Source organism: Scyliorhinus torazame, chromosome 17, assembly GCF_047496885.1.
Source record: "Scyliorhinus torazame isolate Kashiwa2021f chromosome 17, sScyTor2.1, whole genome shotgun sequence".
NCBI lineage: Eukaryota > Metazoa > Chordata > Chondrichthyes > Carcharhiniformes > Scyliorhinidae > Scyliorhinus > Scyliorhinus torazame.
This window is the reverse complement of record NC_092723.1, coordinates 161,243,609-161,387,787: the sequence shown is the minus strand read 5'-3', so window position 1 is coordinate 161,387,787 and position 144,179 is coordinate 161,243,609. Positions and strand designations below refer to the sequence as shown.

At 47.2% G+C, this 144,179-nt stretch overlaps 2 protein-coding genes across 5 annotated transcripts; both read left to right on the top strand.

Annotated features, from left to right (window-relative positions):
* The first annotated feature begins 9,685 nt into the window (after positions 1-9,685).
* LOC140394339 (parvalbumin alpha-like) lies at positions 9,686-14,769 on the top strand. 4 transcript variants are annotated; one of them, XM_072481536.1, is made up of 5 exons: positions 9,686-9,875; positions 11,215-11,282; positions 11,386-11,518; positions 14,117-14,226; positions 14,506-14,769. In XM_072481536.1, the coding sequence occupies exons 2-5, from the start codon at positions 11,222-11,224 to the stop codon at positions 14,529-14,531; spliced, it is 330 nt and encodes a 109-aa protein (XP_072337637.1). In that variant the 5' UTR covers positions 9,686-9,875; positions 11,215-11,221; the 3' UTR covers positions 14,532-14,769. The 4 variants fall into 4 exon arrangements, with proteins under 4 accessions (XP_072337637.1, XP_072337636.1, XP_072337639.1 ...); XM_072481535.1 differs by having other exon boundaries at positions 9,696-9,886; XM_072481538.1 differs by lacking the exon at positions 9,686-9,875 and adding an exon at positions 10,220-10,244.
* Positions 14,770-75,906: 61,137 nt separating this feature from the next.
* On the top strand, positions 75,907-141,749 carry LOC140394338 (vacuolar fusion protein CCZ1 homolog). The gene is given in 18 exon segments (XM_072481534.1): positions 75,907-75,996; positions 82,338-82,424; positions 85,418-85,511; positions 86,360-86,457; positions 89,296-89,389; positions 90,633-90,683; positions 90,685-90,712; positions 92,035-92,081; positions 92,186-92,269; positions 95,979-96,154; positions 98,235-98,316; positions 100,886-100,947; positions 115,020-115,131; positions 118,708-118,741; positions 119,341-119,458; positions 124,226-124,384; positions 124,488-124,615; positions 140,309-141,749. Coding segments are annotated over 17 exon segments (1,437 nt in total). The 5' UTR covers positions 75,907-75,996; positions 82,338-82,410; the 3' UTR covers positions 140,365-141,749.
* Positions 141,750-144,179: the final 2,430 nt, after the last annotated feature.

Sequence of the window (144,179 nt, the reverse complement as noted above, 5' to 3'; positions counted from 1 at the left end):
AACAGATCACCCTGGGAATGGGAAACGTACGGGATAAATGGAAGTTACTTCTCGATCTCCTCTTTCACTAAAACCCTGCTCAAATCACTAGCACCTGATGAGGCACTGCAACACGGTGGTTGTGTTACTAGTGCAGTAACTGTGTGACCTAGATGGATGATTCAGGAGTTCAAATAGCACCACGGCAATTGGAGTTCTGAAATTTGGTTAATTAAACGAATGCATGAATTGAACAGCTTGTATCAATAATGATGATCAGATTGTCAGAAGAATTAGTGTCACGAATACCTCTCAGGGAATCAATTCTACCATCCTTACCTGGTCTGACCTCCATGTGACTCCAGGCCCATAGTGAGATGGTTAACACTGAAATAGCCTAGCAAGTCACTCCGCTCCAGTCAAAATGTTGGCTCACTAGTATCTTCTCAAGGGCAATTAAGAATGTACAGTGATGACCATGTCATAGATTATCATAGAATTTACAGTGCAGAAGGAGGCCATTCGGCCCATCGAGTCTGTACCGGCTCTTGGAAAGAGTACCCTACCCAAGCTCAACACCTCCACCCTATCCCCATAACCCAGTAACCCCATCCAACACTAAGGGCAATTTTGGACACTAAGGGCAGTTTATCATGGCCAATCCACCTAACCTGCACATCTTTGGACTGTGGGAGGAAACCGGAGCACCCGGAGGAAACTCACGCACGCACGGGGAGGACGTGCAGACTCCGCACAGACAGTGACCCAAGCCGGAATCAAACCTGGGATCCTGGAGCTGTTAAGCAATTGTGCTATCCACAATGCTACCGTGCTGCCGTTGAATTAATTTTTTTTTAAAAACACTTTGTGTTCATTTGTTGGTCCTCATTGTTGCTGAGGTTCAAGGGCAACTGTGAAATGATAAGACAGCCTCAAAAGCTGGACACACACCTTTTACACACACAGCCCTCTGTCTCAGATGTAGGAGCACTGCCAACTGACCCGCTGAGTCTCCTGTGCTATTGGAAAGAATGGTGGAAGCAAATCCAATAGAAAACTTTCAAAAGGAAATTGGATCTCCCTTAAAAAGACACAATTTTCAGAGTTATGGGGAAGTAGCGAGGGGATAGAATTGATTGGATAGCTCTTTCAGAGGCACAGGCATGATCGACCAAATGGCCTCCTTCCTATATAGATTCTGTCATTCCGGCTGCGTAGACTTCATGGCAGCTTCTTTGAAGTGAATATTGTTTTTTAATCTGATGTCATGCCTGTTCTGACACTCAATCCCCTGTTGAAATGTGACTTATTCTGCAAAGTGAAGGCAGCTTTGGATATATGGGCGGGCTTTGGGGACAGGCGGGTGGGTAGAGGGGAGTAGTGCCGGCATCACATTTTCTAGCCTCCCTCAGAGAGTTTATGTTGCCTCGGTGACATCATTTCCAGGAGCTAACTGGGTATTTTGGAATTATTCATTCATCGTGTGCCCAATTTTCACCATGAAAATGTTGCAATATTTTGTGGCCTCCTCTAGTGCTTATCAACAATTCTCGTTGCTTTCTGAGGATTCCAATTGCAGGAAGGCATTGGTTAATGATAAGTATACTGCTACAATCACTCACACCGAAGTGTGTGATATCTGCAATGAATAATCATTTTTAAGAGCCTCCTTTACGGCTGCTTCCATATGCTGCTGCAGCTTTATTTGCAAATGGACTGCATTAGCCAGTGATGACCACATCCCATGAATGTATTTAAAATAGCCCTCCTGGCCTTGCCCCCTCTCTATCTCTGTAACCTCCTCCAGCTCTACAACCCTCCAAGAGTTCTGTTGGACTACCTCCAATTCTGGTCTCTTGAGCATCCACTGATCTTAATCACTTCACCATTGACAACTGTGCCTTTAGCTGCCTGGGCCCTAAGCTCTCGAATTCCCTCCCGAGCACCACACCACTTGTCTTCTTTTATGACATTTCTTAAATTAGTTTTTAGTCGTCTGACCTAATATTTCCTTTCATGTCTTATTGGCAAATTTTGTCCAATAATGTCCCTGTGAAGCAAATTGGGACATTTTACTGTTTTAAAGGGGGGTAAAGGGGCTGGTTTAGCTCAGTGGGCTAGACAGCTGGATTGCGATGCAGAACAAGGCCAGCAGCGCAGGTTCAATTCCTGTATCAGCTGAGAATTCTGAATTCTCTCTGTGTACCCGAACAGGTGCCGGAATGTGGCAGCTAAGGGCTTTTCAGAGTAACTTCATTGCGGTGTTAATGTAAGCCTACTTGTGGCAATAAAGATGATTTTTTTCCTCTCTTTTTTTTTCTTTTCTGTTATCTAAATGCAAGTTTTTGTTGTTGTTCCAGATTCTGTGTGAATCTCCTCACTACTCAATCTATGAACTGCAAATTTCTTTCAGTAACACAGTTCTCAATCCAGGGGTCATCTCTTCTGTTAGATTCTGGACATACAAGTCTGCAGATCACCAATAGTGGTTGCACATTTTATTACGGCCATTAAAAATGCATGTCAAGCTGTGATTTCCAAAAAGATAGAATTGAAAATCAACGGAGAAGTTTTGTTAAACCTGTATTGATCTTTAGATCGACCACACTTGAAATATCATGGACAGTTCTGTTCCCCATATTATAAAAAGGATATGGAGACATTGGTGAAGGTGTAAAAAAGATTTACAAGTATAATATCAGAACTGAGAGGTTATACCTGTCAGTAAAGACTGAACAGCTGGGGTTCTTTTCTTCAGAAAAGAGAGGATAGAGGGAGTGACCTGATAGAGGTCTTTAAGATTATGAAGAGTTTGATCTGGTGGAAAAAAGGCCAAGTGCCTTGATACGTTCCTTTGCTGTGTAGAAGATGGGTCTTTGCATATGAATATATGTAGTTTCTAGCAAGTGTAAGCGAACCACATTGTGAGCTTGATTGATAATTTTAAATTGGTTTCTAGTGTAATCTTTATCACACCCAGGATTGTTCAGCAAGTGCTGCCCAATTGCAGATGTGTTAATGTCTGATGTTAGATAAGCTGGATAAATAGAATCTGCATACATTTGAGCCATTATCTCAATGAATGGAGAAGTGGGTTCATGGGGTTGAATGGCCTCCTGCTGTCCCCTATTCCTATTAGTACCTGAACTGAATTAGTATTGGTGTACAGCTCATTTGCCAATGGAATAATTCCAAGATGATCAGTGGTCATTCCTGTGAAGTGATAGTGTTCTAACCTTTCGCACAAACAATGGTTGTCAGAATGAGTGTTGCCAAAACACCATTTACACTGAACATATCAAACCCTTCTATTTCTGCACTGAGGTCTCATAAAGCATCGCTGAGTGTATATTGTCCTTTGAACATCAGTCTTCTCATCTGATTATGCATCGTGTGCAAATTCATTATACAGAGAGTTGCATTCGAAGATACATTACTTTCCAGGTAATGAATAATTGATGGCAGAAACAGGAGACTGAAATTTCACTTTGGGACAGAAGCTTCGAGAAATGGACCCTGGGGGATGTTAGATGTAAAACAATTGGGAACATTTCCTAAGGCGTGAGATTAGCAATCAAATGTGGTGCAGACCTAATTTAGTTCAGCGACTCTTGGTGAATGATCAGAAATAGCAACAAGATTGTATGTATACATACGCAAATTAACAATAATGTCCAGGGATTTCCATTTTGTGTGTTCACTGAAGGGACCCAACGGTGACTCAGTCGGAGATGATTAAAGTTTCAAACCAAACTATTGGATTTCATGACAGCCCGGAAGATCCATATACCATTACAGTCAAGTCTTCCGAATACCAGAATACAGACAGCCAACCCCACCACCCCTCCCCCACTTTCCCACTGTAGCAAGAGACAAAAAGTGAGGTTTGTGTGTGCACCCTTCGTAGAAGTTGAAATCTGAGAGATTCTCTTGACTACCAAGTTAACAGGGTGAATAGAATGGATTACTTTCCACTTCCCTGGATGAGTGCAACACCGACAACACTCAAGAGGTTTGACGCCATCCAGGGAAAAGCAACCAGCTTCATCAGCACCTCATCCACCACATTAAACATTCACTCCCTTCACCAAGGGCGCACAATAGCAGCAGCGTGTACCATCTACAAGATGCACTGCAGCAATCTACCAAGCTTCCCATCACAGCACCTCGTAAACCTGTGACCTCTACTACTTAGAACATGCTTGTACAACCTTTTTTTTGTGTGGGGGGTGGCAATTTTGCATTTTTTTCTCACTCAAGGGCTTGATGAGCTGATTCCAGAAAGATGCATAAATTTCAAAATTGGTTGAGCATGAAGAAAACAAACAACTTGCTAAGCAAAAATAAAGCAATGTTGAAGCAAGAAATGCAATCAATAAAAATTACTGTTAGAGTGTAAGAGGATGAGAGTGTGTGTGTTCAGCCACTCCCAGTCCCAGGGTGTTAACTCACTCACCCTCATCCACTGTGAAAGTGGCTGAGAGTATGTGTTGGTGTGTGGGGGTGAGAGTGACTGATAGACTGGGAGTGAACCAGACACACACATTCACTTCTCATTCACACATACACACTCACCCTTTCCAGCTCTCTTTCAGACACATGCACTCCCTCCATCCCTTCCTTCTCACACATGCACACACTCACTCTCTCCACTTCCCATGCACACTTACTCTTTACATTCCCCTCTCACACACACTCACTCTCTTCCTCTCTTTCAGACACATGTTCCCCCCCCCCCCTCCCCCCACCCTCTCTCTTACACACACACTCCCTCTCTCCCCCACACACACTCTCTCTCTTTCAGACACATGTGGCGGGATTCTCTAAACGTCGGCGCGTTTTACGATGGCGGGAACGGGCCGACCCGACGACTAATTCTGGCCCGCAAAAGGGGCCAGCAGAGCACTGGAGCAGTTTACGCTACTCCAGCTGCTGATCCCGGTATGAACTGGGTGCCGCGGGATCCGCACATGCGCAGTGGCGGCGGCGCCAACGCGCGCATGCACAGTGGCTTCCTTCAACGCGCCGGCCCCGATGGAACATGGCGCAGGGCTACAGGGACCGGCGCCGAAGAAACGAGACCCCCAGTCAGAGAGGCCGGCCCGCCGATTGGTGGGCCCTGATCAGGCTGTAGGTGGGACAAGCCTGACCTGGAAGAACAAGAACACAGGTGAATGGGGGCATCACCACCTCCAAGATGCACACCGCCCTGTGGTGGATCAGAATGGCCATTCCTTCACAGTGGCTGAGTCAAGATCCTGGAGCTCCCTCCCTAACAGCACCGTGGGTGTCCCAACGCCATATGGACTGCAGCGGTCACCATCACCCAGTCAAGGGCGATTAGTGATGGGCAATTAATGCCAGCCTTGCCAGCAGAGTTTGTATTCCATGAAGGAATTTTAAAATGTTGGCAATTCAGAGCTGGAACACAGTACCCCACCCCCACCCCCATCTGATCATCAAAGTGAGGAGGAAGTTTTAAAGTTGATCATCAGAACTTACTCCAGATGTATCTTTGGCCATGTTTAAACGGCGCTGAGCCAGATGTGCCATCCGGCTCAAAACAGGTTTGGCAATTCCTCAAGGAATTGTATCGCTGTCGTTGGATGTCATTGCCAAATTGGTGGAGGAGTCAACGCCTTTCTTTCTTTCCCTCCCTCCCTTTCCCTCTCTCTCTCTCTCACACACACACACTTTCAGCTTGCAGAAAGTAACTTATGCATGTGGCTACAGATGTTTGGGTTGATGCACTGCGGGGTTGGCTAAAGATAGATCTGGGTCAGCTCTATTTAAAAAAAACAAGTCCCGTTTCCAGCAACATTTGACCCTCAGAGAAGTAATTCCCGACTGATCCATCTGCCCACACTTATTTTACCTCCAAATCCCGCTATAATACTGCTATTTTTCCCTATTAAAAGTTTTAATTCTTAATTTCAAATTAACTAACTTGCCTCTAAACATTGTCAGGGAGTAATTCCTGCATGTTAGCCTGTTTCTGACACCAGGATATTATGATCAAGCTGACTTCGGGAATTATTGAAAATAAATATTCCCAGAGGGGCTATTGGATATTACAGTGCGGCCCTGCTAGTTCAAATTCACTCTCTTTATCTCTGCTGATCTGTGGCTGGATTCTCACTCCCTGTAAAGGGGAATAGATAGAAGCCACAGTCTAGAAACTATTCCCATTTGATTGGGGATATCTGGGAGAAGGCAAATCAATCCCTAAAATCAGAGCCAGGACGGCAGCCACAAATGAAACTGGGAATCGCTTCCAAACAGAAAGTGTGGCGGGAACATTGGAACAGACTGGGGCAAAGGACACCCGATGCTCCATCAATTGCTCCATTCAAATCTGATAGATTGTTGTTAACCAAATGGATTAAGGGATGTGGGGAAAAGGTGGGGAGATGGAGTCCAGGGGCTAAATAGCCTCTTCCTTGTCTTACATTCCCAAGGCTGGAACTGTCCAGCCCGCACTCTGGTGGGATCCTCCGGACCCGTCCATGTGGACGGAGATTTTAATGGCGAGCCTCACCCCGGGGGTGGGGGCTGGAAGGTTCCAGCCAGGGAATGTAGAACATGATGGGGGGAGGGCACAATCTTAGGATGAGAGAACCATAGAAAAGTTACCGTGCAGAAAAAAGGCCATTCAGCCTTTCCTGCCTGTTCTGGAAAAAAAACATTAGAAAATAGAAACTGGAGCTCATTTTAATCTCACTTTCTAGAACCATAGAAAGGTTACCACACTTCAGATGCAGATCCAGGTACCTTTTTTAAAAATGAGTTGAGCTACAGTTGTAAAGAACCTTCGTACGGCCGCACTTGGAATATTGCGCTCAATTCTGGTCACCACACTATCAGAAGGATGTGGAAGCTTTGGAGAAGTGCCGAGGAGGTTTACCAGGATGTTGCCTGGTCTGGAGGGTGTTAGCTATGTGGAGAGGCTGAATAGGCTCGGACTGTTTTCATTAGAAAGAAGGAGGTTGAGGGGTGACCTGATAGAGGTCTACAAGATTATGAGGGTCATGGATAGAGTGCATGAGCAGGCACTCTTTCCCAGGGTGGAGGGGTCAGTCACTAGGGGGCATAGGTTTACGCTCCGTGGGGCAAAGTTTAGAGGAGATGTGCGAGGCAGTATTTTACGCAGAGGGTGTTGAGTGCCTGGAAGGCGTTGCCAGGGGAGGTTGTGGAAACAGATACATTAACGGTGTTCAAAAGGCATCTTGACAAACACATGGATAGGATGGGTATAGAGGGATACGGCACTAGGAAATGCTGAGGGTTTTGGCCAAGGGTGGTATTATGACCGGTACAGGCTTGGAGGGCCGAAGGGCCTGTTCCTGTGCTGTATTGTTCTTTGTTCTATTTCAGCCTCAACCACCATCTTAGGCAGTGAATTACAGATGTTCACTGCCCTCTGGGTGATAATGTTTTTGCTCTTGTCCCCTCTAATCATTCTACCAATCACTATTAAATCCGTGCCCTGTGGTAATTGACCCCTCAGCTAGAGGGAAACAAGTCTCTCCTGTCTGCTGGGTTATTGGTTAGGACTGAAGTGAGGAGAAAGTTCTCTACTCAAAGGGTTGTGAATCTTTGGAATGGCCTACTCCAGAGGATAGTGGATGCTGTATCATTGACATATTTAACTCTGAAATAGACATATTTTCAAGGATTTATTTTAGGGTCCAGTCAACTTAATAGAATAACAGAAACAAACTCAGGGACAAATTTAAAGAGGCCGCACCTGGCAGGGGCACTGCCAGGAAGAGGGACAGGCAGTGTGGCCAGATGACCCCCTCGGTTGCTTGCTGGCTGGATCTGTTAATGGCGAGTCTCGTCAGGTGGTCTTTCAGGGAATCAAAGAATTTGGGGACATTAGAGAACAGGATATAATTTTACAAAAGTCTAGTTAAACAGTCACCATACAGATGCAAGTTTATTTAAAACATATTTAGTTAATGAACTGAATTTAAATTTCCCAGTTACCACAATGGATCATCAGCCCAGACCTCTTGGATTACAACATGCACAACATATTTCAGAGGTTAGAAATCAGAAATAAAAAGGGAAATGTTCAGCAGGTCAGGCAGCATCTATGGAGAGAGGAACAGAGTCAGAACAGGGTAATCCAATTGTAGGTCTAGTAAAATAACCATTAGGCTGCTGCTCCTGTTAACTTAACTCAGCAATGGCGGAGAAGTGACCTTATAGAGAAAAACCCTGAACACTTTACTCACACCATTGTATTTCAGATTTTGCTTTTATAACAACAGTGAACACCTACCACAATGGGTATACTGACAAATAACCAGGAGAGGATGAACACATTCCCAACAACATTTTCAAGAAACAATGTCTAATAATTAAAGACACCGATGGATTTCTGATGAAACATTCACCCAGTTTCTCTCTCCACAGATGCTGCCTGACCTACTGAGTATTTGCAGCATTTTCTGTATATGTTTCAGATTTCCAGCACCGGCAGTATTTTGCTTTTATAAGGTATGGTTGGATTTGGTTTTAAGGAAGCAGTTGGAAGTGACCAGGAACTGTACACATGCAACAGACTTTTGTGATATGAAAATGACAGAGCCCACTGTTCTCCATCAGCTCAAGGATATGTCAGTGCCTCCTAGTTAAACTGTTGGGCAAAGAAAAGAGGTTCAAGGTCAAATCTGGTTCACTTTCTACCACCCCAATGGCATGATATAAGCTTAATGGAGTTGTTGACTACTCATAGCAACGAATCTTGATCAATGAGTCCAGGACCCAACCTGGCATGACCTGAGGAAATCCTCAGCAGGGGGAAAGCTAGGGGAACCATAGGTCCAAAATCGCCTATTCCTCTCAAGCCCCTGACCTCCACCAGGTGTCAAGTCTGACATTGTTGTGTCTCCAAGTGTAAATCGCCGGAATAAATCGAACTATGTTTTTCACTTGACTGAATCAATGCTTACAGCTTCCAGTGTCTCACTGGGAACTGTTAGGTGAATTGGACATTCTGAATTTGCCCTCTGTGTACCCGAACAGGTGCCCAAATGTGGCGACTAGGGACTTTTCACAGTAACTTCATTGCAATGTTAATGTAAGACTACTTGTGACACTATACAGATTATTATTATTATTACCTATCCCAAACGTAGTTGGGGGTTTAAGTTGTTATTTTGCACAGAATTTCCCTTTTCATGATTTGGAATGAGGACTTTTTATTTGGGCCACGATCGCCCCACCTTCCTCTCTGCAAGTCTCCCTGAGCTATCTTTTGACTCAACCCATCTTTCCCTTCCCCACAACAGTCCCGCAACCCAGAAACAGGTATAAACAGATCCCTGGCCTCATAACTGCTATGGCCCTGGCGTGGAAGGTGACAATCGTTTTGGTATTTAGCAAACATTATCCGAATGTTCCCGTTAACCTGAAAAAACACTGGGATGGACAGGCATTGTTGGGTTACCTAAACGATGGGAAGGGGGGATGGGGAGGGGGATACATTACACGCGAAGGGGAGGGGGGCCTATGGGAAAACCAAGACTGAACTGTGGGTTCCGACAAATGGTAGAAGTCATTGAAAAATATTTCTCTTTAAATCTGGCGCTGCCCATCTACGAACCTATTTGCTACGGGTGCACAGAGCCCAACACAGTGCAGAGCAGAACCCAGTGAAGTGTCTTTGAAAGGGGCTGTATCAGGTGTGCTGGGGGATATAAATAGAACCGGTTCATTAGCTGGGTAGGAAATTCAATAGCAGGTGAAACGCGTCCATCTGATCCATGCGACGCAACCCAAGTACAGCAAAGAGTCACCTTAATGGACTGACTGCATATAAAGCAGCTCTTTCAACTCGGACACACGCAGAGAAGGTGCTTCGCTCCCATCTGGTGCAAGGCCCAGAGGTTCGTTAAAGGTGAGGCTTTTGGTGATGGGGGTTGGTGGATGGGGGTTGGTGGAGGGGGAGTCCGCTGTATATTTACACAGTAGATCAATTCTCAAAGACTCTCAAACACGTTTGGAAAAAAAAGAAATTGGAGCTAACTTGAAATTGGTGGAATGGCTTGGGCTGTGAACTGATGCTGAGGGAGATGTGTTGAGCTTGGGGCGGGGTCAGGGGTGTAGTACATGTTAAATTTCCTCAATGTATCTGTACTGGGTGAGGGGGGGGGGGAGGAGGCTGGTCGGATTGTGAACATCTGGAAGGAGTAAAGTCCTCCCTCCCCGGATCATGAATGTTGTCCAAACTATTAGGAGCGAGGATACAACCTGAGGTAATAACTTCCACATTCAGCCGAAAGGTCCGGATGTGGGGTGGACATATCTGTATATGGATTCCGCATGGAAAAGGTCAAACACGCCGTTCCGTTCAGGGGCAATAGATTCTGGCCCAGCCAGAGACAACCACATCCCAGGAAGGAATATAATTTCCCCGTGGAAAACTGTGCAAGGCTTTGGGAAAGGGTGGTGGCGGGGCTAATTAGATAACTCTGTCAAAGAGCCAGCACCACACAATGGACTGAATGGACTCCCCTGTGCACTGCACTATGATTTAGTCCTGTCAGCAGCCATGAATGTACTTTTATTTTGTATGGGAAATACTGCAAGTTCACCTGAGATCCTTGTATCGATGTGCTTACGCCGGCTGGAAGATCAGTTGTCGGATATCCAGAGTTTCAATCTTCAACCTAACATTGATTACACTGATGTTTGGAGTTAAGTCGCGGGTGTGCATTGTGAGGGAGAGAAAACGGGTGAGTGTGAGAGAGAAACAGACTGAGTGGGTGAGCGTGTATGTGAAATAGAGAGTGAAAGCCAGAGAGACTGTGGGCGCCTGTGTGAGACTGAGAGATTGTATGAGACTGTGTGTGAGAGAGACTGCGTGTGAGGGAGTGTGTGTGTGAGAGAGACCGAGTGTGAGGGAGTGTGTGTGAGAGAAAGACTGTGTGTGGGGGAGTTTGTGTGAGAGTGAGAGCGACTGTGTGTGAATGAGAGACTTGTGTGTGCGTGTGTGTGTGTGTGAACAATATGTGAGAGTGAAAGTGTATGGACGAAGGTATGTGTGAGGGAGTGAAACAGTCGGTATGAGGGTGAAAGTAATGGTGAGTGTGTGAGAGTATGAGGGGGGGGGGGAGAGTGTGCATGTGTCCGGATATGAAAGAGTGAGTGTGTCAGAGAATGAGACCAGGCCACCTCACACTTGGAGAATGTCACCAATCCCTGTTGTATTTCATTTCCCCACAGTTTGACAATGGAAATCACTGACGTTCTGTCTGTTGCTGACATTACCACCGCATTAAAGGAATGCCAAGGTAATGTATCCCAGTCCCTTCTTGTATATCTGCATCATTCTGTTGCTGATCAGAGACAGAAGGACGTGGCTTTGTGACATACTTTTCCTGTCTTGTTTCACAGCCAACAACACCTTCAACTGCAAGAAATTCTTTCTGACTTGCGGCCTGTCTAAAAAATCCGCCGAGGACGTCAGGAGAGTTTTTCGAGCCATTGACGACGACGACAGTGGGTTCATCGAAGAAGACGAGTTAAAGTAAGACACCATCTACCTCGGGTTCCCTTTTCACTTCTGTGCATTGGATATTAAAGAGCAGCGGTGGTGAATTCAGTTCCAGACTTAATGGGGGTATGTTCTGTTATTTGGGACTCTTGTGGCGCAGGAGGTGATATGCTCGCCATTGAGCTGGGAGCTCCGACTTCAAGTCCCAGAAAGGGAGGGGTTTTCCAGCCCTGTGTAGCGTGTTTTCCGGTGGAGGAGAAGGCTCGCCATTGGCCGCTGGCGGGGTGTTCCAGTCCCGCCAGCGTTTTGCACGGCTCATCTGTCCTGGCGGTGGGGAAGAGCCGGAAAATCCGGCCGGCAAAAGGCCATGGAAGGAGTGTTCATAATACGATTTAAATAAATTGGGTGATTAGCCTCCTAATCCTCCCTACCTCCCCACCATTCTCCAAAGGGGGGGGGGGGGGGGGAGTCTGCAGGAAGATACAACAAACATCTGCCGCTCGGTGGGCAGCAGTCCCAACTCTTCCATTAGAAATGGTCATGGGTTCAAAACCCACACCAGACACTTGAGCACCTGACCCAATACTGACAGTCCATTGTGGTACTGAGGGAGTGCTGCACTGTCAGAGATGAGACCTTAGATCAAGACTTCCTCTGTCTTCTCAGGTGGATCCCATGGCACCATTTGAAGAAGAGCAGAAGAGCTCTCCCCAGTTGCCTCACAATGGTTATCTCACAACCAACATCGCTAGTGATGAATACATTGCTGATGTGAGACCTTGTTATGTGCAAATTGGCTGCCACATTACAATACTGACTGCACTTTCTAAAGTCCTTCACTGGTTACATAGTGCTTTGGTACAGCCTGAGATTGTTGGCAGGCATCGTATAAATGGTTGCCCTTCTTTTATTGTAGTATTGTTCTGTATTGCTGCTTTTCTACCATTTTTAACCCAATAGTCTATTTCGTTAAACTCGCGAGCAAGTGACTCCTCAGCACCTTTGCCATGGAAACATTACAAAGTCCTCTTCCGCAGCTCCGTATTTGTTCTCACCTGTCTAATCCTGGAGTATAATTCCTGAAATAACAGCAAGCCCTTTCGTTATATCTTCTCCAAAATGGTTTTCTGTCATTTCATGCTCAGACAGTGAATGTGGGCAGGGAGATGAGGACAGGAAACAGGTCAGCAGCTAACCATATGCCCCCACCTCGCCGCACACCCCAAACCTCCCCTCACACAGCAACGTCCCAGCACGGGTGATGGAACAACACCACATTAATGAGCTCATTCACTTGTGTCCCCACTTCCCCTGCCTGGGGAAACCAAACTCAATTGGACAACCGTCATTGTAAACTTGGCGGATATCATCAAACTCAGAACAGGTCTGGGATTTTGTTTATTTATGTGAAATAGTGTATTTTTCTGTTACAGAATGAGGGCTATCTCTTGGATCCAATGAATGGGACATTGTTGGGTGTATGAATTACATGCATAGCACAGAAGCAGGCTATTCAGACCAATTGATCCATGCTAACTTTCATGATCCACATAAAGCTACTCCCTCCCTTACCCTGGTTCATCCTATTAGCTTAATCTTCGATTCCTTTCACCCTCACATATTTATCTAGCTTACCCTTCAATATATCTATGCTATTCATCTCAATCGCTCGCCATGGCATATTCTAACCACTCGTTGTTAAAGAATTGTTCACCACCAAGACCAAATCCAGTAACAATATTGCTCATATTTGTGACCAGGTGGAATTTTGAATGTTTTGAATATTCCACAAAGTAGGATCATAGAATCTCTATAGTGCAGAAGGAGCTATTGGGTCCATCGAGTCTACACTGACCCTCTGTAAGAGCACCCTACCCAGGCCCGTAACCTATCCCCGTAACCCCACCTAACCTGTACATCCCTGGACACTGGGACAAGTTAGCATGGCCAATCCACCTAACCTGCACATCTTTGGACTGTGGGAGGAAACTGGAGCACCCGGAGAAAACCCACACAGACGCGGGGATAAAGTGCAAACTCTGTACATGCAGTGATCCAGGGACATGGGGAGAATGTGCAAACTCCACACAGACAGTCACCCAAGGCTGGAATTGAACCCGGGTCCCTGGCATTGTGAGGCAGCAGTGCTAACCACTGTGCCACCCCTAGAAATAGAATAAAGAACATTACAGCACAGGAACAGGCCCTTCTGCCTTCCAAGCCTGTACCGGTTATGGTACCACCATTGCCAAAACCCTCAACACTTCCTTGTCCCGTCTCCCTCTATACCCATCCTGTCCATGGATTTGTCGATCAAAGAACAAAGAATATTTGTGACCAAATAATTCTAGATTTTTAAATATAGTTATATGATTTTTTAAAAAAATGTTAAATACATTAACACAAGGTGCAATACCTCTCAAACCAAAGCAAAAAACCTTTTTTACGAGGCATTTGTACCAGTTGAGGAAAAGGTAATTCTTTAATTGAATCTGGAAACAAGAGCAGACATCATAGTTACCTGAGAGCATTTTCTAATGCACTGTTAGGTGACAGTGGGTGTGGTGCACGGGGTGAAGGGCATATTCCCCAATGACCCACTATCTTCATTAACTGACTTTACTCTTCCAGGTTTTTCCTGCAAAGGTTCTCTGCTGGGGCCAGAGCCCTGACTGACTCCGAAACCAGGTCGTTCATGGACAAAGGAGATAAAGACGGTGACGGCAAACTTGGTACTAATGGTATGTTGAATAATCTCTGAAAAATTCTAATTTTCTAAACATGATTGAACACTTCTGAGGGGAGAATCTTTGGCCACGATATAATGGGATTTTAATTCTCAACATTGACAGTCATAAACCACTTGTGACCATTTTTGCTTCCGCCATTTAAGTGCTTTACTTATACTTATAAATCCTTTTTTCTTTATATTGCTTTGTGGTATTTGAACGCATGTGTCAATAATGAATTTCACTGAACCAGAAAAGTCTCCACATTTAACAGGTGATCTTATTTTACAGAATTTATCGACCTGGTACTCTCGTAGGACAGCGCTACCTCCATCTACATTTGAGTGCAAGGGTACATTAAAAATAAGGCTCATGTTTGTATGACACAATTGCAACATAAATGACATATTTTTGTTGTAATGAGAGGATTGTAGGAGCACTTCAGGCATTCGGATGTAGCCCGATGTTTGTGTAATGTGTGGTATGAACTGCTCTGTAAATGTAATACCTTTGGAAGTTTGAAAGCAATAAAAAGAAACTTGCCTTGTACCCAAATGACTTTCCTTGTGTATGTTTGTTTCGATTCAACTGTTTGTGGAGTTAAGTAGAATCTTGCTGGTTTCGTGCTGATGTAAAAGTCTGATGTTGAAAGACTGCACACTCTGACATCTGTTTTAATACTCTTCCTATTTGATGGGTAATATCTCTTCAGGATACAAGAGTTATGCAGTGGGAACTGAGTTCACCAAAAAGGTGAGGGAAGCTGACATCAGTGACATTGACCCAGACCGATAACTTCTCAAGGTTTTATCCAGCATTATAACCTACAACATAAGTTCATGCAACACACTAACTATTCTTCCTTCCATCCATCCCTAGCTGAGGGGTTAATTGCCAGGGGGCACAGATTTAAGGCGATTGGTAGAGGGAACATGAGGAAAAACCCTTTCACCCAGCGAGTGATGAGTATCTGGAATTCAATGCTGAAATGCTCAACTCACCTAGATCTGCCACTGAAGTGCGATAACCTGAAGGCTAGGGACCAGGGGCTGGAAAGTGGGAAGAAAATGAACGGCTAGTTTCTTTTTGTGATTGGCGCAGACATGATGGGCTGAATGGCCTCTTTCTGTGTCGTAACTCATCCATGGATGTCTGGTTTCGTCCTTCAAAAATACCTTGGGTTTAATCTTTAGCTACATTTCCCACATTGTAGAGGCTTCTATTAATTTCAGTAACTTTGCTTTTGAAGTCTTTTTTTGTCGCCAAACTCCACCAAACAAGGAAAGGACTTGCATGTACAAAACAATTTACACACCCTCGGAAGGGTAGAAAGTGTTTCGTAGCCAATGCATTAAATTTAATTGGGGTACATCCAGTGCCTCAGAACAAGGTCCAGCAAATGAGACGAATGACCAAATAAAATCTACATTTGGTTGAGGGATAATGCTATCCTTCAAGATTCGACGATGTTCTATATGAAATGAAATGAAAATCGCTTATTGTCACAAGTAGGCTTCAATGAAGGCCACATTCCGGCGCCTGTTCTGGGAGGCTGGTACAGGAATTGAACCGTGCTGCTGGCCTGCTTGGTCTGCTTTAAAAGCCAGCGATTTAGCCATAGGGCACTAGGTGTCCACTAACCTCTGGTGTACCAGCCCCAGAATCTAACTTAATGTTAATGTGTTGATAAATTGCCTATGATTGTGTCACACTCAAATATCAAAGTAAAATAACATCAGGTATTTATCTCTTTCTATTTAATGGTTTGATCATCATGCCACGGGAGGGTTGTAAGAAATCCAAAGTTGATTTTATCATGTAAATTGAGATTGCAGCTTTAAAATTGTGAATCATTTACATTTTTATCCAAACTACATTGTAAATTTTTTAGCTATTTGTTCATCTGGTAAAATCCCATTCAGTAAATCAGTATGATTGAATTCAGTGTCCAAACTATTTCGAAAGGAAAGACTAGTAAACGTACTTCATAGGGTGCTCTTTAAGTATCGGCAATGGCTTGGTTGGGAACACTCTCAGTTCTGAGTCAGAAGGTTGTGGGTTCATGTCCCACTGGGAAGGCTTGAAGGGCCTGGTGGCTACCCCTGCTTCCATTTCTTGTGTTTAGAGCACAAAGATATCAAGACTGACATTTCTAGCACAGTGCTGAGGGAGTGCTGTTGGAGGTGCTGTTTTTCAAATGAGATGTTAAACTGAGGTGCTGGCCAGGTTTCTCCGTCCGTTGGGATTCTCAGTTACTGCCAGCAACGCACCTCCGCCCATGGGTTTCCCGGCAGCGTGGGGTGGCTTCACTGGGAAATCCCATTGACACGCGGCGGGAGTAGAGAATCCCTCCGCCAGCGAACGGCACGCTGCCGAGAAACATGCAGCTGGGGAGAATCCCGCCCACTGTCTGCTTTCTCAGGTCAACATAAAAGATCACAAGATACCATTCCAAACAAAGGAGAGGTGTTATCCCTGATGTCCTGGCCAATATTCGTCCCTCAGTTAACATCACTAACACATTTCTCTGTGTGTGAGATTGCTGTGTGCAGATTGGCTGCTGATATCCTTCATTACGGCACGGTGACACAGTGGCTAGCAATGCTGCCTCACTGCGCCAGGGACCCAGGTTCGATTCCGAACTCGGGTGACTGTGTGGAGTTTGCATGTTCTTCCCATGACTGCATGGGTTTCCTTTGAGTGTTCCAGTTCCCTCCCACAGTCCAAAGATGTGAAGGTTAGGTGGATTGGCTATAATAAATTGCCCCTAGGTGTTACGGGGTGGGGTGGGGCCTAGGTAGGGTGCTCTTTCAGAGGGTTGGTACAGACTCAGTGGGCCGACTGGCTTCCTTCTGCACTGTAGGGATACTATGATTCTATGATTACAACAGTGATGACCCATTAAAAAGCACTTAATTGACTATAAAGTGTTTTGGGATGTCCAACGATTGGGAAATGGGCTATATAAATATACATTTTGTAAAATTACAGTAGTCATGTCACTTGTTCACGTGTACTTCTTAATCCTCAACTTTATAATTTGCTCTGAGCCCAATTGGAATGCACACATCTCCATTACTAAAGCAGCTTCAGGAAATTTGTGATACTCTTTTGTGCCAAATATATCTTCCCCTTCAGTAACACCCAAGCCCATTCAAGGCTTAAATACTGTTCTCAAATCCAGGAGGCTTGTCAGGCACCTTTCTCATATTCCAAGCCAATATACAAGACTTTGAAAAAGTGTGTCATAAATGGTCTTTCTCTAATCTCTGCCCTCTAACCGCCAACCTTGCCAAAAACTCAGAACCTCGTTAATAATTTATTGATTTTCCACTATTGTGTAATTCATGGGGAGAGTGGAAAGAAATGTACCAATCAGGTCACCTTCCTTTCAACGGCATCCAGTGGCTGAAGTATCAGGATGGGAAAGGGACAAAACGGAGGATTTACTGAAGTTGATTGACATGGACCAGAGGGAAGGGTTGCTAGAGGGTCAAGAAGAAAACTGTTGACACATCTTTGGTGTTTCTGGTGCACAGAGTTGATGGAAGGAACATTTTTGCTCAATACTTCCAGCAAAGGGGTGGGGTCACAAGAATTGTGTCTTTACTATTAATCTTCTCAAAAAGGAATTTGATACCGAATCAATGTTTCCTTAGTGAACCCTTAATTCAAATCACAAAGAGGAGACATTCTATTCAAGAAAAAAAAGAGTGTGGGGGGTAGGGGGACTATCGAGAAATGTTAACTATTGATGCAGTACACACCTATCTGTAATTTTGATAACCAATGGAAGATCTGACAAGTGGCAGTCTAACCCCCTCCACACTTGACACTTTGTTCACTTCTCCTACACTTTGGGGGCTTGAAACCAGCAAACAGTTAAACTGCTAGCTCATTTACCCCTTTCTCGTTGGTAATTGGGAGAATATATTCTTATGTATTAGTTTGTTGGTTTGTTAGGTACTGTGCATAAATTATGTAACATGGAAAATTTGTCATTCTGCCTCGAAGTTGGAATATTTCTTGCCTGAAGTCAAAGTTGCTGATAGGTCTGCCGATGTCTGCAAACTTTAGAGGACAACAGCGTGGTGGTAATGTTACTGATTAGTAATCCAGAGACATGGGCTAATAATCTAGAGAAAAGGGTTCAAATCCCACCATGGCAGCTGGGGCATTTAAGTCCTATTAATTAATACACCTGGAATTGGAAAATGCTAGCCTCATTAATAATGATCAATAAGCCCTTCAGGGGAGGAAATCTGCCATTCTTACCTAATCTGGCCAAAATGTGACTCCAGATCCATAGCAATATGGTTGACTTTAACCTGGCCTAGCAAACCATTTACTTGTATCACACACTACAATCAAAGCACTGTGGATGTGCCAACACCACATGTACTGCAGAGATTTAAGAACATGGCTCACTACTATCTTCTCAAGTGCAATTCACCATCGGCTGTCCCTCAATTCGAGGACGAGAGTCGTAAGTTTCAGCCATGGGTACTGAGCCAGCTGATTCTCGTCCCGCAGATGTTTGGGCATCTGGATGGGACACCTCAAGAGGTAGAGGGATCCGGAGAGCAGGATTTGCTTCCTTTTCTTACCTTCTCTGCCGTTGTTTTGCCTCATCATTAAAGTGTTGTGATTCAAAGCATTATGCATCTTCATGGACAAATGTAGCCATTTTGAACTATTAATAGAAAACCCGTCCCAGTCATTAAGGTCAATGCTGCTATACATCAAGGAGAGCTCCAGAGTGTCTTTAAAGTGTTTTCTTTATCCTCCCCGGACTGTTGACCAGGTGAGAGTTGGGGAAACAGGACCTGGCGGGGGAGACTGTTCTCAGTTATCCAGACACTGTCCATAAAATTTGACTTTGCAGGAGTTTTGCCTGAATGCTTGTGGAGCTGGCTTCAAGAAGGAGCTAGCATTTATTCGATGATCTTCCCATTGGACCTGGTGGATAAGGCCCTCTTATGTTCCACTGATACACAGCCTAGGAATGTGGTGGCAATAACTGCTCTGTACACTAGAATTTGTTTGTGGATATGAAGAGGTCTTTTTTTGTCACTGTCACTATTTGTACAGTAATAATAATGATAATTTTTATTGTCACAAGTAGCTTACATCAACACTGCAATGAAGGTACTATGGAAAGCCCCTAGTCGCCACATTCCGGCGCCTGTTCGGGTACACACTGAGGGAGAGTTCAGAATGTCCAAATTACCTAACAGCATGTCTTTCGGGACTTGTGGGAGGAAACTGGAGCATCCGGAGAAAACCCACACAGACAGGGAGAGAACATGCAGACTCCGCACAGACAGTGACCCAAGCCAGGAATTGAACCTGGGACCCTAGAGCTGTGAAGCAACAATGCCTAACCACGCTGCCCAGGGCATCTACCATGCTGCCCAGGGCAGCTGATCCAGTGTTGGATCTCCTTGCCAATGATTAACATTTGAGAGGGGTGCCAGGAAAGGTATGAGAAGTGCTGAAAATATTCCAGAGTCTCTCCTTCAAGATGTATGGGAGGTGGAATATCTGGTTGACCAGATAGGTTGATTTATGAATTCTGCTTTTGGCAACATTCAAGGCTGAGTTTCTCGTATGTGGAATTGAAGAGATCAAGAGTGGTTTGTAAGTCTGGTGCAGAGTGGGCAATTATCCACAAATGTATGTGTATCTAAGGTGATCAGCTTAGTTTTGGCTTGCAGTTGATTGAAGTTAAAGAGCTTTGCATCCAGTTGGTATTTAATAGAGGGTATCAGTAAATCACGAGGGTTTGGGGATTGTGCTCTAAAGATTTGGATGTCCAAGAATCTTCATCATCGTCCAGCAATTGCTTCATGATGATACGGCTCTAACTGTATTGAGAGGGAGATCTGACCACATTGCAAACATACCTTCCTTGGTCATCAAGTCCTGGGGTGGGACCTGAAGTCCGAGCGCCCGACTCAGAGCCAGGGACGCTACCCACTGCACCATGGGACTTCCTGTAACCAAGTTTTGAATTTGGCTGGTAGTTCAATGAGTGGGAATTGAGCTGCAACTAACAAATTGAGAATACTTTGTGAGAGCTAAGGTCTGAACATGTAAACGAGGAGGCTAGGAAACAAACCACACCATGAAGTGGTGAGTTGATTATACCAAACTTGGGCCTTAAAAGCCTTTCACTGGAAAGGATTTAAAATCACGAGGACAGGGGGAGAGGAAACAATAAATAAAATGACTCAGTGATAGATTAGGAGAAACCAGAAAGCAAAGTTGAGCAGAGCGATCAGCACACTACTCAGTATAATTTGGAAAATCTGCTCTTTGCCGGTTGCCAAAGCTTTTGGTCATCTGCCCTGACACCTGCTTGTGTGGTGGATTGTCAAGCTATGTTTAAAAATGTTGCTGTGTAGCACTTTGGAATGTTTTATTATGTTAAAGGGGCTAAGTAAATACAACTTGTTGTTGTTGACAAAACAGGGAACGGAAACAGGGCAGCACGGTAGCATAGTGGTTAGCACAATTGCTTCACAGCTCCAGGGTCCCAGGTTCGATTCCCGGCTTGGGTCACTGCCTGTGCGGAGTCTGCACGTTCTCCTCGTGTCTGCGTGGGTTTCCTCCGGGTGCTCCGGTTTCCTCACACAGTCCAAAGATGTGCAGGTTAGGTGGATTGGCCACGCTGAATTGCCCTTAGTGTCCAAAATTGCCCTTAGTGTTGGGTGGTGTTACTGGGTTATGGGGATAGGGTGGAGGTGTTGACCTTGGGTAGGGTGCTCTTTCCAAGAGCCGGTGCAGACTCGATGGGCCGAATGGCCTCCTTCTGCACTGTAAATTCTATGATAAAATTCTATGACAAATTCTTGTTAATCAGAGAGAAGAATTTCCTTGTCTAGTGACCAGCTTTTCTTGCCTTTCTGTCATGGTGAAGGTTCTCAAGCTACCTCAGTCTTATGCTGTCATGTATTCCACTCTGGGGCAAAAGCATGTTTGACACCAAATCCTAATCATCGGGCCATTGGAAGAAATTAATACTCTCAGTAGCTGGATTCATTCCAGCACAAATTGATTGAAAGCCTCTATTTGTTCACTCTTGCCTGGGATGTGAGTGTTCCTGCATAAGACCATAAGACAGAGGAGCAGAATTATGCCATTCGGCCCATTCAATCATGGCTGATATGTTTCACATCCCCATTCTCCTGCCTTCTCCGCATAACCCCTGATCCACTTATTAATCGAGAACCTATCTATCTCTGTCTTAAAGTCACTCTGATTTGGCCTCCACAGCCTTCTGGGGCAAAGAGTTCCACAGTTTCACCACCCTCTGGCTGAATAAATTCCTCCTCATCTCTGTTTTAAAAGATTGTCCCTTCAGTTTGAGGCTGTGCCCTCAGATTCTAGTTTCTCCTACTAGTGGAAACAAATTCTTCACATTAACTTTATCTAGGTCTCTCAGTATTCTGTAAGTTTCAATGAGATTCCCCTTCATCCTTCTAAACTCCATTGAGTACAGACCCAGAGTTCTCAACGGCTCCTCATATGAGAAATCCTTCATTCCGGGGATTATTCTTATGAACCTCCTCTGGACCCTCTCCAAGTCCAGCACATCCCTCCTTAGATACGGGATCCAAAACTGCTCACAATATTCCAAATGGGGTCTAACCAGAGCCTTATCAGTCTCAACAGTACATCCCTGCTCTTGTATTCTAGCCCTCTCAACCTGAATGCTAACATTGCATTTGCCTTCCTAACTGCCAATTTAACCTGCATGTTAACCTTAAGAGAATCCTGAACTAGGACTCCTAAGTACCTTTGTGCTTCTGATTTATGAAGCTTTTTCCCATTTAGAAAATAGTCTATGCCTCCATTCTTCCTATGAAAGTGCATAACCTCACACTTTTACACATTGTATTCCATCTGCCACTTCTTTGCCCAGTCTCCTAGCTTGTCCAGGTCATTCTGCAGTCTCTCTGCTTCCTCAACACCACCTGTCCCTCTGCATGTCTTTGTATCATCAGCAAACTTAGCAACAATGCCCTCAGTTACTTTTTCCAGATCACTAATGTACATCATGATTAGCTGTGGTCCCAACACTGCCCCCTGCGGAACACCACTAGTCATCGGCTGCCATCCTGAAAAATACCCCTTTATCCTCACTCTCTGCCTTCTCCGGTCAGCGAATCCTCTATCCATGCCAGTACCTTGCCCCAACATAGATTCACATATTATTTAGCAGCCTCCTGTATGGCAACTTCTCAAAGGCCTTCTGGAAATCCATATAAATCATGTCCACTGGTTCTCCTTTGTCTAACTTCCTCATGACCTCTTCAAAGAATTCTAACAGATTTGTCAGACATGACTTCCCCTTGACAGATCCGTGCTGACTCAGTTAGATTTTACCATGCACGTCCATGTACTCCGCAATCTCATCTTTAAGACTCTAAAATCTTACAAAACAACCGAAGTCAGACTAACCTGCCTATAATTTCCTGTCTTCTGCCTCCCTCCCTTCTTAAACAGGGGTGTTACATTAGCCATTTCCCAATCCTCTGGGACCCTTGCTGCCTCTATTGATTCCTGAAAGATCACCACCAATGCCTCCACAATCTCCTCAGTTAGCTCTTTCAAAACCCTGGGGGTAATTCATCCGGTCCAGGTGATTTACCCACCTTCAGACCGTTCAGCTTCCCCAGCACCTCCTCCTTAGCGATGACCAAGACACTCACCTCTGCCCCATGACTCTGTTGAAGCTCTGGTATGCCACTGGAGTCTTCCACTGTGAAGACTGATGCAAAGTACCTACTCAGTTCCTCTGCCATTTCTTTGTTCCCTATTACTACTTCTCCAGCCTCATTTTCCAGTGGTCCAATGCCCATTCTTGTCTCTCTCTTATCTTTTTATATCAAAAAAACCCTCTTGAAATCTTCTTTTATATTACTAGTTGGCTTACACTCATATTTCATCTTCTCCCCCCTTTTTTAATTGTCCTCTGCTTGCTTTTAAAGGCTTCCCAATCCTCTGGCTTCACACTAATCCTCGCCACATTGTATGATTTTTCTTTTGCTTTTATGCTGTCCTTGACTTCCCTTGTCAGCCATGGTTGCCTTGTCATAAGAACATAAGAACTAGGAGCAGGAGTAGGCCACCTGGCCCTTCGAGCCTGCTCCGCCATTTAATGAGATCATGGCTGATCTTTTGTGGACTCAGCTCCACTTTCTCACCCGAACACCATAACCCTTTATTCCTTTATTCTTCAAAAACTATCTATCTTTATCTTGAAAATACTTAATGAAGGAACCTCAACTGCTTCACTGGACAGGGAATTCCATAGATTCACAACCCTTTGGGTGAAGAAGTTCCTCTTAAGCTCAGTCCTAAATCTACTTCCCCTTATTTTGAGGCTATGCCCCCTAGTTCTGCTTTCACCCGCCAGTGAAAACAACCTCCCCGCATCTATCCTATCTATTTGCTTCATAATTTTATATGTTTCTATAAGATCCCCCCCGCATCCTTCTAAATTCCAACGAGTACAGTCCCAGTCTACTCAACCTCTCCTCGTAATTCAACCCCTTCAGCTCTGGGATTAACCTAGTGAATCTCCTCTGCGCACCCTCCAGCGCCAGTACGTCCTTTCTCAGGTAAGGAGACCAAAACTAAACACAATACTCCAGGGGCGTCATTCTCCGACCCCCCCGCCGGGTCGGAGAATGGCCGTAGGCCGCCGTGAATCCCGCCCCCGCCCCCGCCGAAGTCTCCGGTACCGGAGATTGGGCGGGGGCGGGAATCGGGCCGTGCCGGTTGGCGGGACCCCCCGCTGGATTCTCCGGCCCGGATGGGCCGAAGTCCCGCCCAGAAATTGCCTGTCCCGCCGGCGTAAATCAAACCTGGTATTTACCGGCGGGACCAGGCGGCGTGGGCGGGCTCCGGGGTCCTGGAGGGGGCGCGGGGCGATCTGACCCCGGGGGGCGCCCCCACGGTGGCCTGGCCCGCGATCGGGGCCCACCGATCCGCGGGCGGGCCTGTGCCATGGGGGCACTCTTTCCCTTCCGCCTCCGCTACGGCCTCCACCATGGCGGAGGCGGAAGAGACTCTCCCCACTGCGCATGCGTGGGAAACTGACAGCGGCCGCTGACGCTCTCGCGCATGCGCCGGGAAACTGTCAGCGGCTGCTGACGCTCCCGCGCATGCGCCGCATTTCCGCGCCAGCTGGCGGGGCAACAAACGCCATTTCCGCCAGCTGGCGGGGCGGAAATCCCTCCGGCGTCGGCCTAGCCCCTCAATGTTGGGGCTAGGCCGCCAAAGATGCGGAGCATTCCGCACCTTTGGGCCGGCGCGATGCCCGTCTGATTGGCGCCGTGTTTGGCGCCAGTCGGCGGACATCGCGCCGTTGGGGGAGAATTTCGCCCCAGGTGTGGCCTCACTAACACCTTATACAGTTGCAGCATAACCTCCCTAGTCTTAAATTCCATCCCTCTAGCAACGAATGACAAAACTCCATTTGCCTTCTTAATCACCTGTTGCACCTGTAAACCAACCTTTTGTGACTCATGCACTAGGACACCCAGGTCCCTCTGCACAGCAGCAGTTTTAATATTTTATCATTTAAGTAATAATCCCTTTTGCTGTTATTCCTACCAAAATGGATAACCTCACATTTGTCAACATTGTATTCCATCTGCCAGACCCTAGTCCATTCACTTAAACTATCCAAATCCCTCTGCAGACTTCCAGTATCCTCTGTACTTTTTGCTTTACCGCTCATCTTAGTGTCGTCTGCAAACTTGGACACATTGTACTTGGTCCCCAACTCCAAATCATCTATGTAAATTGTGAACAATTGTGGGCCCAACATTGATGCCTGGGGGACACCACTAGCTACTGATTGCCAACCAGAGAAACACCCCACTTTTTGCTTTCTATTAATTAACCAATCCTCTATCCATGCTACTACTTTACCCTTAATGCCATGCATCTTTATCTTATGCAGCAACCTTTTGTGTGACACCTTGTCAAAAGCTTTCTGGAAATCCAGATATACCATATCCATTGGCTCCCCATTGTCTACCGCACTGGTAATGTCCTCAAAAAATTCCACCAGTTAGGCATGACCTGCCCTTTATGAACCCATGCTGCGTCTGTCCAATGGGACAATTTCCATCCAGATGCATCGCTATGTCTTCCTTGATAATAGATTCCAGCATCTTCCCTACTACCAGAGTTAAGCTAACTGGCCTATAATTACCTGCTTTCTGCCTACCTCCTTTTTTAAACATGGTTGTCCTCCCCTTAGCATGTTTCCTCCTCGGGATGAATTTCTGTGTGCCTCCCGAATAACCCCCCAAAACACCTGCCATTGTTGCTCAACTATCTTCCCTGCTAGGCTCTCCTTCCAATCAACTCTGGCCAGCTCCTCCCTCATGTCTTTGTAGTTACCTTTATTCACTCTGATTCCATCTGATTCCAGCTTCTTCCCCTCAAACAGCAGGATGAATTCTATCATATTGTGGTCGCTGCCTCCTAAGGGTTCCTTCACCTTAAGTTCCCTAATCAAGTCTGCCTCATTACACATCACACAATCCAGAATTGCCTGTTCCCTAGTGGGATCTGTCACAAACTGCTCCAAAAAAATCATCTTGTAGATATTCCACAATTTCCTTTTCTTGGGATCCGCTGCCAACCTGATTTTCCCAGTCCACCTGCATATTGAAGTCCTCCATGATTATTGTAATATTGCCTTTCTTATATGACTTTTCTCTCTCCTGATTTATTTTCTGCCCCACATCCTGACTACTGCAAGGGAGCCTGTACATAACTTAAATCAGGATTTTTTTACCTTTGCGATTCCTCAACTCTACCACAGAGATTCTACACCTTCCAACCCAATATCTTTTCTTGCTATTGATTTAAGTTAATTTCTTACTAACAATGTAACCCCGCCCGCTCTGCCCATCTGCCTGTCCTTTAGATAGGACACATATGCTTGAATATTCAGATCCCAGCCCTGATACCTTGCAGCCACGTCTCTGTGATGCCCACAACATCTTACCTGCCAATTTCAATATGCGCAACAACACCCTCAGTCCTTCATTGACTGCCCCTCTTCTCATAGTTGTCCCCTTTTTTAAACTGTGCCTGAAGTTGGATTCCTGTCACTTTCTGTACCCTCTGGAAACTTTACTAACCTCTCCTGAGCCCCTGGTCCCATTAACTCGTTTAAAGTCCTCATCATTAACCTGCACTCTCTCCATCTCCTTTAACTTTGGTTTTTCCATATAACTGAACCCTCTCCCCTACTATTTAGTTTAAAGCCCTATCTACAGCCCTAGATTTGCGATTCACCAGGAATCTGGTCCCAGCATGATTCAGGTCCCATCGGAACAGCTCCCTCCTTCCCCAGTGCTGGTGCCAATGTCCCATGAATTCAAACCCATTTCTTCCACACAAAATGTTGAGCCACGCATTTACCTCTTTAATCTTTCTGATCCGGTGCCAAGTAGCTTGTGGCTCAGGTAGTAATCTGGAGATTATTACATTTTTGGTTCTGCTTTTTAATTTAGCTCCTAGCTTCTCATATTCCTTCAGCAGATCCTTGGTCTTTAAGGTTTGATCAGGTAGATGCAGAGAAGATGCTTCCACTTGGGTGACAAAAGCAAAGGTCTATTAATATAAGATAGTCATGGGGAATTCAGGAGAAACCTCTTTGGCTGAAGATGAGGTGAGAATGTGGAACTCGCTACCACAAAGAATAGATCATAGATCATAGAATTTACAGTGTAGAAGGAGGCCATTCAGCACATCGAGTCTGCACAGGCCCTTGGAATGTGCACCCTACTTAATTCCATGCCTCCACTCTATCCCCATAACCCAGTAACCCCACCTAAACTTTTGGACACTAAGGGACAATTTAGCATGGCCAATCCACCTAACCTGCACTTCTTTGGACTGTGGTAGGAAACAACACCTGGGGGGAAACCCACGCAGACACGGGGAGAAAGTGCAAACTCCACAAACTCACCCGAGATTGGAATTGAACCCGGGACACTGGAGCTGTGAGGCAGCAGTGCTAACCACTGTGCCACCATGCCGCCCAGTTAAGGTGAATAGTATAGACTTTTAGGGGAAGTTAGATAAGCACACAAGGGAGAAAGGAATAAAAGTTTATCTTGCTAGAGTTGAATGTAGATGGATGGGAGGAGGCTCACGTGGAGTATTAGCACTGGGATGTTTGCACCGAATGTCCTGTTTGGGTGCTGTAAATTCTATGCAATTCTACATAATGGGAGGGAGAAAAGTGGAAATAAATGAGAGAAACTGGGAATGAAAATTTTTCAGAGGGCGTGGGTGGGTGGGAAATGCGACAAACAAAATGGACAGTTGAGGGTCAAGTATTTCACTAATTATAGCTTCTAGTTTTACTTTAAGTACCTGAGAGTTTCCACTGATGGGAGAAAAGGTCTTGGTCGCGGAGATGCAAATCAGGTTTTCTTTTGACAAAACTGATGAATTTTCCATTCATATTTGTTAAACTCTCAGCGATATTTTCCGCTATCTGGCAGTTTCCAGCAGGTCAGTTTAAGGACATCTGAAAGATAACAAGAGATGTTGTGTCAGCTTGTGTTGTAATTCAGCGTTCCCTTCAGTCAGACCTTGTGAATCAATTGTCCTCATATCAATCATTGTTCTTCAGGGACACTGTCGCACCCAGATACCACAGGTACAAGGATTGCATGCATCTGGTGACAAACCAAGCTCAGGGGTCAGACTTGGTCACTATAGAATCATTGAAGCATAGAATTCGTACGGTGCAGAAGGAGACTATTCGGCTCATTGAATCTGCATCCACCCTCGAAAGAGCAGTTTACCCAGGCCTACACCCCGCAACCCTTCCTAACCTTTCGGCACTAAGGGCAATTTAGCATGGCCGATCCACCTAACCTGCACATCTTTGGACTGTGGGAGGAAGCCGGAGCATCCAGAGGAACCAACACAGACAGATGGAGAGCATGCAAACTACACACAGACATCACCCGTGTTTGGAATCGAACCCGGTTCCCTGGCATTGTGGGGCAGCAGTGCTAACCATCATAGAATCGTCATAGAATTTACAGTGCAGAAGGAGGCCATTCGGCCCATCAAGTCTGCACCGGCTCTTGGAAAGAGCACCCTACCCAAGCCCACACCCCACCCTATCCCCATAACCCAGTAACCCCACCCAACACTAAGGGCAATTTTGGCCACTAAGGGCAATTTAGCATGGCCAATCCACCTAACCTGTACATCTTTGGACTGTGGGAGGAAACCGGAGCACCCGGAGGAAACCCACACACACAATGGGAGAACGTGCAGACTCCGCGCGGACAGTGACCCAGCAGGGAATCGAACCTGGGACCCTGGAGCTGTGAAGCAATTGTGCCAACCACTGCACCACTGTGCCGCCCTCTTGCTAGCGAATGTCAACCCAAAGTCAGTAAGTTACCTTCAATAAATTGAATAACAAGCCTCCATTACATGGGAACAGTTTGCACGTTCGTTATCAGATTCCTCTGAACTAGTGAATTACCCGTGACATTAACAACATTCAATTGACAAATGCTTTTTTAAAAGAATGCAAGGTAGCATCATTTGACATATCCTTTCCAACCCCAAGACTGCCTGTTTGCACCTCATGACACTGCCCATCTCACTCCCTTGCCTTAGCCTATCTTCTGCTGAAACCTTCATCTGCCGCATCCAGACTCGACTATTTCAATGCTCTCCTTGCTGACCCCGCCCCCCACCTTGCATGCTCTAAACTTGAGCTCATCGAAAACTCTGCTGCCTGCATCTTAACTCGCACCAGGCCCAGTTTACCCCCTCAGCCCTGTGTTTGCTGATTTACAGTGGCTCCTTCTCTGACAGGTCCTTTATTCAAAAACTCTCACCTCAGGTTGTTGTTGTTTAGTCGGGAGAGACTTCAGAATTCTACTCCAAGGACCCAATCAGTGACCAGAGGCTGCAAGCACACCTCTGTCACTTGACCAAGCAAAATTGGATGGAAATGTTGAGGCAGCATCATACATAAGCAGAAAAATGTGACCAAAATACCATATGACCATAAGCTATAGAAGCAGAATCAGGCCATTCAGCCCATCAAGTCTGCTCCACCATTCGATCATTGCTGATATGTTTCACATCCCCATTCTCCTGCCTTCTCCCTGTAACCCTTGATCTCCTTTTTAATTAAGAACCCATCTATTTCTGGGTGCGATCTTCCGGCCACGCTGCGCCGGAAAAGCATCTCGCCGCGGCACTGCGTGGCCGGTGAAAGCTGGGAGACCCCACTCCCGGGATCCACCCGGCTTGCAACGCCTTGCGAAATTCAACGCAATCTCATAAGACGTTGCGAGGTGAATCCCGGCCGCAATGGGCAGGATCACGTTTTAGCAAATCTGGATATTAGAGCGAGGCAGTAAACCTTACTCTGATGTGCAGATTCACAAGGTACCTGAGGGTTTGGGATTCAATCCCTTCACCTCGGGGACCTTGGGAGAGCGCCGTTTGGTACTGGTCCTCACAAACGGGGACCAGACGGTACGGCACTTGTGGGGGTCTCCAAGGGGATCGAAGGCCCCCAGCCGCATGCCCCTTGGGCAGGATGGTGCCCTACCACCTGGGTACGTTGGCAGTGGGGGGGGGGGTTGCAGGGGACCCTCCCCTGTTGCGTTTGGACTGGGGGAGGTCAGGGACTTTTTTTACGGGCCTTTGAGATCGGGGCGCCATTTTTAAATGGCGCCCCGATCTCTCGCTATAATGGGGAGTTCCGGCGGGCAGAGCTCCCTGTTGTATAAACGGGGCTATGTGCGGCCTCGGCTGCATGTTCCCCTTTTAGGCCCCTTATTCAACACGAGTGGCGTTGAATAGCCATGTGTCTCTCGGCACTGCGAGTGGCGGGAAATACCTGGCTAAACGTGTTCGTTAGGGGACTTTGTTCCCTTTCAGGAAGATCGAGCCCTCTGTCTTAAAGACACTCACCATAAATGGTGTCATCAAGAAACAAGGTTTGTGGACAGTATGTATGCACTGTCGACTAGGTAGCACAGTAGTTAGCACTGTTGCTTCACAGCACTAGGGTCTCAGGTTCGATTCCCGGCTTGGGTCACTGTCTGTGCGAAGTCTGCACGTTCTCCCTGTGTCTGTGTGGGTTTCCTCCGGGTGCTCCGGTTTCCTCCCACAAGTCCCGAAAGACGTGCTGTTAGGTAATTTGGACATTCTGAATTAGAACATAGAACATAGAACATTACAGCGCAGTACAGGCCCTTCAGCCCTCGATGTTGCGCCGACCTGTGAAACCACTCTAAAGCCCATTTACACTATTCCCTGATCATCCATATGTCTATCCAATGACCATTTGAATACCCTTAGTGTTGGCGAGTCCACTACTGTTGCAGGCGGGGCATTCCACACCCTTACTACTCTCTGAGTAAAGAACCTACCTCTGACGTCTGTCTTATATCTATCTCCCCTCAATTTAAAGCTATGTCCCCTCGTGCTAGACATCACCATCCGAGGAAAAAGGCTCTCACTGTCTACCCTATCCAATCCTCTGATCATCTTGTATGCCTCAATTAAGTCACCTCTTAACCTTCTTCTCTCTAACGAAAACAGCCTCAAGTCCCTCAGCCTTTCCTCATAAGATCTTCCCTCCATACCAGGCAACATTCTGGTAAATCTCCTCTGCACCCTTTCCAATGCTTCCACATCCTTCCTATAATGCGGTGACCAGAATTGCACGCAATACTCTAAATGCGGCCGCACCAGAGTTTTGTACAGCTGCAACATGACCTCATGGCTCCGAAACTCAATCCCTCTACCAATAAAAGCTAACACACCGTACGCCTTCTTAACAACCCTCTCAACCTGAGTGGCAACTTTCAGGGATCTATGTACATGGACACCGAGATCTCTCTGCTCATCCACACTGCCAAGAATCTTACCCTTAGCCCAGTACTCTGTCTTCCTGTTATTGCTTCCAAAATGAATCACTCGGTGTGCCCGAACAGGCGCTGTAATGTGGCGACTAGGGGCTTTTCACAGTAACTTCATTGCAGTATTAATGTAAGCCTACTTGTGACAATAAAGAACATAGAACATACAGTGCAGAAGGAGGCTATTCGGCCCATCCAGTTGCACCGGCCCACTTAAACCCTCACTTCCACCCTATCCCCATAACCCATTAACCCCTCCTAACCTTTTTGGACACTAAGGGCAATTTAGCATGGCCAATCCACCTAACCTGCACGTCTTTGGACTGTGGGAGGAGACCGGAGCACCCGGAGGAAACCCACGCAGACACGGGGAGAACGGGCAGACTCCGCGACCCAGTGGGGAATCAAACCTGGGACCCTGGCGCTGTGAAGCGACAGTGCTATCCACTTAGCACAGTGGGCTAAACAGCTGGCTTGTAATGCAGGACAAGGCAGCAGCGTGGGTTCAGTTCCCGTACCAGCCTCCCCGAAAAGGTGCCGGAATGTGGCGACTAGGGGCCTTTCACAGTAGCTTCATTGAAGCCTACTTGTGACAATAAGAGATTATTATTATTATTATTACCGTGCTGCTCTAAAGATTATTATTATTACACAATATTTTACTTTATATTCCATCTTATAATGTTTTATTGACAGCAATTTGGGGAGAAAAGTGCAGGATTACATCCTCATTTGTGGAACTTACCATGTGTGAAGAGCGGGGAGGTTTTTGAAGTGAATTGACAGTCTGGATTTTGTGCTCCAGCCTCTGGAATAGGATTCCAACCCATAACTCTTTAACTTAGAGGCATGGTGGTACCCAATTGATATTAATAGTATGTTAATTATATTATTAGGATACACAAGTGAAGGATTGTTTAATTAAGTACTGTGAGCTCCTATAAATAGGCCACTAGCCCCAAAATAGTATAAACAGGGGATATGGGAAGAGAACTGGAAAACTGAAAAAAGTCGATAAACTCTCTTGATAAAGAAAACCTCTGTGCCTTGATTTTGATATCATCAACTGGCTTGGATTCTACTATCAACAGAGAATGCAAAATGTTTATTTTTATCCCATCCCGACCATGCGCCTTGTAGATTGACAATATAATTGCTGTTCATTTCAGAATGGAATGTGATGCAGAGCTGTGCTAACCAGAACATATATCAACAACTTCAAACTGTGTCCAAATTCCCGATGTGCACTCCTGGTAAGACAAGGTCAGGGGTTGAAGGTAATAATTGCTTAGATAGGATGGGAGGAAAATAAAGAGAGTTGCACAAAGAACTCCATCATTCATGTGTTTCTCATTTATCTCCAACAACATTTATATAGCACCTTTAATGCAGCATGCATTATCAATAAACATTTGACACTGAGGCTTGTAAAGAAATATGAGGACAAATCTTGATCAAAGAAGTAGGTTTTACAGAGCAACCTAAAGGAAGAAAGAGCAGCAGAGAGGCAACGAGGCTTAGGAAGGGATTTCCAGAGCATAGGCTCTTGGCAGATAAAGATACAGCCGTCAATGATGGAGTGATGAAAACTGGGGGTGCTTAAGAGGCCAGAGTTGTAGGATCACAGAGATCTCGGAGGGGTGTAGGATTGGAGGATATTACAGAGGTAGGGAGAGCTATACTGTACGTAGATTTCCAGAAGGCATTTGATAAGGTGCCACATCACAGGTTACTGTGAAAAATAAACGCGCCTGGTGTAGGGTGTAACATATTCGCATGGGTAGAAGATTAGCTGGCTAATAGGAAACAGAGAGACGGCATTAATTTTGTTTTCTGGTTGGCAGGCTGTGACGAGTGGTTTTCCACTGAAATCAATGCTGTGGCCTCAACATTTTACAGTTTATATAAATGATGACACAAAGGTAGGTAGGAAAGTAAATTGAGAAGAACACATAAGGAGGCGACAAAGGGACATAGACAGATTAAGTGAGTGGGCAAAGATCTGGCAAATGGAGTGTAATGTGGGCAAATGTAAAATTGTCCATTTTGGCAGGAACAAAATAAAAAATAAGCTTATTGTCCAAATGGTGAGAGATTGCAGAGTTCGGAGGGATCTAGTGCATTAATCACAAAAGGTTAGAATGCAGGTACAGCAGGTAATTAGGAAAGCTAATAGAATGTTATTGTTTATTGTGAGGGGAATTGATTACAAAAGTAGGGAGGTTATGCTTCAGTTCTACAGGGCATTGGTGAGACTACATCTGGAGTATTGTGTACAGTACAGGTCCCCTTATTTAAAGAAATATGTAAATGTGTTAAAAGCAGAGAATCACGCCACGCCGCTCCGACGCCGGCCTGTCGATTCTCCGGCGCCCGCGGGATCGCCGCCGTGTCGGTCAGGGGCTGTTGAAAGTGCCCCCCCCCCTCTTCGATTCTCCGCGCCTCGACAGGCCGAGTGCCTGCTGAGTTTGGCCGAGTCCCGTCGGTGTGGGTTACGTATGCTGCTACCTGGCAGGACCTCGGAGTTCTGGCTGCGGGGGCCATCCTGGTGGGGGGGGGCGGGGAAATCTGACTCAGGGGGGGCCTCCACAGTGGCCTACCCCGCGATCGTGGCCTACCGATCGACCGGCAGGCTATTTCCGTGGGGGGCTTATGCTCCTCCGCGCTGGGCCCTTGTTGGGCTCCGCCATATTGCCCGGAGGCGGGCACGGAGACGGGAACCCATGCGGATGCGCAAGCTCATGCCGGCTGTGGCGCGCATGTGCGGACCCGCGCTGGCCGTGGAGCGTCGGCTAGAGCAGCGGACACCACTCTGTAGCCATGTAAAATGGCTGACTGCCGATTAGAATGGCCAAACCCCGATTTAAAATGGTGAACGGAAGAGGCTGATGGGAAAATCAGCCAACAGGACTCAAACAGACAACTGCAGGTAAAACTGTATATTCGCCTCTGGAGAAGCCAGACCGAATCGATACCTGCAGCCATCAACATGACAACACCCCAGCCATCTGCATATTAAGTAGCAATCCCGGGAACAATATGCTACAAATTAGTAACACAAAGCCGACCCAGACCTTTCGGCGCCAGCAGGAGCTGACACAAAGAGAGGTAAACGACCATCACTCGATCAAGGAATCGCTCCAGCATTGGAGAATATCGAACCAAGTGATTGGAACCAAGTCCAATCACTTGGAACCAGGTGCAAGGTCCGCCCCGAGAGGTGGGAAGCCCCTGGGGACTATAAGAATAGGGGCCAAGTTCAACTCGACCCTTCTTCTCCGCTCCGCACCCTTCGAGACCCTTCTGCAAGAGAACGTAAGTTTTACTCCAACGATCGCTACCAGATAGACACTACTGACTATCGACCTGTACCAGCTTTTGAATCCCGCAGGCTCAGAACCCATTCGAAAGACCATTTGTTTCCCTGACCTGGTGGGCCATTTCCAAAGTTAAGTATTGGCCTGTTAGTTGTAGGAAGTAGCTTAGAAGTAGAATTAATGTATAAGTATTGATTGCTGTATATAATAAATGAGCGTTGATTTAACTCTTACTAAGCGGTGTGTTGGATTATTAATCATTACTCGGACTTGAACCACGTGGCGGTATCAGAAAGATACCTGCCGACTCAAGAGCAAAGGTGACAGAATAAGAGCAATTAAACTAAGGCTGAAATGAGCAACAACTCTGGCGCCATACTAGTCCCCTGGGAAGGGGTGAATACCTGGAGGCCCGTTGACACCGGAGTGGCTCGCGCCGCTTTTGATGCTGGCATCAGAACTTGGCCGCGGGATTGGAGAATTCCGGCCAAAATCTCTGAATATTTTTAAGGCAGAGCTTGATAGATTCTTAATTAACAACGGGGTGAGAGGTTATCGGGACAGGCGGGAACGTGATGCTGAGGTTCCAATCAGATCAGCCATGATCTTATTGAATGGCAGAGCGGGCTCGAGGGGTTAAGTGGCCCATTTCCGCTCCTAATTTGAATATTTGCGTGTGTTAGGTTGTGGATAGATTTGAAAACAAGGATAAAAAAAGTTTAAAATCAAGAGTATGCTGAATCGGGAGACAATGTTTGTCAGTGAGCACAATGGAGATGGGTGAGTGGGACTTGGTGGAAACTAGGATCTAGACAGCAGAGTCTTGGCTGAGCCGATGTGCTCCCAATGCACCTTGTCATTCTGCCTCAAAAATGTTTCACCGCAGATAAGAAAACAACTAATCATTCATGTCGTGTTATGTAATTTGGAATAACACAAGCTGCCACTTGATGCAGTTTTGAGTAAAAGATGCTCCAGACTTTGAAGTGAGTTTGATGTGTTTTATTGAACTATTGGCACAGTTCTCAATGAGATCAACTCTCTGCTAATCTAAATATAGTAACTCAGTCTAACTGAACCAGCCTTGCTCTAAGCCACGTGCTGGGGTGTGATGCTGAGGATATACCCTGTCTCACTCGGTAGATGTTGGTCTGTGGAAAGAGGTGGTGTGTGAGTGCCTCATCCCTTTTATAGTGAGATACCACCCCTAAGTATCCTGACTGCTCATTGGTCATGTCCTATTCTATGTGTTCATTGGCTGCATGTTTGCATATCATGACATCTCCCCTTTTTAAAAATGTTTTGTTGGCATATGTGAATGTATTTACATTTGAATGAATCTGTCTAACGTGACTGACGGAGGACAACAGAACTGAGCAAACAAAACAAATGTTCACAAGTCCAGTCTCTGAGGCTTGCGGCTGATCCTGGTCGACCGCCGGAGAGGTGGCGGAGGGGACGACGGCGCCTTGACAGGCAGAATAGAAGCCTGACTGGTGGCCTCGCAGTGCGAGGTATCAGGAGGTGGCAATTCAACATATGGAAATGGAGGAGAAAATGGTTGCGGGCAGGCAACTTTGCGCAGTGCCCATTGATTCCTTTGCACGATGGAACCATCAGCCATACGTACAACATAAGAGCGGGGCGCGGCCTGTCGAACAACGACAGCCGGGGCAGACCACCCACCATCCAGTATCTGGATCCTGACAGTGTCTGCCGGGGATAGCACGGCCAGATCGGTGGCATGGGCATCATAGCCCTGCTTTTGACAGTCTCTGAGCTGCTGCATCATCTGCAGCACCGGGAGGTGATCCAGGTTGGGCAGGTGTATGGCTGGAAGCGTCGTCCGCAGATTCCTGTTCATCAGGAGTTGAGCCAGCGACATGCCAGTGGACATTGGAGTCGCCCTGTACGCGAGCAGCGCAAGGTGTATGTCAGAAGCAGAGTCCACGGCCTTGCACATGAGCTGTTTCACAATGTGCACCCCTTTCTCGACTTTTCCATTGGACTGCGGATAGTGCGGACTGGAGGTGACATGTGTTGCTAACTTTGAGTTGGCTCTTAATTTGGCTCTGTTTAATCACGTTTCCTCAAGAGTCGCCAGGTATCTTTCGACACCGCCACAAGGTTCAGAACCGAATACTGATCAATGACTCGATACACCAGTTAGTAAGTTCAAAAGCAATGCTTATTTATCTACACACAGTCAAATCTACTCATGCATAAACTCTACAAACTAAACTACCACTATTACTAAAGCCTATACTTAGCTTCGGGCACCCACTCAGTCAGAGGAACAATGGCCGTTGCTCGGTTCTGAGGCTGCTGGGTTGAGCTGTTTACAGGGTAGCAACTAGGAGCGTCTATCTCGTAGCGTGCGTTGACTTGGGACTTACTTGGTCTGATGCAGCTGCTAGGCAGGTCTCTCTCTTCGGTGAGAGCCAAAGCCAAAAGAGGGCATTTCTCCCTTGTGGGATACCTTTTATACGGAAAAGGGCTTTGCGCGCTTTTGGGCGGGCCTTGAACTTGGCCTCAACTAATTGGGTCTTTCCCAATCATCTGTATCGATTTTCCTCCAATAGTGGGGTGGTTCCCTGATCGCTGGCCGTGTCCTGGTGACTGTCAATCTGCTTTGTCTTAGCTTCTTCTGGCGCCGGGGAGTCTGCCTTAACATTGTGTATCTAAATGTTTCTCTTTTGTTCCCGGAGATGGCTCATTAGTATGTAAATTGTTTGGTAGTTTCTGTCCTGTCTGAGAGTTTAAGGTTCTAATCAACAGACAGAGCTCGCACCTGCTTGTTTCTTAGCATTGTCCAATTTTCCCTGCATTCTTTGCGTGTGTCCATTTTGTAATCGGGACGTGGCCATCCCAGATGGCTACACACCCTCCTTGTGATCCTCAATGCCAAGCGTGAAGGATCACATTACTACGGCGTCTTCATCGTCTGATCACCAGGGCACCCATGCTTAGGCTCTACACTGTCCTATCCTATGCAACACAATTTTACCTAAACCATTTTAAGTACATTCATTATTATAAAATTCTACGGGGCGCTATGACATTAATACATGCATTACAGAAAAATAAAAAACTGGAACCTCTAACTATTCTCAATAAACTATCCTCATTCAAACAATCCAAAAATACAAATAATCCAAAAATAATCGATACATCTTAAACTGTACAAAATAGCAGTACACAAATTTCTCGGGCCTGGCAGTCAGACACAGAGGTTTACATCTCTTTATTCCATAGAATACATTAAACAAAATGGATGCTCTTTAATCCGTCCCCATGGGTTCAGGGGGTCTGGTGAAATCCGAAAATGGGGGACCTATATCTGTATACCGGGGTGCGAGAGCGATACGCTCTGTTTCGCCATTTCCTAACTCTAAACGTTTGCACGACACTGCAAAGTATTGCCAGCACTAAGAGTGCTTCGACTACATATGAGAGTGAGTACCAGGTGATAAACTTATCACACCAGGTCAGGGTATTGCTAGCAGTTGCTGGGCTAGTTATCTCGAAGCTCCGTGTATTGCAGGGGGGGAATCATTTACGGTTTGTGTGGTAGGGGTCAGGGGGGGTAGCGTCCGCGCGCAACTGAAGGGATCCCGCTAAGATCCATGTGAACACGAAGGCTGTCTTCAGCTTTGTCGGACTTCTTCTTTCTCTTCCTCTGGGGTTCCTGAGGTTTCCGAGTTCTGTGAACACAAGCATAATTTCTGTTATTATCTCGCTTAGGATCTCGTATGTCTGTCTGTCTGTCCTTTATTGCCAATTTCTCTTTATAATTGGTCACCATCTGTGACTCCCTCATTTATTTATTTTTAAACTGAATATTTGGACTAGACATTTAAGAAAAATACTGCCGTACTGCAAGCCGTCTTGCAGCCTGTGTGATTTACCATCCCAGTGTTTGAGGATGTAAATAGCATAGGGAAGCAACCTAAGGATTGTCAAAACCAAACAAAAGAATTTTGAACGTAATGAGCCAAAATGGGATGCGTATGGGCCGCGGCGGGTAAGAAATGGGTGGAGTCCCCGGGTAGGACGGTGATCAATGCCGTATGTGCTCTACCCGAGCGTAGCTGACCAGAGGGAGGTACTCAGGCAGGGCGGGGACCAATGCCGTTTCTCCACTGCCTGAGCAACCGCCAAGAACGGGTAAGAATGTGGTCGTCGTGGGTGGGCTGCCTCTCGAATTAGGAGAGCAACTATGAGTCGTGTTCTGTCGACAAACTAGTTCCTCTGAACTATTGTCTTGGACAAACTTGTACCTTTAACAAGGTTCTGGTGACAAACTAGTTCCTCTGAACTATTGTCTGGGACAAACTTATACCTTTAACAAGGTTCTGGTGACAAACTAATTCCTCTGAACTATTGTCTGGGATAAACTTGTTCCATTATCAGCCGGGGGGCATTAAAGGAGTGGTGACATGGGGCCGTGATAAACTTTCCGAGTTTACACACATCACTTAACGATAACACTAACGAACAAACATTCAACAAACATGGTGCAGGTTCCATCAGAAAGGACACCGTATCTTTCCGTCGGTTCCTTTTTTCTCCATCACCTGGACACCTCACTGCTCAATAGCGAACAGGGTCGCAAAGGGATTCGCCTGGTGGGCGACAGACTCTAAGTTATCATCTTCTCCCGGTTGCCAAACTCTTGTCTGTAGTAACCGTGCTAAAGCTGCTTGGGGCGAATTGGGGTCCATCTCATCATTCCGGATGAGCCTGAACGAATTGTCTCGGTGCCAGAATCGTGTGTCGAGGTTGGAGCTACTATGCTTCAATCCATAATCGTCGGGCGGTGGGTCTGGGTCAAGGACTTTGATATAAGTGATCTCGAATGAGTCAGTAGAATCATGCTCAGATTCACTGGGAGTGGGGGCTGGTACAGGGGTGTAGTCATATCGTGGTTTGCTGTGGCTGTCATCATTGTGATCGTTATCACTGTCGCTGTCGCTGCTGGTTGAGGGAGGGGAGAGGTGGAGATGTGCCTCTGGGGGCGGAGTTGAATTCATGTCTGAGGGCGGGCTGGAGTGGTTGGGGGAGGGTAGGAATATGTCATCTGTGGGCGGGGCGTGATCGTCTGCTGCTGCGAGCAGGATGTGGTGTGTGTGGTTATTCTGCAAGCTGTAAGCCTTGAGCTGGTTTATATGAAACCTCGCAGACTTACCATTGGGATAGGTTATTTGGTATACTGAGGGCTGACTTTGTCCGAAATGGAGTACGGTCCGGAAAATTTGGGGGAAAGGAATGAAGTGGGGTTGTAAAGAGAAAGCATAACTTGTTGCCCTACTGTAAACTCAGTGGCGTGTACTGTTTTGTCAAAACAAGCCTTGCTCTGTTTCTTCCTGGTTCCAAGTCTCACTGCTGCGGCGAGTTGGGCTGCCTTTATGTTCTGTACTAGTTGTGTAACCGCGTTTTCATGCGTGAGGGCTGTAACTGCGGGGCTGGCCAAATCCAGTCCTAGTAAATATTCAGTGCCTTTCATGGGGCGTCCGGTCATGAGGGAGTGGGGGGTGTAACCTATGGATGTAGATACCGTGTTTTTCAAAAACATTAAAGCAAATGGGAGTACTGAATCCCAGGTGCTGTTATTCTGCTGTACCATTTCCTGAGGGTGGCTTTCAATGTCCTATTCATTCGTTCTACAATACCACTTGACTGGGGGTGGTATGCGACATGGAACTTTTGTCTAATGCCGAAAGTCGTGAGGACGTTTTTCATTACACGTCCGGTGAAATGGGAGCCTTGGTCGGACTCCATACTGCGTGGGAGGCCCCACCTTGTAAAGATGTGGTGTGTTAATATTTTAGCCGTCGTCTTGGCCGTATTAGTCCGTGATGGAAATGCTTCCACCCATTTTGTGAAGGTGTCTATGACCACCAACACATACTTGTAACCATTTCTGCACGGGGGTAGGGATCCTATATAACCTATCTGGAGATTTGTCCAGGGTCCATTAATGGGGCGGGTATGGCTAAGTTGAGCCTTTTTAGCATATCTGTCCAGATTGTTCTGGGCACAGATTAAACAATTCTTGACATAGTGTGTGACATCGGTTTTTAAATCAGGCCACCAGCAGAGCGGTCTGAGGTGGGCTAGGGTGGGTTCAATTCCTTGGTGTCCATGATTGTCATGGAACTGACAAATGATCTGGTTCCTGTCCTGGCTGGGAACTATATAAACGCCATCCTTTAAAATCACACTGTCGTGTGTGGTGATTGCGTTTTTAAACTTGTCGTATGGCGCTGGGAAGGTTCCCTTTAAAACTTCCCTGAGTTTCACGTCCTCTTTCTGGGCCTTCGCTAAATCCTGAATGTTGGTCTGTGAGACCTGAACTGCGTGTGCTGGGGTGCTTTCGGGGGGGTTCCAAAAATAACCATGCCTGGAGCCTGCCTTCGCTAGGGCGTCTGCTTTAACGTTACCAGGGGGGAAGAACGGTGATGACTGCGAACCTTAATTATTCCATATTTTCTATCCTTCGCTGTCTCTAAGATATGGCGGTGTAATGGGGCTGAGGGTAGGGGTTTATTGTCTGCGGAAACAAATCCTCTTGTTTCCCAGAGTGGTAGGAATTCTGTCAAACTATTACAGACATACAAGCTGTCTGAGTAGATATCTGCTGGGATCGGGAACGAGTCTGGGTGGTCTACAATATATGCAATTGCTGCCAGCTCTGCTGCCTGCGAGCCTAAGTGTCCTGGCAACTTCAAGGAAATTTCATCTAGGGTGCGTCCCTGCATGTCCTCTACATATATACCGCAACTGGTAATTCTCTCTCCGTTTAACGAGGAGCCATCCACATATATCTTCAGGGGTGCGCACCTGTCTGTGGGCTGGCGTCTCTGGGGTGTACTACCTGTTTTCCTGGGAGGTGTTTTGGGAATAAATGGGCCTGTGTTCTGTTTAGTGGTGATGATCTCACACTCATGAGGGGTGCCTGCATATTGCAAATTATCGACAAGGAAGGTGTGGGTTTTGGTTCTCTTTACCGTGATGTCCCCTCCCTGTAAAAGAAGGGTCTAACGGGCTGCGCGGATTTGGCTGATAGTGCCATCTTTAAGTCGGCCGTCTAACAATAGCTGTGTCGGGGTGTGTTCTGTGAGGATGGTGATGGGGTTGAACCCTGTAATGTAGGCGAAGTATTGTACTGCCCAAAAATCTGAAATCGGGTGCCTTTCACAGGCAGAAAATCCTTGCTCTACGGGGTCTAACACGCGTGAGGCGTATGCTACGGTGCGAATTTGTTCATGGCGTTCCAGGAGAAGCACGGCCGAAAGGGTACGGTCGGCGCTTGCTACGTTGATAGCGTACGGGGAATGTGGATCTGGGACCTGTAGTGCGGGGGCTGTGCTGAGTGCTCTTTTTAAAGCGTCCACGGCATCTGTATGCTGTGGAAGCCATTCCCAAGGTGCCTGCTTCTTGAGAAGTTCGGAAAGGGGCGCTGCTTTAGTGGCAAAACCGTCGATATGGTTTCGGCAGTAGCCAACCAGTCCTACAAATGACCGGAGGTCTGAGACATTGTGGGGAAGGGGCAATTTGACGATCGAGTCAATTCTCATGTGCTTGATCTCCCGTTTACTGTGAGTGATCACTTTTCCCAAGTAAATCACTGTTTCTTTCAGAATCTGGGCCTTCTTGGGGTTGACTTTACAACCAATTTTTTTTAGGAGTGCTAGGAGTTCGGCGAGAAACAAAATGTGCTCTCCCTTTGTGTCTGTCTGTAGTAACAAGTCGTCTACATACTGGACCAGACAATCGGGGCGGGAAAATTTTGCTAAACCATTTGCCAGCTGTCGGTGGAAAATGGAGGGGGAGTTGTGGAAGCCTTGTGGAAGGCACGTCCACGTGTATTGTTGCCCTTGGAATGTAAAGGCGAATTTGTACTGGCACAGTTTAGCCAATGGAATGGACCGAAAGCCATTACTAATGTCCAAAACCTAATTTTGACTGGAGTCCCTGTTTGAGCATGGTCTCGGGACTCGTGGCTATGGTGGGGGCTACTGCTGGGGTTACTTTGTTCAATTCCTGGTAATCAATGGTCAGTCGCCATGATCCATCCGGTTTCCTGACGGGCCAAATCGGTGCATTGTTTGTGGAAGCTACTGATCTGAGTATGCCTTGATCCAACAAACTTTCTATTACTTTGGAGATTTCTCCCTCTGCTTCCTGGGGAAATCCGTACTGCTTCTGGGGTTTAGGGTCGGGACCTGTAATGTTCACAAAGCCAGCCAGTTTTCCACAGTCGTGCTTGTGCTGTGCAAATGCTGCTTTATGTTCCTGCAGGACTGCCCTAACTTGTTTGTCTGCACTAATGGCTCGAGGGTCGAACCAGAAGTCTCCTACTGAGCTAATCCTGTTTACGTATTCTCCTACTGTGAGCGTGGCGGGGGCTCGTGCTGCTTTTGTCATTTTCCATACACACTTTTCACTGAGTTGAAAGAAAGGTTATGGGAGCTCATGAAATCGATCCCAAGGATATGTTCTGCTGTCTGGGGCAGATCAACTAAAACTACAGGGTGCTTGGTTGTGATGTTCCCTATCTGTATTGTTATAGGGGCCGTGATGTGTCCCTGTTGTAAATGGCCTGTAAAACCGCTGAGTGTAATGGTGTCTGTTGTGGGCCACGTGTCTCACTGGAACATCGTGGAGGAATTGAGTGTGGTGCGGGACCCTCCTGTGTCCCAAAGAAATTTTACGGGTTGTCCCCGGACTTTGCCTGCTACTACCGGTCTACCGGACTTGTCCCAAAGAGTGTTGCAGACCCAAGTTGGGGAGCCCGAACACCGTCAGTCGGTGCCGTTCATGTCTGCATTCTCTGAACGGGCGTTAACGCTATGGATTGGCTTTGCCCTATTCTTGTTTAGGGTGTCTGTCTGTTGGTTTCTCTGCTGCTTCTGGGGCGCATTGCACTCTCGTGCAAAGTGTACTAGCTGTCCACAATTATAACATTCTTGAGGTTTTGGCTGGGGTTGGCTGTTCCTGCCCTCATTTACCCATGCGGAGTTCCGGTGTGCTTTAACTGGGTTCAATTCTGCCTGCCCTTCATTGGGTGTTAGAAATGTGGTTTTGCCTGCAATTGATTGCTCCCAAACGCGAGACAATCTCTTCAAAACCCATTTTTCATTGTGGGCCTCATCTGAGGGGTCATAATTTGAGCAAGCTTTTCGTTCTGCTTCTGTGGCGTGGGAGACTAGAATTCGGGTCCATTTGGCCATATTATCTGGGGACAAATGGGCGCGGGCTAACTCTCCAAAAACTACAGTAAAGTGAATTCACAAACGTCCAGCAAACGCTGTGGGGTGCTCTGTCTTCTTTTGCCTACACTTATTTAGGCCTTCAACGGGGTCTCCTCTGTTAAAGCCGATTGCATCTAGGATCGCTGTGTGCATCTCTTGGAGTGTGCCTCCTCCTACATTCTGTGGGTCGGGAAGGGCTGCTACGACTGAAGGGTCGAGGTTCAAAACTGTGAGCTTCACTTGCTCCTTTTCGTCCAGGTCGTACATGGTTGCCTGTTGTTTGACTTTCGCGAAAAATGGGTAGGGGTCTGAAGTGGGAAGGAACGGTGTAATTTTTCCACACGCGTCCCGTAATTGGGTCACGGTTAACGGGGTTGTATAAAGGAAATCTGCTTCTCCTTCTCCTGCGGCCCTGTGGTGTGTGGTCACAGGATTCATGGGGGTGTGTTCTGCCTGTTCGTTTGGGGGTTGGGGCGCTTACCTTTTCTGGGGTGTTTCCTGCGTACATGTCCCGTGTACGTACCTATGGGCAGCCTCGTTCAATTCCTGCCAGTCGGGGCCGTTTTCTTGATCTAATTGGAGTCCGAATGTACTCTGAAATCCATTTTGCACGGACAGCAGAGATTGCAATTCTGCAATTTGCTTCCGGCATTTTGCGTGGTCTACTGAGCTCTGCCTTTGTTCCGTCGTGGAAGTATGGAGTGCCCGTAGGGCAGCTTTTAAATCAGTGCACTGTTTCTGAATGTTCTCAACTTGCTGTTCTGTTTCTTGTCTTACCAAGACCGCATGTTATGTGTCCTGGTAGGCCTTATCGTATTGTGTCTGAAAGCTGTTCAAATGCACGAGACAAGACTGATGTGCCCTCTTGGCATCATCCACCTCTCTGTCCCTTGCTGCTAACTGCTCTTTCAGATCGTGATTCTCTTTCTCTACCTCACTCACGTCTACCTCACTGGTTCTGTCTCTCTCCTCTATCTCTCTACGGAGCGTCCTAACGACCTACTCTGTGCCTCGCAATTGTGCCAAACAGGACATGATTGCCATCGGCTTGCGAGCTTTTCCCAAGCTTTTCTTGTGGATCTCTGACAGGTTCTCCCACCAAGTTTGTCCTATACTCCCGTGTCCTGTTTCCTCATTATCACAGAATTCACTCCAAAGGGGCCATCCTTTCCCTTTGAGATATTTTCTGATCTCATCTTCCCAAACGGGACACTGTCCTACTCTATTGGTCGCTGCAACCTCGAATTCCTGGGGGTTCATAAGGCGTTCCATTGCCTTCATTGCCATTTTCTCTACTAGGATCTCTACTGAATTTGGAACAGGGGGTGATAAAGCGGTGATGTAAACAAGGGTACGGCTTACGCTAATTTCTGGCCTACAAAACTCCCGACAGTTTTTCGCATCAAAATCTCTCAGGTTTACCTTATATCCCTGTTAGTACTCATGCATTAACACACTTCCGAATCTCAGAGGCTTGATCAGTACTGTTTTGACGCTTGTGGTTTTTCTTTCTGTTCCTAATTGGATTCTCAATTCAAATTTTGGGTTCTCTCGGAGTGGTTAGGCCACTTCTACGTCGAGTCCCGTCAGATGTCGCCAGTAAATGTTGCTAACCTTTGGTTGGCTCTTAATTTGGTTCTGTTTAATCACGTTTGTTCAAGAGTCGCCAGGTATCTTTCGACACCGCCACAAGGTACAGAACCCAATACTGATCAATGACTCGATACACCAGTTAGTAAGTTCAAAAGCAATGCTCATTTATTTACACAGTCAAATCTACTCATGCATAAACTCTACAAACTAAACTACCACTATTACTAAAGCCTATACTTAGCTTCGGGCGCCCACCCAGTCAGAGGAACAATGGCCGTCGCTCGGTTCTGAGGCTGCTGGGTTGAGCTGTTTACAGGGTAGCAACTAGGAGCGTCTATCTCGTAGCGTGCGTTGACTTGGGACTTACTTGGTCTGATGCAGCTGCTAGGCAGGTCTCTCTCTTCACTGAGAGCCAAAGCCAAAAGAGGGCATTTCTCCCTTGGGGGATACCTTTTATACGGAAAAGGGCTTTGCGCACTTTTGGGCGGGCCTAGAACTTGGCCTCAACTAATTGGGTCTTTCCCAATCATCTGTATCGATTTTCCTCCAATAGTGGGGTGGTTCCCTGATCGCTGGCCGTGTCCTGGTGACTGTCAATCTGCTTTGTCTTAGCTTCTTCTGGCGCCACAGAGTCTGCCTTAACATTGTGTATCTAAATGTTTCTCTTTTGTTCCCAGAGATGGCTCATTAGTATGTAGATTGTTAGGTAGTTTCTGTCCTATCTGAGAGTTTAAGGTTCTAATCAACAGACAGAGCTTGCACCTTCTTGTTTCTTAGCATTGTCCAATTTTCCCTGCATTCTTTGCGTGTGTCCATTTTGTAATCGGTACGTGGCCATCCCAGATGGCTATACATGCTGGAAATTGTATGACCTGGCAAACGTGGACCATACTCGACTGTTAAAGCACGGGCCTTTGTCGCTCAAGACAGTGATTGGGATGCCATGCCTCGAGAACGTCTCCTTACAGGCTTTGATGGCGGTCCGAGAGGTGAGGTCCGGGAGCTTCAGCACCTCAGGGTAATTCAAGAAATAGTCGATGATCAATACGTAGTCACGACCATTCGCATGAAAGAGGTCGATGCCAACCTTGGATCACAGAGAGACACTATGTCATGCTGTTGGAGTGTCTCCTTGCTCTGCGCTGGCTGGAACTGCTGACAGGTAGCACAGTTCAGGACCATGTTCGTGATGTCCTGGCTGATTCCGGGCCAGTAGACAGCTTGCCGGGCTCTGTGCCTGCACTTCTCAACGCCCAGGTGTCCCTCATGAATCTGGCGCAGCATCAAGCTCTGGAGACTGAGCGGAATGACAATCCTGTCCCGCTTGAGGAGGATACCATCAATCACCGTCAGGTCGTCCTTCACATCGTAAAATTGTGGGCACTGCCCTTTCTGCCAGCCATTGGTGAGGTTGTGGATGACGCGCTGCAAGAGGGCGTCCTTGGCTGTCTCATCACGGATGAGAAATACCTTCTCTCATCTGTCGCTGGGAGAGTGCTAGCACACAGCTGCACCTGTGATCCAATGTGCTGGATGATCTCCAGCGGCTCACTGGGCGAGGTGACGTAGCGGGACAATGCATCAGCGATGTTGAGCTCCTTGCCAGGTGTGTACACCAAGTTGAAGGCATACCTCCTAAGTTTAAGCAGGATACTCTGCAACCGAGGCGTCATGTCATTCAGGTCCTTGTGGATGATGTGGACCAGAGGCCTATGATCCGTCTCGACAGTGAATGTCGGCAGGCCGTAGACATAATCATGAAATTTGAGGATGTCGGTGAGAAGACCCAAGCACTCCTTCTCAATCTGTGCATATCTGGTTTCAGTGGGTATCATCACCCTTGATGCGTAGGCTATTGGTGCCCAGGCTGATGTGTCATCTTGTTGAAGCAACACCGCACCGATGCCATCCTGACTCGCATCTGCGGATATCTTTGTCTCCCGGTCTGGGTCGAAGAATGCCAGGACTGGTGCAGTGGTGAGCTTGGCTTTCAGCTCCAGCCACTCTGTCTGGTGTGCCGCCTTCCACTCAAAGGCAGTTGACTTTTTCACCAGGTTGTGTAGGGCCATGGTGTGTGTGGCCATGTTCGGAATGAACCCACCCAGAAAATTGACCATACCCAAGAAGCGCAGCACCGCCTTTTTGTCTTCAGGGACATTCATTGCCTCGATGGCCTCGATTTTGTCTGTGTCCGGGCGCACACCATGCTGTGAGATCTGGTCGCCTAGGAACTTGAGCATCGATGTGCCAAAACAACATTTGAATCTGTTTAACTTTAGGTCATTGGCATGTACACGGCGGAATACCTTCTGGAGGTGGGACACATGTTCTTCAGGGGTAGTGGACCAGATGATGATGTCGTCCACGTACACGCGAACCCTTTCAATGCCTTCCATCATCTGCTCCATGATGCGATGGAATATCTCCGATGCCGAGATGATGCCAAATGGCATGCGATTGTAGCAGTATTTGCCAAAAGGCGTGTTGAAGGTGCAGAGCCTTCTGCTGGACTCTTCCTGCTGGATTTGCCAAAATCCCTGTGATGCATCCAATTTGGTGAAGAAGTGCGTGTGTGCCATCTCACTCATGAGTTCCTCCCGCTTCGGGATGGGGTAGTGTTCCCGCATGATATTCTAACTGAGATCCTTGGGATCAATGCAGATGCGCAGGTCCCCCAAAGGCTTCTTTACGCACACCATCGAGCTGACCCAGTCAGTCGGTTCGGTGACCTTGGATATGATGCCTTGTTGCTGAAGATCCTTGAGCTGTGCCTTTGGCACTCTCCCAGTGGAGCAGGGGCTCGTCGTGGTGTGTGAACCACTGGCCTGGCATCAGGTCATAGCAGAATCTTGTATTGATACGGCAACGTGCCCATCCCGTTGAACACATCTGGATACTGGGCGAGGATGTCGTCGATGCCGGCCTGAAGATCCACATGGGAGGATGTCGTGGTGTAAACCCTTTGAATGAGGTTCAGCTGCTTGCAGGCGAGCGCACCTAGTAGGGATGCCCTGTCCGGGCATACCATGTGTAACCATGCTTGTGTGTGTCGGTTGGATACGTGCAGATGGCAGGATCCCAGTGCCGTGATGGCATTCCCGTTGTAATCCAGGAGCTTGCAGGCAGCTGGAAGGACTGTGGGAGGCTTCTTAATGCGTCTGAAGTCAGCCTGTGAGAGGAGGTTGGCAGAGGCACCTGTGTCCAGCTTGAACTGGATGGGGCAGTGGTTGACCTTCATCACTGCTCGCCATTCGTCCTCGGAATCCACAGCGAGGATCGACTGGACTTGCGATGAGTCTGATGTGGCATATTCACACTTTGTAATAATGCCCACACAGTAGGCGTTGTCCAGGCATTCAGCATCTGGATCCGTTGCACTGCCGGGATCAGAGTCCTGTAGGCGTTGTTGCACACTCCGGATGCGCCGTCGTCGGAATTGGGAGCGCTGGCTCCTGACTGGTGGTGCAGATCTGCACATGGCTGCATAGTGGCCTGGCTTCCTGCAGGTTAAACAGCGTCTGCCTCTTGCAGGGTAGTGTTTCTTTAAATGGGCGGTGCCACAGTTTGAACACGTCATGATGTTGTCGTCCTGACGCTCCGTGCGTCGTTGCACATGCGCAGTGCGGTTCTCAGACGTCTGCACCTGCGTAGTGCGGGTTTCGGCCGCTTCGTTATCCCGTTCGCATTGTGCATGCGTCGGGCCCCGGGGAGAGCACGCAAAATGGCCACTTTCGTCAATGTTGAGGCACTGCAGCCGCGAGATGGCCTGCACACTCTCTGCCTCGTGGGAGGCTAGTTTATCATTTTCTGCCATTTTGTACTGGGAATAGCGATTTTTAGCGTGCTCATGTGTCATGAGAATGTCATTTTAAGAAATGGTTAGCTGCTCATGTTACTGCAGTGATGTCAGAGTGTAGGTGGAGCTGAGCTCTGGTTCTGCTTTTTAGTTTCACTTTGACAAAAGCTTGGGTGTGTCTCTGTCTTTTTGGTTTCGTTTTTCAGTGTGTTGCAGCTGAAGTCAGAAAAAGCAGCTGTACTGTTGATCTCTGCCAGGAAGGACTAACTCTTAATCATTTGGTGAATTCAGAAATGTAATTGTTTTCAGTATTGAATGTAAACCCTTTTGTGCTTCTGTTTAAAGGTTGTTAAGTCTTTTGGATGTTAAAAGGACAGCTTAAAGGGTTACTTAGTGTTGTATTCTTTGGGGGTTATCTTTGAATTAATGGTTGCTAAGATATTCACTGTTTGTCTTGAAAAGGTTAACTTGAGTTCATAGAATAAACATTGTTTTGTTTTTAAAAAATACTGGTCCATTTCTGCTGTACCACACCTCTAGAGTGGGCCGTGTGCTCCCCATACCACAATCTATTAAACGTTGTGGGTCAGGTGAACTCCATTATACATGTTGGGATTCTCTAAACCCTGACCCATAACAATTGGGGGCTCGTCCGGGATAAAAGTCTATCTAAAAGACAGTGAGGGGTGAGCATATTGTGGTTGCTTTTCAGGTGTGGTATTTTAGTTTAAGTGGGGAGTGTGTTGTAGACTGTGGATTGCGTAGGACCACTTCTTAAAACATAAAGTGGGAATCAATATCTTTTGACTATAATGGATGTGTCTATTAGGTTTCCAGAGGCCATTCCAGTACATAATTTTACAGCTAAAAAGATTGTGGAGGAGTTACTTCAATTCTTTACTAGATATGGACTACCCACAGAAATACAATCGGATCAAGGATCAAATTTTACCTCAAAGTTATTCAAAGAAGTTATGGATATCCTAGGAATAAAACAATTTAAATCAACAGCGTACCATCCAGAATCGCAGGGAGCATTAGAAAGGTGGCATCAGACATTAAAGACAATGTTGAGGGCTTATTGTCAAGATTATCCAGAGGATTGGGATAAAGGAATTCCATTCGTACTGTTAGCAATTAGGGATGCACCTAATGAGTCAACCAAATTTAGTCCTTTTGAACTAATTTTTGATCATGAGGTAAGAGGACCACTTAAATTGATTAAGGAAAAATTGGTAGGTGAGAAATCGGAAATTACATTATTGGATCACGTGTCAAATTTTAGGAAACGATAAAAAAAAAATAATAATTTTAGGGAACGATTAAATAGAGCAGGTGAATTGGCTAGACAACATTTGAAAGTTGCACAAAATGTGATGAAACGGGTCACGGACAAGAAATCCAAAGTTCGTAGTTTTGCCAGTGGAGATAAAGTTTTAGTGTTGTTACCAGTGGTAGGTGAGCCTTTAAAAGCTAGGTTTTGTGGACCTTATCAGATTGAAAGGAAATTAAGTGAGGTGAATTATGTGGTAAAAACACCAGATAGAAGGAAGACTCACCGAGTGTGTCATGTGAATATGCTTAAAAGGTACTTTGAAAGGGAAGGAGAGAAAAAGGAGGAGGTTTTAATGATTCTAACTCAAAGTGATGAACCAAATCCAGATGACTGTGAATTTGACATACCTCAAATTAAATTGGAAAATGAAGCTGTTCTTAAAAATTGGGACGAATTGTTAAGTTACCTTCCAGTGGAAAAAAATGAACTGACCTGAAAGAGTTATTGATATCACATGGGCAAGTTTGTGGAGGTAAATTGGGAAGTACTAAAATGGCTATACATGATGTAGATGTGGGAAATGCTGTTCCAATCAAACAACATCCATATAAACTTAATCCGTTAAAATTGGCACAGATTATCAAAGATTGAGAGTGTGCTTAAAAATTGCATAATTGAAGTGGGTTGCAGCCAATGGAGTTCACCCATAGTGATGGTACCTAAACCAGATGGTACCCAACGGTTGTGTGTGGACTATAGAAAGGTTAATGCAGTTACAAGAACGGACTCTTATCCTATCCCACGTTTGGAGGATTGCATTGAGAAAGTGGGACAATCAGTTTTTATTTCCAAATTGGGTTTACTTAAAGGTTACTGGCAGGTACCTTTATCCGAAAGGGCGAAGGAGATTTCAGCTTTTGTGACTCCAGATGGTATATACCAATTCAAAGTTATGCCATTTGGCATGAAAAACGCCCCAGCCACATTTCAACGGTTAACTAACAGTCATTTCAGGATTACCCAATTGTGCGGTATACATCAATGATCTGATAATTTTCAGCCCGACATGGAAAGAACAGTTAAAACATCTGATGGAGTTATTCGATCGACTTCAGGAGGCGGGTTTGGTGATAAACCTAGCCAAAAGTGAATTTGGAAAAGCCCAAGTCACTTTCCTTGAGAAGTTTTCGATACCCTCGAGACAAAGGGAAATAATGCGATTTCTTGGCATGAGTGGATTTGATCGAACATTTGTGCAAAAGTTTTGTGGCGTGATTGCTCCACTGATGGACTTGCTGAAGAAATGTTGAAATTTTCAATGGACAGCGGACTTTCAACAGGCATTTGACGGCCTGAAAGCCGCGATAACCAATGCTCCTGTATTGGAGAATTGCAAGGGACTCTGTGATCAGATTGAACTAAAGTATCTGACTTTAAAGAGAAATGCCGAGGCATAGAGCAATAGACGGATAGTGCAGAGACCTTCGTGTTCAAAGAGACTGTCAATCATGAAGGATTTCAGTGGGAGCAAGAACGGAAAAAAAATGGACTATGTTATTACACCTGTTTGCGTGTGTTGTTTTTTTTGAAATGATAAAGTATATTTACTGTGTGCATTTCTTAAAGGATAGTAAAAAGGTGAAAAATGAAACCATCTTGAAGTTGATGGTTTATTTTTTTTCTTGGGGGGAGGTGTCATGAGAATGTCGCTTTAAGAAATGGTTAGCTGCTCATGTTACTGCAGTGATGTCAGAGTGTGGGTGGAGCTGAGCTCTGCTTCTGCTTTTTTGTTTCACTTTGAGAAAAGCTTGGGTGTGTCTCTGTCTTTTTGGTTTCGTTTTTCAGTGTGTGGCAGCTGAAGTCAGAAAAAGCAGCTGTACTGTTGATCTCTCTGCCATGAAGGACTATCTCTTAATCATTTGGTGAATTCAGAAATGTAAATGTTTTCAGTATTGAATGTAAACCCTGATGTGCTTCTGTTTAAAGGTTGTTAAGTCTTTTGGATGTTAAAAGGACAGCTTAAAGGATTACTTAGTGTTGTATTCTTTGGGGGTTATCTTTGAATTAATGGTTGCTAAGATATTCACTGATTGTTTTAAAAAGGTTAACTTGAGTTCACAGAATAAATATTGTTTTGTTTTAAAAAAATACTGGTCCATTTCTGCTGTACCATGCCTGTAGAGTGAGCCATGTGCTCCCCATACCACAATCTATTAAAAGTTGTGGGTCAGGTGAACTCCATGATACACTTTGGGATTCTCTAAACCCTGATCCATAACACATGCACTGGCAGGGTCATATGCTTGATCTTCAGTAACTGCTCTCTCAGAGGATCAGAGTGAACTCCAAAAATGATTTGGTCTCTGATCATGGAGTCAGTGATATCACCGAAGTTGCAGGATTGCGCTAGCAGTCTAAGGTTAGTTAAATATGAGTTGAAGGATTCGTCTTTACCTTGCAATCGCTATTTGAATATGTAGCGCTCAAAGATTTTGTTGGTGTCTACCTCACAGTGGCTGTCAAACTTGTCCAAGATGATCTGAAACTTTTTCTTGTCCTGGTCTTCAGCGAAGTGAAAGGAGTTGAATATTTCCAAGGTGGATCATCCGCTGTGGTGAGGAGAAGAGCTATCTTCCGTGCATCAGGCGCACCATTGAGGTCTGATGCTTTGACGTAAAGCTGAAATTGCTGCTTGAATGTCCGCCAGTTGGCACTGAGATTGCCGGAGGTCCTGAGCTTGTGAGGAGCCTGAATCTTTTCCATTGTGCCGGTATACATTCGCTGGTCGTCACGGATCTTGCTGAGTTGAACTAACTAGATTGAACAGACTCCTGGTATCATGTTGTGTTATGTAATTTGGAATAACACAAGCTGCCACTTGATGCAGTTTTGAGTAAAATATGCTCCAGAATTTGAAGTGAGTTCAATGTGTTTTACTGAACTATTAGCACAGTTCTCAATGAGTTTGACTCTCTGCTAATCTAAATCTAGTAACCCAGTCTAACTGAATCAGCCTTGCTCTAAGCCACGTGCTGGGTATGATGCTGGGGATACACCCTGTCTCACTCTGTAGATGTTGGTCTGTGGAAAGAGGCAGGGTGTGAGTGCCTCATCCCTTTTATAGTGAGATACCACCCCTGAGTGTCCTGACTGCTCATTGGTCGTGTCCTATTCTATGTGTTCATTAGCTGCATGTTTGCATATCATGACAATTCAATGCAGTGAAATAAAGCCCAATATCACCTCCAATCATGCGATTTAAGTGTGAGTTCAGACCAATTATCAAATTGTCCACCATTGCAGAAAAAGAGTGTTATGTGAGCAAAATGAAACAGCCTTCCTGGGCTGTGCTCCAAGAATACAACGCGCCTCGGAATCCAGGTGACGCTTTTGGAACTTTGTTGCAGTGTAAGGTATCCTATTCACCTATCGGTACACTTCAGCCTGTTTCATGTCCTATGCACACCTGCAAGGACAAAACGTTCACCTGAGAGGGAATGATTCCCAGAGGAAGCAGACAGGGCAGTTAGGAACTGGTCATGCCTCACAAATCCACTGAAATTCCTTTGGTGGGTGACTTAATTAATAGGTAGATCAAATAAAATGTGTACTTGGATTTCTGGGAAATGTGTCATAAAGGGGTCCATTAGGTTTCTAACGTTAAAACCAATTAGTGGTCAATTAATCTTGAGGCAATCCAGTTCATGATAAGTATTTTCTGCTTTGCAATCGTGTTTTTGTGTATTGTCGCAAAGCAGGACCGTTTGTCCATGACTTTGCATTTATTATAGGACACACACATCAATGAGGCGAAGTTTGACCCCTGTGAACCATTCCACGCAATTGTGTTACTGTTTTGCAAATAATGTGCCTGATCGCGGTCAATGACACACCTCAGGAAGCAAATTGAAAAATAGGTTTTTTTTAGCGCCATCAAGGTTAAGGACATTAATGCTGAGTAATCCGCTCTGGGCGCTGAACCTCAGATGCAAACGTTTTCAATATGGAAAAAATCACTTGCATTTCTATTGCGCTCCTCATAATATCAGGACAACCCTAAGCACTTTGCAGTCAGTGAAGTATTTTTGAAGTGTAGTCACTGATTTGGGGTTGGTTTAGCTCACTTGGCTGGACAGCTGGTTCGTGATGCAGGGCAAGGCTGGCAGCGCGGGTTCAGTTCCTGTACCAGCTGAGGTTATGCATGAGGGCCCCACCTTCTCAATCTTGCCCCTCGCCTGAAATGTGGTGAGCCTCAGGTTAAATCAGCTCTTCCCCCTCAAAGGGGAAAGCAGCCGATGGTCATCTGGGACTATGGTGACTTCACCTTTATCAGAAAGGCAGCAGCCAATTTGCAGACAGAACTCTCACAAACAGCAACATTTATCACAAAAACAGAACTAGAAATACTCAGCAGCTCCAGCATCATCTGTGGCGAAAGAAACAGAGTTAGTGTTTCAGGTTGTGACAGTGAAGGATGCCGCTGGACCTGCCCTGTCAGGTCAGGCAGCATCCTTGAGTGTCACAACCTGGAACGCGAACTCTGTTTCTCCTTCCACACATCCTGCCGGACCTGCTGAGTCTTCCCGGCATTTTCTGTTTCAATTTCGGATTTCCAGCCTCCGCAGCCTCTGCTTTTGGATTGATTTTTTTTTTAGTAATATTGGTTGAAGGCTAAATATTGACCAGGACACCAGAGACAATTCCACCTGGTCTTCTTCAAAATGGGATCTTTTACATCCCCCTGAGAAAGCAGATGGGCCCTTGGCTTAATGTCTCACCCAAAAGATGGCACACCACAGTGCAGCACACCATCAGTACTTCACTGGAATGTCAACCTGGATTATGTGTCTACAGTGAGACATGAATCCATAACGTGGCTCAAGGGTAAGCCACAGCTGGCAAGCAGGGGTAAAAATGTTTCTGATATGTTACGTTTTCTGTGTCCTCCCTCAAAGCAAACTCAGATGATGGACACTGCTCCTGCAATTCACACAAAAATGACTAAGACCGCAGTTCATTTAATTCGGAACAAAGACCCATAGTGAGTGCGTTTAGCCACGTCTTTCTCGGCACTCAGCACAGAGAGACACGGGGGCCGGGATTCTCCGATCCCGCGGCCAAGTTCTGACACTGGCGTCAAAAGTGGCGCGAGCCACACCAGCGTCAACGGAGTGGTGTCCGCTGCTCCGGCGCTTGCCCCCGGGCAGTATGGCAGAGCCCTACAGGGGCCTGGCACGGACGAACATAGGCTGCCCACGGAACTAGCCGGCCGGCCGATCGGTAGGCCCTGATCGCGGGCCAGGCCATCGTGGAGGCCCCCCTGGGAGTCAGATCCCCACCAGGGCGGCCCATGCAGCCAGAACTCCGAGGTCCCACCGGGTGGGACCACACGTAACCCACACTGGCACGCAGCCCGGTGAGGCGCGGAGAATCGCCGGGGGGGGGAGGGCTTTCCCCGACCGGTGCGGCAGCGATCCCGCGGGTTCCCTGAGAATCGGCGGGCCGGCGTCGGAGCGGCATGGCCGATTCTCGCGCCCCTCCCCGGCAATGCAGAGAATCCCGGCCATGGTTATACAACGCGACTTGCATTGTATAAGGGACCTCCACAGGGATTGCACAGCCGAGACCGCACAGAGCCCGGTTTTGTACACTGAGGAGCTCCACTCATCGGAACTCACCTGTTCGGACTGGGGCGGGGGTGGGGGGTCGGGGGTTGCCCTCCCCCCCAGTTTGAACACATGCAGGGCACGTCCGGCCCGAATGCGGGCATGCAAAAATGCCAGCTTGACACCTTGGCAATGTCAAACTGACACCCCGGCAGTGTCACCTGGACACCTTGGCAGTGCCAGGCTGGCACCCAGGCATCTCCCGGCTTTCCGCGGTCACGCTGTGCTGCGGTGAGCTGCTTTTCCGGGGCAGTGTGGCTGTAGGATCGCGCCCTTAGAATTCTTTCTGCCAGTGGTGAACTAAAGACGGCGGCAGGACCTGCTCCTCAGTGATCAGGGCAATATTTTTGAAGTTTGCCCAGGTATCAAAGTTAGGTTTAGGGTCCCCACACCACGCCCATCCATGGTCATTGCTACACCCTGCAGCCATGGGCAACACCCCCAATCATCGACACATAGCCTCCTGCACCCGGGAGGGGGGAATTTGTGGATTGGGTGGCCTTTTCCCATCTTTCTTTGCATGTTTATGCGAGCGTTAAGGGAGGAGGAAGGCAGTGAGAGAAAAGAGAGGAGGATTTTAAATCTGTTTAAGTTCCAATGATTTTCCTTCCAGTTTATTGGATAAAGCATTGAACCTATTTAAAAAAAAAAAAATTTAGGGTACCCAATTATTTTTTTCCAATTAAGGGGCAATTTAGTGTGGCCAATCCACCTACTCTGCACATCTTTGGGTTGTGGGGGTGAAACCCACGCAGACACGGGGAGAATGTGCAAACTCCACACAGACAGTGACCCGGGGCCGGGATCGCACCCGGGTCCTCAGCGCTAACCACTGGGCCACCGTGCTGCCCTTGAACCTATATTTTTGATGTACGAGCAAAAAGTTGTAAGGTTGTAGGAGATATTTTGTGTATCATTATATCAATAATGTGACGCCCTCCAGTAATCAGTACATCACCACCTGATGAGTTGCCAAGTGAGGAAGATAAAATCTAGTGCAAGAAGGACATGGGACATTTTGGATTTCCATGACGTCTTTTTCCACATTAAGATTGACTGATAAGTGACTGAAACTATTACCTTAGCTGAGAAATTACATCTCAAGTTGCCCTTTCTTTGTACTTCACTTTCCGTCAGCTATATAGTTTTTAAATGACCCAATAGTCTTTAATGATCTACTTTACCCACACAATGGGAATCATTATTTCCCTCAGTACCCGCCAGGATCCAAGGTCATTGCTGTAATTTGCTTGGGTGCATTCCCATTAAAAAAAAATTTTTTTAAACTTTTCTCCTGATTTCTATGTGCTTATAAGGCAGACCACATTTAGGGCAGGGATTTCAGGCCTTGCTGAGGTCAGGAGCAGATGTGAACGGGGCCTGAAAATTGAGGCTGGCCAGCATGGCGGTTTCCACAGTCATTTACAACACAGGCCATTTTGGCTGGCACAGACTTTGACTGACCTGGTAAAGGCCACCTGTCCCCCATGAGGCTGACAGGCAATTAGGCTCGGTAATAACCTTATTAAGATGGGTAATGGAGTCCGATTGGGATTTTCCTGTGGGCCTTCAGTTTTCCAACATGGTAGAGGGCATCCAGCTGCAGGCCAGGGGTGTTAGCGTTCGAAACGGGCCTACAGGTCCTCCCTGCCTGCTCAGGGGGAGCATCCTGTAGAAGTGTTTTCCTCCTACCTCACCATCCCAACCGTTCCCTATCAGTGATGGCCTGGAAATTATTAATTGATTTAAGTTGCTGTGAGGAAACCTTCCTGTTGAAGTGTCTTGCTGCTGTCCCTTGAGCCAAAAGTCTCTGATTGGCCGTCCTTTTTGCTGAGTCCACTTGTTGCCCTTCATTGACAGAGAAACTATCTCCATGTTAATTATGGGAACGCCCCAACCAAAATCCACGGGCTGGATTCTCCATCCCGCCACACCACATTTTGTTTCACGCCACCCGCCGGTGGAGAATCCAGCATCTCCCACAAAAGAGGCTAGCATATCTAGGACCCATGTGGTTACCCAGAGGAACACCCTTTATTTTTTGGAAGTGAGTGAAGCTGAAAGAGAAGTTGTTCATTGTGAGAACAAGTTAAGCCAGGAGGAGGGGAGGGCAGCACGGCGGCGCAGTGGTTAGCACTGCTGCCTCACAGCGCCAAAGTCCCAGGTTCGATCCCGACCCTGGGTGACTATCCGGTGGAGTTTGCACATTCTCCCCGTGTCTGCGTGGGCTTCACCCTCACAACCCAAAGATGTGCAGGGTAGGTGGATTGGCCACGCTAAACTGCCCCTTAATTGGAAAGAATGAATTGGGTACTCTAAATTTATTTTAAAAGAAAGGACAAAAAAGCCAGTCGGCGGGGGTTGGTGGTGGAGACTGGTTGGGCCAGTTCAAGGAAGAAGCAGAGAACCATCAGATTGTCTTGGTGTGGGATAGAGGTGTAGAGGGATTGAACATCCATAATGAAGAGGAGACCAGGAAAATGGAGACTATTAAAGTGACTGAGGCCATCAAAAGAGTTATGGATGATGGTAAGAAGAGAAACTCTGCCATTCAGATCTTCTTAGGACACCTGTTTTATTTATTTTCTTGTCCCATTCTCATTGACCCTGCACCACCAACTCTTTTGTCATTTAATCCCTCCTGTTTTCCATGCTACCACAGACATTCCCTATTGTTCTTTGTCTACCTCTCCCTTTTCACTTGCTTGAAACCGTAACTTTTCCAACTTTTCCCAGTTCTGTTGAAAGGTCATCAACCTGAAACGTTTGGGAGGGGAATACTCCAGGAGGATGGGGCTGTCAGTTCAGCCAGGATGTCTTCTATGAGGACTCAGAGTCATTATTGCGCCACCATTGAGAAAGCAAGTGCTAGAGAAGCTACATGAGGGCCATTGTGGAGTCATACGCATGGAGGAAATAATAAGAATTTATTTCTGGTGGCCTGGACTGGACATGGAAATTGAAGAGAAAGCCAGAACCTATTCTTCCTGTGTGTAGGTAAGAAACCTGCCACCCTTAACACCACTGCATCAATGGGAATGGCCTAAAGAGGCTTGGCAATGCATGCTTGTGGATGTTACAGGACCTTTTGAAGGACAAGTGTTCTTGGTAATGGTCGATGCTCACACCAAGTGACCAGAGGTCACTATGATGACATTTCCATCATTGGAGAAGATTATTGAGAAACTAGGAGAAGTGTTTCATTGTTCTGGATTCCCTTAACAACTGGTAAGCGACAATGGACCTCTATTTGTCTTACAAGAATTTGAAAGTTTCCTACAAGCGAATGGTATTCAACATAAGTCCACCATATCTCCCTGCTACTAGTGGACTGGCAGTTTCATCCAAACTATGAAACATACCTTGAGAGCAACCAGGGAACAAGGTGAAGAAGAAGATGCCAGGGGTTTGCTGTCAACTGTTCTGAGAGCTAAAACCTCCAGACAGACTGATTTACTGACTATTGTTCATGTTGAACTTGTTTTAAACTTGTTGGGGATATTCAAATTAAGGGGGTGATGTGTTGGGTGTTCTGGATCACACACAGGTCACCAACACTTGAAGTAGTGCAACACTATTTTATTAAAAGGTTAACTATTTAAACATACTTGAACTGTGGCTAAATACGATACCAGCTTTAACTAAAGACCTTTGCCTTGTCCCAACCAGTTGATGCCCTCAGCACATGGTGAATGTCTGTGTTGCAGGCTGTGAGCTCTGTGCTCCTAGCTAGCTGCTACTCGAATGAACGGGAACTCTGATGTCCCCTGTCTTTATAGTGCATGTGCTCTCACTGGTGATTGGCTGTGGTGTTGTGTATGTTGATTGGTCCCACTGTGTGTCCATCAGTGTGTGTCTGCACCATGATATACTGGTGTATATTATGACGGGGGAGGAAATGTTATGTATTTACATTCATTCTTATCAGCTCTAGTGAAGTTCTGTTGTATTAATGTATTCACCTGATGTGACGTCATAAGTCCTAGAATGGGAAACAGAGGGACAGTCATGCAAGGGATAACACCATGTAAATAAAGTTCCATTGTTTTATACCTCCCTACTCCCTGGTGTCACACCTCCAAAATGCAACAGACCCCATCTAGAATTCTGCTGCTCATGTTCTAACGTACACCAAGTCCCATTCACCCTTCACCCCTGTGCTTGTTGACAAACATTGGCTCCTGGTCTGTCAACACTTCAATTTTAAAATTCTGATCATTGTTTTCATATCTCCATGTAGCCTTTGACATAACATTGTATGGAGGGTATGGGTATCCATAGTTGGTGGGTAAAGGGGCATGAAATGGCATGTGTTGACATGGATGGGGGGGGCGGTCGCGAGGGCTGGTGGGATATTTTTTGTTTCCTTTCTTTTCAATCTTTCAGACAGGCTACCCCCAAAGTGAAGGACACTGAGGATGTGCACAATGTTGGAATTGGAGGAGGGCAGGGATGTTGGAAGGTTGTGTGGCTGGAGGAAATAATGGGTGGGATTCTCTGGCCTCCCAGCCATGTGTTTCTCAGTGGCGGGGGTTGGCACGCCATTCGCTGGCGGCAGGAGTCTCTGCTCCCTCCGCTATCAATGGGGTTTCACTTTGAAACCAACCCACACCACTGGGAAACCCACAGGCAGGGGTGCACTACCAGCAGGAACAGAGAATCCTGCTGCTAGCGAATTCAGGCCAATATAGAATCCATAAATGCCCTACAGTGCAGAAGGAGGCCATTTGGCCCATCGAGTCTGCACCGATACTCTGAAAGAGCATCCTACCTAGTCTCACTCCCCTGCACTATCCCGTAACCCCATCTAACCTGCACATCTTTAGACACTAAGAGGCCAATCCTCCTAATCTGCACATCTTTGGACTGTGGGAGGAAACCGGAGCACCCGGAGGAAACCCACGCAGACACGGGGAGAAAGTGCAAACTCCACACAGACAGTCACCCGAGGTCAGAATTGAACCTGGGTCCCTGAAGCTGTGAGGCAGCAGTGCTAACCATTGTGCCACTATGGCACCCGCTTTTGTCTATATATATATAATATATATCTCCCTCCATTATTTTGAATGGCAAAAAATCATTTTAAGTTAATTTCTAATTATAATACATTTTTAGCTTTTATTTTTTTGAAATCTCTCCAGTTTTTCCTCTGCTTCATCCTCTCTCCCTGAAGACAGAAATTCACTGGGGACGGAAACTTTTTTTAGAAATTAAAATGCATCCCTGAGCTATTGGTACATCTGCATCAAAACTTGTGGCAGCATTTTGGCTGCCGGCTGGGCTTGCCTACAGTATCTATCACACCCAGGCTCACAGGATTCTTAGTTAAGTCTGCAGCTTGGAGCTGAAAGACAAGACACTGACTATCACCTGGAATCCCTGTGTGTACTAAACTGTGGAACGCCCTGACACACCATCATTGCTCCCAAGGTCATTGCAAATATTCTTAATGCTTGCAAGAAAATCAACGTGAAAACACAGGGGTGCAAGAAAACATTTGTTAATAGTCTACTTTCTAACACTGATGTCTCCAAGGAAGAAAAATTGCAGCATTAAAAATTTTACATGACAGAATGACCCTCCTTATCAGGTTTCAGTCAGAGGTACATTTGATACTGTGCTCTCTAATAACATTGAGCATGGTTTTGCCTTGCAAACAATTATGGTGATGGGTGGATCTGTAACCACAATACTGGTTTCTCACCTGTTTTGCTGCCTTTAAAGGTTTATGCAGGTGATACTGTTTCACTACACGAGTTGCTGACCTGTGGGGTTTCGCTGTGTTTAATGATTTATTGTCAAAGAAAATGATATAATCCCAAAGTGAGGATGCAATGGATCCCATGTTTCCAAAGGCGAAACCGCAGGGGTCGCTGGAAAAAACACCTTTTCTTGTGACAATTTTAACGTTGCATTTCTCAGCCTTGGCAACGTCTCAAGTGTTTCCTCCCAGATTTAATAGCAACCATTCCTCTCGTTAAGTGTTGCTAAAGCAGCAAAGCGTGCAGGATACTTGTCCAAACAAATTTTTTGTATTTTAACATAACGTTTGTTGCAGGGAGAAATTATTTCTTCTGGTGAGTGGGTCAATATCTTGAGGTTATAGATTCCAACCATTAGAAGAAAAGATCTAGAGATTAACTCTTTTCACCTTCCAGCAAGTTGTTGTGATCTGGGACGCTTGACCTGAAAAGGTGGTGGAAGCCGATTTCCAAAAACATTTTGTACGGAGCTGGACAGGTACTTGAGGACGGGAAACTGATCGACCCCTGAGGTACCATCAATTTGACTGGAAACAAAGTTGAATCCAAACTGAGGCTTTATTAGTATCAGCTGTGTGGCCTCCCACAGCAGCTGATGAAATGGCTGCGAGCCGGAGGCCACGCATATTTATAACCCGTCTCCTGGGCGGAGCTAGCATGCAGGGGCCACAGGTGAACCTGTAGTGCAGGTTCTACCGTACAACCTCTAATATCAGAACACAGTGGTTTACCACATTCACCCCCTGTTAAAATTGAGTCCGGCGGGGGTGGTGGATAACTATATACAATTAGCAATTTTTAATATTTACAGAGCAGTAAAAAAATGTCTCTGGTCATCTGGCGGGCCGGTCAGAGGTTCAGCTGGTCCGGCGCCTTGATGGTCCTTTGAGATCGATGAAGTGGTGACGGCGATGTTGGCGCTGTCGTGGTCGAAGTTGACTCCGGGAGCGTGCTGAAATCCTCTTCATCAACGGGGGTGGGCAGGGGAGGACGGATGGTCCTGGGAGGGGGGTGGTGGGGGAGGGGAGGGGGACGACGGGGGTGGTGTGGGGGTGGAACCTGCTGGTGCCAGATCCATGAGGGAGACGGTATCCTGGTGGCCGTCGGGGAACACCACGTAGGCGTACTGTGGGTTTGCGTGGAACAGGTGCACCCTTTCCACCAACGGATCCGCCTTGTGGAGCCGCACATGTTTACGGTTCCCAGAGCTGTGAGCCAAGTTGGGAGCGATACCCCGGATGTGGACTTCCTGGGGAAGGCAAAAAGACGTTCATGCGGTGTACTGTTAGTAGCAGTACAGAGTAATGAGCGAATGGAATGTAGTGCATCAGGGAGGACCTCTTGCCAGCGGGAGGCCGGGAGATTCCTGGACCACAGGGCCAGCTGGACGGCCCTCCATACCGTCCCATTCTCCCTTTCTACCTGTCCGTTTCCCCGGGGGTTGTAGCTCGTCGTTCTGCTGGAGGCGATACCCCTGCTGAGCAGGAACTGACGTAGCTCATCACTCATGAATGAGTCTGTGGATGTTGGCGGCGAAGCCGAACAGAATGAAGATAGAGTTAAGGGCTTTAATGACGGTGGCAGACGTCATGTCGGGGCATGGGATGGCGAAGGGAACATAAGAACATAAGAACATAAGAACTAGGAGCAGGAGTAGGCCATCTGGCCCCTCGAGCCTGCTCCACCATTCAATGAGATCATGGCTGATCTTTTGTGGACTCAGCTCCACTTTCCGGCCCGAGCACCATAACCCTTAATCCCTTTATTCTTCAAAAAACTATCTATCTTTATCTTAAAAACATTTAATGAAGGAGCCTCTACTGCTTCACTGGCCAAGGAATTCCATAGATTCACAACCCTTTGGGTGAAGAAGTTCCTCCTAAGCCGGGAGTATTCATCGATCACACTGAGGAAATACGTGTGTCGGTTGGAGGAGGGGAGGGGGCCTTTGAAATCCACGCAAGGCGTTCAAAGGGGCAGGAGGCCTTCACCAGGTGCACGCGGTCCTGCCGGTAGAACTGGGACTTGCACTCCGCACAGACCTGGCAGTCCTTGGTTGTCGTCCTTACTTCCTCGACGGAGTAGGGCAAATTTTGTGCCTGAATGAAATGGTACAACCGAGTGACCCCTGGGTGACAAAGGCTGTCGTGCAGGGCCCGGAGTCAGTCTACTTATGCGCTGGCACATGTACCTCGCGAAAGGGCATCTGGGGGCTCATTGAGTTGGCCAGGACGATACTTAATCTCGTAATTATGGGTGGAGAGCTCGATTCTCCACCGCAAGATTTTATCATTTTTGATCTTGCCCCGCTGTGTGTTGTTGAACATGAAGGCTACCGACCGTTGGTCAGTGAGGAGAGTGAATCTCCTGCCGGCCAGGTAATGCCTCCAATGTCACACAGCCTCAACGATAGCGTGTGCCTCTTTTTCGACGGATGAATGCCGAATCTCGGAGGCATGGAAGGTACGGGAAAAGAATGCCACGGGCCTGCCTGCCTTGTTGAGTGTGGCGGCAAGGGCGACGTCCGATGCATCGCTTTCTACTTGGAAAGGAAGTGTTTCGTCTACAGCGTGCATTCCAGATTTGGCAATATCCGGCCTGTTGGGCCTCGGCCGTTAGGGGGAAATGAGTGGACTGTATGAGTAGGCGGGCCTTGTCCGCATAGTTTTGGACCCACTGCGCGTAATATGAGAAGAACCCCAGGCAGTGTTTGAGGGCCTTGGGGCAGTGGGGGAGGGGGAGCTCCATGAGGGGGCGCATGCGGTCAGGATCAGGGCCCAGAACACCGTTCTGGACCACGTAGCCGAGGATGGCTAAGCGGTTTGTATGGAACACACACTTGTTATACGTGAGGTTGAGGAGAGTGGCGGTGCGGAGAAATTTAGCGAGGTTGGCGTTATGGTCCTGCTGATCATGGCCGCAGATGGTCACATTGTCTAGGTACGGAAACGTGGCCCACAAGCCGTACCGGTCGACCATTTGGTCCATCTCCCTTTGGAAAACCGAAACCCCATTGGTGATGCTGATGGGGACCCTAAGGAAGTGATATAGCCGGCCGTCTGCCTCGAAGGCATGGCTGGTCCGATTTACAGATGGGGAGCTGGTGGTAAGCGGATTTCAGGTCCACCGTTGAGAAGACCCGGTACTGTGCAATCTGGTTAACCATGTCAGATATGCGTGGGAGGGGGTACGCGTCGAGCTGCGTGTACCTGTTGATAGTCTGACTGTAGTACACGACCACTCGGTTTTTCTCCCCAGACTTAACCACTACCACTTGAGCTCTCCAGGGGCTGTTGCTGGCCTCGATGACTCCCTACCGAAGCAACCGTTGGACCTTGGTCCTGATGAAGGCCTTATCCTGGGAGCTGTACCGTATGCTCCTGGTGGCGACGGGTTTGCAATCTGGAGTTAGATTGGCAAAGAGGGAAGGAGGATCGACCTTTAGGGTCGCAAGGCCGCACACAGTGAGGGGTGGTAAGGGTCCGACAAATTTAAGGGTCAGGCTCTGGAGGTTGCACTGGAAGTCCAGGCTGAGGATAAGTGCAGCGCAGAGGTTAGGGAGGACGTAGAGGTGAAAGCCATGGAACTCTACACCTTGGACTGTGAGCGTGACCGTGCAGTACCCCCGGATCCCTACGCGATGGGATCCAGAGACCAGGGAGATACTTTGATTGTTACGGTGTACCTTAAGGGAGCAGCTCCTTACCATATTCGGGTGTAAAAAGCTCTCGGTGCTCCCGGAGTCCAGTAGGCAGGAGGTCACATGGCCGTTGACTTTCACGCTGGTGGATGCATTGGTCAGAGTATGTGGTCGGGACTGGTCGATTGCCATGGAGGCGAGCCGTGGTTGATCGTCGGGTAGTGCGGCTGCCATTGAGTTGAGGTCCTGAAGCGCCGTTGGTATCCATGTGCTGCGGGGTGGACAAGATGGCGGTGCCCAGAGATCCTGGGGATTACAAAATGGCGGCGCCCATGGAACGCACGTTGCCGGGGTGGAGCAAGATGGCGGCGCCCATGAAACGCACGTGTTGTGCGGGGGAGAAGATGGCGGTGCCTATTGGTCGAACATGGTCTGGGGAGGAGAGGAGGATGGCGGCGCCCATTGTCCGTGACCGCTGAGCAGGCCTGGCACACCGCAGCGAAGTGGCCCTTCTTCCCGCAGGCCTTACAAAGGGCAGCGCGGGCCGGGCAGCGTTGGCGGGGCTGTTTTTGCTGGCAGCAAAAATAGCATCGGGGCCCCCCGGAAATCACTGGCTGGCGCTTAGCGCAGGCGTATTGGGGTGACTGCCTGTGGGGCCCATGAAGCGTAGGAGGAGTGGCCCGTGCGGTTGGGGGCGTAGGACTGGACATTGCGCAGGGCGACCGTCATGGAGAGCACTAGTGTTTGAGTCTCTGCGAGGTCGCGCGTGGCCCCTTCTAGGAACCGCTGCCTGATAACATCAGAACCAATCCCAGTTACAAAAGCGTCCCGCATAACGAGATCTGAGTGCTCCTTAGCTGTAACGTCCTAGCAGTCACAGTCCCGAACTAGTGGGATCAGGGCCCTCCAGACGTCCTCGATTGACTCATCAGGTAGTTGAGTACGCGTTGCGAGCGTGTGTCAGGCAAAGAGCGTGTCCGTCTTCTGTTCATAATTTTCTTTGAGTCGAGTCATGGCATCAGCGTAATTGGATCAGCGGGAAGACTTTGGAGCTGAGTCTGGAGTACAATATTTGAATCTTCTGAGCCTCTGGAACAGGGGTCGGCGCCACGTTGATATACCCTTCAAAACAAGCTAGCCAGTGCTGGAAGTCCTTTCTGGCGTCGCTTGCGTGTGGATCCAGCTGCAAACGATCTGGTTTAATCCAGAGGTCCATCTTCTGAATCTGATACTAATAAATTGAGGCACGATCAATTTGACTGGAGGCGAAGTTGAATCCAAACTGAGGCTTTATTAGTATCAGATGTGTGGCCTTCCACAGCAGCTGGCGAAATGGCTGCGAGCTGGAGGCCACGCATATTTATAACCCGCCTCCTGGGCGGAGCTAGCATGCAGGGGCCACAGGTGAACCTGTAGTGCAGGTTCTACCGTACAACCTCTACTATCAGAACACAGTGGTTTACCACAACCCAAATCAGTCTTTTGCACCTAGCCAAAATCTCTCTACCTATCTGCTCCTCTATCGCTGGCAGTTGAGGGGCCTGTAATAAACACCCAACATTGTGATTGCCCCCTTCCTGTTCCTGAGCTCTACTCAGATTGCCTCATTTTATGAGCCCTCATTGGCTGCAAAGTTCTTTGTGGCATTCTGAGGTCATGAAATGTGGTGTGGAAAAGTGTGGAAATTCCAGATTAAAAAAGACAACCTGTACTGAATAATTACAGACCTGCTTGGCATTACCACGGTGATGGACATCCTGTGATTGCCATTTATAAAGATTCGAGCAATTTTACTGTCCAGACTAAAATTTAGATCCCTGTTTAATTGTTTGTAAACACCAACAGCTTGGCACCTCCCACCACTCCCTAGCCTTCATCCATGCAACCTTTCATTGATAACTTGACAGATATATCAGACAACGGGATCTTGTTGCGTTGTCGAGCCAAGGGAAACAGGGCCGGATTTTTCTCCCCTACCCGGCGGGGGTCCTGGCGGGATGGAGTGGCGTGAACCACTCCGGTATCGGGCCGCCCCAAAGGTGCGGATTTCTCCGCACCTTTAGGGGCCACGCCCTCACCTTGAGGGGCTAGGCCCGCGCCGGAGTGGTTGGCGTGCCGCCGGCCAGCGGCAAAGGCCTTTGGCGCCACACCAGCTGGGGCCGAAGGGACTTCGCCGGCTGACGGAAGCCCACGTATGCGTGGGAGCGTCAGCGGCTGCTGCTGACGCCACCCCCGCGCATGCGCGGGGGGGGTCACTTCCGCGTCGGCCATTGTGGAGGCTGATGGCCAAGGCGGAAGGAAAAGAGTGCCCCCATGGCACAGGCCCGCCCGCGGATTGGTGGGCCCCGATCGCGGGCCAGGCCACCATGGGGGCACCCCCCCCCCCCGGGGGGCACCCCCCCCAGGACGCCGGAGCCCGCCCGCGCCGTCAGTCCCGCCAGTAGGGTAGGTGGTTTGATTCACGCCGGCGGGACCGGCATTACAGTAGCGGGACTTCGGCCCATCGCGGGCTGGAGAATCGTCGGGGTGGGGGCCCGAATTTTCGGTGCCGGAGAATGCGGCGGCCGGCGGGGGGGGGATTCACGCCGCCCCCCTCGCCAATTCTCCGACCTGGTGGGGGGTCAGAGAATCCCTCCCCTGCTTTGAGCATTAAGTTGCTACCTCAGATCGAAATCCTAAAAAATCAAGTGAACTCAGAGTGGAAAGGTCATACACCATCCAAACAGCTAAACACTAAGAGCCTCAGTTGGTCAAAGACTTAACATCAGCCAAAATATACTTCTGAAAATGGGCAAGATCATACCATGGGATGGCTGAGGAAGTGAACACCCCAATGGTCAGGTTAATGTGTCAGGTCAATGACTTCCAATGACCATCAATGTGAAATGTTAACTCCGTTTCTCTCTCCACAGACGCTGCCTCGCCTGCTGAGCGGCCCCGGAATTTTCTGTTTTTACTTTAGGTTTCCAGCATGTCCTGGAATTGGATGAGTACCTGAAGGGAAAGAATGCAGGCCTCTGGGCGAGGGCATGGGAGCGGGGCCAGTTAAATTGTTCTGACAGAGAGCTCACTTGGGTTCAAAGGCCACGTGGCCTCCTTCTCTGCTGTACCCACTCTCGGGTGAGACTCTCCGCCCCATCTGCCCCTTGCAACATGTTTTGCAGCAATAGAGATGGCCCACTATCGGCCGGCAGCGGAAGCTTCTGATCCCGCCGCTGTCAACGGGGTTTCCCATTGTTCACACTCTCCGCCGCCAGGGAACTTGCAGCAGGGGGGGGGGTCACCATCGGCAGGGCTGGAAGGCCCCGTTGGCAGGAACAGCTGGAACATCCCCCCCCCCCACTATGAATCTATGATTCACAGTATTTTGCTTTTGCCTCAGTGCCAGCTCCAGGTTAGAGATGATCCAGTAATCAGTTTGTTAAAAATACAAAGCCAATGTTATCTCCAAACATTCAACTGCCAGACATGTTCCAAGAACTGGGGGAAGAGTCCATAAGTTGAAGCTGAAATTCATCTGTAATCAAATATCTAATTGAAATGTCACCATCTTCTCAGGCACAAGAAAGTTAATCATTGCCTGTAAAAGCTGGTGGTTCGTATCACTCGAGATAAATAATATGGATGATCAAGCTCTCCCACAAGATTGATTGGATTGCAATCAGACTGGTCTTCTCATTCCTTAGTCCGGGCTTATTGAGACCAGTTGCAGTGATTGCCTTGATCAGTGGACCCAAAGGACTCCAGGGACCGGGATCAGGTATACAGGAGTGGGAATAGCAGTGTTTCCAGGGCTCTGGCACTAATCATCCTTTAATCCTCTCATTTATCCTGTTTACATGGCACATACTTACCTAATCTGGGAGTGAATACTCCATTGTATGTCCCCAGAATATTTGGTGCTAAGTGTTGGTGACAAAAATGCCGCGTTTAATAAAGGCGAGGAGAATCCGACGGATAAGCAAAAGAAGAAGTTTATTTATAAGAACAACTATTTACATGGAGCCCGATTATACCTCACCAGGTCCTCTCTCTGTGTTGGTAGGTTCCTGACTGGTCGACCTTTCATACAACACGGTATCAGCCCTGTACTTAGCAGGGGAGCTCATTGAGCCACACGGGGAAAGCAATCGACCCCGCCCTGTGTGTTCCGGGGAGGTTATTACACCAAAGAATCCTAAGAAAACCGTTAACAAAAGGGAGCAATCAGATGCAACTTGGGTGGTGCTGACTCCTCAATATTGCGATTTGATCCCCGAGCGAGTTCTTCTTTCCGCACCCTCGTAGGCATTGCAGGTGGATATCATTTAAATCATTGATGATCAACTTGCTTTTTTGACACAGAATAGTAGTGCGCATGAGACTGAGCTGCAGAATATTAATAAGAGGCTTGATGAGACGGAGGAGAGAATCCTAACCGTCGAAAATGCAACTTCCTCAGCTGAGGCCCGCTTGCAATCCTGTGAAAACCAGCTACGTGGTGTGTCAGACTCCTCGGAGGATCTGGAGAACCGAGGCCGGAAGAAAAATGTCCGGTCGTCGATTTGTCAGAAGGAGGGGATGGTAAGTTTCCTATTAAATTATTTGAGAGCTGGCAGCCACACTTTCTTAAGCAGAATATGAAAGTTGGGCATATTAAATTGGAAAGGACACATCGTATTCTCTCTTTGAGGCCTCGGGACAATCGGCGTCCCCGGCCCGTAATTATGTGTTTTCATAGCTTCGGAGATCGCCAAAGAGTACAGGAAGCGGCAAGGCAAGGTGGGACCTGGCTCTATGAGGGGGGGTATGTTAAGTGGATACAGGTGCTTTATAAAAGCCCTCTGGCGGCAGTACGGTTATAGGTCTGAGAATTTTTGTCTCCAGAGGGGGACTAGACAGGGGTGCCCGTTATCCCTGTTATGTTCGCAATAGCTACAGAGCCCCTGGTGGAGGCAATTAGATAGGATCGTTCAGTTTTTGGGCTACACAGTGGAGGGAAGCAACATAAGATCACAGCAAACACGGATGACATGTTACTGTTTGTGTCTAAGCCGGACATTTCGATTCCCGCTATTATTGGTGTGATGGATAGATTCAGCCATTTCTTGGGTAATGAAATCAATTTTACAAAGTCTGGGGCTTTTCTATTTAGATGGTACCCCTCAGGGTTTACTTATTTGGGCTTTGTGATTACCTCCTCCTTTGTATGGGGCAAACTTCCCCCTGTTAATTGTGTCTAATAGGTGAGACCTGCTCCTTTGGTCCTCCTTGCCGATATCGTGGTTGGGCAGGATAGTGTTGTTAAGATGAATGTGTTACCTAGGTTACTGAATCCTTTACAGATTTACATAGAATTTACAGTGCAGAAGGAGGCCATTCGGCCCATCGAGTCTGCACCGGCTCTTGGAAAGAGCACCCTACCCAAGGTCAACACCTCCACCCTATCCCCATAACCCAGTAACCCCACCCAACACTAAGGGCAATTTTGGACACTAAGGGCAATTTATCATGGCCAATCCACCTAACCTGCACATCTTTGGACTGTGGGAGGAAACCGGAGCACCCGGAGGAAACCCACGCTGACACGGGGAGGATGTGCAGACTCCGCACAGACAATGACCCAAATCAGGAATCGAACCTGGGACCCTGGAGCTGTGAAGCAATTGTGCTATCCTCAATGCTACCGTGCTGCCCCTTAGATGCTGACAATCTTGATGTCTATCAGGGTCCTAAAGGAAATTGGCTAAATTGCAGCTCCCTGGCTCTGGGGGCAGGAGGGGTTAGGGGTGCCGAATATTAAAATGTATCAATTAGCCTCTCATCTTAGGTTTGTAAGGGATTGGGACAGAGAGGGCCCCTCCTCCATTTGGCTCGACATTGAAGCAGGCCTGTCTGTACACTCCTTACCCGCCCTGTTGTTTTTACATGGATTCAAGGCTGGGTGTGCCAAGTGTGAGAATCCTGTAATTATCGACACTCTAAGAGTGTGGAGGATGATCGGTCAGCTGGAAGGGAGATCTAAATGTACTTCCACTCTCTCCCATTCAGGGCAACCTGAATTTCCCGCCAGGTCTTATAGGCCATGGATTCGATATCTGGAGAGCTAGAGGTATTTGTAGGCTGGGACACATGTTCAATAGTGCTTCCTTGTCACCTTTTGAGCAGCTACGGCAACAATTTGATATCCCACGATACTCCTTTTATTTTAGATATCTGCATCTTTATCCCTCAAAAGACAACTATGCATCTTGATGCTTCAGTCTCTCCAGTGGAAAAAAAGTCCAGATGGCTGCAGAATCTAAGCAATTAATTAGCAAGTTTTATGACACTCTTGTTGTGGATCCTGTGTGAGTATATTAGAAACATTGTGGTCTTGGGGGAAAAAGACTTTGCAGTCGGCATCGGTGAAGAGACCTGGGGCAATATATGTGAAAATGCCAATAAAATAGAACGAAGGAGACTCAGTTCGAAATATTACACCATCTGCATATCACACCAAGCTTGAGACACAGGCGTGATCCTGCTATATCCTTGTTGTGCCAAAAGTGCAAAGTAGTCAAGGATGACTGCAAACACTGTATGTAGTCCTGTGTTAAAATTCAATCCTACTGGTTTTGTGTACTTAAAGAGCTTGAGGAGATATTCAGCATGGTCTTAGAATTTGATCCTTTACTCCTAATCCTGGGACTCCCAGATAGGAGAATCAAGGACGCTGATGAAAAAAGGCTAATATCCTAACCTTTGCAGCACGGAGAACACCCATTGCTCCTGGATTGGCAATAAATATCCTTTAATTCAGAATTGGCGTAAAAGTATCTTGAAATGCATCCCTATGGATTTCCTAACTTGCATACTCCGTTTCAAATCGAATGCATTCTGAAAAAGATGGTACCCCATCTCAAATTTATAGGTTCCGTAAGTCTGCCTCGCCCCTACAAGGCTTTTCATAAGTTATGTAGCACAGTCACTATATGTGATGGTGTGCATTATATTATCAGGTTTACATGGCCTTATCCTCTCCTCCCCTATTCTCTAGTTTATCCGGTCGTTGTCCTTTTTTATTGTATAATCTGAAGACATAGGTTTAATGATTAAACTGAACCAACTGTGTTGACGTTCTCTTGGTTTTTTTTTCTGCATTCATGTACGCAGAAGCATTTATATTATATCGTACCAGTTTTGAGGGTTTATAAAATTGAAAAATACTCTAATAAAAATATATATAAAGGAATCCAAGGCTTGAAGTTGGGCTCTTCCTGGTCACACCAAGCAGCATTTACCCAACAGGATGCACATTAGCCAAGTTCTGAAATCCAAAGAGAGATAATTTGGGGAAGGGAAAAACATATCCATGAGGAGGTGGTTTTGATGTGTAAACTATCAAAATGATGCTGCTGGAATCACTACAGTGCAGGAGGAGGCCATTCGACCCATTGAGTCTGCTCCAACCCTCCGAAAGAGCACCCTGGGCCCACTCCCCTGCCCTATTCCCATAACCTCATCTAACCTTTTGGACTCTAAGGAGCAATTTATCATGGCCATTCCATCTAACTTGCACATCTTTGGACTGTGGGAGGAAACCGGAGCATCCGGAGGAAACCCATGCAGACACTTGGAGAACGTGCAGACTCCGCACAGGCAGTCACCCGAGGTCGGAATCGAACCCGGGTCCCTGGCGCTGTGAGGCAGCAGTGCTAACCACTGTGCCGCCATGTGGGGAAACATTTTAATTAATAAAGTGTTTTTTACACTGAACTGTCAATAAGGATATCAGTAAGAAGTCTTACAACACCAGGTTAAAGTCCAACAGGTTTGTTTCGATATCACTAGCTTTCGGAGCGCTGCTCCTTCCTCAGGTGAATGAAGAGGTATGTTCCAGAAACATATATATATCAATAAAGAAAACAATAAAGATATCAAAATTGTGCTGCTCAATTGGGGAGAAAATCATTTGAAACATTTCTACCTTCAATGAAAAGCAATGTTGCCATTTTGCTTTTATTAAGGGGCAACTTAGCATGACCAATCCACCTACCATGCCCATCTTTGGGTTGTGGGAGTGAAGCCAATGCAGAAAAGAGGAAAAAGCAATGGTGGCATGAAGGGGGATTTTATTTACTAAATCTTCTAATTTAAATGAATTTACCTTTAACCATGCTCTCCAGTTTCACTCATCACTTTTCCTCTCTGCTGTTGTCTTATCTTGTTCCAGAAGTATTGTATAGATGTCACTGTTTGATGTCAACTGGCAGGATCTGCCATTTTGGAACATCTCTTATTGGTCAAAGATATTCGCTATGGAGAAGGCAGCATTAATATTTAATCGCATGTAATTAGTTTATCCTTATTCTAACACCTATTGAGTGAAAACATTGTTCAAAGTTAAAGCTAGAAATCAGCCAGAGGTATCTATGTCTGATCAACACCCAATGTTCATGGATGTGGATATCAGCTAAGCACAGGCCCAGCGATGCTCGCTGCTGCGGAATACCTTGAGCAATAAGTTCCTTAAACTAAGGCGCATGGAGAAGAATGTAAAACCAGTGGTATTGGATCAGTGCCTGCTAGAAACCCCGCCGGATTTTGCTTTGTGTTGGCTGAGATCAGTCAAAAGGAAAGACGTTATCCAGGGAGTTGTGATCTGATGGAGTCAGTTTTACACTCCTTCCCCACCTACCTAATTTAAAAGCATCTCCCTTTACCAGCCTTGACTGTCTAGGGTCACGACAAAATCATCTTGCACCACAGGCCATGCTCATGGATGGAACTGTATGGAAATTGAATTCAGAGCTTTTGAGAGAGACAAAGGAGGCAGGGTAATAAAGCTGCAATAATGAGCCAAAGGTCCTAACCTTCGCTCTAGGTGAAACCCTTGGCTCAGCTAATTGTGCTCTTAGTGCTGAGTCTGAAGTGTATAGGTTGAAGTCTTACCCCAGCTCCCTCTAGGCTGACAATCCCAGTGGGAGTACTGCATATCAAAGGTTCTGTCTTTTAAATGGGATGTTAAATCACCTCTCTCAGGTGGACGTAAAAGAACCCATGATCACTATTTCAAAGAAAAGCAGGGATTTTCTACCCATCCTCTCCCTTAACCAAAATCACACACAGATTATCTAGTCACTGTCATATTGTTGTTTGGGGGAGCATGCCATGCGCAAATTGTCTGTCGTGTTTCCCACATTGCAGCAGTGACTGGTTAAGTGGAGTTAAGGGGACAGGGCGGGGGGAGTGGGCCCAGGTAGGGTGCTCTTTCAGAGGGTCGGTACAGATCCAATGGGCCGAATGGCCTACTTCTGCACTGGAGGGACTCTATGACTAGACTTCCATCGAACTTCTTTGACTTTAAAAGCAGGGGTAGGTGAGGGTAGAGTGTCGGAAATTTACAAGGAGTTGATGGATTTGGGGGGGGGGGGGGGGGGTGAAGCCCCGATACGGGTAGTGAAGCATAAGTGGGAGGAAGAGTTGGGGAGGGAGGTGAAGGCTGGGGTGTGGGAGGAAGCTATGAGGAGAGTAAATACATCCTCGCCGTGTGCCAGGCTTAGCCTTATTCAGTTCAAGGTGGTCCACAGGGAGCATATGAGCAGGATTTTTGAAGGGGTAGAGGATAGGTGTGGGTGGTGCACGGGTGAGCCCGCGAATCATGTCCACATGTTTTGGGCCTGTCCGAAGCTTGTGGGATTCTGGCGGGGGTTTGCCGACGTTATGTCGCAGGCCTTGAAGGTGAAGGTGGTCCCCAGTCCAGAAGTGGCGATCTTTGGAGTGTCAGAAGACCCGGGAGTCCAGGGGGCAAGAGAGTTCGATGTCGTGGTCTTTGCCTCATTGATAGCCCGGAGACGGATCTTATTAGAATGGAGGGACTCGGCAGAGTTCCTTCGGCTGGAGAAGATGAAGTTCGCCTTGAGAGGGTCTGTGGAGGGGTTTGCCCGGAGAAGGCAGCCGTTCATCGACTTCTTTGAGAACGGTGGGGGGATAAAATAAAAAGGACGTTGGGGAGTTAGGGAGGGGGAGGTGGGATGTTGGGGTGTTAGGTATTTAGTTGGTTTGATTATGTGCAGCCCTGTTGGCTTGTTTTGTTTGATGATTGTGTTTGATGTGCAAATATAGAAATGCCGCAATAAAATATTTTTCAAAAACAACAGAAATTCATTGACTTTGAAACCTTTTTGGGAGATCCTGAGGTTGTCGAAAGGTGCTGTAGGAATGTGAGTTTGTTCCCTCGGGAGGTTATGAAAGGTGCAGCATACCAACATGCAAGTCTTTATTTAACTGGGAGAATGCACCTGAAGAAAACTGTAGAACCTTTGTTTTTGTACAACTTTCAAACAATTTTTTTTCCAAAAACATGCTCAAAAACAACTCAAAACCAATTTTAAAAACTGGTGCTTTTTAAAAATGTGATCAGTCTTTTGAGAAACAAAAATGTGTCCCTAACCAGTATGTGGTGCTATAGAGTCCCACAAACATCTTCCAGTACAGAGGAAGGGAAATGCTGCCGGAATTTAGACTAGAAATCCAGTGACAAACACACAAAAACAAAGGTATTTTTTTCTTTTAAGTGTTTCAATTTATTACAGAAGAGAATCATACATTATTGAAGCTTTACATGTGGGAATAGTACGATTGTGTGGCGTTCGAGGCCTCAGCTTTCTGACTGATCCATCTGCTGGAAGTATCCCAGGCAACAGACACTGTCAGTGGGGGGACTGATTAAATTTAACCTGCTGGAAGCCTGAGGCCTAATATATTTTTCTGTTTGGGTTTGTGTATGTGTAAGATGCCCCATTTTATTTAAATATAATTTTGCACTTTAAAACTAATATGTTATTGTTGTTAGAGTCTCAAATTCTCAACTAGGGCTAATTTTCTAGAGGAAAACTAGTCCAGACACACACACTAGGTGGGTTTGAATTTCCAATTTAGCCTTGTACCAGGTGAGGCCTACAAACAAAAACACGCAACAAAACGGGAGAGATATATTGTTTTATGTACTTTTTACATTTTTCTTTTACAAAAAAATACCTTTTGTGAATAATTTGTTTTAAATAAATATGTCTGATTTAATAGCTGAGCTGGCTGTTGAGAGGAAGCAGCTTTGAACAGATAAGCAGGTTGTGCTCATTCTTAACACCTTCGGGATTATGTTATATTTGTGACCAGTCCTGGGACTTTTGAACATACTTCAATGATGTCCCTGTTAACCGTGAACTTGTTAGTGCATGTCCCAGAATGATCTATGTCATGATGGTATACATTTTTGTCAGGTAATTGCTCCTGTGAAGTGCTTTGGGACACTTTTCTATGTTAAAAGGTGCAATACAAATGCATGTTTGTTGTTAATGGCACAGAAATAGATGCATTAATTTTCTAAGCATGCCAAATCTTTAACCCTTGGTGTTCTAGAATTTGGGGTATGAAAAGCAGAGCTTGCATTTAATTTGTCCCTTTCACAATTGGGTTCAAGACATTTCAAAGTGCTTCATAGCTCAGTCATTGGATTTTGAAATGCAGCCACTATTGTAATGTAAAATTTTGCAGCAGTTTGCACACAGCAAACTCCCACAAACGGTAATGAGAGGCTCTATATTCCTCACTGCAGAATGTAGGAATCGGCTCAAATCTCTCTGCATTTTAGTGGGATGCACTGCTGCCTCTGAACCAGAAGGTTGTGGGATTAAGTCCCACTCCAGAGACCCCAGCACAATAACCTGGACTGACCCGCAAGTTTCAGATGAGATGTAAAACTGAAGGCCCCTCTCTCTGTCCTCCTACTTGGATTTGTAAAAAATCTCTCAGCCATGAATTCAAAGTAGAGCAGGGGAGTTCTCCCCAGTGTTCTGGCCAAATTTATCCCTCAACCAGCATTACTGACGAGTCTGGTTGTTATCACACTTCTGTTTGTAGGATCTCAGTGTGCAAATTGACTCCTGTGTTTCCTACACTGCAACCTTGGGCGTGATCCAGTGGCCACGCTGCACTCGAAAAGCAGCTCAGCACAGCGTGGCCCATGAAAACCGGGAGACCCTGTTACCGGGATCAACCAGGTTCGCAAAGCCTCGTGAGATCCAATACGATCTCGCGAGATGTTGCGATGTGAATCCCGCCCAAGATTACTTTTTGGCAAATCTGCTTTTTAGAGCAAGGCAGTAAGCCTCATTCTAATGTGCAGATTCACGAGGTACCTGAGGCTTTGGGATTCACCCCCTTCACCTCGGAGACCTCGGGCGAGTGCCATTCAGCACTGGTCGGGGACCAGAGGGAATGGCACTCGTGGGGCTCTCCCAGGGGATTGGAGTCCCCCCAGCTGCATGCCCTTTAGGTAGGGTGGTGCCCTGGCACTGATTGTACCACCTGGGTACCCTGGCAGTGCCAGCCCAGGTGGCACTGCCAGGGTGCCAAGTTGACACTGCCAAGGACCATCCCAAAGTGCATTCGGGCTGACTGGGAAGGTCGGGGATTGTTTCGGGGGCCTTGGCGATCGGAACACCATTTAAAAATTGGGCCCGATCTCTCGCTACAATGGGGAGCTCCGCTCTCCGGAACTCCCCATTGTAACGAGAGATTGGGATGCCATGTTTAAATGTACAAAATGGGCCAAGTGCGGCTTCAGCCATGCGTTCCCCATTCAGGCCCCTTATTCAACTGCGAGTGACGGGAAACATGCGGCTAAATGCGCTCTTTTGGGAGAATTGCACCCAGTGACTACACTTTGGGGAAAAAAAGTACTTCATAGGCTGTGAAACACTTGGGATGTCCCGAGGTGAAAAAAAGTGCCATATAAATGAAAATCCTTATTTTTATTCTTTATTAGCCGGGGAACATGCTTGATGTTTAGAGGTCACCTGAGTTTGTTCTGCCTACCTGTGACAGGAGAGTGGTCAGGAGCACTCCAGTGCAGGGACACTGAAACCGATTGTAACATTTCCAATACTGTCCTTGGCTTAGGCCATTTAATTCAGCACACTCTGAGGATCAAACCTGGTGTACTTGTATAGTTCAGCACCACATTTAAAATGGACTGGTTCTGAAAACTATTCCAGCCCAGGATGTTTGTAATTACTGTGCCTGCAACTAAGCAGCGACGTTCTAATGCAGTTCCTGACTTTATCTATCAAGTCAAAGGAGTTCTCAGAGTCACAGCGGGCAGGCTGTGTTCGGAATCAGTTTTGTCATGTTCAGTAAGGACTTTACATTCTCACTTTAACCCACCTGCAGCTACAATCCATGTCGTAGATTTAGAATCGGTGAAACGTTACGGTGCAGAAGGATGCGATTCAGCCCATCATATCTGCACTGCCCGAAAGAGAGAAAAAAAGAAACTAGCTGCTCATTTTAATCCCACCTTCCAGCACCTGGTCCCTAACCGTGCAGGTTCCAGCACTTCAGATGCAGATCCAGATGCCTTTTAAATGAGTTGAGTGTTTCAGTCCCAACCACCAATTTAATATAATAATAATCGCTTATTGTCACAAGTAGGCTTCAATTAAGTTACTGTGAAAAGCCCCGAGTCGCCACATTCCGGCGCCTGTTCGGGGAGGCCGGTACGGGAATTGAACCCACGCTGCTGGCTTTGTTCTGCATTACAAGCCAGCTGTTTAGCCCACTGTGCTAAACCAGCTAATTTTGGCAGTGAATTCCAGACGCCCACCACCCTCTGGGTGAAAAAGGCTTTCCTTATGTCCCCTCTAATCCTTCTACCAATCACCATAATGTGGTCAGCATGCCAGCACAGTGGCTAGCACAGTTGCTTCACAGCTCCAGGGTCCCTGGTTCGATTCCCGGCTTAGGTCACTGTCTGTGCGGAGGCTGCACGTTCTCCCCGTGTCTGCGTGGGTTTCTTCCGGCTGCTCCGGTTTCCTTCCACAGTCCAAAAATGTGCAGGTTAGGTGGACTGGCCATGATAAATTGCCCCTAGTGTCCAAAAAGGTTAGGTGGGGTTACGGGGATAGGGAGGAGGCATGGGCTTGGGTGCTCTTTCCAAGAGTCGGTGCAGACTTGATGGGCTGAGTGGCCTACTTCTGCACTGTCAGTTCTATGATATATGATCTACATAATCTATGCACCCTGGTAATTGACCTCTCGGCTAGGGAAAACAAGTCTTTCCTGTCTAGGTGCCTCATAATTTTGTACACCTCAATTAGGTCACCCTTAGCCTCCTCTGTCTAAAGGAAAACACCCCGAGCCTATCCAATCTCCTCATAACTGCAATTTTCAAGCCCTGACAATATTCTTGTAAATCTCCTCTGCACTCTCTCCAGAGCAATTCTGTCCTTCCTGTAATGTAGTGATCAGAAAGGTACACAAAATTCCAGCTGTGTTTTATACAGTTCCAACATTACATCCTTGCTTTTGTATTCAGTACCTCACCCAATAAAGGAAAGCAATCCATAGGCTTTCTTGACCACATTGTCCACCATCCTGCCACCATCAACGACCTGTGGAATGCAAGTCTCTCACTTCCTCACACCCTCTCAATAACTCCCCATTTATTGAGTATTTGTGTCTGGTTTTCCTATTTAAAGGTAGTCAGTAGAGTCAAGATACAGGGTCTCATTGGGACGCACATGTCGAGCTTTCACATATCTTTAACTGAGCCAATGCTCTGCTGTCAAGTCCTCGCGTAGTCCAAGTCCTGTATGCACGTTTCCCCCGCCTTTCCCCTCTTAGCCAGGCCAAGCTCCTTGCGCCAAGCAATTATACTTGGAGATCCTCACCCTCTTTCTCAGATCCCCCCACAACCTTACTTAACACTCCCAATGCTACGCTGAGTGCAGCATTGACAGAGGGGCTATTTTTCAGATGAAGCGTCAAATCTGTTCTGCAGGTCAGGTGGATTTGTCTCTGGCACTTGCGGAGGAAGAAGAGAGGGGGGTGAATTAAGAACATAAACAGGAGCAGGGTTAGGCCAATACAGCCCTCAAGCCTGCTCCGCCATTCAATAAAATTGTGGTTGATCTGATCTTGGCCTCAACCCTGCATTTCTGCCTGCCCGCCCTTCTAATCCTTGATTCCCTTGTAGTTCAATAATCTGTCTATCTCAGCCTTGAATATACCCAATGACACAGCAGTCTGGGTTGGCGAATTCCAAAGATTCTTAATTCTCTGAAAGAAGAAATTCCTTCTCATCTGTCCTTAAATGGGAGGCCTCTTATTTTGAAACTGCCCCGTGGTTCTAGATTCCCCCACGGCGAGAGACATCCTTTCAGCATCTACCCTGTCAAGCTGCCTCAGAATTAAAAAAACATTAATTCGCAGGATGTGGGCGTCGCTGACTAGGTCAGTATTTATTGCCCATCTCGAATTGCCTTTGAGCAGGTGAAGGTCTTCATCCCAGAAATCAACATAATGAACCTTCTCTGAACTGTCGCCAATGCAAGGAAATCCCTCCGTCAAATTAAAAAACGTAAACTGTACGCAGCACTCTAAGTGCAGTCTCCAATGGCTTGTCCAGTTATAGAAAGCTCTTCCAGTGTCCTGGCCAACATTCGTCCCTCAAACATTACTACCAATAACAGATTAGCTGCTTATTCCTTCACTTTGACCATCCGGAACCTTTGGAAATTGTTTTATGTGTGAAGGAAGATTAATAGCTTGATTATCTCAGTCTGTCCTTGAATGTTGTTGGGTTGTGAACCTAGTAAATTATTGTGCAGGGTTAGCGATGTCCTTTTAATTATATTTTGTTGTCACTGTCAAAGGTTCTGCCCTTGAGGTTCTGTCTGCCCTCTGAAATGAAATTAAAAGGCCTCACAGCTACTATTTTAAGTATTTCTTAATTTCTTAAGAGGAGAGGTTGAGTAGGTTGGTCCTGTATTCATTGAGTTTAGACGAATGAGAGGCAACCGTTTTGAAATATATCGGATTCTCAGGGGGCTTGACAGGGGAGATACTGAGACGGAGTTTCCTCTTATGGAGAGTCTAGGACCAGAGGGCATAATCTCAGAGTACGGAGTCCCCCATTTTGAGACAGAGATGAGGGGGAATTTCTCCTCTCAGAGGGTAGCGAATCTGTGGAATTCTTTACCACAGGGAGCTTAGAGGCTAGGTTGTTAAGTATGTTCAAGGCAGCAGGCAGCACTTTGGCGCAGTGGTTAGCATTGCTGCCTCACGGCGCTGAGGTCCCAGGTTCGATCTCGGCTCTGGGTCACTGTCTGTGTGGAGTTTGCACATTCTCCCCGTGTTTGCGTGGGTTTCGCCCCACAACCCAAAGATGTGCAGGGTAGGTGGATTGGCCATTCTAAATTGTCCCTTCATCGGAAAAAAGATTAATTGGGTACTCTAAACTTTTAAATTTAAAAAAAAGTATGTTCAAGGCTGAGATAGATAGATTTTTAATCAGTAAAACATCAAGGATTGTAGGGATAAAGTGGGAAAGTGGAGTTGAGGATTATCATATCGAATCAGACATGATCTCATTGAATGGTGAGGCAGACTCAATGGGTCAAATAGCCTACTTTTGCTCCTTAGTCTTATGATCTTATGGTAAGAATGGGGCAGTTGTCCTGGCCAACATTCTCCCCTCAATCAATATCACCAAAAACAAAACTATAGCTCATTTTGTTATCGGCTGTCAATGAGGGCTTGCTGTGTACAAATTGGCTGCATTTTAACTCCACTCCATTGGTTGTAAAGTGTTTGTGGAGAAATAGTGAAGTTGTAGCAACAACTTGCATTCTATGGCACCTTTGATGTAGCAAAATCCCAAGGTGCTTCACAGGAGCATTGTAAAACAAATTTAGACACTGAGTCAGAAAAAGGGATATGAGAACAAGTGACCAAAAACTTGGTCAACAAGGTTGGTTTTAAGTAGTGTCTTAAAGAAGGAGGAGAAGGTTTAGGGAGGGACTATTGTTCTGACATTTTTCTCTGTCTCCTTCAGCAGATGGTCATCTGAGACTTTGCGTAATGTACTGCAGCACCTGGACAGAGAAACTCCTTGAACCAAACCATTGCTAATGTTGATGGCAAGGTAATTGTAGAAACCAATTATTCCCCTGTTTGCATCAACGAGCATGCAATTAACATGTAGGGAGGAAGAGTAAGACCCACTGCATCAATCCATAAATACAACTTGCATTTATATATCCTCTTTCAACATCGTGAGGCCCTTCTCTGGAATGTTAGCAGTGTAATTTAGATACATCATAAAGGAGGCAAGAGAGGTTTAGGGTGGGAATTCCGGAACCTAGGACCGTGGCAGCTGAAGTGGTTAAAATCAGGGATGCACAAGAGGCCAGAATTGGAGGAGTGCCGATCTCGCAGAGGGCTGTCCGGCTGGAAGTGATTACAGAGATGGGGAGAAGGTGAGGCTAGGATAGGAGGATGTGAACTTTAAATTCTAGCTCAATCCCTGACCTAAAGGGTCTTTTGTAATCTTTATTAGTGTCACAAGTAGGCGTACATTAACACTGCAATGAAGTTACTGTGAAAATCCCCTAGTCACATTCCGGTGCCTGTTCAGGAACACAGGGAGAATTCAGAATGTCCTATTCACCTAACAAGCATGTCTTTCGGGACTTGTGGAGGAAGCCCACGCAGACACGGGGAGAATGTGCAGACTCCGCACAGACAGTGACCCAAGCGGGAATCGAACCCGGGCCCCTGGCGCTGTGAAGCAACAGCGCTAACCACTGGGTCTTGTCTCTACCTTGGATATCAATGACACATAATGACTTGAATGAGGTTCCACAAAGATGATGCACCTTTATCAAAACCACTAAGCAATAATGCATACTTGCGATAATACCTATTACTTAGTTTTCCTGTGAGCCGGAGTCCATCTCAGTGGCCAGTCCAATGACGGATTCTCCGTGCGTGACTTCTGAGTGACTGACCAAATCAAACCAATCCACTGCAGCCAACATGTTTCTCTGGAGTCCTTCATACCTTTTTCTTTGCTATGGCCCTGTGCCGTGCAAGGTTACCTGTTTTAGCCCATTTAACTGGTTTTCAATTACATCGATGTCTTTTCCCTTACTCTTATGTCCTGGGCCTCACAAAGCAGAGCTTGAAGGAATTGATAACAGTATAAGAGATAACAAAGCCTGACTCCATTTTTGTTATCTCTTATACTGTTATCAATCCCCAGGCTGGTAGCGACAGACATCTTTATTACCTCAAAGCAAGCACAAAAGGTGTTTATTTTTCTCACAGTTTGAGGCACAGTTCATTTTGCAGACTGTGCTAATTCTGGCAAGGCTGTGTCTTGACTTAATTACCCATCCTGCCTTGCATCCACAATGCAGCCCTTCGTGTGTCTTCAGTCTTTTCGATGTTCTGTGTTACCACCATGAGACAAATTCCACACACCCAGCCGTCAAGCAACTGGTTCTGTGTCCATTAATACCAAAGGCACAAAGACAAATTTCCATGGTTAAAAAGTAATGAATACATTAAAAGGAAGTAACTGTTACATTGGCTTACATTAGTTGCGGTGAACGGGGTAGGAAAATTTTGTTCAAAGTACAAATATTTTAAATGATGAGGTTAAGCCCTGAGATTGGCTTGAGTTTAAGCCAACACTGGGGTGAAAAGTGATCAAATCAGAGAGCTGGAATTTATGAATGCTCTTTTACATCTGGATCTTTTCTTAATAAATAGTGTCGATTGGAAAACCAGGCTGATGAATGGAAACTAGATACATGTAGAACTAGCGTTTGTAAACCAATATGTAGGACAGACGTTGTCTGAAGTGGTTGTCAGTGGAGTTGATGATAATTGCACACAATTAATAACATACAAAGCAGCAAGTCTTCAAGTGCCTTATGTTTATTCCTACAATATGGCACAAGAACAGGTGATTAAATTTGTACTTCCTGGATAATGAGTATCTAAATAGAGGGACAGAGAAATCGAGTTAAAGTTGTATTGAGCCTTGGTCTGACGATGCTTGTGTGCAGTCTGGTTTCCACATTCTAAAAGGGTTGGAGAAGCAATAGGAAATGTGAGGAATGATTTACAATGATGATACTAATACGTAGAGATGATAACTATCAGGAAAAAAATTGGACAGGCTGTAAGAGAAAATAAGGCTGATAGGAGGCGAGAAAATGATGATGGACTTTGATAGGGGGGACATGAAGAAGATATTTACTCATGGGTGGTCATGCCTTACACAAGCCTCCTCCCACCTCTTCATTTCACACTGTCATTATATCGTTCTGTTCCTTTCTCCCTTGTGTGTTCATCCAGTTTCCCCTTAAATGCATCTATCTTCACCCCAACTATTCCATGTGGTAGTGAGTTCCACATTCTCACCACTCTCTGGATAAAGAGGTGTCCCCTTAATTCCTCATATGATTTATTAGTGCCTATCTTATACTTATGGTCCTTAGTTCTGATCTACCCCACAAGTGGAAACATCTCTACAAACCCTTATCAAACCCTTGCAGATTACTCCTCAGTTTCCTCTTTTCTAAAGCGAAACGGAACAGCGAATGATCTCCCACTTTTAGTATCATTCCGGTAATTCTATTATACAGTGTCTCTCTACCGCACTCACAAAATTGAGCCCAGAACTATGCACAATAATTCCAGCTGTGCCCTAACTGTGTTCTACAAGACTTGGTGTAACTTCTGCGCTTTGCAATTCTATGCATATAATTTTATTGTGACGACTTTTAAAATGATATATTCTCCATGTTGTCACTGAGCAACACCCTAGATAAGCACCCTTACAAACTGTTGGTTGCTGCTCAGTTATTGATGGTGAGAAGAGTGTGTCAGATTAAGAATATCATTGGAAAATCCTAACAACACTTCTAAATGTCATTGGAAGGTTTAATCGGCAGGTTGTTTCTTTATGATGAACATTTCACAATAACTCTGGAATTTCCGTACGCATCTGTGGATTTACATCACCTTAAATGCTAATCGGATCCTGATACAGGCAGAATGGAAATGCTAGTAGGGTTTTGGATGGATGGGGTCTTACCTCCTGCTGTCCTCTTTGTTTCTGTTCAGCCCCAGGATGACAGCAGCAAATGAAAAGCAATCCCTCCCGTCGTTGTTGAGCTTTTTCATTTACAATCCGAAGTTTGGACCAAGAGAAGGTGAGGTAGGTGAACCGCAAAATGAGTACAATTGATTGTTCTTGCTGACCTCGTGCTATGGTCTGTCAGTACCTGTTTTGAGGCTGATGTAACAGTCGGTGCGCTGTCAGGATCCTCAACTTTGTTGCCCGATTTACAAAATAACAGCACTAATTGTGTTGCACTAATCTGTGAAAATGTCAAGGCTGCCTGTGTCCTAACTCGCACCCAGTCCCATCCAGCCATCGCTCCTATGCTCGCTGATCTGCTTTGCCTCCCGGTTAAGCAACAGCATGATTTGAAAATTCTCATCCTTGTTTTCAAAACCCTCCGTCACCTCACACGTCACTACATCGTTCTCCCCTCCAGCCCTGATAACGCTCCGAAATCTCTGCCCTCCTCTAATTCTAGCATTTTGAAAAGTTCCGATGTTTTTATTTTATTTTAGAGTACCCAATCCATTTTTTTCCAATTAAGGGGCAATTTAGCGTGGCCAATCCACCTACCCTGCACATCTTTGGGTTGTGGGGGCGAAACCCGCGCAAACAAAAGTCCCAATTTTAATCACTCCACCACTGGCGCCATGTCTTCAGCTGCCAAGGCCCTAAGCTCTGGGATTCCCTCCCTAAACCTTACCACCTCACTCTCCTCCATTAAGATGTTTCTTATAACCCACTTCCTTGAACTACTTCTTTTGTCACCGGTACTCATATCATCTGCTGTGGCTCAGTATCAAGTTTTATTTGCCGGCTCCTGTCAGGCGCCTTGGGATGTTTTACTAGGGTAGAAGTGCTACATAAATGTAAGGTTGTTATTGCTTAAAGGTGAGGTGGGTCATTGTGATTCACTGACTAACCTGCGGTTTACCTTCTAGGAAGAAAAGAAGATCCTATTCTACCATCCCAGTGAGGTTGATAAAAATGAAAAGATTAGGAATGTTGGATTATGTGAGGCAATCGTACAGTTTACAAGGTAAGGACCTTAGAGCAGAATTGTTTTAACTAAGCAATACCGCTATCACAATGCAGCCTTTCCACCTGGCGTATGTGTGAGTCCCTGCCTCTTTGACTTTTCCAGTGTGATGAATGTGGGAAATGTTTACATATATTGTATTCTTTGTCATAGAATCCCCATAGTGCAGAAGGAGGCCATTCAGCCCATCAAGCCTGCACCGACCTTCTGAAAGGGCAATCTCTGTTGCAGTATTGTTATTAAAATAACTTGGGTTAAGGTATCCCGATTATATGTCTGCTAAAGCTGTGATTAAAGGGGTTAACAGCTAGGTAGGCTGTGATATCACTCATGGGAGAGACTGGGTCTGTTTATAGTTTGGTTTTCAGCCCTGCCCCGTGTCTTGTTTTATATTTAAGTTCCTGTGTTCCTTGGACAGACTTCTGAAAGCTTCTTTCCAAGGACTTTGTGAATACATTTGTAAGCCACTGAGCGTTAACTGTATTAATAAGTGGCATTTGACCTGTGTGTTTAGATTTTGCTTCATTGAAATTTTAAAACAGATGGGAAAGTAAGCTCAAAGACCTTTATTTCTTTTTTTAAAGAACAGTTTAACTGTTAATTGAAAAGCTGTTTTTTCCTTCGATGTTAACGGGGTTAGTCCTGTCTTAATAATAATGCCAACAATTACTCTTTGCCAGTGGAATAGCTCCTGGGGGAGAAGTATCCTATCCTCACAGTTTACCAATTGAAACATTGTTGGGCTTTCTCGTCTTGTTTCCTAATATAAATTGGAGGTCTGGTCCGTTACTGTAACGCCAAACAGGAGACATGTTATCGTCCAGGTTTTTTTCAGTGTTGTGAGAGGTGAATAATGCAGCAGTTTCCCAGGGACAGAGCAGAGAGAAAACCAGTTTCAAATTAACGAGTGGCTCGAGGAGTTAGATAAACTCTCATCCTTGCTGAGTAGTGACTGTGGAACTGAATCCCCAGTGAAAGTGGTGTCGTGGCAACATGAGCTGCTGCATTAGTATCTAGTTGGCAATGAGGCCGGAAATTATAAATGTAGAATTGAAACATTCGGATAACGTGGGGATCTCGCGATTACTTATCAGGGAGGGAGGATCTTCTCTGGAGGGCAGCAGGTCAGGGGTAAATTATAGAGATGCGAGGAACGGTTGGTTAGCTGTGTGAAGTTATTCTGACTGGATCCGGGGATGAGGGAGTATTGGTAATTAGAGTGTTCTCTGCGGACATGAGCTAGGCAATAGGTTGAACAGCCTCTCGCTCTATGCTGTCTTTGTGTGACCGCGTGCTGCATCCTGTGGCTAAGTGGAAGCACCCCTGGAGTCAGAAGGCTGTAGGTTCAAATCCCCACTCTAGACATTGGGTTGCATAACCGAGGCTGACATTCCCAGTGCGGTGGTGAGGGAGGGCTGCATTGTTGGAGGTGGACAGAACGTTAAACTAAGGGGCAGCACAGTAGCACAGTGGTTAGCACTGTTGCTTCACAGTGCCAGGGAATGATTCCCGGCTTGGGTCACTGTCTGTGCGGAGTCTGCACCTTCTCCCCGTGTCTGCGTGGGTTTCCTCCGGGTGCTCCGGTTTCATCCCACAAGTCCTGAAAGACGTGCAGGTTAGGTGAATTGGATATTCTGAATTGTCCCTCAGTGTACCCGAACAGGCGCCGGACTGTGGTAACTAGGGAATTTTCATTGCAGTAACTTCATTGCAGTGTTAATGTAAGCCTACTTGTGACACTAATAAAGATTATTATAAGACCCCATCTGCCTGCTTGGGTGGATGTAAAAGATTCCATGGAGCAACCTCAGAAAAGCAGGGGAGGTGTTCTCACTGGGGACAGGGGGGGGGGGAGTTTTCACTGGGAGTGGGGAAAGGGGGGAGTTCTCGCTGGGGAAAGGGGGGAGTTCTCGCTGGGAGAAGGGGGGAGTTCTCGCTGGGAGAAGGGGGGAGTTCTCGCTGGGGAAAGGGGGGAGTTCTCGCTGGGGAAAGGGGGGAGTTCTCGCTGGGGAAAGGGGGGAGTTCTCGCTGGGAGAAGGGGGGAGTTCTCGCTGGGGGAAGGGGGAGTTCTCGCTGGGGAAGGGGGGAGTTCTCGCTGGGGGCTGGGCGGGGAGTTGTCATTGGGGCGGGGCGGGAGTTCTTGCTGGGGGGAGTTCTCGCTGGGGGAAGGGGGGAGTTCTCGCTGGGGGAAGGGGGGGAGTTCTCGCTGGGGGAAGGGGGGGAGTTCTCGCTGGGGGAAGGGGGGAGTTCTCACTTGGGGAAGGGGGGAGTTCTCGCTGGGGGCGGGGGGGGAGTTCTCGCTGAGGGGAGTTCTCGCTGGGGGCAGGGGGAGGGGAGTTCTCGCTGGGGCCAGGGGAAAGTTCCCGTTGGGGGCAGGGGAGTTCTCGCTCGGGGGGGGGGGGGGGGGGGGGGGGGGGGGGGGGGCGGAGAGAGAGAGAGAGTTCTCGCTGGGTCCGGGCCAATTTTTATCTCCCGGCTGGAATCACCGAAAGACAGATTATCTGATGGTTATGTCATTGTTGTTGTGGCAGTTTGCTGTGCATAAATCTGCCTGCTTTCCTACATAACATCAGTAACTATACTTCAAAGGTGGTTCATTGGTTGTAAAACACTTTGGATTGTCCCAATATTGTTAAAGGCGCTATAGAAATAACAAATTTGTTCATTCTTTTGTTCCATGACTGGATCTTCCCGTTTATCCTGATGTTTTGCGATGCTGTAAACTGTTCTCGAATGAGAGTAAATCATGTTGCCTGCAATCTGAGAGATCCTCGTTGTGTTAGGTTTGCAGAAACAGACTCTGAACTAACCCAAGTGTTTCTTCTCTGCCATTTACAGGACCTTCTGTCCCACCAAGCCTGCAAAGTCCTTGCATACACAGAAGAACAGACAGTTCTTTCATGAGGCAGAGGAGAATTTCTGGATGGTCATGGTACACATTTACTAAAGGCAGATGTCTTGTAGATTGTGCAGTGTTTTTGTGCGTGTCATCTCGAACTGTTGTTTTGCTCGTTAAGCTGAACGATACCAAGGCGGAGCTGTGGGTACTGCATTTGTCAAATGTACCTGTCCCAAAGCTGGATGGATGCAGCCAGCAGCTGAATCTCTCCCCAGATCCCACCCGTGATGAATAGGCAGCATTCTCACCTCCGCCTCAATCCACTCCAGTGATTTGAATCCATAATCCAGTCTGACAGTACCAGTACTGAGGGAGTGCTGCGCTGTCGGAGGCGCCGTCTTTTGGTTGAGACATTGAACCGAGGCCCCTCCTGTGCCTTTGGGTAGAAGAGCGGGAGTTCTACCTGGTGTCCTGATCTATCCCATAACCAACGTTAGTAAAACAGGTCATTTACCTCTGGGGTTTGTGGGAGCTTGCTGTGTGCAAGTTCTTTCTTTAGTTCTTCCACTTGCCCTGAGGAAGACAGGCTCTTTTCAATACTGGCTTCCCCCTGGTGGTTGGAGGGTATTGGTGCACGGAGCTCATATTTTAGCAATGTTGGTATCATAGAACCGTAGAATTCCTAAAGTGCAGAAGGAGGCCACCTGGCTATTGAGTCTGTACTGACCCTTTTAAAGAGCACCATACCCAGGCCCTAACTCTATCTCGTAACCCCATAATCCCACCTAACCTGCACAATTTAGGACACTAAGGGTAATTTAGCATGACCAATCCACCTAATCTACTTTAGATTGTGGGAGAAAACCGGAGCACCCGGAGGAAACCCGCACAGACACGGGAAGAAAGTGCAAACTTCACACAGTCCACCCAAGGCCGAATTGAACCCGGATCCCTGGCACTGTGCCACCCCTTTAGCACCCTATCTGGGCCCATGCCCCCACCCTCTCCTCACAACCCAGTAACCCCCACTAATCCTTTTGGACATTTAAGGGGCAATTTAGCATGGCCAATCCACCTAACCTGGATATCTTTGGACTGTGGAGGAAACCAGAGCACCAGGAGGAAACCCACACAGACACAGGAAGAATGTACAAACTTAATTGTTTGCCCTGACTATCTCTCTCTCTCTCTCTTCCCCCCCCCCCCCCCCCTCACCCACCCACCTCCTCTTTATTCCCCTCATCTCTTCCCACCCCCCCCCTCCCCTGTTAGAATCTGCGGCTGTCTCTGTCTGTTCATACCTGCTTCCTGCTTCTCTTTCTGTTGCTGTGCCCAGGTGGTGTCCAATCCTGTGATTGAAAAGATGAACAAGGATGGAACGCGTGTCCCCGGAATACCAGGAGGATGAGTTACTGGGTTAGTCAGTGTCTGCTCGTGACCTGCTCCGGCCCTCGGGTTCGACGTCACTGGGAAATCCTCACTGGGTATCACATCAGTCATAATGAAACAAATGGATAGGAATATTAGTGATGGATAGCAGAGATCAGCTGAAAAATAACCTCATCCTAGGATTACTGCCATTATAGTTAGCAACCTTCAAGAGAGAAAAGGGATTTATAGGCTATGGTGACAAGATTAATTGAATGTCTTTTTCTAAGATGGCACAACCACACTGTACCCGGGCTGGATTAGCTCAATTGGCTGGACAGCTGGTTCGTGATGCAGAGCAACGCCAACAGCGCAGGTTCAATTCCCGTATGGGCCGAGGTTATTCATGAAGGCCCCTCAGGGGCAGCATGGTGGCGCAGTGGTTAGCATTGCTGCCTCACGGCGCCGAGGTCCCAGGTTCGATCCCGGCTCTGGGTCACTGCCCGTGTGGAGTTTGCACATTCTCCCCGTGTTTGCGTGGGTTTCGCCCCCACAACACAAAGATGTGCAGGGTAGGTGGATTGGCCACGCTAAATTGCCCCTTAATTGGAAAAAATGAATTGGGTACACTAAATTTATTTTTTTAAAATGAAGGCCCCTCAGGTTAAATCACCACCCGTCAGCTCTCCCCCCTCAAAGGGGAAAGCAGCCTATGGTTATCTGGGGATGACTTTACGTTTTACTTGCAACCACCAGGGCCAAATGGCCAACCTCTGTGCTGCAAGGGTCTATGGATGTTCACTGTCGATCACTTCTCTCTCATAAATTTCAACCAGACCTATAGGGAAAGCTACTGTAAATAAAAAATAAAGTTCCTATGGCACTGAGACATTGCAAACATGGGAAGGCAATTCTTTCTAGAAACAAGCTCTGAGGTAACATGATACAGGCCTTTTTAATTATTAAAGGATTTGAAAAGGTGGGAGGAAGGAAGATATTTCCACTGGTGGGAAGACCAAAACTAGGGGAACAGAAATATAAGATAATCGCTAATACATCCAGTGGGAAGTTCAGGGTAAACGTCTTCACCCAGCAAGTGGTGAGAATGTGGAACTGGCAACCACAGGGCACAGTTGAAGTGAATACTGTAGATGCATCTAAGGTGAAGCTGCTTAAACACATGAGGACAAAGGAATAGCAGGAGAGACGTTGATAGGGTGAGCTGAAGAGGGGTGGGAGGAGGCGCTTGTGAAATATAAACACCGGCATCAACTAGTTGGGCCGAATAGCCTGTTACGATGCTGGAAATCCTATTTAATTCCTTTGACTTTCCTCTGTGAAGTAAATCTTTGCTTCTGCTGTATTTCAGGACACAGTGTACGGAGCAGTGATCCAGCAGTGCTACTGTATGTACAAGGTGATGTGGATCGGCTATTTCCTACGTATTTTCTCCTTGTCGTTTTCTTTACTGACCCAATTTTCCCAGCTTAACGCTCGCTTCTGGTTTTCCCGCATGTTCAGCTCTTCAATGGCACCTTCACAAAATCCATGGAGGCTGGAGGCATTGACCACCTGCAGCAGAGAATCCAGAAGTTTTTCTACAGGGTAGGGGTCCTTAAATTTACTAATCACTGGTGAGGCTCCAATCGGTGCGCTGCGTTCAGAGCTGAGCACCGCACCTTTTAGGAAGGAGGCCAAGGCCTAGGGGAAGGGGGAAGAAGAGATTTACTGAAATGGTATTGGGGAACGTGGAATGGAGTTATGCAGAGAGACTGGCTTTGTGCTCCCTGCTGCAGAGTAGGTTAAGGAGGGGATTAAGTAGAGGTAATCAAAATTATGAGGTGGTTTGGAATAAGTAGGTAGGGATAATCTATTTCTTCCGGCAGGAAGGCCGGGAACCAGAGGTCACAGATTTGGGATAATTGGAGAAAGAAAACAGGGGAGATGAGAAGAACATTTTTTCTTACGGAGCCCGAATTGTGATCTGGAATGCGCTGCCTATAAGGGCGGTGGAATCATATTCAATAGTAACTTGCAAAAGGGAATGGGATAAACACTTGAAAAGGAGAAACGTGTAAGACTAGGGGAAAAGAGAAGAGGAATGGGGCTAATTGGATAACTGTTCCAAAGGACCAGCACAGGTAGGATGGGCTGAATGGCCGCCGTCTGTGCTGTAAGAATCCATGATTTGTTTTGTCGGTCTTGTTGCCCATTGCTCTCCTCCTGCCCTGAAGGTACCGACTCTTTTTCTGGCTGTGTCTTCCATCTGCCACCTCCTGCCAACCTGCCCTATGGTGGGCCAGGGTCAGCGGGCTCTTTGACTGTGGTTGCTGCACAGCCATTCCTGGTCCCCTTCTCATCTCCCACTTCCCCCGAGTGCGCTATATTGACCTTAAAGAGGATGCCGTGCAAATTCATCAGAATGATACTGGAGGTGAAAGGGTTAAGTAATGAGGACAGGTTACGTAATGAGACTAGGCTTGTATTTCCTGAAGTGCAAAAGGTTATGGTTTAATGTAATTGAGGTTAAGATAATCACAATTCTGATCAGTGCTTGGGAATAGTGAGAATCTGCCTTTGCCTAATCACTATCCTGACGATCTCTGCTCCAGCCCCCTGTCCACCACCCCAACCCTTCCTAGAAGATGCGTTTATGTGAACATAGGAGGCCATTCCCCTCTTGAGCTGGATCCACCAATTAATTAGGTCATGGTTAATCTGTAGTTTAACCTGCCTTGGTTCCTTAATACCCTTCACCCAATAAAAATCTATCAATCTCAGCGTTGACATTTTCACTCGACCAGAAGACATAGTTTCCCTCTGCATATCCTATCAGATCCTTTAATCATCTTAAATCCTTTAAATCCTTAAGGCGGCCCTTATCTTCTGTATGGAAGGGAAGATAATCCTTATATTCCCGCTTGACTGGACAATAACCACTTCATCCTTGTGAAAACAGACCCAGGACCCCTCACTGAAGGAATACTCCAGGAAGTTTGATCCTGACCCTCTCGGGCAGTCAGAGCCAGTCCAGGGAAACACCCGGATTGTGTTAAATCTAAAGCCACGGTCTGAACAGGATTTTCCTGGCCCCGGGTGGCAGGTGTGTGCAAGTGGGGATGGCCAGGAAGGTAGGTTGGAACAGCATCGGCACAACTTCCCAAAGCATTCCTGCCACCAGGGAAATTCTGCAGGGGCAGCCTGGGAAGTGGATCAGCTGACCGATGCACAAAAGTGGACAAGCAATTTATTTTATTTTTTTAAAAACAAATTTAGAGTACCCAATTCATTTTTTTCAATTAAGGGGCAATTTAACGTGGCCAATCCACCTAGTCTGCACATGTTTTGGGTTGTGGGGGCGAAACCCACGCTAAACACGGGGAGAATGTGCAAACTCCACACGGACGGTGACCCAGAGCCGGGATCGCAGCAGTGGTAAACTGCTCCACCGTGCTGCCCCAGACAAGCAATTTTAATTGTTCCAAGGCCTCGATTGGGGGCAATCTGGCGGCTCTGCCAACATTTATGCCACCACGGACAATCCCCGCCATTTGGGGAGGCTGCCTGCTCCATGAGGCGATCAGTAACCCTGCGGAAAGACTAGGGTGGGGTGCATCCGAGTCAGAAGCTCCACTCCCAAATAAGGAGCCATCGACAGGACAGGCCGTCCACAGCGATCCAAGCGAAGGCATTCCTATCCATTCCAAGGTACCTGTGACCTTCTGCCTCCTCTGAAATATTGAACTTATGTTTGCATCCCTGAGGGGGCCTGCATGTTAAGACACCTGCCTGAGCAGCCCCCTCATCTCCCGGTGGGGCTGCAGAGACAGTAGAATAGGCTCTGATTGAGCCAGCAGCATTGAGGACCTACCCGTCAGCCTCAATAGGGCAGTGAAGTATGGAGATGGCCTAGGCTACCTCCAGTCTGGCTCCCAGATGTACAGGCTCGAGACGCCTAAATGGTCCCAACATCAGTGTCTGACGCCTGCAGGAAATTCTGCCCACTATGTCTGCGACAGCACTTGTGTCCCTCAAGCCGATTAGCCCTCTCTCCCACCCCCATCTCCTCAGCACTTTGTCAAAAGTTGGAAGAATTTGTAATCTGCTGCTCGACTGTTAAACATATTTATTTTAGCAGCCCCATGTGGTTTTCGTACTGAAGTAGATCTAAATTTCAGTGCATGTGCTTACTTTTCCTATAATTCCCCACCCCCGGGTCTCCAATATCCTTATTGCCTTGTGGTCCTCACAACCTGAATAATACATAAAGGATTAGTATAAACATGGAGCTCACTGCTGGCTAAATGTCACTCAATCTAACCCCATTGCCATAACGCTTAATGACCAGTTTGGCATTAAATTGCATCAGGCTGTTTTATACTGATCTGTCCAAACATACTTTGTTGTTGCATTATTTGCCTAGTTCCTGTACGTTCCAAACTGATCATGACTGCTAGACAACGGCCTGATTTATGCCATGCGTTGGGACAAATGGGCTTTGTGACAGCTGCCTTTGACAACAAGCTTTGCAATGAAGCCTGTATAATGTTGCAGTTAAATAATTCATTTGAAGTGACAGCAGGATAATTTAAAATTATTTCCTCACCTTTTTTAATCTCAATAACGCATCAACATCAAATATCGTCAACAATGGGTTTATTTTGTCTCTTTTCAACTTGACAACTTTCTAGCAATGGTTTTGAAATTTCACTCATTCAGAAAATCGAGCATAGTTACATATGAGACGATTCCCATTTATTTTTCATTGAGAACCTGCTAAGGTTTTGCTAATGAAGTCAGTGACTACTGGGAATGTAAGACCTCAACAATTACTGACTGCATTAATCAACACGGGTAAGGTATCTCTTGGGTGAAAGTGGTTATATTCCAGCGCAGTACAGAAGGGGTGCTGCACTGTCAGAGCTGCTGCCTTTTGGGTGAAATGATTAGATTTGTTGTCTGCCCCGTCTCCAGTGAACGCAGAAGATCCCACAGTGCTATTTTTCAAGAAGAGCAGGGGAATTCTCCCCAATGTCCCAGCCGATATTTGTAACCCAACCGACATCACTTAAATAAAACCCCGATGATCTGGCCACAATCATGTTATTGATTGTCGGAGCTTGCTATGCACAAATTGGCTGCTGAATTCCCTGCACTCCCAACAGTGACAGTGCTTCAAAAGCAGTGAATAACCTACTTCTCAGTAACAGGTTCAAAAGACTGAATGGCCTTTGAGTCAGGGAGAAAGGTATATTTTGCAAAATGGCAATTGAAAGTGGAGATACAGAATCTTTTGCTGTTATTCCTCCCACAGTACCTGCAAACATTGCACTTGCAGTCGTGTGACCTGCTGGATGTGTTTGGCGGGATCAGCTTCTTCCCCCTCGATAAGATGACCTACCTGAAGATTCAGTCATTTGTCAACAGAATGGAGGAAAGCCTAGATCTCGTTAAGTACACAGCATTTCTGTACAATGATCAACTCATCTGGTAAGTCCATTGTTACTTGATGATAGAGTTCGCTTCGACTGAGGGCAGGAGTGAAATTGGGTAATGCAGAAGCTAGCAGACAAACCAGCTTGTGCTACTGAGAAGCCGGAACAGGCCCAGGTTTAACACCGTATCCAAATACACCAGCAGCATTGCAGCAATTATTATTCCACAGAGAGACTCGGCTTAAACGTTGCACTCAAGTCTCTGAAGTAGGATTTGAACCCACGACCTTCAGCCTCCATGCCAAGGGCGATGCACCCTGCTGAACAAGAGTGTGGTTGAGAGGCTTTTTTAATGTTCAGAATGCTCTCCTTAGAACAAAGGAAATGCAAGCTGCAGTAGGCCACAACCCCATGAGCCTGCTCCACCATTCAATAAGATCACAGCTGAGCTTCTACCTCAACTCCGTCTTCCTGCACTATCCTCATATCTTTTACTCCCCTTCCGACAAAGATCTATCAAAATCTTTTCTGCACCTGATTGACCACAGCTCTGTAGCGTTGAGAATTCTAAAGGTTCTCAACCTTCTGAGCGAAGAAATTTCGCTTCATTCCAGTCCAAAATGGCCGACCCCTTATTCTAGTCCTAGTTCTGGGCTGTCCAGCCATGGGAAAGAACCTCTCAACATGTCACCCCATCAATTCCTCCAAGAATTGTACACGTTTCAATCTGATTTTATGCATTTTTGGGTAAGTTTCTTTTAAATTGTGACAGGATATGTGCAGGCTGACAGATTGCCCAGTGCCCGTGTCCAACATGGTTGATATTAATAGTCGGCTGATAGTACAAAGCTTGAGTATTGCTGAAAAAGGCACATGTGGTTGAAGCTTTCCGTCAGGCGCACATCAAGACAATGCGAAAGAATACCAAATTGTAAAGGGAACAACAAATTATACAGCAGGAGAAGAGAGTGCTGATTGGTTGACAAGTGGACTCCGATTGGTAAAGGCATTGTCATGAAAAATCCACCAGATAACTGACTAGTTATCTGCCAGGCTTTGTTTAAATTATAAATATATAATAAATAAATATTACAATTTGGCATTCTGGTGTATTGTCATGATGAATGCAGAACAAAGTTTGACAACATGTGTCTTTTTCAGCAATACACAGAGTTGATATTGTTAAATAGTGACGCCAAAACAGGGAAATGGGCACACACATTATAGTGACACACACATTATAGTGACACACACATTATAGCGTGAGGTCTTGGCCTCAGGCGGCCTCTGGATCCACTGGCCCTAGGCTAGAGGTGAACACTAAAACCCAGGGGGAACCAGGTTGTTGGTTAAATGGAATGTGGTGCTTTTCTTTTAAAAAAAAAAAAAAAAAATCTTTATTGTCACAAGTGGGTTTACATTAACACTGCAATGAAGTTACTGTGTAAAGCCCCTAGTTGCCACATTCCGGCGCCTGTTCGGTTACACTGAGGGAGAATTTAGAATGTCCAATTCACCTAACAAGCATGCCTTTCGGGACTTGTGGGAGGAAACCGGAGCACCCGGAGGAAACCCACGCAGACACGGGGAGAATGTGCAGACCCTGCACAGACAGTGACCCAAGCCGGGAATCGAACCCGGGACCCTGGCGCTGTGAAGCAACAGTGCTAACCACTCTGCTACCGTGCAGCCCTTTTATCTGCCATGAAACCTAGTTTGGGGGACCTGGGCAGCTGAAGAACACCGTGAAAGGGAGCAGTGCTCACTGCTGTTGTGACACTCCCAATGCAATACTGAGGAAGTACTGCACTGTCGGAGGTGACGTCTTTTGACTGAGGCATTAAAACTGAGACTGTCTGCCCTCTCAGATGGACACATAAAAACCCCAAGACACTTTTGAAGGAGAACAGGGAAGATAGCTTTGGCGTCCTGCCCAATGTTGATCCCTCCTCCGCGTCACTGAAACAGATTATCTGGTCATTAATAGAGTGATGTTTGGGAGAGCTTGCTGCACACAAATTAGGTGCTGCATTTGCCCTATTCCAACAGTGACTACACCACAGTCATTCATTGCCTGTAAAGCTCATTGGAGAAAAAGCACTATATAAATGTAAATCAGTTCTTCCTTCTTTCAGGAGTGGGTTGGAGCAGGACGACATGCGAATCCTGTACAAGTATCTCACAACATCGCTCTTCCCAAGGCAACTGGAGCCTGAGGTATTCTCTTTTTTTTTTAAAATAATTTTTATTGGCGTTTTCACAAAATATCAACAACAGAATGACCCACGTCCCCTCTTCGATATCCTCTCCCAATTCCTCCTCCCACTTACCTTTCAACTCCACCACCGAGGCCTCCTCCTCCTCCTGCATCACCTGGTAAGTTTCCGAGATCTTCCGCACTCCAACTCACCCCTTGGGAGCACAGTCATCTTAACCGACTGCACCCTACCCGCCAGGGACAGCGGCAGCGCGTCCCACCTCTTGAACTCCTCGTCCATTTGCCCCTGGCCACCTGGACCCCTAAATACCTGAAGCTCCTCTCCGCCCTTTTTAGTGGGAGCTCGCCAATCCCCCTCTCCTGGTCCCCTGGGTGAACCACGAACAACTCGCTCTTTCCCATGTTGAGCTTGTACCCTGAGAAATCCCCGAACTCCCTGAGGATCCTCATTACCTCCGACATTCCCCCCCACGAGTCCGCCACATATAGCAGCAAGTCGGCCGCATAGAGCGACATCCTATGTTCCTCCCCACCCCACACCAACCCCCTTCAGTTCCATGACTCCCTCAGTGCCATAGCCAGAGGTTCAATCGCCAGTGCGAAAAGCAGGGGGGACAGGGGGCACCCCTGTCTCGTCCCTCGATGCAACCAAAAGTACTCAGACCTCCTCTTGTTCGTGGCCACACTCGCCATCGGGACCTCGTACAACAGCCTAACCCACCTGACAAACCCCTCCCCAAACCCGAACTTCAGCACCTCCCACAGCGCCTTCCCTGCCTGCATGCTCCCTATCCCTTTGGCCAGCTCCTCCAGCCCAATCGGGGACCCCAATCCCGCCACCAGTCCCTCCTCCACCTTCGGAAACCTCAATTGGTCCAGAAAGCGGCCCATCCCTCCCTCCTCCAGTGGGGGCTCGGACCGATACAATTCCTCATAAAAGGCCCTGAAGACCCCATTGATGCGAACCCCACTCCGCATCACACTCCCTCCCCTATCCTTAACTCCCTGATCTCCCTAGCTGCGACCCGCGTCCGAAGCTGATGCGCCAGTATCCGGCTTGCCTTTCCCCCATACTCATAAATCGCCCCCTGGGCCTTCCTCCACTGCACCTCCGCCTTCCTGGTGGTCAACAGATCGAATTTGGCCTGGAGGCTACGCCTCTCCCTCAACAGTCCCTCCTCAGGCACCTCCGCATACCTCCTGTCTACCCACACCATCTCACCCACCAGCCTCTCCCTCTGCTCTCTCCTCTCCTTATGGCCCCTAATGGAGATCAGCTCTCCCCTAACCACCGCCTTCAGCGCCTCCCATACCATCCCCACTCGGACCTCCTCGTTATCATTGGCCTCCAGGTATCTCTCTATGTTTCCTCGGAACCCGCTCACTCACCTCCTCATCTGCCAACAGCCCCACCTCCAAGCGCCACAACGGGCGCTGGTCCCTCTCCTCCCCCAGCTCTAGGTCTACCCAATGCGGGCGTGATCCGAAATGGCTATTGCTGAGTACTCGGTATCCTCTACGCTCGCTATCAGCGCCCTACTCATAATAAAAAAGTCGATCCGGGAATAAGCCTTATGAACATGCGAAAAGAATGAAAATTCCCTAACCCCCGGCCTTGCAAATCTCCAAGTGTCCACCCCTCCCATCTGGTCCATAAACCCCCTCAGCACCTTAGCCGCCGCCGGCTTCCTACCCGTCCTAGACCTGGAGCGATCCAGTGCCGGATCCAACACCATGTTAAAGTCTCCCCCCCCCCCCCCCCATTATCAGGCCCCCCTCCCCCGCCGACTAGCCATATCCCCTCCTTGGCCAGCCACGCGCCCGCACCCCACTCCAGGCCCGTTCCCCAGGGCGGCAGACCCCCGTCCCAACCCCCTCTACTCGCTCCAGCTCTCCCTTGACCATAGCAGCAGCAACCCGGTTCCCTCCCACCCACACACCACCCCCCAGCTAGGACCCCTCCTAGCTGCTTGAGCCTGAGGTATTCTCAAAGTGTCTTTAATCTGTCTCAAGAAATACAACATTCAAGTACAAGGTTGAAATTAGAGCAGGCCATTCAGAGGTGACCTCAGGAAGCACTTCTTCATACAAAGGATGCTGGGAATCAGGAACTCTGTCCAGATTGATGGTAATTAGTAAAAGAACCAGAGACACGATGGGAATTTCTTTTACACGGTGAGTTGTTGTGGTCTGGAGTGCGCTGCCTGAAAGGTTGGTGGAAGCAGATACAATAGTTTCTTTCACCAGGAAATTCGATAAACATTTGGAAGGGAAAATATTTACAGGGTTATGAGAAAAGAGCCAGGGAGAGTGGGACAGTTTCAACCAGCCAGCCCTGACACAATGGGCCAAATGGCCTCCTTCTGTGCTCGATCATTAAGGCTGAGATTGATCTCTGAACCCAGGGCTGATAGGGCAATTTATTAATCTGAACCCCTACACTCAATAAGTTCTTAGTTGCGATTTATATAATTTACGAATCCAATTTGCGAATAAATTAAGTTAAATGCAATGTTTGGTGTTAATGGCTCCGATGGTATTGAGCTTGTTTTCTCCCTCTGCCCTTAGCTAATTGGTCGCGATTCCCCAGGACGAGGTGGAATAACGGTGAGCCTCAACCATTACGGCAGGTAAGGCTTCCCTTGGCAGCTGCTGACCATTTTTTAAAAAATATATATTTTATTGAAAATTTTTGGCCAACCATCACAGTACATTGTGTATCCTTTACACAGTAATATCACAATATAAATAACAATGGCCAGTTTTATAAACAAGAAATAAATAATATATAAACAAAAACAAAACTAAATGGCAACTGCCTTGTCCCAGATAAATATTCTCCAAAAATATGTTTTAACCGTCCAATATACAATTATCTATAACAACAACCTATACATATTATACTTATATACTTATATATTAACATCCCTGAGAATCCCTCTGGTCCCCCCCCCCGGGTTGCTGCTGCTGTCTTCTTCTTTTCCATTCCCTCTATCTTTCTGTGAGGTATTCGACGAACGGTTGCCACCGCCTGGTGAACCCTTGAGCCGATCCCCTTAGGACGAACTTAATCCGTTCCAGCTTTATAAACCCTGCCATGTCATTTATCCAGGTCTCCACACCCGGGGGCTTGGCTTCCTTCCACATCAACAGTATCCTGCGCCGGGCTACTAGGGACGCAAAGGCCAAAACATCAGCCTCTTTCGCCTCCTGCACTCCCGGCTCTTCTGCAACCCCGAATATAGCCAACCCCCCAGCTTGGTTCGACCTGGACCCCCACCACCTTCGAAAGCACCTTTGTCACCCCCACCCAAAACCACTGTAGTGCCGGACATGACCAGAACATGTGGGTGTGATTCGCTGGGCTTCTCGAGCATCTCGCACACCTATCCTCTACTCCAAAAAATTTACTGAGCCGTGCTCCAGTCATATGCGCCCTGTGTAACACCTTAAATTGTATCAGGCTTAGCCTGGCACACGAGGACGATGAGTTTACCCTACTTAGGGCATCAGCCCACAGCCCCTCCTCAATCTCCTCCCCCAGCTCCTCTTCCCATTTCCCTTTCAGCTCATCTACCATAATCTCCCCCTCGTTCCTCATTTCCCTATATATGTCTGATACCTTACCGTTCCCCACCCATGTCTTTGAGATCATTCTGTCCTGCACCTCCTGCGTCGGGAGCTGCGGGAATTCCCTCACCTGTTGCCTCGCAAAAGCCCTCAGTTGCATATACCGGAATGCATTCCCTTGGGGCAACCCATATTTTTCGGTCAGCGCTCCCAGACTTGCAAACGTCCCATCTACAAACAGATCTCTCAATTGTGTTACTCCTGCTCTTTGCCATGTTCCAAATCCCCCATCCATTCTCCCCGGAGCAAACCTATGATTATTTCTTATCGGGGACCACACCGAGGCTCCCGTCTTTCCCCTATGCCGTCTCCATTGCCCCCAAATTTTCAGAGTAGCCACCACCACCGGGCTTGTGGTGTATTTTTTCGGTGAGAACGGCAACGGCGCCGTCACCATGGCTTGTAGGCTAGTCCCCCTACAGGACGCCCTCTCCAATCTCTTCCACGCCGCTCCCTCCTCTTCTCCCATCCACTTACATACCATTGAGATGTTGGCGGCCCAGTAGTACTCACTCAGGCTCGGCAGCGCCAGCCCCCCATCTATCCCTACTACGCTGCAAAAATCCCTTCCTCACTCTCGGGGTCTTCCCGGCCCACACAAAACTCATGATACTCTTCTCAATCCATTTGAAAAAAGCCTTCGTGATCACCACCGGGAGGCACTGAAACACAAAGAGGAATCTCGGGAGGACCACCATTTTAACCGCTTGTACCCTCCCTGCCAGTGACAGGGATACCATGTCCCATCTCTTGAAGTCCTCCTCCATCTGTTCCACCAACTGCGTTAAGTTTAACCTATGCAATGTACCCCAATTCTTGGCTATCTGGATCCCCAAGTAGCGAAAGTCCCTTGTTACCTTCCTCAGCGGTAAGTCCTCTATTTCTCTGCTCTGCTCCCTGGATGCACCACAAACAGCTCACTTTTCCCCATGTTCAGCTTATATCCTGAAAATTCTCCAAACTCCCCAAGTATCCGCATTATCTCTGGCATCCCCTCCACCGGGTCCGCCACATACACCAATAAATCGTCCGCGTAAAGAGATACCCGGTGTTCCTCTCCTCCCCTGAGTACTCCCCTCCACTTCCTGGAACCCCTCAATGCTATTGCCAGGGGCTCAATCGCCAGTGCAAACAGTAATGGGGACAGAGGACATCCCTGCCTCGTCCCTCTATGGAGCCGAAAATACGCAGACCCCCGTCCATTCGTGACCACGCTCGCCATTGGGGCCCTATACAGCAGCTGTACCCATCTAATATACTCATCTCCAAAGCCAAATCTCCTCAACACCTCCCACAAATAATCCCACTCCACTCTATCAAATGCTTTCTCGGCATCCATCGCCACCACTATCTCCGCTTCCCCCTCTGGTGGGGGCATCATCATTACCCCTAGCAGCCTCCGTATATTCGTATTCAGCTGTCTCCCCTTCACAAACCCAGTTTGGTCCTCATGGACTACCCCCGGGACACAATCCTCTATCCTCATTGCCATTACCTTGGCCAGAATCTTAGCGTCTACATTTAGGAGGGAAATAGGTCTATAGGACCCGCATTGCAGCGGGTCTTTTTCCTTCTTTAGGAGAAGCGATATCGTTGCCTCCGACATAGTCGGGGGCAGCTGTCCCCTTTCCTTCGCCTCATTAAAGGTTCTCATCAGTATCGGGGCAAGCAAGTCCACATATTTCCTATAAAATTCGACTGGAAATCCATCCGGTCCTGGTGCCTTCCCCGCCTGCATACTCCTAATTCCTTTCACTACTTCCTCTATCTCGATCTGTGCTCCCAGTCCCACCCTCTCCTGCTCCTCCACCTTAGGAAATTCCAGCCGGTCCAGGAAGCACATCATTCTCTCCTTCCCATCCGGGGGCCGAGCTTCGTATAATCTTTTATAGAATGCCTTGAACACTCCATTCACTCTCTCCGCTCTATCTCTCCTTCCTCATCCCTCACTCCCCCTATTTCCCTCGCTGCTCCCCTTTTCCTCAATTGATGGGCCAGCAACCTGCTCGCCTTCTCCCCATACTCATACTGTACACCCTGTGCCTTCCTCCACTGTGCTTCTGCAGTACCCGTTGTCAGCAAGTCAAATTCTACGTGTAGCCTTTGCCTTTCCCTGTACAGTCCCTCCTCCGGTGCCTCCGCATATTGCCTGTCCACCCTCAGAAGTTCTTGCAGCAACCGCTCCCGTTCCCTACTCTCCTGCTTTCTTTTATGTGCCCTTTATTGATATCAGCTCACCTCTAACCACTGCCTTCAGCGCCTCCCAGACCACTCCCACCTGGACCTCCCCGTTATCATTGAGTTCCAAGTACTTTTCAATGCACCCCCTCACCCTTAGACACACCCCTTCATCTGCCATTAGTCCCATGTCCATTCTCCAGGGTGGACGCCCTTCTGTTTCCTCCCCTATCTCCAAGTCTACCCAATGTGGAGCGTGATCCGAAATGGCTATAGCCGTATACTCTGTCCCCCTCACCTTCGGGATCAACGCCCTTCCCAAAACAAAAAAGTCTATTCGCGAATAAACTTTGTGGACATAGGAGAAAAACGAAAACTCCTTACTCCTAGGTCTGCTAAATCTCCACGGGTCTACTCCTCCCATCTGCTCCATAAAATCTTTAAGCACCTTGGCTGCAGCCGGCCTCCTTCCAGTCCTGGATCTCGACCTGTCCAGCCCTGGCTCCAGCACCGTATTAAAATCTCCCCCCATTACCAACTTTCCCACCTCTAGGTCCGGGATGCGTCCTAGCATGCGCCTCATAAAATTGGCATCATCCCAGTTCGGGGCATATACATTTACCAAGACCACCGCCTCCCCCTGTAATTTGCCACTCACCATCACGTATCTGCCCCCGCTATCCACCACTATGGTCTTTGCCTCAAACATAACCCGCTTCCCCACTAGTATAGCCACCCCCCTGTTTTTCGCATCTAGCCCCGAATGAAACACCTGCCCCACCCATCCTTTGCGTAGTCTAACCTGGTCTATAAGTTTCAAGTGCGTCTCTTGTAACATAACCACGTCTGCCTTAAGTTTCTTAAGGTGTGCGAGTACTCGTGCCCTCTTTATCGGCCCGTTCAGCCCTCTCACATTCCACGTGATCAACCGGGTTGGGGGGCTTTTTACCCCCCCCCTTGTCGATTAGCCATCCCCTTTTTCCAGCTCCTCACCCGGTTCCCACGCAGCTGTGTCCCCCCCAGGCGGCGCCCCCCCGCCTACCCCACCCCATTCTGGCTCCCCCCTCTCTCCAGCAGCAGCAACCCAGTAACTCCCCCCTCCCCCCCCCCCCCCCCCCCGCTAGATCCCCCACTAGCGTAGTTACACCCCCCATGTTGCTCCCAGAAGTCAGCAAACTCTGGCCGACCTCGGCTTCACCCCGTGACCTCGGCTCGCACCGTGCGACGCCCCCTCCTTCCTGCTTCCCTATTCCCGCCATGATTATCATAGCGCGGGAGCAAAGCCCGCGCTTCCCTTTTGGCCCCGCCCCCCATGGCCAACGCCCCATCTCCTCCACCTCCCTTCCTCCCTCCACCACCACCTGTGGAAGAGAGAAAAGTTACCACATCGCAGGATTAATAACATAAAACTCATCTTTCCCCCCCTTTTTCCCCCCTCTTCGCCCCCCATACTCGCCCCACCACTTTGTTTCAAACGTTCTTTTTTAGTAACCCGCTTATTCCAGTTTTTCTTCCACAATAAAAGTCCATGCCTCATCCGCCGTCTCAAAGTAGTGGTGCCTCCCTTGATATGTGACCCACAGTCTTGCCGGTTGCAGCATTCCAAATTTTATCTTCTTTTTGTGAAGCACCGCCTTGGCCCGATTAAAGCTCGCCCTCCTTCTCGCCACCTCCGTACTCCAGTCTTGATATACGCGGATCACCGCGTTCTCCCACCTACTGCTCCGAGTTTTCTTTGCCCATCTAAGGACCATCTCTTTGTCCTTAAAACGGAGAAATCTCACCACTATGGCTCTAGGAATTTCACCTGCTCTCGGTCCTCGCGCCATCACTCGGTATGCTCCCTCCACCTCCAGCGGACCCGCCGGGGCCTCCGCTCCCATTAACGAGTGCAGCATCGTGCTCACATATGCCCCGACGTCTGTTCCTTCTACACCTTCAGGAAGACCAAGAATCCTTAAATTATTCCTCCTCGCGTTTTTCTCCAGCACCTCCAATCTTTCCACACATTGTTTATGGTATGCCTTGTGCATCTCCGTCTTCACCACCAGGCCCTGTATATCGTCCTCGTTCTCGGCAGCCTTTGCCTTCACGACCCGAAGCTCCCGCTCCTGGGTCTTTTGCTCATCCTTTAGCCCTTCGATTGCCTGTAATATCGGGGCCAACAGCTCCTTCTTCATCTCCTTTTTAAGCTCTTCCACGCAGCGTTTCAAAAACTCGTGTTGTTCAGGGCCCCATATTAAACTGCCACCTTCCGACGCCATCTTGGTTTTTGCTTGCCTTCCTTGCCGCTGCTCTAAAGGATCCACCGCAATCCGGCCACTTTCCTCTCCTTTTTCCATCCGTATCCAGGGGGGATTCCCTTCTGGTTTACCGCACAGTGCTTTTAGCCGTTAAAAATTGCCGTTGGGGCTCTTATTAAGAGCCCAAAAGTCCGTTCCACCGGGAGCTGCCGAAACGTGCGGCTTAGCTGGTCATCGCCGCACCCGGAAGTCTGCTGACCATTTATTATGGTAGGAGCCTGATGTACAGCCAGTGGTACTTCCCCTGTAACGTTGCACTCAAACCATCCCCAATCAAATGCCACTTCAACAGTATCTGCGGGCCCCTGCACTTCAGCCGTCCTCCCCCATTATCAACCACGACCACTTGGTTTTCAAATCCCTCATGGTCTCGCCTCTCCCTAGCTCAGCAACCTCATCCAGCCCCACAACCTTCTGAGATCTCCCTGTTCCTTCAGTTTTGCCGTCTTGCACATCCCCAATTTTTATTGTGCCTCCATTGGTGACCGTACATTCAGAGGCTGAACCCCCAGGCTCTGTAATTCCCACCCTAACCCTCTCTGTCTCTCTACATCACTTCCTCCCTTTAAGATGCTCTTTAAAATTACCACTTGACCGAACTTATGGTGATCTGCCCTAACATTTCCTTAAGTGATTAATTTTGTCCGATTAATGCTCCTGTTAAGCTCCTTGGGAATTAGTAAACGAGAGGCGCTGTGATGAGCTGCTGGATTTGCCAGAGGGTGTTGCTGCTTCCTGACAGTGAAAGCAGAGGATTTAGTGATCAGTCCACTCGAGGGCTGCAGCTGGTATGAGACAGCAGAGCCAGTCTGTTTGGATCTGCGGGAGGGGAGCTAGAGAGGGAAAGCTCTGTGCTATTCTATCTGCCAACTTGGAACCGGACTCCTCCGTGCTCCTTGATGGTGACAGGAGGCAGACTGGCAGACTAGCCAATGCACTCAACATCTCAGTGTGCATGCTTATCAGCACTCCCCTATACGCTGCCCCATCACCATATCCAAGTTCTGTGTGAGCTATGGCTCTGTTGATTAAACTCTCGGGCGAGATTCTCCGACCCCCCGCCGGGTCGGAGAATCGCCGGGGGCTGGCGTGAATCCCGCCCCCGCCGAAACTCCGGTGCCGGAGAATTCGGCAACCGGCGGGGGCGGGATTCACGCCAGCCCCCAGCGATTCTCCGACCCGGATGGGCCGAAGTCCCGCTGCTAGAATGCCTATCCCGCCGGCGTGGATTAAACCACCTACCTTACCGGCAAGGCGGCGCGGGCGGGCTCCGGGGTCCTGGGGGGGGGGGGGGGGGGCGCGGGGCGATCTGGCCCTGGGGGGTGCCCCCGCGGTGGCCTGGCCCGCGATCGGGGCCCACCGATCCGCGGGCGGGCCTGTGCCGAGGGGGCACTCTTTTCTTTCCGCCTTCGCCACGATCTCCACCATGGCAGAGGCGGAAGAGACTCCCTCCACAGCGCATGCGCGGGGATGCCGTGAGCGGCCACTAACGCTCCCGCGCATGTGCCGCCCGGCAATGTCAATTCAGCACCAGCTGGCGGGGCACCAAAGCCCTTTTCCGCCAGCTGGCGGGGCGGAAAACAGTCCGGCGCGGGCCTAGCCCCTCAAGGTGAGGGCTCGGCCCCCCAAGATGCGGAGGATTCCGCACCTTTGTGGCAGCGCGATGCCGGACTGATTTGCACCGTTTTTGGCGCCGGTCGGCGGACATCGCGCCGATTACGGAGAATTGCGCCCCTCATTTCTGAGCCAGCAACTTGTGGTCAGGTCCCACTTAAGCATAAAAATCAAGGCTGACACTCCAATGCAGCACCGAGGGAGTGCTACACTGTCAGATGTGTCCTCGTTCCTCATATTTATGTCCTCATATTTATCCATATCCAATGATTTTTCATGTAAGGTATGATCTGTCTGGGCTGTACGCAGAACAATATTTTTTACTGTACCTCGGTACACGTGACAATAAATCCAAATCATTCAAGTGAACGCAAAAGCTCCCGTCTGCACTACTTAAAAGAGAGAGTGGGGAGATCTCCATGCTGCCCTTCAAAATGTATCTCACAGCATCACAAAATGATTATCTGCTCATTGTCACATTGCTATTTCTGGGAGCTTTCTGTGCGCAAATTGTCTTTAAAGCTCTTTGGCATATTTGGTGGTTGTGAAAGGCACCATATAAATACATGTCTTTCTTTTCACACAAGTGCCATTCAGTGACCATCTCCAGCAAGAGAGAATCTAGCTCCCTGCCCTTGAGATTCAATGGCATCACTGTTGCCAAATCCCCAACCACCAATATCCTGGAAACACCCACCGTTGATCAGAAACTGAATTGGACTGGCCACATAAATACTGTGGCTACAAGAGCAAGTCAGAGGCTGGGATTTCTGGCGAGTAACTCGACTCCGAATACCCAAAGCTTGTCCATCATCTCCAAGACACAAGTCAGGCGTGTAATGGAATTCTCTCCACTTACTTGGATGAGTGCATCTCCAACAGCACTCAAGAAGCTTAACACCATCCAGGACAAAGCAGCCTGCTTGATTGCCATCCCTTCCACTACCCTAAACATTCACTCCTGCCACTGGCACAGAGTGCCGGCAGTGTGTACCAGGTACAAAATGCCTGCTGCACGAGGGTGGCACGGTGGCGCAGTGGTAAGGACTGCTGCCTCACAGCGCCGAGGTCCCAGGTTCGATCCTGGCTCTGGGTCACTGTCATGTAGAGTTTGCACATTCTCCCCGTGTTTGCGTGGGTTTCGTCCCCACAACCCAAATGATGTGCAGGGTGGGTTGATTGGCCACGCTAAATTGTCCCTTAATTGGAAAAAATTAATTGGGTACACTAAATTTAAAAAAAAAAATGCCTGCTGCACTTCTCCGTGCCTTCTTCAACAGCGCCTTCCAAACCCTTGACCACTACCACCTAAAAGGACGAGGGCAGCTGTTACATCAGAACACCAACACCTGCAAGTTCCTCTCCAAGTTACTCACCATCCAGACTTGGAAATATATCGGTGTTCCTTCACTGTCGCTGAGTCACAATCCTGGAACTCCCTCCCTTACAGCACAGTGGGTGTACCTACACTACATGGACTGCAGCAGTTCAAGAAGGCAGCTCACACCACCTTCTCAGAGGCAACTAAAGATAGGCAATAAATGCTGGTCTAGCCAGCAACACACATCCCGTCAACAGTGTGGCACAGTGGTGAGCAATGCTGCCTCACGGTGCTGAGGACCCGGGTTCGATCCCGGCCCCGGGTCACTGTCTGTGTGGAGTTTGCATTTTAGTTTGAGAGCAATGGAGACCCATTGTCTGCGTGGGTCTCACCCCCCACAACCCAAAGGTGTGTAGGGTAGATGGATTGGCCACGTTAAATTGCTCCTTAATTGGGAAAAAAAAAGAATTGGGTACTCCAAATTTATTTTTTAAAAAGCAAAATACAAGAAAAAAAATCCCGTCAACAAATAAATGGAATAAAGACGGTATGGAAGAATTCCTTGTTGTTCGACCTGACTTTGAATCCCAGTATTTGAGTAGGGGGGCAGCCTGTAGAGTTCTTCCCGGTATGAGCTGGTGTTCCTGTGGACTGGGAGATTTGGCAGATAACTCACGTTCCTGTGATGGTGAAATGGCCTTGGCGGTAAAGGTGCTCCAGAGATGTCTCGGAGCTGGAATCGCCTGCCTTGCGAGGGTTAAGGGGGAGGGAGAGAATTTCAAAAGTCAGGCAAACCATGTGCCCTGGGTGCTGCGACGTGAAGGTCAGGTGAGTGTTGCAGTAGGCGGGTGAGAGGGAATAGAGAAATGAATGGAAACTCACAGTGTGGACAAATCTGCACCAATTCATTCAAGGCTAGACCATCGCAATGTGGGGGTGTAACTGGGCAGAGTAGAATAGGGGGTAACAGAGTGGGGTGTGGCAACCTGGGGCTGGAAGGCAGAGGTGGATAAGGGTGCCGTGTCGAGCTAACTGACCAAAGGAGTGAATACTCTTAACTAAACAGTGACATAATTTCTGGGTTAATGCACTTAGCTTCCTATTGCTTTTAAAGCCCCCACTGCTTGGCTCCAGGAACCAACTGCACCCACTCTCAGTAATTCAGAAATGCACCACAAGTCCAAATTTAATCTTGTATGAGTAGGTGTGAGCCAGTTAATTGCATTGGCATGGTATGCTGCTGTGAAAGCTGGAGGTGTCATTTTTCCAGCTGTAAGTGTTAAGCTTGGCGTGTTGATCTCTGTATTTTGTGTGGGGGTGGAGGGCCAGGCAGGACAGGCTTTCACAAACCTGCTCCCCACAAACAGCTTTAGAAGCTGCGACATTGGCAGCACAGCCGTGTGGTGGTGAGTGGAGGGGACCTCCCAAACTCTCAACCTCTACCGCCTAGAGGGACAAAGGTAACAGTCGCCTGGGAACACCACGCAAGATCCACTCCAAATGACACAGCATCGTCACTTGGAAATATATCGGCTGTTCCTTCACTGCTGCTGGGTTAAAATCCTGGAACTCCCCTCCTAACAGGGTTGTGGGTGTACCTACCTGTGGGTGGCTCAAGAAGGCAGCTCACCATCACCTTCTCAAGGGCAATTGGGCATGAACAATAAATGCTGGCCTAGCCAGCGACACCCACATCCAGAGAATGAAAATGTGATCCATTCCCAATTTCAGTAAGTACATTACTGTGTCTCAGTACAGACTGTGACAAGAGACTCTGAAGTCAGGGTTTGAATTGTCTCACAAATAGAGACAAGAGTGTGCTGCGTGACTGGCAGCGGAGAATCGATCTTGAAACCTACCGCCGAAAGGCTCCTTTATTTACCCAGCTCTGTGGCAGCCAGTGTCCTGGTATTTCATTTAGAATGGGGACCTGGTCTTTAAAAAGGCAACATGTTCTGTGAACTGAGGCTATTATTCGTGAGGGGATGTTTTGAGAAGTTTCCCCAGAAGCCTGTACCTGAGGTGGGGTGTGGAGGCCAGCGCTTTTAGTTTGAGAGCACCTATTTGGTGCACTGCAAGAACCCATGATGGGTGAGACTGAGAGTAGTTAATCTGTTGTCTTGGTTGAGGGAGGAAGAACAAGAGATTCCAATGGTTGACTCACTCTAATTATAGGAACTCGTGAAGCGTTCAGGGAGATGTGGTAAATAACCAGCATTTTATACGGCTCCAACATAATCTCCCTGCTCTTGTATTCAATGCCTGAGGAAGGAGCAGCGCTCCGAAAGCTAGTGACATCGAAACAAACCTGTTGGACTTTAACCTGGTGTTGTCAGACTTCTTACTTGGTTAATAAAGGTAAGAATCCAAGAAGAGAATAACGTGTTGGGTTTATTTGTGCCTGCTACTGAATTTGTTTTGGCATAAAAGACCCATCTATGAGCTGAAATTCCTAAATGGTCAGGGAAATCCCACTGTTGGGGCAGCATGATGGCGCAGTGGGTTAGCACTGCGGCCTCACGGCGCTGAGGTCCCAGGTTCGATCCCGGCTCTGGGTCACTGTCCATGTGCAGTTTGCACATTCTCCCCGTGTTTGCGTGGGTTTCGCCCCACAACCCAAAGATGTGCAGATAGGTGGATTGAACACGCTAAATTGCCCCTTAATTGGAAAAAAATGAATTGGGTACTCAATGAGATCATGGCTGATCTTTTGTGCACTCGGCTCCACTTTCCAGCCTGAACACCATGACCCTTGATCCCTTTGTTCTTCAAAAAACTGTATCATCGCTTCTCAGTCTTTTGGCTAAGATCAAGTATCTGGAGATTGAGCCTTTGGGTTCAGATCTGGTATGTCTCTCTTGTGGGGACCATGAATTCGATTCAATTTGAATTAGTTTTTTGGAGCAGGCGAGGAGCTGGATTAGGGGTTGGCCCCTGACCCACACTCTGAGCCCTGGCTTGGTAACTCAGAAAAGGAAAAATGTATTAAAAAAAAAAAACTGTGTATCTTTGTTTTGGAGACGTTTGGTGGGGGAGCCTCTGCTGCTTCGCTGGGCGGGGAATTCCAGATTCGCGGCCCTTTGGGTGGGGATGTTCCTTCTGGGCTCGGTCCTGGATCTACTTCCCCTTGTTTTGAGGCTGGGCCCCCTCGTTCTGCTTCCGCCCGCCGGTGGAGACGACCTGGCTGCGTCTGTCTTGTCTATTCCCGTCATAACTTTGTGTGTTCGGTGGGATCCCCCCCCCCCGCATCCTTCTGGATTCTGGCGGGTGCGGTCCCGGTCTGCTTGGCCTCTCCTTGTGGTCCAGCCCCTCCAGCCCTGGGATTGGCCGGGTGGGTCTCCTCTGCGTACCCTCCTGCACCAGTGCGTCCTTTCTCCGGTGGGGGGACCAGGGCTGAGCACGGTGCTCCAGGTGTGACCTCACTAACACCTTGTACGGTTGAGGCATGGCCTCCCTCGTCTTGGGCTCCATCCCTCTGGCGATGGGGGACGGGGCTCCATTTGCATTCTTGGTCGCCTGTTGCACCTGTAGACCAGCTTTTTGCGGCTCGTGCACGAGCGCGCCCAGGTCTCTCTGCACAGCGGCATGTTTTGATATCTTATCATTTGGATGGTAGTCCCTTTTGCTGTTGTTCCTCCCAGGGTGGGTGGCCTCACGTTTGTCGCCGTTGTGTTCCATCTGCCAGACCCTACCTAGCCCTTTCGATTGGCCTGTCTGGATCCCTCTGTAGACTTCCGATGTCCTCTGCACTTTTTGCTTTGCCACTCATCTTGGTGTCGTCTGCAGACTTGGACACGTTACACTTGGTCCCCAGCTCCAAATCATCTGTGTGGGTTGTGGACAATTGTGGGCCCGGCACTGGTCCCTGAGGGACACCACAGGCTGCTGGTTGCTGGCCAGAGAGGCACCCATTGATCCCCACTTTTTGCTTTCTGTTGGTTGGCCAGTCCTCTGTCCAAGCTACTGCTTTGCCCTGGTGCCATGCGTCTTTATCTTATGCAGCAATCTAAGCACCGGCATCAGATGAAGCATACATGGGTGTAGTGTTAATGAGGTCAGTCCACAAGAGGGTCATTTAGGAGTCTGGTGACAATGGGGAAGAAGCTGTTTTTGAGTCTGTTCGTGCGTGTTCTCAGACTTCTGTATCTCCTGCCCGATGGAAGAAGTTGGAAGAGTGAGTAAGCCGGGTGGGAGGGATCTTTGATTATGCTGCCCGCTTTCCCCAGGCAGCGGGAGGTGTAGATGGAGTCAATGGATGGGAGGCAGGTTTGTGTGATGGACTGGGCGATGTTCACGACTCTCTGAAGTTTCTTGCGGTCCTGGGCCGAGCAGTTGCCATACTAGGCTGTGATGCAGCCCGATAGGATGCTTTCTATGGTGCATCTGTAAAAGTTGGTGAGTTAATGTGGACATGCCGAATTTCCTGAGGAAGTATAGGCGCTGTTGTGCTTTCTTGGTGGTAGCGACGACGTGGGTGGACCAGGACAGATTTTTGGAGATGTGCACCCCTTGGAATTTGAAACTGCTAGCCATCTCCACCTCGGCCCCGTCGATGCTGACAGGGGTGTGTACAGTACTTTGCTTCCTGAAGTCAATGACCAGCTCTTTAGTTTTGCTGGCATTGAGGGAGAGATTGTTGTCGCTGCACCACTCCACTAGGTTCTCTATCTCCCTCCTGTAATCTGACTCGTCGTTATTCAGGATGCAGCCCACTATGGTCGTATCGTCAGCAAACTTGTCGATGGAGTTGGAATGGAACCAAATTTTGCCACACAGTCGTGTGTGTACAGGGAAGTAGAGTAGGGGGCTAAGTCTGCAGCCTTGCGGGGCACTGGTATTGAGGACTATTGTGGGGGAGGTGTTGTTGTTTATTCTTACTGATTGTGGTCTGTTGGTCAGAAAATCGAGGATCCAGTTGCAGCGTGGGGAGCCAAGTCCGAGTGGTAAACCCACGCTGCTGGCATTGTTCTGCATTATAAGCCAGCTGTTTGTACAGTGAATGGTAGAACCCTCAAGAGTATTGACAGTCAGAGAGATCTGGGTGTACAGGTCCACAGGTCACTGAAAGGGGCAACACAGGTGGAGAAGGTAGTCAAGAAGGTATACGGCATGCTTGCCTTCATTGGCCGGGGCATTGATTATAAAAATTGGCAAGTCAGGGCAGTACGGTAGCATGGTGGTTAGCACAATTACTTCACAGCTCCAGGGTCCCAGGTTTGATTCCAGGCTTGGGTCACTGTCTGTGCGGAGTCTGCACCTTCTCCCCGTGTGTGCGTGGGTTTCCTCCCACAGTCCAAAGATGTGCAGTTTAGGTGGATTGGCCGTGATAAATTGCCCTTAGTGTCCAAAATTGCCCTTAGTGTTGGGTGGGGTTACTGGGTTATGGGGATAGGGTGGAGGTGTGGGCTTGGGTAGGGTGCTCTTTCAAAGAGCCGGTGCAGATTCGATGGGCCAAATGGCCTTCTCCTGCACTGTAAATTCTATGATTCTATATTTAAAAAGAAAAGAAATCCCACTGTTGGAAATGCACACTTGCCACACTGTTCAATAGAAGGCAGATGGGTTGGGGCGGGGCAGGCTTGCTTCAGCGTCACTCTGCCATAGTCGTAATCCTCATAAAAGGATTCTAACCCTGAAGATGTTTGTTCTTCCTCAGATTTCTCACTGGCCCGTATGATATCAACAATCCCGAACTCGCGGTTCGGTTTCCCAGGATCTTTGTGAATACTGACAGTGCCTATGAAGAATTGCACTTGATTGTCTACAAGGTGAAATCTGTCTTCAAACAACCATGCAAAAACCTCATGCAGATAGATAGCAGGGAACAGACTCACACCACAAACAATATTTGAATAAAAGACTAGTGAACAAGTATAAAGAAGGAAACCTTTCCCTTTCTGAAGGCATCACAAGCATCAGATCATCACAAGTGTTGTCCAGCCAGTGAAACACTTCTTGAAGTGTAGTCACTCTCTTGTAATGCGCAAAATGTGGCAGCAATTTGTGTACAGCAAGCTCCCACACATATCAGAGTGCTAATGACCAGACAAACTGGTTTAGTGATGTAGGTTAAAGGAATAAATATTGGCCAGCACACCATCAGGCTCTTCCTTGCATAGCCCCATCAGATCCTTCACATCCTCCTCAGGCGGAATCTTGAGTTTAACATGTCATCTGGAAGCAGCACCTGTAACAGTGCAGCACTCTCTCGGTGCTGAAGTGTGCGTGTCAACCTGGAGTGGGCCTTACCATTTGGCTCCAGATGACAGAGTGCTATTCACTGGGCTTTGGCTGCTATTAAAGTCCAGTACCTGCAGTCACATTCATTTTGTTCTTGTGCAATGTGGCAAATCTTAAATAATTAACAAGGGACTTAACACCCTTGAGTTTACAGGTAAATACAAAATTGTGTAATCGAGACCTACCCTCATTAGTTTGTGACATGGCCAAAACACAAAAGCGATACTAACTTGAAGCCAACCTGTGTGGGTGTCGCTGCCCCTGTTTGATTAATGCTGCCGTATAGTTCAGAGAACTGAGAAAAGTTCTTTGGTGATGCAGTTGTTTGAGCACAAAGGTAACTGATCCTGCCTTCAGCTGATCCATCGTATTGGATTTTTTGGGATAAAAAGGCCATGTAAACTCTACATGTAGAAGTGAAGCCATGGCCCAGAGAGACATGTGGCCCCAGATAGGAATCAAAACCTGGCCAATAACAAGTGATTAGGGCAATTAAATGGGGGGTTTATGATTTACATCAACGATCTTTCTTATAGGGGATCACTTATTGGTAGGCTATCACTGTCCTTGGGTTGACTCGTTGTAGCCCTCAGAATATTTCTGCTTCCCTCCTGAATTAAGCAGTATAAATCCTGGTTGGGTTTCTGATGCTCAATAGTCTCTCGATCATTGGCCCGTTCTTTACTGGCGCTGCACCGCTCCCTTTAGGTTGTGGAGGCAGTTGGCTAATTTAAGGATTCGCTCATTCTCCATTAAGGATCATCATCCCCCCCCCTCCCCGAGCACTCTGCCCATAACCATTGCCGCTTCCTCGGGTTAGCTGTAATACTTAACCTTCATCCAAGACTTGGGGTGATCAGAGACTGGTGGTACTGTCCCCCATCATGGAACAGTCACCGGTTTTAACTCCTGACCTGCCCTGACCTCCAAAGTAAAGGTTTTGATCACTGAATACAGATGATTTGTTCATTCTCTCCATGCTGTGTGTGGGAGTTTGTGGAGTGAGAATTGGTTGCTGCGTTTCCTACATTACGGCAGTGACTACATTTTCAAGCAGTACTTCATTGGCCGGTGGTGTAGTGGTTAGCACTGCTGTCTCACGGCATTGGGTTTTGATCCGGGCTCTGGGTCACTATCCGTGTGGAGTTTGCACATTCTCCCTGTATTTGCGTGGGTTTCGCCCCCACAACCCAAAGATGTGCAGGCTAGATGGATTGGAAATTGCCCCTTAATTGGAAAAAATTAATTGGGTACTCTAACTGTATTTAAAAAAAAATTCTTGTAATGCCCAGATGCAGTAAAACATTATTGGCCTGTTGCAGTTTGTTTTTGGCCGAGACCAGGTTCTGCCGTTTTTTGGCTATGTTTCCCGTCATGTGTTTTTTTTTCTACTGTTTGTGTCACTGTATAATTAAACAAAACAACTTCAGTTGCAGTGTTATGACACTCCCACCAGAGGGCAACAGTTGGGGCATCAAATCATTTAAAGTTAATATTTTTAAAAATTAAAATCACAAACTGAGGTTTAATTCTTGAGGAATAGAATGATTGATTCTGACTTAGGGAATATATAGAAGTTATTGCATTTAGCATATCAGAACACATTGGGCGGGATTCTCTCAGCACACGCCGGGCCGGAGAATCGCCGGGCCGGGCGCGAATCGCGTGACGCCGCCCCACCGATTGTCCGGAGAGCGGAGAATCAGCGCCATTGGCGCTGGCGCGGTTAGCGCGCCGCCGGTCGGGGGCCGCTCTACGCGGACCCCCCAGCGATTCTCTGCACGGTATGGGCCAAGTGGCCGCAAACCAAATCCGAGTCCCACAGGCGCCATCCACGTGTGGTATTACCCGGCGGGATCTCGGCATGCATCGGGGGGGGGGGGGGCCCTCTCAGCTGGGGGCCCTCTCGGCTGGGGGCCTCTTTTGCTCCGCGTCGGCCTCTATAGCCCTACGCCATGTTGTGTCGGGGCCGGCGCGGACAAGGAAGCCACTGCGCATGCGCGCAACCGTGCCGGTCGCAGTGCGCATGCACGCATTCGTGCATGTGCAGACTAACGGCGCCCATTTGACGCCGGTATTGGCAGCTGGAGCGACGTGGGTCGCTCCAGTGCCGTGCTCGCCTACTGAGGGGCTCGGAATCGCTGCTCCTGGGGGCCTGTTGACACCATCGTGAAACGCGACGGCGTTTACGATGGCGTCAACACTTAGCCTCTGGATCAGAGAATCCTGCCCATTGTACGTAGTTTGTGTAGCTTCATTGTAGGTTAAATATATCACTGATTTGAGGACTTGTTATTTTATTTATATAGTGTTCAAAAAAGACATTTTGTTGAAGCTTTTCATCTTGCACTCATCAACAGTCACAAGAATACCAACATCAGGGGAAACTACAACTTTATACTGTATGAGAAGCTGTTTATATTGTATGTGATCTGATTGGCAAGTGGACTCTGATTTGTAGAGATGTTGCCATGGAGAATGTACCAGTTGATGGTGACTGACACTTAACTGCCAAGCATTATTGGAAATTTAAACCTGTGCTTGGCAATTAAACAATACTTGTTTCCCCTGACATTGTTATTCTTGCGATTATCCTGATCAGTGCAAGATGAAAGTCTTTGACGAAATGTATTTTTTCAACAATTCCCATTCTGTTCCACCAAAAAACTAGATGCATTATTATAATCACGGCCATGTAATATTACGGGCAGCACGGTAGCATGGTGGTTAGCACAATTACTTCACAGCTCCAGGGTCCCAGTTTCGATTCCTGGCTTGGTTCGCTGTGCAGAGTCTGCACGTTCTCCCCGTGTGTGCGTGGGTTTCCTCCGGGTGCTCCGGTTTCCTCCCATAGTCCAAAGATGTGCAGGTTAGGTGGATTGGCCATTCTAAATTACCCTTAGTGTTCAAAATTGCCCTTAGTGTTGGGTGGGGTTACTGGGTTATGGGGATAGGGTGGAGATGTGACCTTGGGTAGGGTGCTCTTTCAAAGAGCCGGTGCAGACTTGATGGGCTGAATGACCTCCTTCTGCACTGTAAATTCTTATGTAAAAGGTTCTACGTTTCAATTTTAGCATGCTTACATGCTTTGTTTATGTTTCCAGGCTATGAGTGCAGTGGTGTGTTTTCTGATTAATGGTGAGTTACTTTATTTAATTGTTTGGAACCTGTTTTAATTTCTAATATTTATATCGTTTTCCATTAAAGATCCCACAGTAAATTTGCATGTGGAAGACCAGCTTGGTTCATTCATCCAGTTGGATACGCATCTTCACCCATTGCAGTATTTAATTTATTATTAAAAGTTTCCAATATTTCTGCCTCTATTCTAGCCAAGCTTCCATATTATACGTTGATCAGTCATTTAAATCCATTTCTAAAAATGAAGGTGTAAATTTTACCCATATTCGTTCATCTAGGTTGTAGTGCCATCCTAATATGAGGTATTCAGTGGAATTTGTTGAGAGAACGCTTTGAAGACACATTTGGTATCCTTCTCTCCCAACACTCCTGTTGCTCACTGACCTATTCTGACTCCAAGCCCAGTAATGTTTTGACAAGGAAAATTCTTATCCTTGCATTTAAATCCCTCCATTAATGCCCTCTCTATCCTTGTAACCTCCTCTGAGATATGTGATTACCCCAATTCTGGCCACTTCCTTTGATGATCCCCCCCCCATTCTTTTTTTACCATTGGAATGGTGATGTTAATATTCATGTTTTATCCTTGTCCTTAGCCTCCGTGGAGCTGACTCGAGAATTTTGCCAGAGGCTGGACAACCTTGTGGGACCTCAGCTCACACTCCTGGCTTCAGATATCTGTGAACAGTTCAATACAAACAAGAGGTTATCCGCGTAAGTATAAACAGACCTCTTGTAGTAAAGCAGATCACTGCAATGAAAAGGGATGTATATGTGCATCCATGGGGAACTAGACTGCCCCAATAAACGGGATCATAGAATCCCTACAGTGCAGAAGGAGGCCATTCGGCCCATCGTGTCTGCACCGACCCTCTGAAAGAGAACCCTATCCCTGCAAACCCGTAACCCCACTTATCCCGCGCACCCCTGAACATTCAGGGCGGTTTAGCACGGCCAGTCCACCTAAATCCTTCACATTTTTGGACTGTGGAAGGAAACCGAAGCTCCTCGAGGAAACCCACGCAGACACTGGGAGAAAGTGCTAACTCCACACAGTCACCCAAGGCAGGAATTGAACCCGGGTCCCTGGCGCTGTCAGGCAGCAGTGCTAACCACTGTGCCACTCGGAAATCTGCAGAAAATGAGTAACTTTGGGGAAATGAATGGGGGTGGGGTAGGTTTAATATTCAGAAATGTTGACAGTAGCAATTTAAATGGAAGATCCTGAGCACCATTTTTAATAAGAGCAGGTGCATTCTCCCTGATGGTTAATATTTATTCCTTACTCAACATCGCTAAGAGATTATTTTGGCATTATCACACTGATATTTGTGGGATCTTGCTGTGTGTAAATTGGCTGCAACGTTGCCGATGTTACATTATTGACTACTCTTCAAAAGTACTTCATTGGCTGTGAAGCACTGTGGGCTGTTCCAGGATTGTGAAAGGTGCTATATAAATACAAGCTATCTGTTCCTGTGTCTGCCATCTTGTCATATTCCTTTAGTTAGTTATTTTCCTTCAATCGCCTCCATAAATCTATTTTTAAATGTTGATCTGATCTCAACCTCGGTTGCTTACTCCGTTAATGTATTCCGCATTATTACACTCCTCTGTATAAGAAACCTTTCTCCTGCTCTCTGACTTAAATCTTTTGTGTCAATGTTCCCATCTTCTAAACCCTTCCATTACTGGGAACCGGTCTGTTTCAAAATATTAATTTTCCCATTGCCACAGCGGCACGTACTTCACTGGCTGTAAAGCACTTCAGAATGCCCCGAGGTTATGAAAGGTGCTTTATAAATACAAGTCTTTTTTTTTTTAATCCTTGCTCCACCCTGTCGCAATTTTAAGCATCTCTATTGAAGCACCCCTTAACCTCCCTGTTTGTTCACATTTGTATTTCCACATGCCAGGCCTCTCTGTTGCCTCAATATCTTTCCCGTTGTGGAGAGATGTAAGCCACTTGCAGTACTCCAGCTGTGGTCTTCTGAGAGTTTTATATAGAATGACACAGCTTGGCATAGACCTTACAGCACCGAAGTGAGCCGTCCAGTTCAGTTGTTTCAGACTGGGGTTTATGCTGTGTTTAAGGCACTCCCATATTCCTCCTCATCATCTAACACTGTCCACATAATCCTCTATTTCTTTCTCTATGAGGCCAGGACTCAGGAAGCTGGCTGGTTTACTAGGAATGGCTTGTTTCCCTGTTGTAATCTGTAATTCTATACAATTGTAACACTGTTACCCGAGCTGAGATCAGCTGTTTCCACACAGTTCGATCGCAGTGGCTCCATCCAGTGAGCCATCGGGGAAATCATTTTTTGTTTTGAAATTCCACCTTCAAAGCTTGAATGTTAAATGCCTGAAATGTACTCGTTAAAGCTGGAGATTAATTAATGAATTGGGCTGGAAATTAATTAATGTATTGGGCTGGAGATTGATTAATGAATTGGGTTGGAGATTGATTAATGAATTGGGCTGGAAATTAATTAATGAATTGGGCTTGAGATTCATTAATGGGGCTCTGCAGCTTTTGAGGCTCACTGTTCGATTGTTTCGATTTCAGGCCTTTCGCGAAGTCTGTCTTTCTGAATCATTAATTCCTGTTGTTTTGCCAGACTCTCTTGTGAGATTACGTGAGGGAACCAGGGGCCCTTCTTACTGATTAACTGTATCTATGACTTTTAATGCCCGACATGCCTCCTGAAGGCGCTGAATACAATAAGTTATCTACATTACCTGTGGGTGGCACAGTGATGAGCAATGCTGCCAAGGGCCCAGGTTCAATTCCAGCCTTGAGTCTATTTGGTGTTTGCACTTCCTCCCTGTGTCTGCGTGAGTTTCCACTGGGTGCTCCGGTTTCCTCCCACAGTCCAAAGATGTACAAGTTAGGTGGATTGGCCATGTTAAATTGCCCTATAACGTCCAAAGATGTGCAGATTAGGTGGGGTTACGGAGTGACTGGAATAGGGCGGGGGAGTGCGCTTAGGTAGGGTGCTCTTTCGGAGGGAAGGTGCAGACTCGATGGTTCTACTAGTGTGAGAAAGAATTGATGGTACAAACTAGAGACGTATCACAGGACAAGAACTTTATGGCTCAGTCTCTGAGCAGTTGTTCATGATCATCCAAATAATTAATTTAATAGGATATGCCTCTTGTTACTCGATATCCAGGATCAGCCATATTGTTAATTAATTTTTAACTGCAGTGCAAATGATTATGAAATTGATGCCAGGCATTTTGAAGATTACATCCAAGTTATATCTGCTGAGTCTAATACTTTTCAGTACACACAATTTTAAGTGCCCGACAATAGATAGTTTATTTGAAGTAGTTACCTTTAATGCATTGGTATAGCTTGTGGATCCCTTGCTAAGTTTACATCCAAACATACGTGTGAACATACGAATTAGGAGCAAGAATAAGCCACTTGGCTCCTCGAACCTGCTCTGCCATTCATAAAGTTCACAGCTGATCTGATTGTGGCCTCAACCCCACATTCTGCCTACCCCCAGATAACCTTTGTCTCCCTTGGTTAGGCAAGAACCTATCTATCTGCCTTAAAAATATTTGTTGACCCTACCTCCACCAGTCTCTGGGGAAGAGAGAGCCCCAAAGTTCCGCAACCGTCTGAGGGAAAATATTTCTTCTCATCTCCATCGTAAATGGGAGGCCTCTTATTTTTAAACTGTGTCCCCCAGTCTAGTCTCTCCCACAAGAGGAAACATCCTCTCCGCATCCTCCCTGTCAAGTCCCCTCAGAATCTTGTATGTCTCAATAAGATCACCTCTTAATCTTCTAAACTCCAATGTTTACAGGCCCAGCCTGTCCAACCTTCCCTCATCGCAACTTACTTTCCTAGCTGGAGGATAGGAGCTGGAAAATGAGATTAAAATGAGCGGCTAATTTATTTTCATTTTTTTGGCCGGCACAGACGCGATGGGCCGAATGGCCTCTTTCTACGCCGTAACTTTTATTTAAAAAAAAATTTTGAGTACCCAATTCATTTTTTCCCATTAAGGGGCAATTTAGCGTGTTCAATCCACCTACCCTGCACATCTTTGGGTTGTGGAGGCGAAACCCACGCAAACAGGAGGAGAATGTGCAAACTCCACACAGACAGTGACCCAGAGACAGGATCGAACCCGTGACCTCGGTGCCATGGGCAGCTGTGCTAACCACTGCGCCACCTTGCTGCCCCACTTTTCTATGGTTCTATTTTTGTGTCATCAGCAAACTTAACAACCATCCATTTGGTCCCTTCTTCTAGTCATTGATATAGATTATAAATAGTTGAGGCCCGAGCACTGCTCCCTGTGGCACTCCACTCGTCAAATCTCACTAGGCTGAAATGGACCCAAAATAAACCTGCGACACTGTATCCTTTTGCAATAGTAGTATAAAATTATGGTGCTTCCCACAGTGACTTGGAGGAGGAATTGTTTTACTACTAAGTCGGACAGGAGTCACCACCCTCCATTCTTCCAGCGGCGCTGGCGGTGAACCCTGCCCCATCCCGCACAATGAGAATTGTCTACTTTTTCCCTTGCTGCTTATCAACAGGGTCTCTCTCTTCTCTTCCAATCTCCCCGTCATTCCTTTCAGTCGGTTTCCTTTTCAACATGTCCTCTCTCTACCCTATGGCATAGGGCACTGTGAGGGATGCCCCATATGTGACACAGGATAGACTGAATCGCATTTACGTTCGCTTCATTACTTTGCTCACACGCTCAACCAGTTCCTGCTGCTCGTTCAGCATTGACACCCCATAGGCTGCAAGGTGCCAAGGTTGGACAGAGCAGTGATTGCCTCCAGCTTTTCCCCCAACAGAGCAGATTGTCATCATGCAATTGGCAGTCAGTACCAGAAGAAGGACAGGTTTTGCACAATATGATTTAGGAAAATTATGAATCAGGAAGCAGAGACTTGACCAACAGGGAATGAGGACGCTGATCGTGGCAAAACATTCCATCAGTCTGTTACAAAGCTTGGGTGTAACATGCACTTACTGTCACAATTTGTGATGACTCTTTTCTCTCACCCTCTGAAAGGGCACCCTAGCTAGGCCCTCTCCCCCCACCCTATCCCTGTAAACCCACTTAACCTTTAGACACACATATGGGCAATTTATGATGGCCAATCCACCTAACCTGCACATCTTTGGACTGTGGGAGGAACCCGGAGGAAACCCACGCAGATGCGGGGAGAACGTGCAAACTCCACACAGTCACCCAAGGTCGGAATTGAACCCGGGTTCCTGGTGTGTGAGGCAGCAGTGCTAACCACTGTGCCGCCCTGCTGTCGCACGTATATGAAAACATAAAATTTAACATTCAGTGGCTTTCTCATTTAAATAATGTTTTTGGAATTATACGCCAAATAAATGTGATGGTGAAGGGAGAGAGGAGGGCTATACCTAAAGTAAGAAGGGGAAAAAATGGCATCAGTCAAACTTTGATGCACTTCTTTATCTTGCAGACCAGAAAAGGAACCACATTTCAAATTTATTTATTTCAACCACATGAACCTGGCTGAGAAAACAACCATCCACATGCGTAAAACATCCAGCATGTCCTTGACATCGGTCCACCCTGACCTAATGAAGATCCTCGGGGACATTAACAGTGATTTTTCAAGGTACTCCCTTGATTTTCTTAAACTGGGACTTTTCAAAGATGGGCAGTTATTTATGGCGAGCTTTATTTGTTCTTGCTTAACTTGCGTATTGTAATTTGCGCAGGGCTGATGAGGATGAAGAGATCATTGTGAAGGCGATGACGGATTATTGGGTTGTTGGCAAAAAGTCCGACCAGCGGGAACTTTACGTAATCTTGAGTCAGAAGAACGCAAATCTGATCGAAGTTAATGGTAAGTGGATGGTATTCTTGGAACCTGATTTTGTAATCCTCCCTCGATTGTCGAAGATTTTACCAGAACTGGGAGGGTTATAACATCAGGAAACACTGAACAGATTGGTTTCTTTTCTGTAGAAAAGAGAAGGGGAATCTGATAGAAGTCTTTAAAATTATGAAAGGATTTGATAGGGTGGATGTAGAGAAAATATTTCAACTTGTAAGGAAAACTGAGACAAGGGTCCATTACTATGAGGCAGTCCTTTAATATTATCCAATAGGGAGTACAGGAGAAACTTCTTTACCCAGAGAGTGGTGAGAATACTGTGGGTACAAAAGCAGGTCAGGGGCTGGAAATTCTGTGGTAACTAATTCACATCCTGACCCCCCAAAATCCACCATCTGCAAGTCAGGAGTGTGATGGAATACTCTCCTTTTGCCTGGATGAGAGCAGCTCCAACAACACTCAAAGACCTTGGACACCATCCAGAACATTGCACCCCGCTTGAATGGCACCCCATCCTCGACCTCAAAAGTTCACTTCCTTCACCGATAGCATAGTGCCAGCACTGTGTACCGCCTACAAGGTGCACTGCGGCAACTTGCCAAAGCTCTTTAAAGAGCACCTTCCAAACTCACGACCACCACAATTTAGAAAGACCAGGGCAGCAGATGTATGGGAACACCACCACCCTCAAGTTTCTCTCCCAAGTCACACACCATCCTGGCTGGGAAATCTTGAATATCGTAATTCCTTCACTATTGCTGAGTCAAAACCCTGAAACCTCCTCTTTACCATTACTGTGGGCGCATCTTCACCACGTGGACTGGAGCGATTCAACAAGACAGCTCACCACCATCTTTTTGGGGGAAATTTGGGATGAGCCACAGCTTGCCAGCAACACTCGCATCCTATGAACAAGAGAATGTGGAAACTGCTACTGCAAGTAGCTGCTGAGACATATTGCACGGGTGGCTTTAAGAGGAAGCTAAATAAACACATGAGGGAGAAAGGAAAGAAGGAAATATTGTAATGAGATGAAGAGGGGTGGGAGGAGGCTCTTTATGAAGTATAATTACCAGCATGGACCAGTTGGGAGAAAATGCCTGTCTCTCTGCTGTAAATTCTATGTGAAGTATTTGTATTGTAGCATCACGGGTAGTGATCATAATCTGATTATCATCAGAGGTACAACTGAGCAAACAGTGGAATCAAAGATATATTGGCCATAGTACATGTCTTGTGATTATAGATTATCCTTATATTAAAAACAGAAGGCCGAGCATTTCAAGTGTCACCCAGATTGGAGCATATCAGCTGCAGGCTGGAAATGGAAATCATCACTTTTCATTTAGACAGAGATTGAGCTTTAATGTGTTTATGTCGTGACTTTATGGCTTTAATTTTGCTTTTCCATTTTCCTCGGGAAATATGATTAATTAAATATTATTTTCAGTTGATGACAACTTGCAGTTGAACAGTGCCTTTAACATGGCAAAACATCGTGGAGTTTTACAATAAATTTGCCGGGATAGTGGGGCCGGTGCTGGTCAGGGTCTTTAACGAGGCAAGAGACAGAGGGAGTTTACCCCCGACGATGTCGCAGGCCACCATCTCGCTCATTCTGAAACGGGATAAGGACCCGGAGGCCTGTGGGTCATACAGGCCGATCTCTTTGATCAACGTAGACACCAAGTTACTGGCCAAGATTTTGGCGACTAGAATTGAGGACTGTGTCCCGGATGTAATTGTGGAGGACCAGACCGGGTTTGTAAAGGGGAGGCAGCTGGTGTCCAACATAGGAAGGCTGCTCAACGTGATTATGATGCCCCCCCGGAGAGTAGGGAGGTAGAGATGGTGGTAGCTATGGATGCTGAAAAGGCTTTTGACCGGGTCGAGTGGGATTATCTGTGGGAGGTACTAGAACGGTTCGGGTTCAGGGGGGGGTTCATCGACTGGGTTAGGCTATTGTATCAGGCCCCGGAGGCGAGTGTAAGGACGAACAGGACGACATCGGGACTATTTTAGACTGCACCGTGGGACAAGACAGGGTTGCCCTCTCTCCCCACTGCTGTTTGCGCTGGCCATCGAGCCGCTGGCAATTGCACTGAGCTTCAAGGGGCTGGAAAGGGCTGGTCCGGGCCCCGGGGGGAGTGGAACATAGAGTCTCGTTATACGCAGACGATCTGCTATTATATGTATCGGACCCAATGGTGGGGATGGACGGTATTATGGCAACCCTGAGGGAATTTGGCCGGTTCTCCGGATACAAACTGAACATGGTTAAGAGCGAGTTGTTTGCAATTCAGGCGAAGGGGCAGGAGAGTAGGCTGAAGGGGTTGTCATTCAGGCTGGTGGGGGAGAGTTTCCAATATTTGGGGATTCAGGTGGCACGGGACTCGGGCAAGTTGCATAAGCTCAACCTGTCCCGACTGGTGGAACGAGTGAGGGAGGAGGTCCGGAGGTGGCATGCGCTCCCGCTGTCATTGGCGGGGAGGGTGCAGACTGTTAAGATGATGATTCTCCCGCGGTTCTTGTTTGTTTTCCAGTGTCTCCCCATCTTTATCCTGCGGTCCTTCTTTAAGAGGCTGAATAAAATTATTCTGGGGTTTGTATGGGCAGGGAAGTCCCCAGGTGAAGAGGGTGATGTTTGAAAGGAACAGAGGAGAAGCGGGGTTGGCGTTGCCGAACTTCAGCAACTATTACTGGGCAGCCAACATAGCGATGATAAGGAAATGGATGGGTGGGTGCGGGGTCGGTTTGGGAGCGGATGGAGGCTGCTTCGTGCAGGGGCACTAGCTTAGCTCTGGTCATGGCGCCTCTGCCGCTTTCGCCGGCACGGTACTCCACCAGCCCGATATTGGTGGTGGCTCTTCGGATCTGGGGCCAGTGGAGGAGGCATGTAGGGGAGGTAAGAGCATTGGTGTGGACCCCAATCTGCGGCAACCACCGATTTGCCCCGGGGAACATGGATGGGGGATATCGACTGGAGGAGGGCAGGGTTTGTGAGAATAGGGGATCTGTTCCTGGAAGGGATCTTTCAGAGCATGAGGGCGCAGGAGGAGAAGTTTGGGCTGGCGAGAGGGAACGACTTTAGATACTTACAGGTGCGGGATTTTGTACGCAGACTGGTGCCGTCCTTCCCACGTCTCCCGCCGAAGGGGAGGCCGGACAGGGTAGTTTCTAGGGGAGAGGTGGGAGAGGGTAGAGTCTCAGACGTCTACAAGGAACTAATGGGAGCTGAGGATACGCAGACCGAGTACCTAAAGCTTAAGTGGGAAGAGGAGCTCGGGGGGGGGGGAGCTGGAGGACGGTGTCTGGGCAGATACCCTGAGCAGAGTAAACACGACCGCAACATGCGCCAGGCTCAGCCTGATCCAGTTTAAGGTCGTGCACCGGGCCCACATGATGGTGGCCCGGGTGAGCAGATACTTCAGGCTGGAGGACAAGTGTGCTAGATGTGCCGGAGGGCCGGCTAACCATGTACACATGTTCTGGTCGTGCCCTAAACTCAAGGGGTATTGGCAGGGATTCACAGATGTCATGCCCCGGGTATTGAAAACTGGGGTGGTAATGAGCCCTGAGGTGGCAATCTTTGGGGTTTCGGAGGATCCGGGAGTCCAGGAAGAGAGAGAGGCCGACGTTCTGGCCTTTGCCTCCCTGGTAGCCCGGCGACGAATACTGTTAGCATGGAGGGACTCAAAGCCCCCCGAGGGCTGAGGTATGGCTATCGGACATGGCGAGCTTTCTTGGCCTAGAGAAAGTCAAGTTCGCCTTGAGAGGTTCGCTATTAGGGTTCGCCCGAAGGTGGCAGCCATTTGTTGACTTCTTCGCAGAGGAGTAAGCGTCAGTGGGGGGGGGGCTAGGGTAGAGTAGAGTAGGGGGATATTGAGGCAGGTCCTTGCGTGAACAGAGCCGTGGTTTGCACTATGTTTAATTTGTGTCTTGACTTTTTTTTTGTACTGTACAATGTCACTTTTTCTATATGCCTAAAATACCTCAAGAAAATTGTTTGTTAAAAAGAAACATGGCAAAACATCCCAAGGACCTATTTGGCATTTAACTATATAAAGATGTATTAGGACAGGGAGAGGTAGAAGAGGGTTAGCAATACAGAGAATTTCAAGGAAGGAATGCCACAACCTGGGGCCTAGACAGCTGAAGGAATGGCAGCCACTGGTGGAATGGTTAAAATCAAGGATGCACAAGTAGCCAGAATTGGAGGAGTATAGAATTCATGTGGGCCTGGCAGAGGTTAGAGAGAGGGAAGGGCGAGGCCCATAGAGGGATCTCAAATTAAGGATAAACCTGCGGCATTGCTGGGCCGGAAGCTAATGTAGGTCAGCGAGCACCGGTGATGGATGGGTGAATGGTACTTGGCCCAAGGAAATCAGCTCTCCTTTAATATGTGCAGATTGTGTTTGTCATCTACATGCTGGCTAGGTTTCAGGTAACAAGGACTAAGTGAAATGGCAGACTTTTGCATTAACTATGGATGCATCCTGAGAACGTATCACTTCCTGGTTTTGGTTTCTGTCTTAAACACCACAGCCCACTCACACCTCCACAATTTTGCTCCATAACATTTCTTTTAAAACCATTGCTGTTTTTCCTGTCGAGGAAACGAGGAATAAGTTTGGACTTCAGCTCGGCACTTTGCTCTGAAAATTTCTCTGCCCCTCTCTCCTTGAAACATACCTCTCCAACTAAGCTTTTGGTCATCTGTCCTAATATCACATGTGGCTTGGTGTCCAGTTTTGCCTTTGGGATATTTTAGTACATTAGCGGAGCTATTTAAATGCAGCTTTATGTTATTGTCATTGCATAATGAATAGAGGAAATTCAGACTGGGAGGATCACACACGTGTGGGTTGGGTGGCGCAGGTGGGGGAGGGGGCATGGTGGGGAGGGAAACTTTGGTCCCTTATGGCAGGTGACCCTCTCCACCTGATTTGCCTCCATGCTATGCGTTCAAGGTGATGCTGTACACCCAGGAGGGGGAGGAAATTCCACCCCTTTCTATTTATGAGCGGGAATGATAAACTTGGCTAAAAATATTAATTTATGATGACAAGTTGCTCAGACTAGGCTTGTCTTCCCTGGTGTGTCAAAGATTAAAGGATGATCTAATAGGGGCGTTTAAAATGATCAAAGGATTGGTTAAGGCAGCTGGAGAAGAACTGTTTCCTCTGGTGAGGGGAGCTCAAAAAATTAGGCATTCAGGGGTGAAGTCATGTAGCAGAATCTCACACGGAAGGTAGTGGAAATCGGGAACACTCTCCCTCCAAAAAGCTGTTGAAGTTGGGTTTCAATTGAAAATTTGAAAACTGAGATTGATAGATTAATGTTGGCATGGGGATTCTGCATTATAGAACCAAGGATAGATGGAGTTAAAGATACAGATCAGCCATGACCCAGTTGAATCGTGGGACAGGTTGGAGGGGCTGAAAGGCCTGGGAGCCACAGGTTAACATTCTCATCCCTGTCCCCACTAATGTCTAATACCTGTCAAGTTGCTGATATGACCAGGACTTGGTTTACGACGTGCTCAGCGATGGTTGCAGTTGATAGTCTGGCACCAATCAAACCGAGAAAACCAAACAGGTCATCCATGATCTAACTAAATAGTAGAACAGATAGCACATTTATAGATCAAAGCAAATTACTGCGGTTGCTGGAATCTGAAACAAAAATGGAAAATACTGGACAATCTCAGCAGGTTTGACAGCATCTGTGGAGAGAGAAGAGAGCTAATATTTTGAGTCTGAATGACTCTTTGTCACAGCTCATTTGTTATGGGGGAGGTGCTGGAATCGAACATTAAGGGGGTTCTAGCTGGGTACTCAGAAAAATTCAAGGTAATCGGGAAGAGTCAGCATGGTTTTGTGAAAGGGAAATCATGTTTTGGAGTTCTTTAATGAAGTAGCATGCATGGATGAAGGGGAACCTGTAGACGTACTGTACTTGGATTTCCAGAAGGCATTTGATAAAGTGCCACATCAAAGGTTATAGTGGAAAATAAAAGCTCATGTTGTAGCGGGTAACATATTAGCATAGTTAGAAGGTTGACTGGCAGAATACATAAAGAGAATATGCATAAAGGGTCCTGGGCATGGTAGCACAGTGGTTAGCACTGTTGCTTCACAGCGCCAGGGTCCCAGGTTCGATTCTCGGCTTGGTTCACTGTCTGTGCGGAGTCTGCATGTTCTCCCCGTGTCTGCGTGGATTCCTCCGGGTGCTCCGGTTTCCTCCCACAAGTCCCGAAAGATGTGCTGTTAGGTGAATTGGTCATTCTGAATTCTCCCTCAGTGTACCCGAACAGGTTCCGGAGTGTGGCGACTAGGGGGATTGTCACAGTAACTTCATTACAATGTTAATGTAAGCCTACTTGTGACAATAATAAAGATTATTATTTTTCTGATTGGCAGAATGTGATGAATGGAGTCTCACAGGGGTTTGTGTTAGGGCCTCAACTTTTTACCATTTTTTTTTTTTGTTTAAATTTAGCGTACCCAATTCTTTTTTTCCAATTAAGGGGCTAAATTGCGTGGCAAATCCACCTACGCTGCACATCTTTGAGTTGTGGGGGCGAGACCCACGCAGACACAGGGAGAATGTACAAACTCCAGACGGATAGTGACCCAGGATCTGGACCGAACCCGAGTCCTCGGCGCCGTGAGGCAGCAATGCTAACCCCTGCGACACGTGCCGCCCTAACTTTTTACAATTTCTATCAATGATTTAGATGAGAATAGCGAAGGCATGGTAGTTAAATTTATAGATTGCACAAAGATAGGTCAGAAAAAATTTGTGAAGTGGACACAAAGATTGTCGTGGACAGATGTAGGTAGGTTGGTTTAGTGAGCAAAAATCTGGCACATAGATTACAATGTCGGAAAATATGAAGTTGTTCACTTTGGCAGGAAGTATAAAAGGGCAGAAAATTGCTTAAATGGGGAATGGCTGTAAAATTCTGAGGTGCAGAGGGATCTAGGTGTTCCAGTGCATGAGTCACAAAAGGTTAGTATGCAGGTATAGCAAGTAATTAACAAGTCTAGTGGATTGCTGTTCTTTATTACAAGAGGGAGGCAAGAATAAGGGAAGTTAACACGTGGCTGAAAGTGGTGTGGGAAAGAGGGGTTCCTTTTCATGGGACACTGGCATCAGTTCTGGGACAGGGGGACCTATACCGTTGGGATGGTCTCCACCTGAACCGAGCTGGGACCAGTGTTCTGGCGAAAAGAGTAAATAGGGTGATCAATAGGACTTTAATCTAGAGATTGGGGGTGAAGGGAAAGTCAGGAACCAAGAGGTGAAGTCATCAGTGGGAAGCGTAGCTGCTTAGGAATACAAAAAAGCACGAAAAGACAAAACTCAGGAGAGGTTATGATAATCCCAATCCCACAAAATATGACACAGTGTATGGAAAGGCTCAGTAAACCAAGGTCCACCACACTAAGAAAACAAAAAGGGACGGTCAATAGAGAATTAAAGGTGCTATATTTAAATGCGCGCAGTGTACGGAACAAGGTAGATGAGCTTGTGGCCCAGATTGTGACTGGCAGGTATGATGTGGTAGGCATCACAGAGACGTGGTTGCAGGAAGTTCAGGACTGGCATTTAAACATCCAGGGATTCACAACCTATCGAATGGGCAGAGGGGGCGGGATTGCCTTGTTAATTAGGAATGAAATGAAATCAATAGCACTAAACGACATAGGGTCAGATGATGTGGAGTCTGTGTGGGCAGAGTTGAGGAACCACAAAGGCAAAAGAACCATAATGGGAGTTATGTACAGGCCTCCTAACAATGGTCAGGACCGGGGGCACAAAATGCACCACGAAATAGAAAGTGCATGTCAGAAAGGCAAGGTCACAGTGATCATGGGGGACTTCAATATGCAGGTGGACTGGGTAAATAATGCTGCCAGTGGACCCAAGGAAAGGGAATTCATTGAATGTTTACAGGAGGGCTTTTTGGAACAGCTTGTGATGGAGCCCACGAGGGAACAGGCCATTCTGGACTTAGTGTTATGTAATGAGCCAGACTTGATTAAAGATCTTAAAGTAAGGGAACACTTAGGAGGCAGTGATCATAATATGGTAGAATTCAATCTCCAATTTGAAAGAAAGAAGGTAGAATCAGATGTAAAGGTGTTACGGTTAAATAAAGGTAACTACAGGGGCATGAGGGAGGAACTGACGAAAATCGACTGGGAGCAGAGCCTAGTGGGAAAGACAGTAGAACAGCAATGGCAGGAGTTTCTGGGAGTAATTGAGGACACAGTACAGAGGTTCATCCCAAAGAAAAGAAAGGTTATCAGAGGGGGGATTAGGCAGCCATGGCTGACAAAGGAAGTTAGGGAATGCATCAAAGCAAAAGAGAAAGCCTATAATGTGGCAAAGAGTAGTGGGAAGTCAGAAGATTGGGAAGGCTACAAAAACAAACCGAGGATAACAAAGAGAGAAATAAGGAAAGAGAGGATCAAATATGAAGGTAGGCTAGCTAGTAACATTAGGAATGATAGTAAAAGGTTCTTTAAATACATTAAAAACAAACGGGATGCAAAAGTAGACATTGGGCCGCTCCAAAATGACGCTGGTAATCTGGTGATGGGAGACAAGGAAATAGCTGAGGAACTAAATAAGTACTTTGCGTCAGTCTTCACAGTAGAAGACATGAGTAATATCCCAACAATTCAGGAGAGTCGGGGGTAGAGTTGAATATGGTAGCCATCACAAAGGAGAAAGTGCTAGGGAAACTAAGAGGTCTAAAAATTGATAAATCTCCAGGCCCAGATGGGCTACATCCTAGAGTTCTAAAGGAGATAGCTGAAGAAATAGTGGAGGCGTTAGTTATGATCTTTCAAAAGTCACTGGAGTCAGGGAAAGTCCCAGAGGATTGGAAAATCGCTGTTGTAACCCCCCTGTTCAAGAAGGGAACAAGGAAAAAGATGGAAAATTATAGGCCAATTAGCCTAACCTCGGTTGTTGACAAGATTCTAGAATTCATTGTTAAGGATGAGATTTCTAAATTCTTGGAAGTGCAGGGTCGGATTAGGACAAGTCAGCATGGATTTAGTAAGGGGAGGTTGTGCCTGACAAACCTGTTAGAGTTCTTTGAAGAGATAACAAATAGGTTAGACCAAGGAGAGCCAATGGATGTTATCTATCTTGACTTCCAAAAGGCCTTTGATAAGGTGCCTCACAGGAGACTGCTGAGTAAAATAAGGGCTCATGGTATTCGAGGCAAGGTACTAACATGGATTGACGATTGGCTGTCAGGCAGAAGGCAGAGAGTTGGGATAAAAGGTTATTTTTCGGAATGGCAACTGGTGACGAGTGGTGTCCCGCAGGGTTCAGTGTTGGGGCCACAGGTGTTCTCTTTATATATTAACGACCTTGATGATGGGACTGGGGGCATTCTGGCGAAGTTTTCCGATGGTACAAAGACAGGTGATGGGGCAGGTAGTATGGAGGAGGTGGGGAGGCTGCAGAAAGATTTAGACAGTTTAGGAGAGTAGTCCAAGAAATGGCTGATGAAATTCAACGTGGACAAGTGCGAGGTCTTGCACTTTGGAAAAAAGAATAGAGGCATGGACTATTTTCTAAACGGTGACAAAATTCATAATGCTGAAGTGCAAAGGGACTTGGGAGTCCTAGTCCAGGATTCTCTAAAGGTAAACTTGCAGGTTGAGTCCGTAATTAAGAAAGCAAATGCAATGTTGTCATTTATCTCAAGAGGCTTGGAATATAAAAGCAGGGATGTACTTCTGAAGCTTTATAAAGCATTAGTTAGGCCCCATTTCGAATACTGTGAGCAATTTTGGGCCCCACACCTCAGGAAGGACATACTGGCACTGGAGCGGGTCCAGCAGAGATTCACACGGATGATCCCAGGAATGGTAGGCCTAACATACGATGAACGTCTGAGGATCCTGGGATTATATTCATTGGAGTTTAGGAGGTTGAGGGGAGATCTAATAGAAACTTACAAGATAATGAATGGCTTAGATAGGGTGGACGTAGGGAAGTTGTTTCCATTAGCAGGGGAGACTAGGACCCGTAGGCACAGCCTTAGAATAAAAGGGAGTCACTTTAGAACAGAGATGAGGAGAAATTTCTTCAGCCAGAGAGTGGTGGGTCTGTGGAATTCATTGCCACAGAGAGCGGTGGAGGCCGGGACGTTGAGTGTCTTTAAGACAGAAGTTGATAAATTCTTGATTTCTCGAGGAATTAAGGGCTATGGAGAGAGAGCGGGTAAATGGAGTTGAAATCAGCCATGATTGAATGGTGGAGTGGACTCGATGGGCCGAATGGCCTTACTTCCGCTCCTATGTCTTATGGTGAACCTAAAAGTAAGGTTGTTATACCGTTCTGTTATACAGAATATTGGTGAGACCACGGGCGAGATTCTCCAACCCCCCCCGCCGGGTCAGAGAATCGCCGGGGGCTGGCGTGAATCCCGCCCCCGCCGGTTGCCAAATTCTCCGGCACTGGAGATTCGGCAGGGGCGGGAATCGCGCCGCGCCGATTGGCGGGCCCCCCCCCACGATTCTCCGGCCTGGATGGCCGAAGTCCCGCTGCTAGAATGCCTGTCCCGCCGGCGTGGATTAAACCACCTACCTTACCGGCGGGACAAGGCGGCGCGGCTCCGGGGTCCTGGGGGGGGGGGGCGCGGGGCGATTTGGCCCTGGGGGGTGCCCCCATGGTGGCCTGGCCCGCAATCGGGGCCCACCGATCCGCGGGTGGGCCTGTGCCGTGGGGGCACTCTTTTCCTTCCGCCTTCGCCGCGGTCTCCACCATGGCGGAGGAGAAGAGACTCCCTCCACACCGCATGCGCGGGGATGCCATGAGTGGCCGCTAACGCTCCCGCGCATGCGCCACCCGGCAATGTCATTTCCGCGCCAGCTGGCGGGGCACTTCCGCCATCTGGCGGGGCGGAAATCAGTCAGTCCAGCGCGGGCCTAGCCCCTCAAGGTTCGGGCTCGGCCCCCCAAGATGCGGAGGATTCCGCACCTTTGGGGCGGCGCGATGCCCGACTGATTCGCGCCATTTTTGGTGCCGGTCGGCGGACATCACGCTGATACCGGAGAATTTCGCCCCACATCGTGAATACTATGTGCAGTATTGGTCTCATTCTTTAAGGATGAATGTAAATGCATTGGAGACGGTTCAAGGGTGTTTACTGGATTGATATCTGGAATTAGCGAGTTGTCTCAGGAAAGGTTTGACAGATCGGGCTTGTTTCCAATGGAGTGGCTTGATTGAAGTACAGAAGATCCTGAACGATCTTTCCAAGGTGAATGTGGAAAGGATGTTTCCTCTTGTGGGTGAGTCCAGAACAAGGGGGCAATGTTTTAAAATTAGGAATCACCCTTTTAGGACTGAGATTAAGAGAAATGTTTTCTCTCGGAGGTTTGTGTGACTTGGATTTCTGCCTCAGAAGGTGGTGGAGGCAGGGTTATTGAATATATTTAAGGCAGAGGTAGACACATTCTTGTTAGGTAAGGGGATTGAGGGTTATCAGACAAATGTGGAATTCGAAACACAAACAGATGAGTCATGATCTTATTGAATGACAGAGCAGGTTCGAGGGGTCGAATGGCCTACTTCAGCTTCTTGTCCGTATATCCCGCATAAGGGGGAAAGTAATAAAGTCTAAATGAAGGTTACTGTGCATGTATATGAACGTGTGGTAGAATGGGGGTATTTGATGGCAGTTCTGGAGCAGTTTGGGATTAGACCAAGATTTGTGAACTGGGTAAAGCTACTATAATAGGAGCCGAGGCGAGTGTCTGCGCAAACGCCATCAGCTCAAGATACTTTACTCTCCACCGTAGGACTAGGCTGGGATGTTCTATGTCCCCCCTGCTATTTGCATTCGCGATTGAGCCGTTGGCCATCGCATTAAGAAGTTTGGGGGTATGGAAAGGAATAATGCGGGGGTGGGATAGAGCGTAGGGTGTCCTTCTATGCCGATGATAGGGGGAATATTGGAGCTCCTTAGAGTGTTTGGGTATTTCTCGGGGTACAAACTAAATCTAGACAACAGTATTTTGTGGTGTCTTGGCCGGGGGTGAGGGCAGGGGTGGGGGGGAGCTACCATTTGGAGTATTGCGTATAGTTCTGGTCACCGCATTATAGGAAGGACGTGGAAGCTTTGGAGCGGGTGCAGAGGAGATTGACCAGGATGTTTCCTGGTATGGAGGGAAAATCCTATGAGGAAAGGCTGATGGACTTGAGGTTGTTTTCGTTAGAGAGAAGAAGGTTAAGAGGAGACTTAATAGAGGCATACAAAATGATCAGGGGGTTAGATAGGGTGGACAGTGAGAGCCTTCTCCCGCGGATGGAAATGGCTAGCACGAGGGGACATAACTTTAAACTGAGGGGTAATAGATATAGGACAGAGGTCAGAGGTAGATTCTTTACGCAAAGAGTGGTGAGGCCGTGGAATGCCCTACCTGCAACAGTAGTGAACTCGCCAACATTGAGGGCATTTAAAAGTTTATTGGATAAGCATATGGATGATAATGGCATAGTGTAGGTTAGATGGCTTTTGTTTTTTGGACTTCCCATGTCGGTGCAACATCGTGGGCCGAAGGGCCTGTACTGCGCTGTATCGTTCTATGTTCTATTCCGTAGGGCAGGGACACACTTTAGGTACCTGGGTGTGCAGGTTGCCCGGGAGGGCGGGGGGGGGGGGGGGGGCTCCTCCTCAGGTACAACATTTCTAGTTTGGTGGGGAGAGTGAAAGCTGATCTGGCAAGGTGGGATTGTTTCCCTCTGACACTGGCGGGTCCGGTACAGGCGGTTAGAATGAACGTGTTACCGCGATTGCTGCTTATTTTTCAATGCCTGCCGATTTACCTGCCAAAAGCTTTTTTCAGAGAGATTGAGGGAAGGATTACTTCGTTCATATGGGGAGGGAAGGTGGCCAGAGTTAGAAAGGTGCTGCTACAGAGGGGAAGGCAGGCAGGGGGTTTGGGTCTTCCGAACCTGATGTAATACTACTGGGCGGCGAATGTGGAGAAGGTGCGGAGCTGGGTCAGAGGGGTTGATTCCCAGTGGGTCAGAATGGAGGAGAGTTTGTGCAGGGGCTCGGATTGAAAGCACTAGCAACAGTGCCGCTCCCGATAGCTCCGGGGAAATGCTCAGGGAGTCCGGTAATAATAGCTTCATTGAGAATTTGGAGGTAGTTTTGCCAACACTTCGGGTTGGGGGCAGGGTCAAGGGAAATGCTGATTCGGGGGAACCACAGATTTGAGCCAGGGAAGTGGGATGGAAATTTTCGGAAATGGGAGGAGAAGGGGATTAAGACACTAAAAGATTTGTTTCTTAGGGGTCGGTTTGCAGGATTGAAGGAGCTGGAAGCGAAGTATGGGCTGGAGCAGGGGGAAATATTTAGATACATGCAGGTTCAAGATTTTGCCAGAAAGGAGATACAGAGCTTCCCGGTGGAAGCTGGAGGAGGTGCTGACGACGGGGACTGGAGAAGGGGGTAGTGTCTACAGTTTACGGAGCTATTTTGGAAGTGGAGAAGGCATCACTGGAAGGGATCAAAGCAAAATAGGAGGAAGAGTTGTGAGAGGATATGGACGAGGAGTTCTGGTGTGAGGTGCTCCGGAGAGTGAATGCCTCCACCTTACATAGAACATAGAAAATACAGCACAGAACAGGCCCTTCGGCCCACGATGTTGTGCCGAACCTTTGTCCTAGATTAATCATAGATTATCATTGAATTTACAGTGCAGAAGGAGGCCATTCGGCCCCCTGAGTCTGCACCGGCTCTTTGAAAGAGCACCCCACCCAAACTCAACACCTCCACCCAACACCAAGGGCAATTTTGGACACTAAGGGCAATTTATCATGGCCAATCCACCTACCCTGCACGTCTTTGGACTGTGGGAGGAAACCGGAGCACCCGGAGGAAACCCACGCAGACACGGGGAGGACGTGTAGACTCCGCACAGACAGTGACCCAAGCCGGAATCGAACCTGGGACCCTGGAGCTGTGAAGCAATTGTGCTATCCACAATGCTACCGTGCTGCCCTTAAAAACAAATAAATCTGCACTATATCATTTTACCATAATCCATGTACCTATCCAATAGCTGCTTGAAGGTCCCTAATGTTGCCGATTCAACTACTTCCACAGGCAGTGCATTCCATGTGCGCGAGGTTGGGGCTGATACAGCTGAAGGTGGTATACAGAGCATACCTCACGAGGGCGAGGATGAGCTGATTCTTTGAAGGAGTAGAAGATGTGTGTGAACGTTGCGGCGGGGGGGAGTGGGGGGGCAAATCAAATTCATATGTTTTGGTCCTGTCCAAAGCTAGAGGATTACTGGAAGGAGGTTTTAAGGGTAATTTCTAAAGTGGTGCATGTGAAACTGGACCCGGGCCCCCGGGAGGCCATATTCGGGGTGTCGGATCAGCCAGGGTTGGAAACGGGTGCGGAGGCAGATGTTGTAGCCTTCATCTCGTTGATCGCCCGAAGGCGGATCCTGATAGGTTGGAAAGCAACCTCTCCACCCTGTGCCCTGGTGTGGCGGAGGGACCTGTTGGAATTCTTGACTCTTGAGGTTAAGTTTGAACTGAGGGGAAGGATGGAGGGGTTCTACAATTCATGGGGCATTATTCATTATGCACTTTCAAGAACTGGATAACATCGAACATTAGCTGGGGCGGTAGGTGGGAGGGTTGGGGGCGGGGGGGGGGGGGGGGGGGGTGCTGTGTGTGTTAATGGCGACTATGGGTGATCGCTAATTCCTTTTTGTCATTTGTTTGTGTGAACATGCGGGCTAATGTTTGGGGTTTGGTGGGAGGATGGGATCATTGTTATTGGTATGGGGATTGACATATTTGTTACTGATTATTGGTGGGTGTAAATTTGGTAGAAAATGTGAAAAAGAATTTAAAACATTTTTTTTTCAAGTATATGAACGTGTGGTGAATGATAAATAAGATAAGTGAGTTGCAGGTTCAGATAGCTATATGGATAATGACGTGAGGCCTAACTCAAAGAAGGACAGTTCCTCAGTTAGATAGAAATTTGGAGAAGCTGAGACTGTTTTCTTTGGGAGAAGGGAAGGTGGAGAGGTTATTTGATAATGGTATTAAAAATCATGAGGGGTCTGGACAAAATAGATAGGGAGAAAATGTTCCCATTGTGGAAGGCTCGAGAAACAGTGAGCAGATTTGAATGTAATTGGCAAAAGAAGCAATGGTGACATGAGGAAAAATGTCTCCACACAGCGATTAGTTAGGATCTGTAATGTACAGCCTGAGAGTGTGGTACTGTCACGACGTTCTAGAGGGAATTGGATTATTATCTGAAAAGGAAAAGTGTGCAGGACTACTGAGAAAACACGGGTCGTGTCTCGAGATGAATTGCTCCTTCAGAGAGCCAGCACATGATGGGCCGAACATTCCTCTGTTCTATGATTCTAGTAGCTGAATGGTCTCTTTCTGCACCTGTGTTTCAGAAGTGCAAACAGATCTGGGTTGCACCAGACTCCAGAGAATGCTGGGGTTTGCTGCTGTTTAAGCAGCTTGAACATTGCTAGGCTGTCTTTAGGGCATTTTTAAGTGGAGGTGCCGGAAGTTCTAACGATCGGAGGGGTGGGGGGCATTGGTCATGAGGAAATCTCAAACATGCCTAACATTTACCTTGTTCTTTCTCCGCCTGTCTCTCTCTCCCTCCAGAGGAAGTTAAGAAACTCTGCGCAATGCAGTTTAACAACATCTTCTTCTTAGATTAACCATCAAGCTGACCGCCCATTGTGGTTTCGGGTATGGCACAGACACGCGGGTAAGCATTGGTGACCCCGCCAGCACGGGAAGTATCCGTACAATGCCATATGCGGCAAATAACTCGTGCTCTTCACTCTGCCAATGGCTAGTGCAGCATCTTCACTAATGCTGCTTGTCCCCAGAATGCAAGGCCCCACCTCAACTCGCAAAGAGCATTCGCTGCCATAGGAAATTTCCATGGAATGTAAGATAATTAGATTTTAAATATTTATGGTAACTGAATTAAAAGAATGTCAACTTTATCATTCCGGTCTGTAATATATGGCAAGCCTATACTGTAAAAAAAATAAATTAACAGTAACATTTGAGTGAGATTTTAACTTCTTTCCAATTGTGTCTGTGTATTTTTGCTTTATTTATACATTAACCCTCAGTTAGGAGGGTTGATCATTGGACATTTTGTAGAAAATTATATTCTCTAATGTAAGGCAAATGACCTTCCTATATGATATGGGCCTTTTTTTTAACTTACAAATTGTGGGTTTATGCCTGAAGTAAAAGCTGTATTTATGAAGAAGTGTTCTGGTTCAGCAAGTGTGGGTTACTGTCGCAGAGATTAGTCTGCAGCTATGTATTGTGTAACTTGGTCTTCAAACATGGCTATGTGCACTGTAATATTTGCAGACGTGAATGCTTGAAGCAAAATGTAATTATAATGTGAAGAATTCATTTATTTTTTAAGAAAATAGAGTTAAGTAATTAAATTGACTGTCACATGGACTTCGATCCCACATTTGTAGTTCCATCTTTTATTAAAGAAAATGTTTCAAAAACTAGTTGCAGGAAATATTTGCATTATGTAAACATTTATAACATGAAATGGACAGCTAACCTAATACAAAGGAGCCTATTTTAAGATAATGGAAAGGGAATGGTCCATTGTTACATATATGGATGACTTTGGTGTTCCCTGGTCTTAGTGGTGCCTAGTTAAGTCACTTTCATAGGGTTTTGCCTGCCTTTCCTCAGCGCTTTCCAACAGCTAGTTGCAAATTGGCACACGTCCTAGTCCTAATTGCAATACCGTATCTTCAAAATGTGATCTAATCCTCAAATGTCACCTCTTTGGATGTCTGATCTTGTATGTTGCACGCTGTAACTCCTTTTGTTGGAAAGAAAAGTTAGCACAACTTTTTTACCTCAAACTTACATTTTTCACGCAAGACAAAAATTGCGTATACCCGATTAGATGTATTTTAGCGTCGAGGAATTCGGAATCCTCGTTTTCCCTGCTACTTCAACATTAAAAAACGGGCTTTCTGAGAAACGGTGCTGATTTATCCATGTAACGATGCATATTTTTAAAAAATTAAATAAAATCTACCTGCACTAACTCAGGACTCTGCTGTGTTTCTACCACTGTACCTAAAGTTATGTCACATTCAAGATACCAGCGAGAAAATCAACATTTTTTTTTCCTGCTTCTGGAAAATAAAATCAACACTGATTTTGATTTCACTTGCAGCGAGATTTTGTATCCTCTTCTCCTGCTGATGCTCAAGGCTGCTTTGGTTGCTGATTGCAGTTTGCAGTTTGCAAGTTGCAATTGCAGTTCTGCTCAATGGCCTTTACTGAACCCGCAATCAGGTCTAATCAGAATTTTTTTTTTTTTTAAACTTGCATTTATGAATATGTATAAATACAAAATTTGGTATTAAAATTCAGAATTATGCAGTGGAAATATCAGAAAATGTGAATTCAATACGGAAAAGGTGCATTATCAGATAATGTAGACAGAATAACAGAGAATTTTCATTTTTATAGTGCCTTTCATAACCACATGATGTCTCCAAGTACTTACAATTAAGTGCTTTAGCAGTGCAGTCACAATTGTAATGTAGGAACTGTATCATCCAATTTTCACAGTGAGGTCCCACCAACAGCAATGACCAGCTAACTTAGTGATGTTGGTTGAAAGATAAATATTGATCGGGACACCAGGGAGAACTACCTTGTTCCTCTTTGAAATTGTGCCACGGGATCTTTACATTCGCTTGAGGGGAGATGAGGCCTCCGAAAGATTCAGCTCTTGACAGTGCTGCACTCCCTCAGTATTGTGTAGAAGCTGTGCACATATGCTCACTTGTATTGTTTGGCTTTGATAAAAAGTAATTTTTCCTTATGTTAGATAATAGACTAGCACACTAGCGGCACCAGTCATGAAAGTAGCCGAAAAGCTATTTTTCAGCGGAAGAGGATACGTTGGTTCAGCGAGACGAAGAGGGAGACTTGTGTGGATTATAAAACTGGTCAGGCTGCATGGTCCGTTTCTGTGCTGTAAATTCTGTGCAATTCTCTTGTTCAATCCTTTCAAACTTTACTTATATTTCAGCACAGGATGTATGGGCTCATGATCCAGCAGACTATGTATGGGATGATGTTTGGACATTATATATAATTAGTGAAAAGCATATATAGGAAACTGGAATTTGTATAAATTGACCTATGTGGAATGAACTTCACTGTATAGGAGAAAAGGTCATTTAGCTCTGCGAGCCTGTTCTACATTTAATGAGATCATGGCTGATCTTTTTTCCTTTCAGCTCCATCCATTTTGTTTGGGGTCACCACACTGCTGGTCTAGCACCATTCCCCATCAGACATCCATTCTCCTTCCAATCCCGCTGCTTTCCACCACATCCTCCCACCTGGTCTTAGGCCTTCCTCATTTTCTTCCTGCCAATCCCAACCTCACCACATGCCCTCTCTTTCTCCACAACAGATGACCATATCATTAGCTACTTACTTTGATGCTTCCACAATGTTTACTGACCCCCCACCCCCACCCCACTTGATGTACTGGTTCCTGATCTTGTCTTTCTCTCCTTGGTCCTCTCTTCTAGACATTCCCCAAGATTCTGCACCACCTAATGAGGTTGGCCTGCCTTGTCGATTCTTCAGTTCAATGATACTTTTCAATCTCACAACACGCCTCTGCACTTCTTCCAATTACTCCGACTAGAGCTAATCCATTGGTTAAAAATGAAAACCTTTATATACCTTCAAAATTGAGGGTTGACTTGTATGCTGAGTGTAAAAGTGAACTGCCAGCATGGATGTTGGTAGTTGCCATTTTGCTAATGACGCAGAGTGGGGATGTCTTAAACTGTGCACCTCCTCATAGCTCACAGCGCTTGCTTGATCCCTTATGCCCAGTCATGATACTAGTTCATAAAACCTGCATTTGTGGGAGACAAATTGAGGCTGACTACTAATGTGAGAATAACATGTCATGGCTGACAAGGGTGGTGGTGGGAGGGGATGCCGTCAACCTGGATGGCGAGTATATGCAAAATAAGGATTTTGGGGGCTGGGAAAAATGACACAAAATCAATTTATACATTGCAATTTATGGTAATTTACATTGCCACACTTTCATCTTCTGCCACCACTGACCCCAGGTACTTGAAACGACTTACTTTCTCCAAGTTTCAGCCTTAATCTTTACACCTGCACTCGGATCTTTTTCTTGGGTTCAAACTGACAGTCTATATAATGAATTTTTGGCAGCTTGATCTTCAGACCCATGCCTTCCAGTGCTGATCTCCAGATAAAATGTAATTTGCAAATATCATTGACTGTGGCACTTCCTGTTTCAGCTGCTGAGTTGGACCATCCATTGACAATCGGGAAGAGGGAGGGGGCTCAGTGCCAATTCTTGGTGAAATACAACTTTTTCTAAATTCTCACTCTCCTCCACATGGCTTCTTACTCGTGTCTGATGCTCCTTGTACACGTCCTGTAATTGTACCTACTTCTCGGA

What these genes read in the sequence shown, in the direction of transcription:
- LOC140394339 (XM_072481536.1), top strand. Translation starts at nt 11,222, where the DNA reads ATGGAAATCACTGACGTTCTGTCTGTTGCTGACATTACCACCGCATTA. An exon ending in CGCATTAAAGGAATGCCAAG is followed by an intron (nt 11,283 to 11,385) that starts GTAATGTATCCC and finishes CTTGTTTCACAG; the next exon opens with CCAACAACACCTTCAACTGC. An exon ending in ATCGAAGAAGACGAGTTAAA is followed by an intron (nt 11,519 to 14,116) that starts GTAAGACACCAT and finishes TTACTCTTCCAG; the next exon opens with GTTTTTCCTGCAAAGGTTCT.